The sequence below is a fragment of the Eubalaena glacialis genome, chromosome 18 (assembly GCF_028564815.1).
Source record: "Eubalaena glacialis isolate mEubGla1 chromosome 18, mEubGla1.1.hap2.+ XY, whole genome shotgun sequence".
NCBI lineage: Eukaryota > Metazoa > Chordata > Mammalia > Artiodactyla > Balaenidae > Eubalaena > Eubalaena glacialis.
Window position 1 is genome coordinate 33,914,732 of NC_083733.1, and position 143,804 is coordinate 34,058,535.

General features: G+C 50.7%; 1 protein-coding gene across 1 annotated transcript; it reads right to left on the bottom strand.

Moving 5' to 3' along the window:
- Positions 1-7,022: 7,022 nt before the first annotated feature.
- Positions 7,023-92,026, bottom strand: NKD1 (NKD inhibitor of WNT signaling pathway 1). The gene is made up of 10 exons (XM_061172853.1): positions 91,850-92,026; positions 91,695-91,727; positions 90,880-91,013; positions 35,841-35,907; positions 20,948-21,054; positions 17,138-17,233; positions 10,934-11,081; positions 10,335-10,419; positions 8,867-8,994; positions 7,023-8,053 (listed from the first exon to the last, which is right to left on the bottom strand). The coding sequence occupies exons 1-10, from the start codon at positions 91,872-91,874 to the stop codon at positions 7,461-7,463; spliced, it is 1,416 nt and encodes a 471-aa protein (XP_061028836.1). The 5' UTR covers positions 91,875-92,026; the 3' UTR covers positions 7,023-7,460.
- Positions 92,027-143,804: the final 51,778 nt, after the last annotated feature.

A 143,804-nucleotide genomic window follows, 5' to 3' on the forward strand; every position in this document is an offset into this window, starting at 1 on the left:
GGCAGAGGAGGGGTAGGACTGGTCTTTGCTAATCTTTGCCAGTGCCCACAGGTTTCTGGCAAGGGGGGGTTGAGTGACTAACAGCTTGTCCCCAGGGACAGGTGTCACACTGTGTTTAACACATTAACGGTAACCTTGCTAAGTCATTTAGCTCGACTGTAATTCAGTTTCCTCCTTTGTTTCCTCACAAGGCTATTCTAAGGATGTCAGCAAATGCAGACTGAACGTACAGTGAGGGCTCCGTGAGTGATAGATATGGCGATTTAGATTTCTCTGCAGTCCTAGGGCTCAGGGCCTGGTCCCAGGGGCTGGGCCAGATTCCTGGAGGACAAGGAGAGGCCCAGAGGCAGGACAGCCAAGGACTGTTCCTGGGGCTCCCCCCCACCCGGGGGGAAGGAGCTGCTGGACACAGCTTTTAGGTTGCCGGTCCCACCACTCACTGCCCCATCCTTTTAGGGCACAGAGCTCCCACCCCAAGGCCCAGCTTGTCAGAGCCACGGGCAATCTCATTATGCAAATTCGGGATTTAAGGCCCAGAGTGGGCTGGGGCTTGCCCAAGTTCACACTGCAGGTCGGGTCTGGAAGGAATGGAGTGAACTCATCGAATGTGGAAGGGAAAAGCAACAAGGCAGGTGGGGAGGTGGCACGAAGCAACAAGGCAGGTGGGGAGGTGGCACGCTGCAGCCGCTGATCAGGGGCTCTGCACCCTTCATCAGTCCGGACTCTACCTCCTTCCCCACAAGCCCGGTGGGGCCAGATTCTCATAACAGTAGCAACCACGTCCTGAAGGCCTGCTCTGCCTGGCTCTGAGCTGAATGCTTCAGGCCCAAGAGATCATTTAATCTGATCCTCACAACAGCCTAACAGTGAGCTGGATACTCTGATTAGTCCCATGTTACAGAGAAGGAAACGGAGGCACAGAGAGGCCGGGTCCTTTGTCCAAGGTGGCACAGCTAGGAAGTAGCAGGACCAGGACTCGCTTCAGGTCTGCCTGATTCCAGTGTCCATACTCTCAACCATGGGCGGTTCTGCCCTTCTGAGCCGAGGCCCCCAGCCTGCATTCTGCGGTCTGGCTACTGGATCCGGTCACCTCCTCAAACTCCATCCACCAAGCCAAAGCAGGCCTGAGTAGGGGCTCGGCAGGGCGCCTGTAGGCTTGCGAACCAAGCGCTGGTCTGTAGCGCAGCAAAGCAGCACGGCTAGGTGGTTGCACGGAGCCCCCCTTCCCCAAGGCTGGCTTTGACCAGCTGCACAAGTACCTCCCCAGGGAGCAAGGGCCTCAAAGCAAGGCAGGAAGACTGGGAAGGGCCCACTGGCATTTCCCTAAAGAGCCGAGGGAGGAAGGACAGCACGTGATCCCTACACCAGGGCTCACTGTGGACCCGCCCTCGTTGGAGCACAGGCCTTGAGTCCCGCTAAATCCGTCTCCTTGGCGCCTGTAGCTCTATGAGGGGAGGGTGGTAGATTATTGAGGGCCCAGGAGGCAGGGCAGCTAGGAAAAGAACTGGGCTCACCCCCGGAGGGCTGTTACTGAAGTCTCTGCCCTGGCATGGTCATGGCCACTTGCCCCAACATCGTGAGGCTTTTTGGAGGTTTCCGGGGGGTGGGGCAGGGGCCTGGGGAGCTCCCTCTGTCTCACTTATACCTCAGTGCACATACTCCCTAAGGCTGGGCCGCTGGGCTCCCACCCTGCTTGTGACAAGGCCCTGGGTTTCTCACACTGTGCTCTACGGGCCCAGCTGCAACATCATTTCCTGGGGTGACAGCGTGTTCAAAGCACTGATCCCTGCTCCCACCCCCAGGCCCATGGAATCTCAGTCTCTGGGGCTGGGCCTGAGTCTCTGCATTTAACATGCTCCCTGGGAGATGCTTATGCGCCCTGAAGTTAGGCATTGCCCTCAAAGGAGCCCTCTGAGGTCATCTGGGCTCTCAGCCTGGCCACACGGGAGCTTGGAACATCTTGGTGCCCAGGCCAGGGAATCAGCACAGTCCCAAGGTGGGACCCGGGCACTGGTATTTTAAAAATCTCCCCGGGTGATTCTGAAGCACTCGTAGGATGAGAATTACTGGTTGTGCGCATTCCATCCTGCCCGCCCCCAGCTCCCACCCACAGGCTGTCCTATGCCAAAGTCAAGTCTGGAGGGTCTCGGTCGACGTGGAGATCCTCTTGTCTCTGTCAGGCTCACGGACTGGATGCACCACAGTTCTACTTTATGGAGAGAACGCGGAGGGGAGAGGAAACCCCTTGTGGGGGCAGGGGGGTGCTCGGTGGGAGGCGAGGAGTCTAGGCCAGCCTCTGCTACTTCCTCCCCTTCTGAGGTCACCTTCTGCTGCTAGGAGATGGACCTCACTCCCATCCCCCCTTCTCATGCTAAAGGAAGATGCTGGGTGCAGAAAGCCCTTGGCAGGGACATGCATTAACCAGTAAAATTATTCAAGGGTGTGAGCCCCCGAGAAGAGGGGTCAGGTTCAGAGGTCTGCTGGTTTGGGAGAAGGTGACAAGACCAATAGCCAGATCAGAGCCCTCAAATAAGAGGCATGACTGTAGGAAGTGATGAAGAATTAATGATCGGAGAAGGGTGCCCTTGCACAGCATTTAGGAGTCAATGCACAGCTTTTAGGGGCTGTAAGGCATTTGGCTGAACCGCCTGTATTCGTTCTGCAAAACACAGCCATGCACACGTAGGGAGCAGGGGTGAGGCTGGGGCTACACCCACGGGCCTTGGGGAGCAAAGGCAGGGGCTGGGAGGGCAGATTCTGGGGCTGGCTAGACCAGGGGCGAGGCTGCCTTGGGGTCTTTGGGGCCTGCAGTCTCCTGTACGTGCTGGTGAAGCCCTACCTTCAGCGAGGAGGTGAGGACGGTAGGGGTGGGATGCCACAGCCCACTGGCACCGAGCACAGCTCCGGGGCCCCCTTTCATTCCCGGGAGCGCTGACAGGTCTCACAGAAGCTGGGTTATTAGGGCAGGCAGTCTTCCCCTCCTCCTGTCACCTGCAAGGTTGCCTTCCTTCTGGCTCAGTAATGATTTGACATCTAAACACTGAGAATAAAGTGGGGCGGGGTGGGGGAGAGTAGAAGAAACTGCTCCCAGCTGTTTCCTTTGCCAAAAAGTGTAATTGGCATGGCTGGGTGTGAAGTGCACAGCCCCCCCGGGCTCCCCGATCCCCAGCGCACCCTGGGTGATGAGAGCCTCGGCCCAGCTGGCTGCCTTAACCAGACGTCCACAGTGCCAGTGACAGATCAGCAGAACTGGGCATCCTAGCGACCAGCCAGTGCTTTGTGCAGGTGTGCGTGAGGCCGGCAGAGCCGCAAGTGAGGGAACCCCGGTGCTCAGAGCTCAGGTCCTGGGGAAGCAGGAGCGGCTCCTGCGCAGTGGGTGTCAGATTTGCACACAAGACAAAACTCACCCCCACCAGCCTGCAGGAAAACGTGCTCAAAACCTCACCAAGAAGCATGGTTGACCGTTCGTTCGTTCCATCCTTCCTTCCTCCCTCCCTCCTTCCCTCTTTCCCCCCTCTCTCCTTCTCTTCCTTTTCTCTCTCTTCTTCCTTCAACTTCCCATTACTTGGTACAACTTCTTTTAGAGCTCATTTACAACCCATCAACATTGAAATCACACATGGTCTTGAACTCGGCTGTTCTCGCATTGGCAGTCTGTTGCCAGTGCTCCGGCTTGTGGGCACTGAGACAAGCCAGGCACAAGGATGTGCCATGGCCTAGGATGAGACCCACCTGCCTGCAGGAGGGGATGGGCAAGCCCGCGACAGCGCCTTGGACCAAGAGAGGGTTGAGCAGTTGTTAGAGAGGAGGGGGCAGAGCTCTGTGATGGATGCAGGGAGCTCTTCATACACATTAGGTCACAGAGAAAAAGGGCCTAAGTATGAATACTATGCTACTCCTTGGGTAAAAATAAAAGGGTGTGGTGGGAAGAGGATTAAGCAGTAACTGCAGTGTTTTCTTTCTTAAAAATAGATCTGAAATAAATACTGCAAAATGTCAGCATTTGTAAAATCTGGGTGGTGAGTTTCACGGTTACACGGTTTTCTGTTTCAAACTTTGTTTGAAATATTTTTTGAAATAAAATTAGGGGTGGGGGAGAGGTGAAAAAGCAGAGAATGGAACATTTTTAGGGCAGTGAAAATACTCTGTACGATGTTATACTTATGGATACACATCATTATACATTTGTCCAAACCCATTGAATGTACGACAGCAAGTGTGAGCCCCAAGGTAAACTGTGGACTTCGGGTGATAATGATGTGTTGATATAGGTCCTTCCTTGGTAAAAAATGTACTATCTGTTGAGTGATGTTGACAATGGGGTAGGCAATGCATGCAGAGGTCAGAGGGTATAAGGGAAATCTCAGCACCTTCCTCTCAATTCTGCTGTAAATCTAAACCTGCTCTGAAAAAGATAAAGTCTTTAAAAAAAATCAACAGAATTTAAATGGGGAGATATCTCATTTAAATGTATTTATTCTTATAACAAAAATGGCAGTGACACTTTCATAGTGCTCCTGTGGGCCAGGCACCGTTTTAACTCACTGAATTCTCACAACAGCCCTGTGGGGTAGGTCTCTTCTGATCCCCCTTATAAAGGGGAAGCTGAGGCTTGAGAAGTACACAGAGCTACTAAGGGAAGGAGTCAGGATTTGAACCAGGCGGCTGGGCACCAACATCTGTGCTCACACCACCACGCCACATCCAAAAGGCCCCGGGAAGCTGGGGTCAGGGAAGTCAGAGGGATGTGTACTTCTTCCTGTACACCTTTGTGTACTATTTGAACATTCTACATGTGCACATTACTACTTTTTAAAGTTAGGTAAATTCCAGGTACCAAGAAATAACAGAACCCTGACAGGTGTGGGGCTGGGAGAGATGGCAGGGACCTCTTCTCAGAGGCTGAGGAAACGCTCTCAGCCCACCAGGCCACAGAGAGGCTCCCTGCGTGGACCCAATGCCTGGCTTGTCTCCATGGTTGCAGCAATTCTGGGCCTGGGGCGCCATCTGCTCTGGTCTGCTCAGCACCCCTCCTCTTCCTTCTTCTGGCACAGGCCCCTCCCCCTCTCCACCGGCTGGACGTGTGACTCCAGGGGAGCCACAGTGATTGGTCCAGGGATGGGTACCGGATCCAAGCCCAGCCAATTAGAATCCTTCCCTGGGCTTGCCCTAGTGGAAAATCCTTTTCCATTGGGTTGTGCGGCCCAAAGTGCCAGCAGTCCCCACACCACGGCAAAGCATGTCGGGGGAGAAGTAGAAATCCAGAAAGGGAGCCATAAGAACCAGCGAGTCTCAGCTTCGTTCACATCCTGTCATCTCAGAGCCAGCTCCCTCCCTGCCTTCCCTGGGTTGGTTACTTTCCTGTCCGTTTGAGTTGGTTCCTGACTGACAGAAGCCCATAGCCCTAAACAAGGGAAGCCCAAATCCACTGGTTAAGGGATCCTGGGAAAGACTAGAATCCCACTTCTGCCACCTGCTGTGTGGTCTCAAGAGAGTTACTCAACCTCCCTGAGCCTGTTGTGCTCCCTGAGCTTCCACTGGCTGCCTCAGGGTTGTCATAAGGATTAACTGTACTAATCCAGTCCCAGGCACACCAGTAACTAATAAAATTAATACAGTGACAACAACTCAGCACACCATCTTCAAAAAATAACTCCTTACCAACCATAGTAAACCGACACCAGAGGCTCTGGAAAAGGGGGTGCCAGCTGGGAGAGCAAGTAGCAGAAAGGCAGGCAGCTGGAGCCACTTTTTCTTCCTGTGTCCCTCCAGATTCACCCTCCACTGTCCTCTTCCCCGGCAGAATGCCTGTGTGACCCCCATCAATAGCTCCCTCGCTCTCTGGCTCCTGGTGGCTTCAGCCAACGGTGCCTCAGCAGGATACAGGCGGGCAGGAGAGTGAGGTCAGGAAGTCATTTCCCTGTAGGGTCCCCACAGGCTGGCTGCATCCTTCCAGCGAAGGTCACGGCTCCTTCAGGTGCCCCCACCCCTCTGTGTCTGCTGAGGATGACTCTCTCCCATGCCCTCCACTCCAGGGGTAGGAGTGGCACCCACAGTGCCAGCGCAGGATCTTTTACTCTTTTAGGAGGCTTTGCCCACACTATGTAAATATTCCCTTTATTAAGCTCACCCCATTACCCAATTAGAGTGTGTGTGTCATCAGTGTCATCAGTTTTTCACGGGGTCCCTGACTAGTTGACAGGTGTCCTTTTCCTGGCCTCCCCGGGTCTCAATCAAACAAAATTCTGCTCTACAGACGACATTGCTCCAGGGTCCCAACTCTGGCCACTGTCTCCATTTCCCTCCACGCTTCTGTACTCCAACAGCCCTCTCCAAAATCTGCCAGGTCCCAAACCTCGAGAAAGGATCCCTGATGAGTGGCAAGTGGCCATTGGCATCTAATGAACAGCGCCCCAACAGGAGGCACACAGGGTCACGTCTGGGCTCTGGATGTGTCTTGAGAAGCAAAGCACGGACTTCTGCACACCAGAAAAGGTACCTGAGAGTGTATATTTATAGAAAGATACATAGAAATGGACAGATGGCATCTATCTACAGATACAGAAAGCTCTGTTAGAGAACCACGTAGGTATGTATATATTTGCCAAAGGTAGGACACCAGGTTTCCACATCTTCGGTCACAACCAACAACACACAATTGCCCGATCTTGGAAAACCACACTTGTTTATGTGGTTGGTTCCCTCTCCGGAGGTTTCCAAAATGAGAAGGCTGGTTTCAGGGGCAGTCTTTAAATATGGGTGTGTATCTTTCTAAAGAAGCGAGGAGGAGGAGAGAAAAAAGAGAAATGTATTTTCATGTTGCGCACGACAGAAAAGATGGGACTGGTTTGGGGCAGGGGCGTGATCCCACTGGAAAGGTGTGAAAGATAACTCCAGAAAGGACAGCTAAGCTTTCTAGGTTGGGACATAAAAACACAACAGCTGGGAAGGTCACGCAGTCCGCCGAAATCCCTTGTAGCACATTACAATCCGTTAAGGGCAAAATAAAATCAGGATCATACTAAGAGGTAGCAGCTGTTTATCTTCTCGGAGATTTCAAGCGTCTCTGGAAGCCGGGCCAGGGAAGGGTGTTCTCCTGGAAGAGACTGGGATGGGGCAGAGTTCTGGCCGAGGGCTTGCCCGGGGCTGGGAAGGGTGTGGAATGGCCTGCGTGGACACCGCAGCTCCGGAGCCCCAGGGAGCCTCTGCCACTACAGGCCACTTCCAAACCCAGAGTCATTTCTTGGGTAAGTTATGCAGTCCCCACGACATATAAATAAAAGTTTAGTTCTGTGTTTCCATATATCTTCTACATGGAGGCTAGCTGAATATTAGTGGAGTAACAATAATTATTAATAAACAATAATCGTCATAATAACAATAATTAATAGAATAATAATGCCTTGGGGGCAGGGGGAGGGGGGTCCTTCATATGGCGGGGGAAGGGCGGGGGCGGGGCTCTAGGTCTGGTAGAAGTGGTGGTAATGGTGGTGGTGTTCGTGGTGGTGGTGATGCTCGTGTCTCTGGACCGCCTGGCCGGCCTGGCTCTCGTACACCACCACCGCGGGCAGCTCCCTGACGTGGTCCCGCCCCACGACGGTGCCGCCCACGGCTAGGGGCGCCTGCAGGCCCCGGCACCCCTGATGGCTCTCCTTGGCGCGGTGCTTGTGCTTCTTGTGCCCGAGGGGCGCCAGAGTGGGGAGGAGGGCCGGGCTGGCGGCCAGGTGGGCGGATGGGGACACCGCAGGGACAGCAGGTCCCATGGGGGGTTTGCTTCTTGCCCCTCTGGCCACGTGGCCCACTCCCACGCTCTTGCCCTGGGCCTTGGGGGACCTCACAAAGTGCTTGCTCCCGTCCTGGGTACCACCCCGGAGCCGCTGCTGGACCTCCGAGACCTTGGCGAATGGGGCGTCAAGAAAGTGGAAGGAGCCGGGGTCCACGCCTGGGGGCTTTCGGTGTAGGACGTGGATGGCTTCTGGCTCGTGGGAGCGAGATCGAGCGGGGTTGGAGGTGCGGGGTGGCAGTTCTGACTTCTGGGCCACTGACGGGGAGCCTAGGAACCAATTCAACAAATGTTTAATGAGCACCTACTGTGTGCTGGTGTCACACGGTCCCCTGGAAACCACTCCGCCCCCAGTTCTCCCAGGCTGATAGAGGCAGCTGGTCCTTATCAGAGCTAACCCCGACGCCCCGACTCCCCGCCCACTGACTGCTCTCCTCCCTCTGCCTTGGAGGAAACTTTTCTGGAATGGAACTTTGCCATCTGCTAAGTGGGAAAAACTGTTTCTGTGTTAGGTCTTTAAAAATAATTAATTCTCCTTCTGAGAGCTTGGAAAGAGAGGAGACAGGGACATTGTTAAAACTGTCTAAGGTCACTGGAGCACAAAGGAAATCTACAAGCATGTTCCTTAACTTATAGAGGTAACTCAGAGAGGAATTAAACACAGGGGGAAGGGGAGAAGGGCGTTGTGGGGAGTGAAATTAAGTGGACTGTGTCTTCATCTATCTTAGCAAGAGCTGAGATGTCAAGGGCTGATAAAGACAGAGCACTGTTTTGCTTAACGAAGCCCAGGGTCCTCACTGGAAGAGAGGGGTGGGTCGGGGTACAGCACCGAACTGTTGTTTTCATTGAATTATAAGCCCTCGGATACTACTTGATATTGTTCGACTTTGTGCACGTTTTACTTTAATGTTTTAAACGTTTTGAATGCCATCTCCTCCAAGAAGACTCTGTACTCTGTCCAGTAAAAGCTAGGCCTTCCCCCAGCCCAAAGGGGCCAGCAAACACCCACTCGCCCACCAGCCCCCCTGCCCGCCCAGCCACGCCCTGCCCTGGCCACCCTCACCGGTGAAGGAGCTCCCTTACCAGGCCCAAACTGGGACGTGTAGTTTTCTATCCCAGCGAGATCTAAGTAGTGGTTTCTCCTCTCAATGTTCTCATCCACGCAATGGTGGTAGCAGCCAGACTGCTCCAGACGGCTGTCACCCTGGAACCTATCAGGGAAGGCAAGCGAGAGGGTGGGCCCTGGCCTCGAGGTGGGAGTGGTCCCACGAGCTCCTGGGAAGCCACCAGGACAAACCCTTCTGGACCCTCTGTTAATTTCTGTCTGGGTCTTGGGAGCAGGGGAGGGAGGGAGGGAGTGACCACGTCAGCACTCTGTCCCTCCTTTCCCTCCCCTGCCTGGCCTCCCTGGGCCTTCTGGGAGGACTGGATAGGGACTAAGCTGTGAACAGGCCCAAAGCAAAGGAGAAGGTAACTGGTCAAAACTTCAGGATGCTCCAGAGCCAGGCTTCAAACCATGTGTTCCTAACGTCTACCTGGCTCCCCACGGGGTGGGGAGAACAGAAGCCCCCAAGCCATTGGAGTTGAGGCTGGAAGACTCCATAACCTGCCCAAAGCTCAGAATGGGCCTTCCCAGGGTGGTGTAAGGTGCGAGGAGGGGCGGGTGGGGGAGGGAGGTGACCTTCCTCCCACTGCGGGATTCTGGGCTCCCTGCCCCTCCCCTTCAAGGGCCTCTGTGATCTGCCCACACTAGCTTGCCTGCTCCCCCAGGGCAGCCCCCCTACATCTGTAGCCAGCCTGGGCACCCCCAATTCCTAGCCCTCTCCCCACACCATGCTGTGTCCCTGCTTGGACCACCTTCTCTCTTTCCCCTATGCTAGCGCTTCTCAAGTCCCAGCCATTACCTCTCCGTGTTCACAGTAGATACTGTCCCACATTACTGTTACTTTATATTACTGTTTACTCAGCGCTTTTCTTTACCCAGTCTCTCTCTTTCCTTCCCTCCCTCTCTTCACTTCCTTCCTTGCAGTTAAATAACAACAGGTGAAAGATAATTGCAGCTTTACAACCCCTTAGCCACAATTCTGAAATCCAAAACACCTGAAAACAAAGATTTTCCACAACCCATTTGGCAGCCAAGCTTGCTCTAAACAGATGTGAAGGTAGCTACAGTCTTTCTCTCACTTAGCATGAATATTTATATGTGTCCCTGCAGAAATATCTATGTGCTAAATCCTGGGGTGCTGTGCAGATCCCAGATAGAAATACACTGGGAGCACCTTTCTAAAACTCAACAAATGCCAAATTCCAAAACGAATCTGGCCCAAAGCATTTTGGATGAAGCAACGTGGACCTACATTTAGCTCTTTTGGACAATTGAGTTTGATTTGTGAACCTGCCCTCTGAAATCACTGCCCACCCCCCTACGCCCTGCCCCCGAGGAGAATGTAGACTGCAGCCTCCTGCCTGGAATCCCTTAGAGGCAGGTCCACAGCCGGTGCTCAATCCGTGCTCAGAGGCACTGGGCCGGCTCTGCCCGCGCTCGCCCTACCTGAGGAGGGCCCGCTGCTTCTTCTCCCAGCTTCGCAGCTCCTCGGCGGGCTTGGTCTCCGCTCTGGGCCTGGTGCTCTGCAGGTCTGAGTCCCACCAGAGAAACAGTCCGGTGAACAGCTTGTTCCTGCACCCGTCGGCCTCCCAGCCCTGCCCAGGCTGCCTAGCACACAGCCCTTGAAACTGGCCCACAGCAGCTTCGCAATGGCTCTGCGGGGAGGGTTCTCCCAGCCAGGACTAAATAGAGGGGTCTCGCAGCTACCTGCCCTGCCTGATGCCTCCCCCAGACTCACCTCCTCCCCAGACTCCTTAGCTGCCTTCGAGGCCCCGCCCACCTACACTCCCCATCACAGAAGCCCTTACTGGGGCTGCTTGCCACGCCCAGGCCCACCTCCAGCGCTTTGCTTATGCAGGGCCTTCCATCTGGAATTCCTTCCCTATCCAACCTTCAAAGACCCGCTCAAATCCCACCTGCCCACAGAGCAGCTCGCAGGAGAGGCCCCAGGACTCCCTCCCACTCCTCCCAGGTGGGGCTCTGACCCTCCCTGAGAGCTGGGAGTGGACCGACTCCCGTGGCCAGCACAGCCCTCCAGCCCTCACCGGGGTGATTGAGAAGGATGCTCTTCTTGCTCTGGCTCCCATCGGGGGCCACGGTGAGCTTCACACGCAGCGTCTTGCTCGACGTCGGGGAGTGGTTGACGGAGGAATCGACCACCTCGTAGATGGTGTGCAGCAGGCTGGTGATGTCCTGGATGGCAAGGGAAGCAGAGACCCACGTGCATTTAAAACAAAGGAATCGGAGGGCCTCCGGAATCTGAAAGGCCGAAACCTCCCTGGTTCCCCCAAAGCCCAGCCTCAGGCAAACACTAGGATGTCAGAGGTCCACAGGGAGGAGAAGCAAGAGTGAGGGAGAGGGAGAGTGAATGACCTGAATGCACAGGAAGGGCCGTGGGCAGCGGGGTTCAGTGACACCGGGGACCTCGGAGGGACTGTGTGCAAGATGCTTCAGAATACTCTCATCCCAAAGGGAAGCCTCCTGCACTGTGGGTGGGAATGTAAATTGATACAGCCACTATGGAGAACAGTATGGAGGTTCCTTAAAATACTAAAAATAGAACTACCATATGACCCAGCAATCCCACTACTGGGCATATACCCTGAGAAAACCATAATTCAGAAAGAGTCATGTACCACAATGTTCATTGCAGCTCTGTTTACAATAGCCAGGACATGGAAGCAACCTAAGTGTCCACTGACAGATGAATGGATAAAGAAGATGTGGCACATATATACAATGGAATATTACTCAGCCATAAAAAGAAACGAAATTGAGTTATTTGTAGTGAGGTGGATGGACCTAGAGTCTGTCATACAGAGTGAAGTAAGTCAGAAAGAGAAAAACAAATACTGTATGCTAACACATATATAAGGAATCTAAAAAAAAAAAAAATGGTTCTGATGAACCTAAGGGCAGGACAGGAATAAAGACACAGATGTAGAGAATGGACTTGAGGACATGGGGAGGGGGAAGGGTAAGCTGGAATGAAGTGAGAGAGTAGCATTGACATATATACACTACCAAATATAAAATAGATAGCTAGTGGGAAGCAGCTGCAGAGCACAGGGAAATCAGCTCGGTGCTTTGCGACCACCTAGAAGGGCGGGATAAGGAGGGTGGGAGGGAGATGCAAGAGGGAGGGGATATGGGGACATATGTATGCATATAGTTGATTCACTTTGTTATACAGCAGAAACTAACACAACACTGTAAAGCAATTATACTCCAATAAAGATGTTAAAAAAAAAAATACTATCATCCCTCACGGGTAGAGAATTGCCCCAGGGATGCTATGGGTGGAGAGTTGCACCAGGGATGCTACATCCCCCAGACTTCCAGGCTGTACTGAAAAGCCTAAGCCATCTCCCAGGCACCAGAGAAAGCTCTTATGCTGGGCACCAACAGGTAAACTTGGAGGAGGGCCTCGGATACTGTGGGCGTGGGCGTCAACAGCATCTACTTCTGGTCTGATGAGCACTTCCTGCATGAAAAATGGAAAAGTGGAAGCGTCCACAAAGATAAACTATTCTGTGAGAACTTGACCAAATCTCATCTTCTTTCTGGGCCTCAGTTACCCCCTTAACCAGAACAGTGCTCTCCAATCCTGATTGGGTGACGGAGGGGGAAGCAGGTTCCCCTCACTAGGTCTCCCTTTGTTCCGGGCACCTGCTAAGGTCCTTGGTCTGAGGGGAGGCTTTCTGCTTTAAATGATGTTGGAAACCTCTGGAAAAGGTATTTGCCCTCTATAGGTCAGGCTCACAGATGGTCGATTATCTGCCCAGAGACTCTTCATGACCACGGACAGACTCAGCCCCCTTTTGCCCCCTCACCCATAAGCCCTTAGGCAGAGGTGACACCAAGCACTGCCATGGCCATGCAGGTAGATGGATGGATGACCAGGAGTGCTGGGGCCAACTGGGGTACTGTCCCCACCCACAGGAGGTGGCAGCCACCCAGCTCAGCTGACTTGTAATGTGGCAGTGCAGGCTGAGGGTCATTCCAGAGAAGCCAGAAACCCAGAATCTCTTGTTAAATCTTCAGAATCTTTGATACTGGCAACTAATTTTTTTCAACTCATTCCCCTCTGCCCCCAGCCACGGGCAGCCCCCATTCTATTTCTGTCTCTATGAATTTGACTACCTCTAGGAACCTCATAGATAACCTCTAGGAATCATACAGCATTTGTCTTTTTGTAACTGGCTTCTTTCACGTAGTGTAATGCCCTCAAGGTTCATCCATGTTGTAGCATGTGTCAGAATTTCCTTCCTTTTTAAGGCTAAATAATATTCCATTGTATGGATATGTCACATTTTGCCTGTCCATTCACCCATCAGCGGACACTTGGGTTGCTTCCACCTTTTGGCTATTGTGAATAATGCTGCTATGAACATGGCTGTATAAGTATCTCTTAAAGAATCTGCTTTCACTTCCTTGGGGTATACTCCCAGAAGTGGAATTTCTGGGTCAGATGGTAATTCTATATTTAATTTTTTGAGGAACCGCCATACTATTTTCCATAGTGGTTGAACAAATTTATAATCCCATCAACAGTGCGCAAGGGTTCTGTTTTCTGCACATCCTCACCAGCACTCGTTATTTTTTTGTCCTTTTGATAACAGCCATTCTGACAGTGTGAGGTACTATCTCATTGTGGTTTTGATCTGCATTTCCCTGATGATTAGTGATGTTGAACATCTTTTCATGTGCTTATTGCCTGTGTATCTTCTTTGGAGAAATATCTAGTTAGTCTTTGCCCATTTTTTAATCGAGTTGTTTGTTTTGTTGTTGAGTTGTAGGAGCTCTTTATATATTCTAGACATTAATCCCTTCTCAGACACATGATTTGCAGATATTTTCTCCTATTCCATAGGTTGCCTTTCACTCTGCTGATTGTGTCCTTTGACGCACAGAAGTTTTTAATTTTGATGTAGTCCAATTCATCTATTTTTGCTTTTGTTGCCTGTGCTGGGCCAGAACATCTGAGGGCTAGCCTGGGATGGTGGGGCTGCCAGTTTGAGACTTGGGCTCCAGCCACTCACTTGCTGGCTCCCTGGGGATCCCAGCTCTTCTGGCAAGGCCCACGGAGGACCCCTCTTCCCCCTTCTCTTTCCCTTGAGCTGCTCTGCACCACCATGATTGCCCACTCTTTCTCATCATCTTAGGAAGCCTGTGAAGGAGATGTCATTATTTTACAGGTGAGGAAAGTGAGGTCCACCAACGTCATCACCTAAGCATCATATACCAGGCCTGGGGCGCTGGTGTGTGATCCCCGAGGTTTCCAGCTGATTCAGGGTCTAGGAACGAGTGTGCTTTGTCTATCCCAGCTGGAAAATCAGCCCTGTTGACTGCACAGGGTCCGGCACAGAGAGGAGTAGGTGCCTGTAAATACTGTACAAGTGAACACCTGAAGGATGAACAGGTTCTTTCTTCTGAGTTGGGAAGCTGTAGGCTGTGGTTTCAGGGAGGCGGGAGCCCGTCTGCCCCAGCACACAGGAACATGCCTGCTGATGGCCAGAGGGTGTGGAGGGGAACGGTATTTATAGCCAGATTTGAGGAGTGGCTTTGGGGCTAAAAATAGACCAGGGGAAACACCAGGCTGGGTCTTCCCTGGACGGGAAGCCAACCTCCTTGCTGCTGGGCAGGAGAAAGAAACCAGTGAAGGCTCTCCGCAGGGGCTGGGCTGGGGCACCCTCCTTGGAAAGCCTCACTTCCTTACGATTCATCTTGTTAGCAAGGGGTGAAGGAAAGCAGAATGAAGAATCAGAAAGCAGTGTCTGCCTGCAAGGTTTCTGTAAGGTCTCCGAGGTGGGGGGCAAACCCTTTTACAGTCAGCTCCTGAGGCTCCCTCGGCCTCTTCTGAGCTAGAAGGGAAGAGGACGGCTACCAGAGGCTGAGTCGTCTGGGCCACCGCACGTGTTAGAAGAGGGGAGAGGCCACCACACCTCTGAGAAGCCCAGCCTGGCTGCCCCCTATTGCCACCCCAATTCAGTTCTCTTACGCAGGCTTCAAGCCTGTAATGTGTTCCCCTGTGAAGATAATGACTCCATTCCCTAACAGGCGGGGGCGGGGGGGGGTGGGAAACAGGAGCTCCTCGCTCTGGAAAAACAATAACCCCCAACAAAAAGCATCACAGCTGGAGGGCACTTGGGGGGTCTCACCTAAACCATCCCCCATCTCCCCAGGGTCCCAAACCAGGAAGGGTCTCCGCTGTTTCCCAAACACCCAGGTCCCTCTGGGGGCTTTGCCTCCCTAGAATCCATTCTCTCTTCCTCTAATAACAGCACCTTGATTTTATTTTGTGAGCCAGATCCATCCCCCCTCCCATTTTCAGTCTATGTGACTCACGGGTCAAATAACTTTCCCCTGACTCCAGAATGAACACATGGAACCAGAGTTGGCCATTAAAAGCATCACAAACTTATGGCAAAAATGACTGGTTCAGGACCAGACATGTGACTCAATCAAAGCCAGTCAGATTTGGTTCTGGAACTCCAGGTGACATTCTGAATTTGGGAGGGTTGCAAACAGCATGGGATATAGACTGAAACTATCAGCCGTTATCTCGCTACCACCAAGGGGAGAGCCGGCCTGATAATAAAGGAACACAGAGGAAAGAGAACTGTGAAGAACAGCTAGTCCTGAAGACACTGAGCCTCTGGATCCAGCCATGCCTGAAGTCAGTGCCCGTGGACTGAAGTTTCAGTTACATGAGCCAATATAGTCCTCTTTTTTTTTTTCTTACTGTAGTTTGTGCTGGGATTCTGTCACTGATGCCCCGAAGAGTACTGAATGATTAAAATTCACTCACAGCTTCTTCCTCCGACCTGTTTTAACATCCCCTAAACTGCAGCCTGAGGAAGAGGTGGGCTTTTTTCACCCAGGTCTCCCCTCTGGCAGCTTTTCCTGCACTATCTGCAGAGAAGAAAATACTGAGCCCTGAACCGGGACAGGGAGATAAGAGAGCAAAGCTCCAATTCTCCCTGGGAACACCCTGAGGCCCTCTCGTGCTGGGCGAGAGGTGGGCGTGGAGCCAGCCATGCTCATCTCAGACCTCTCACCATGCAGATCTGTTACAGGTAGCGCACCTGAACACCAGGGCCTCCTGGGGAGGGAGAGGATGTCAGAGAGAAACAGGACAGAAAAGGCAATAAGGAGGCAGAAGGGATGATACCAAGACCCAGGCAAAAGAGGCAGCAACAGTCAGCAATAATTCAGATCAGATCACTCGCCAGCTTAAACCAGCCCTCCCCTGGCTTCCCTTAACGCCTGGAATCAAAGTCAGGGTGCTGGCTGGAGCCTGCAAAGCCCTGCGTGAGCTGTCCTGCCGGCTCCCGGCTGCAGCCCAGTCTCTCTGGATAAGCAGCCACCGCACCAGTCTCCTCTGGTTCCTTAAATGCCCTGAACGCTCTCACTCTCCCCGGCCCAGGGCTCTGCCCAGCTCAGCGCCCACGTCACCTCCTCCAAGAGGCTTCCCTGGACACTCCTGCCCATCTCGCTCATACCGCTCTGTTTATTTCCGTCACTGAACACGTCACAGCTTACAATGATCCTGTGACTGTTCGGGCTCTGCTTCCCTCAGCAGACTGTCGGAGCTACACAGCTAGAAACTGCGTCTGTGCTGTTGCCCACTGCGCACCCAGTACATAGGAGATGCACACAGCAGGTACGCCATATGCAGACTCAGGTATGTAGAGAGGGCGCGAGGAACCGAGGGAGGAAAGAGATGTGGGGGAGATTTGAGGCAGAGAGAGACACAGGCATGTAGGAGGAGGGGAGGGGGAGGAGGAACGGGCTTGTGAACAGAGCCGCTGGCCGGGCCCTTGGGGCTGCTCATTCCTGCATCAGTGGGGGTAGGCACTTCCCAGCCTCTGTCTGCCCAGCCCACCCCAGCTCCTGGGCAGACTGGCCGAGGTGGGAAGTGGCCTGGGGTGATCTCAGAGCTCCAGGACCAGAGAGAGAAGGAGGCAGGACAGGACTCTGTTGGGGCCCAGGGTCCTCCTCTAGGGAGGCCTGGGCTCTGCGCCTGCCTCTTGCCCCTTCTGCAGCAGGAATGGCGCCTCGGCCAAGAGCAGCCCGGCAGCCCTTCCTCTCCCCATTCACAGGTCTCCGTGAAGCTCCCAGCAGCCTCGCTCCTGCCCGCCCCACCTACCCTTAGGAGAAGGGGAAGGGGCAGCTGTGGCGGGCTCACGATGAACGCCCTGCGCCCGAGGGCGTGGCCTGGCGGGAGGCCAGGCGGGTGCACTCACCTCACGGGTGACCTTGCCATTGTTGTCAAAGTCATACAGAGTGAAGGTCCACTCCTGCCGGCTGTCCTCCTCCACAGACACGTCACACTGCAGCTCCTGGACACAAACAGACAACAGACGAACGTGGTTGATCACGCGGCGGCTGGAACACCCGTAGGCCACGTCATGGGGCTGCCACCTCCCCTGTCCTCCCCAGACTCTGTGTGAAGAAGAGGGTGATGACTACTGAGCCCGCGAGCCACAACTACTGAAGCCCGCGCGCCTAGAGCCCATGCTCTGCAGCAAGAGAAGCCACCGCAATGAGAAGCCCGCGCACCACAAGGAAGAGTAGCCCCCGCTCGCCACAAATAGAGAAAGCCCACGCGCAGCAACAAAGGCTCAACGCAGCCAAAAATTTTTTTAAAAATAATAAGTTTATTAAATAAATAAATACATTAAAAAAAAAAAAGAAGAGCGTGATGACCAAGACGTGACGGGCCCGGGAGAGAGGCCAAGCCGGGCAGGGGAGCTTGGGTCTGGGGAGAGGTGCCTGCCGGGTGCAGACAGTCTCTGGGTCTTCAAAGGCCAAGGAAACACAAGGGGGGCTCTGGGAGGAGGCTCTGTGGCCTCAGGAAGAATGCACTTGGACCCAGGGCTAGACGCTACTGGAAGACGCAGGGGTGACTCAGGGAGCTGTGACGGGACACCCAGGGTGGCCACCTGACCTGGAAGGTAGGACAGGAGGGGCATTAAGAGTTAAAGAGTCTGCCCCAGGTGCCAGCCCGGGCTTGGCCCTCCGCAGCTGCGTGATCTTGGACATGGCCCTGCTCTTCTCTGTGCCTCAGTTTCCCCTCATATAAATTATGGAAAATGATGGTATCGACCTCAGAAGGTTGTTGGGAGCATTAACTGCCCTGTCCCATGTCCCCTCGGCCCCCTCCACATTCCCTTGTAGCTGCGGTGGGCAGTCCCTGACCTCCCACCTCAGGCGCCCAGCTTCCCTGTCCGAAGGCAGCCCCAAGGAGTCAAGGATTGAATGCCCAGCGACAACCTGAACAAGGGAGGGGCCAGGCGGGGGGACACACCTGAGCGCATTCGTAGTGGCTCTCCGAGGGGCCCCAGCAGACAGAGCCCAGCTGCCCGTGACCCGCTCATCAGCTCCCCCCCACCCCCGTCACGGGCGCCCCTCCTTCCCTGATGCTCCCTGGGATCACCTCCCAAGTCCTGTCTCAGGGTCTGCTTTAGGAGAACTGGAAACAAGTGCGTATGCCTCTTGGCACAGAGAAAAGCCTAATTAATGGTGGTAGCTGCTATTGTGTTTGCTGGAATGATTAATATAGCGATGATGTCATCATCATCACTCCCACAACCCGAGGTGTCCAACCACAGGGACTTGGAGCTGGGAAGCGGGAGCTCCGTCACTGGCGGCACATACGCAGGGGCCGGCGGAACCCCAGACAAAGAGATCCAGAAAGGACGGCCGTTTGGGGAAAGAGAATCCACAAATGGCCTTTAAGATCCACAGTTCTATGAAAACAAGCAACGACACCCCCAGATCATCCTGTTCCACGTCTTGCCTCGGCCCACCTCTCCTTCTGCGTGAGGACAGGCTAAGCCCCCAGAGAGCGGAGGTGCCCGGCCTCCCAAGGCTGGTGGGAGTGAGCCCCAGCACGGCATCCCTGCCCCTGGCTTCCGCAGCTCAGAGCCGGCTCCCTCCAGCAGTTCTTGGGCGGCCCACGCTGAGTTCAAAGTCGGCCTTCCCTCAGTTGTGACATGCCTGTCTGATACCTGCCAAGTGCCCACTCTGCTCTCTGAGGCACCACGTCGAGCAGCACAGCAATCGGCCCACACACATGCCTGTACACGGGTGCGTGCTTGCGAGCACACACACACGGACACGTATACGTATGCATATACACTCCCACACATACATACACATACACATACATACATATACACGTGCACACACACACATTCATACATACATGCACACACATACACACACCTACGCGCACACACACACACTCACACAGTGTTTACCTGCTTCCCTCTCCCAGCCCCTCCACGTGGCTCCAAAGACAGCTCGGGTTAGAAGTTCAGGAACACGGGTTAAGTAACTACCCCCACCTCCCGTGACCTCTGTCACGTGTACCTCCTTGTCCCCCCAGCCCTGGACCTCTCAGGTGAGTCTTCCTCTGGGACCATGGATGAGTCACAGGCAACAGCCGGACCCACTTGGGCTTCCTGGGAAGACGTCTGGGTCTGGGCCTTCCCTCTGCCGCTGGGCTTGGCATTGGCTTTGCCAAGCACCCCCAGAAGACCTGCAGGGACCCGGGGTCGGGGAGCTCAGGAAGAAGCTCAGCACCCACAGCTTCTCAACTAGATGTCGCCAGACCCCTCAGCTCCTGCATTCAGGGCCCTTGGCGACCTGTCTTCCCCACACTCCTGCGACATCCCCCCGACTCCCTGCACAATGCAGCTTGCTAGCCCCGCACAGCCCGCCGGCACTGCCAAGCCTCCAGGCCTCTGCTCCTCCTCTCCCCTCCACCAGAAGTGTCCTCCTGAGCCCAAAGGCAACCCCCGTGCATCACCTCTCCCAACTCCACCTCCTACGCCCAGAGGCTCAGCACAGACACTCGCCCTCTCCAACCTCTGCCTGCAGCTGCGGCTCCCTCCTCCGGGCACTGCACCGAGTGTCTGGATTGCCAAAATGCCCATCACTCCGCAGCCCTCCGGCCTCACTTAGGTGACCTCCCTGTCCCCCTCCATGCTCCCAGATCCCCATCATGTCACCAACTGTGCAGTTACTGGGCCTGGGTCACTCATCTGTCCCCCTTGCCACGCTGTGCTCCATGAGGGCAGGAACCATGTCCAGTTCACTGCCGGGTTCCCTGGTACCCGCAGCTGTCAATCAACAGTGGTTGGAAGGAGGAAAGAAAGTACTCATTCTGAATTGAACACCCTTTGAAGCACTTGAGATGCCTTAACTCAGCATGCTTCCGACATCCCAATAAGATAGACATCGCCATTTCACGGGGGGCGGGGGGGGGGAGGGGCAAGTGAGGCGGCGGTGGAGCTGGGAACTGTCCCCCATCTGCTGGCCCCAGAGCTATGCCCTAGTGATCTCATGAAGGAAACAGAGGAGGAAGGAGGGAGGGTAAAAGGAGGGCGGGGAGAAGCCGGTAAGCTCCCTGAGGGCAGGTCTAGGTCTTGCTCTCAGCACCTGGCCCTGTGCTTGGTACACAGAAGGAGCTTAATATTCCATTCGGGGAGGCAGGACAGACAGACTGTGGGCTCTGGGCGGGCATGTCCCCTTTGGTGTTGACCACCTGAGTCCCAGACAGAGTCAGGGACCTGCCCCAGGTCTCCTGGTCGTCCACCCCACCTGAGAGTCCCCACATGCTCCCCAGAACAGCCTTGGGAGCTAGAAGCAAAGATTTCTTTCACCAATGAGGAAACTGAGGCCCAGAGAAGAGGGTGGTCACCCAGGCAGTAACAGCAGCACCAGGGCCAGGGTGCCGTCTCCCCCGTTCACTCTCTTGTCCTTCCCCCAGGCCACCAGGCCACAGCCCAGGGGCATCCTCTGGCCACCACCCCATGTTGAGAGGGGCCCCAAGCTGAGAGGGGAGGGCAGAGGTGAGTCCCCAGGGCCTGAGCTGAGCTGGGGCGGCCCCAGATGTAGCAGGAGAAACCTCTCCCAGAGGGCGGCTATTCACCCAGGAGGGGAGGGGCCTTCACATCTGGATGGGCCTCAGCTTCCCTCCTCGAAAAGCAGCACCGAGAAGAGAAAACCCTTCCATCCAGGGCCCAGCACCAGGAAAGGAAACTTACTTCGAATTTCAGCTGCTTCTTGGAGCCCGGGCAGGATTCGCCTGTCTTCTCCATCTTCTTCTCATCTCCACTGGCCAGCCCGTCCGTCTTCTCGGGAGGCAGGGCCACTGCAGGGAGAGGCGAGGGCGAAAGCGTGAGGAGGTGGGTCCCGAGCCTCCCAAGCCCAGGTGCCGGGCTGCGGGGCCACCAGCTCCCTGTGGCTTTGTCCTGAGGATGTCCTCACCATGGCGCGGGGCCCATTCTGCCCTGCCGGTTTGCTGGAGTCCAACTGTTCTGTCCTCTGGCCCCGTTAATGCCCAGGGCTGTCCCAGGGGAGACCCTCTTCCCAGGGTGCCTCTTTGCCCGCTGCTCAGGTCACCCCAGTGGGCCTCTCAGGCCTCTGTTCTCGGCAGCCCAGATAAGCAGCCTGAGGCCACCCAGGGCAGTGTTGGGCCAAAGGGCAAGTGAATGAAGGCAGAGAGGTGCTTCTGGAGCCCCCAGGGGGAGCTCCGGACCACAGCCACTTTCTGCAGTCTCTGCCTTCCAGGAGGACATTGTGGTGTCCTCAAAGATGCCACCTGCCTGGGCACACTGCATGCTACCTGCATGTGGCACACTGGTGGGTGGTCAGGAAGAGGGATAGAAATGGGGAGTGACAGAAATGGAGTTCATTGGGGTAGGTGAAGGGCATATACACGAGCACACACGCACGCACAGACACGCAGGCACGCACACCATGGTATCTTCAGGAGCCAGCTCACCCTGGGCCTTTCATTCTGGCTCTGCTCACCTAGGGGGTCCTCCCTCTGCCAAAGGTATTGAGCGGAGGGTTCTATGGTCCTTGTGCGTCCTCCCAGGAGCAGTGGGAAGGTGGGCACGGAAGCCCGGGGCCTGTGGACACCATTTTCCCGTGAATACCCCTAAGAGGTGCCAGGAGAACAGTGCAGGGGAGCAGCCGTCATCTCTGAGCTAGGACCCAGCCCACGAGGTTCCCTCAAATCTTGAAAGTCCCACAAGACCCCTTCAGCCCCTCCTGTCTCTGCCTGATAAAGGGGACTCAAGTTTGCTCAAAAATGTGCTTTCCAAAACAGCCTCACAGCACCTCTCTTTAGATTCCCTCAGCTGCCCCGGGGCAGTGATTCTGTTGTCCTGTTTTACAGGGGAGCAAATGGAGCCTGGCTCCCACTTGAGGAACTGTCCCCTTATGCCTGACTCAGCGTGGCCCAGGAGGGCCATGTAAGGAGCTGAGATGACTGGGCAGTGGCCCCAACCATGGGTGGACTTTCTTGGGAAGTCAGGAGCCTGGAGAAATGCAGCCACCAGGCCAGGAAACTAGGTGGGGGGCTTTGCCTCCCCCCCACCCCTGTCCTCACACCACACTCACACACCCTTGCGTACCAGAACCCAGGAGTGGCTGCTGGGGAAGTTCCCCAGCTCTCCTGCTTCGCTTCTGCCCTGTGGGCCCAGCAGTTATCCAAAGCACTTCCCGTGGGGCCCCGCACAGCTTGGTGGCCTCCGTGCATAAAGATGAGGCAGTGACCTCACACTGTGCTGACTGCACTGTTCATCGACTCACTTGGTCCTCATAGCAACCCTGTGAGGCAGTTACTACTATCAGCTCCACTTTCCAGATGGGAAAACTGAGGCACAGAGAGGCTAAGTGCTTTGCTACTAATTGACGGGGTTGGGATTTGAACCCAAGCGACCTGGCTCATGCTCTCGACCACTCCATGCCATTCCTGGCTCGGTTCAGGAGACTTGGTGCCAGCCCAGGGAGAAGTTAGTCTCTGCTTGGGTTCTGATGCTCCCGACACTGTGTGTGGCCCTGGGCAGGTCACATAACTTCTCTAGACATCTCAGTTTCCCCAGCTGTAAAATGGGGATGATAACAGTCCCCTCCCCAGAGGATTCCTGTGTGGATTCAAGGAGCTATGACTGAAAGGGCTAAGACCCAGCCAGGGCCAGCATACGGGGTCCAGCCATTAGTAGTAATAGTCTGGGGAATGACGTCCTGACACATTTAATCTTTTAGGAATCATGAAGTGGGCAGCTAAGCTTTTTAAAAACTGAGGCTTTTGGATACAAACAGACACAAAGCGTCGTATCAGCCTGGGTGGGGAGCAGGACAGGGAGGAAGGAGATAAAGATAAAGATGCTGCAGTCACAGGCCAGACAGGCGGGGACAGGAAGGCCATGGCGGCCAGTGGCTGACCTGGCTCCATCACAGCTCCCCTCTCGGCTGGGCATGGGGGCTGAGGCAGCCACTGCCGGGTGTCCCCATCCTTCTCTTCACACCCAGTGGGATGCAGGGAGCCCCCAGCTCTGTATGTCCCCGCAGCAAGGCAACAACTCCCTAGAGCTGTCAGGGGCTCTGGCTAGAGATCACAGACCCTGGCTCCTCCCTGGTTGTTTCACAGAATGAGGCCAATGAGAATAAACCTAAAAGATCTGGCTCCTCCGGGGTCGGGGCACTTGGCATCCTCATCACTGGGGTGGTTGTAAGGGGAAGGTCACTGGTGCTGACCGCTCCTGGGGTAGTGGATGAAACCAAGTCCAGCCCTCCCTGCTCCTCCAAAGCAAACACCTCCACGGCCAGGAGCTGTCCCGCTCTGGTGTGACGCCGAGCCCCAGGGAAGTCAGGTGGGAGATTGGCCAGTGACCCAAGGACAGCCAAGCATACAGCCTGCGCCACCCTGACCCCTCCATCTCAAATCTATCGGTGCACTGCTGGGCCAGAGCTGCCACCATCATGGGAAGAAGAAAAAGAAAAAGAAGAAAGAAAAACAAAGGCCAGCTCCATCTTCAAAGCTGCTGCCTCCCTCTGCCGAGGTCCTGGCTGGAGATGCAAGCCAGCCAGGCTTATCGAAACCAAACTTCAAGTTCAAAGGGAAGTTATCAGAAAACCACCTTCAGGTTCAATGTTGCCTTTCAAGTTCCACTTGATAAAACCCAAAGAAAAGAAACCTCTGTCCCTGCTCTCTCCTTCTCCAGACCACCCCTCCCCCTGACACCCAAACAGCCCGGTCCTTCCTCAGGTCCTCCCCTCCTGCCTTCCTTTCTCCTCTCCCAGGGAGGAGGGGGACATCCCCCTCCATCCCTTATCCTCATCGCACATCTTCTCCAAAGACCAGGGCTTTGTCCTTTCTTCACCAGGGGGTCCGATCCCTCATCCCACCCTAGCTCAGAACCACCTGGACACCCACCCGGGGCCCCTTCCCAGCATGGGGACAGGTACAGGCGGGTAGTAGGACTGGAGCCATCTGCCCTGGGGCCTGGGGGCCAGGAACAGTCAGCGCCCCTTTGTCCCCACCAAAGAAAGTCTTTCTCCCTTTCACTCTCCCCTGCCCAGTGGCCAGAAGAGGTGGCAGATAACCAGTCAGAAAGCCAAGCAGACTCCAATGCCAGAGGCCTGGGCTGGGACTCAGGGGCCCTGTTTCTCCATCCACATAACCCACTGAAACCAAACAATGAAAAACCGCCACCTGCCCCAGCCGCCCCTGTGCAGAACAAATCGCCCTCCCTCCGTGCATCCATCCTCGGGCACATGGGCAGGTGGGAGAAGGGTGAATGGGGTTCGCCACAGGTTGCCTGGGTCCAATCAACTGGAGATATTTTTGTCAAGATGGGTTTTAGCACCAGAGCCCAAGCGCACTCCCTGTCTCTTACTCCTGTTCAGCCCAGCAGTTTTTTTTCCCCCCAAGAGGTGATCTTTTGTGGGGCATAGTTTCAGGGAGACTCTGATCACTCTTCAGTTGCAACAGTAACAACACTGCTAATTTGAAAGCAGAAAGGAAAGCTGTGGAAGGGGTAGGAGAAAAAGGAAGGGAAGGGACAGAGTGAGGAGGAAGCAAAGCCTTTCACTTGCCTATGAAGTACCCTTGGTGACCTAGAGCAGGGGTTGGCAAACTACAGCCCAAGAGGCAAGCCAACCCACCGCCTGTTTTTGTAAATAAAGTTTTACTGGGACACAGAGACACTCACGTCCATTGTCTACGGTGAAACAGAGTTGAGTAGCTGCAACAGAGGCTCTAATGCCCACAAAGCCTAAAACATGTACTTTCCCAGCCCTTTACAGTAAAGCATGTGGACTGTGCCTTAGGTAAGTGCAGCTCTGCACACCTACGAGGATACATCCTTGATAGGCAGGGTGCAGGCTTCACCTGCTGCTCACCTGCTTGACTGGAAATCCTTGTGCAGTCCACAACCTGCCCAACCGTACACAGTAGCCATGGAAGAAAGAAAACGTCAACTCTGCTTTCTTAAAACCAGGTCTCAGCTCAAACAAGTCTGGGGCAGCGTGTGGAGTGCCTTCTCTTTGGAAGCTGTTCCCTATCCCTCCTCTCACCACGGCCACGGCCACGAGGAGCCAGCCGGCCGTCTGTGTTTACCAGATGATGGCTCTGTCCCACATTAGCTCCCAACCTGGCATCTCTCCACCCCTAGCAACTGCCAGATTAAATGCATTACTTGACCATCTTCACCCGGCTCCCTTTGATGTTCCCTTCTCAAGCTTCAAAATACCTTTTGGAGGGAGATCAGACAGCATTAAACAGAATTACTAATTAATTAAGCAAAGTTAAATTTTAAACACTGTTTGTTGTGTTAGCCAAAAGCCTGAACAGAACAGACTTTTTTCCTCCACTGAGATCAAAGACAGTCTCTTCCCTCTCCCCTCCCCCAGTTTAAAAAAAGGGGGTGGGGGTGGGGAGGAAGAGAGAGAGAAAGAGGAGAGTCCTTGAGCACCGGGGAGAGTAGAAGATGCCGGAATGGGCGCAACTCTGATCATGGGTCCCCGACACCCACCCAGGGACCTAATGGGAGGCATCTGAGGCTTATTTGGGACCTCACGCTGGGAGAGCCACAGTCACGTTCTCAGGACTGTTTAGCAGTGACCCAGGGAGCAGGATGGCATAGCCCACCCAGCCTGAGCTGTTGACAGCTGGCGCCGCCCAAGCATGAGAAGAAGAAGGGTTGTGAAATGAAACAGATCCAGCCTCCTGATGCCCCACCCTCCTGAACAGGAGGAACGCCCCAGGGTTCTTCCCCCCTGGCCTTGGGGTCAGGGTCATTTGGGGTCATTGGGAGACCGGCTCTGAGAAGCCGGCTGTGCACGGTACAACTCTAGGGGGCGCTGTTCACATGCCGGACATCCTAGATTTGTGTATTGCTTGTGACAGTTTTCGGACAGATGGCAGAAAGATGTCTGGAGGAGGGGCCCCTTTTTCCAATTTGTACAAATGCATTTGTTGCTAGCAGAGGGCTGTCTAAACCCATTCAGTCTGCAGTCCTATCTGGGATCTCCTGATGGCTTCATAGGAGCCGGTCACATCCACGCAGCCAGAACGCAAGTTTCTTGAGAGAGCTGGCTCTGCTGGCTGCTGCCTCCTGGGCTGCCCACAGTGCCTAGCACGTACCGTATGTGCACAGAGCAGATATTCCATCCCAGCGAGGTCCACTGCACCAAACCCCACAGGTGGACGGAAGGCAGGCTGCATAACAAACACCATGAATTCTGGTGTGATTGAGGCTTCGAACTGGCATGGGAAAGGGGGTGGTTTAAAAGGGGTAGGTCTATTCCTGAATCCCAGACGTTGGCTAAAATCCAAACCCTGGATGATATCAGCAAATGCCAGCTTATTTTAACACAATCCAGAAAGGCCTGGTTGATATTAAACTTTGGAAGAAGAGACAAATTTGAAACATGGTATGATTAAATCAGCCCCACCAAAGACCAGAAATTACTAATGCTGAAATGCCAGGTGCACACCTCTCTTAGCCTGGTTACCTGGCAAGTTCTTCTCAGTTGATACAACGTAAGTAAGACTTAACACAAGCCAGAGCTTCCTGGCTGGAGTTTGGACCCTGGCCTTAATGTAGCCACAGGCCTTTCTCAATTGTCCACGTCCAGATTATGTGCCACAAATATTTTAGGCTCAGGGTGGCTTGCCAGGATGTTTCTGACTCCCCAACCCTCCAAAAGCAGCTGTTAGAGGGAATGCAGATGAATTTTAATATTAGCCTATGCCAAATATAATTAGGAGGGTAAATCTGCTGCCAGTAAAAAGAGAAAGATATCATATGTGCATTCCAGGCCAAATGGTTTCTTGCATTATCTGCATGAGGCTCTCCTCGGGGAACGAGGGTCTACAGATATACAAATCTGTTTGTCCCTGCACACAGCAGCGGGCTGTACGTGGAAGCTGGTAAAGTTAGTGGGTGCACACATTATTCCATTAAGTCCTCTTAATAGCACCATGCAGGGTATGTTACCGTTTGCATTTTACAAGAGGAAACTAAGTGTAAAAAGCAAACTTGATGGAGCCATTTCCCTGCTGCTGTCTCTCAGCCCCATCTCTCCACAGAGCTGCTTTTCCCCACCAAGAGCACTCTTTCTGTCTCTCCAACTCCTGTTCATCCTTCAGGTCTTCACTGTAAATGTCCCTACCTCTGAGAAGAATGCCCTCATGCCCTCAGAGGCTAGGTTAGATTTCCCTGCTCAGTGATCCCCGATTATACTGTTAGTATCATTATTCATTTGACTGAATACTCCTGCTGCAGCTCCAACCTACAGTACAGTGCCTGTCACCCTACATAGAAGTGTCTCATCATCATCATCATCAAAATGAAACAACAGGAAGCAGCACAATCAGAATCTGAACGCAGGTGTAGGAACAGAACTAAAATCCCAGTTTCCTGCCTCCCCAGCCACTGGTCTCTCCATTCTGTCACACAACAATAGTTAACACCTGTTCCTGCCTGTCCCACAACCATTCTCCCCTTCTGATAATAGCATCTGGGTTTTCTCTAGGGGGCCACCCCTCCCCCATCTCAATCCATGTGGTTTACCAGGGGCTGATCCCACTCCAAGCTTCCGGGATGCGCCCAGCACCCAAACCCGACCAGCTTATTTCATCCTGATGGCCCTGTGACCTAGCTCAGTGGCAAAGGACAGTTCATCGTGAAGCTGACGAAGCTAAAGCTTCTGGGCCTCTCGCGTGCACGGGCTTCTTCCAAGTTGGAATGTGTTGACATTGGTTGTTTTTGTGGCACTTTCAAAATTAGATATTTTATCCTCAATCGGTTAAGAGCACTGTCTCTTCCCATTCTGACTTCCCACACGTCCCCTTGTGTCACATGGTATTGGAGTGAACACAAGCATTTCTGGAATCAAGCTAAGGGGAGGGTGAGTTGGGGGTATATTTATTTAGGTTTAGTGGGAAATATATTGTAAATAGTAAGATATAAATACATATATTTGTATATAACTGGTCCATAGTTATGAAAGAGAAGCATGTCTTCTTTTTCTTAAAGAAGACTCCCCCAAACTGGATAAGCTTGGGTCCCACAAAATCTATACCCACTTTGTCCAGTAAAGTAAGAATCAAACTTTTGCAAGAAATAATGGACTTGGGAGCTCTCTTTCACCTGCGATGGCTCAGCTTGTAGGATGTGAGCACCCAGAGCAGGGTGGTCATCTTGGCCACCTTAGCGGGAGAGACTAACAGAGGGCAGAGGGACAGATGATGGAGAGAGAGAGGATGAACTATGTGTGTGTATGTGTGTGTGTTTTCATGACATGGTTTGAGCTCCTGGATCCAACCAGCCCTTCTTAGGCAAGATCTACCCCAGAGTTTTTCAATTTCATGAGCCAGATCTTAAGCGAGTTTGGGTTACATATCCAAAAGAACCCAAAGAATCCTGACTTAACTATCCATCACTTGGAGCCCTTGCTTTTCAGGAAAAACAAAACCAACAACAACATATAATTGACCCAGTGCAATACTCTTGAAGAAGCTGGTTTCTGGCAGTTTCCACCAGCAGGTGTCTACCCCTTCCTGGGTTTTTTCTCCTCACTCCTGCTTCCCCCGGTTACATTTTTCTGTAAGTAGATTTTATTTAAGGGCCAGTTGTGACTGAGGGGAAAGAAGAAAGGGGGAAAAATAAAAAACCTTCCCAACAAATAGCATTCTGGCCTTTTTTTCTCATCAGAGCTTAAGGTTGATGGCCACTCTGCTTTGAGGTTTGAATAGGATTGAGACGAAACATCTGTTGGGGGAGGGAGGGGGGAAACGCCGGGAGAGGCAGAGGGAAAGGGAAAAAAGCTTTCTTTGGGCTAAAAATATCATGTCCCTTCCACTCTCCCCCATCCCCGCCCAAGTTAAAACATGTGATGAAATTCAACTTTTAAAATCTAACCCCGAGCTACTTGAAACTATGAAAGCCTCCTCGGTATCTGACACCAGTCAGAATTTCCACTGTTCAAGCTGAGCTTTTATGAAGAACAGACTTGAGAGAAACTGCTGTCACGGCTGAAGCCCGGGCTTCTGGGGGGACTGCAGTGGAGTGGAGTCTGGGCGACTGACACTCACCGGCAGGACAGGCTCTGAACTGAGGGAGAGAAGCCAGCAGGGTGTGGCCTGCCTGCCCCCTCTGTCTGGGGGTCCCTGCTGCTCTGCAGTGAACTCCCCTTCCTCCCAGACTTATGGGAACCACCGGCCAGCCCCACCGATTGACAAGCCTCACCCAGGACTCCCATGGAGCTATCTGTGGCCACTTCCTGAGAAGTCCTCACTCTCTCCCTCTCTCTCTCTCTCTCTGTCTCTCTGTCTCTCTCTCTCTTTTCCCCAACTGATCCCTGAACTCTAGACTCGGTGTCCAACTGTCTACTCAGCATCCCTACCTGCATGTCAAACAGGCATCTTGAAACTGACATATCCAAAAATAAAAGCCTTGACTGTCACCTGCCAAAACCTCCACCTCAGAAGTGCCAGCATCAATTCCTTAGTTCCTTAAGCCAAAACTCCAAGGTGTACCCGGGATCCCTTTCTTTCCCTCCCCCACGACCGCCCACCTCCTGTCTCCCAGCCCTCCCCCCTCTCCCCCAGACCCATCCACTTCTCTCCAGCCCCTCAGCCCCAGGCTAGGCCAAGGCCATCACCTCTCCCCTGCACTATCGCAATCACCTCCTGTTTTCATTGCTTCTTTCCTTCCTCGGAATGACCCATCCTTCCCAGGAGCCACAATTAACTGGTGAAAATGGGAGTCAGAATCTGGCACTCTCCTACCTCAAACTTTCCAACAGTTTCTCTCCAAAAGCTGCGTGAAACCCAAGCCCATGGCCCCATGCTCATCCCCAGGTCTCCTGCTGCCACATGGGCCTCCCTTCTGTGCTCCCCTAAACCCCACGTTCCTCCCATCTGGGGTTCGGCTCACCCTTCACATCCCCCTGTGGCGGCTCGTTCCTGGTACCTGCATCTCCGCTGAAATGTCACCTCCTCAGAGAGGCCTGTCACACTCCACAGGCCTCTTCCCTGGGTGTCACCTCTTCACAGAGCGCCCCTCCCAGAACCTTGCGTGCTCACTCCCTGGCTTATTTATCCACTACCCTGACTCCCCCATGCTGACACCCTGACAGCAAGGTCCGCTGACCTCGTGGGTGGCTCGAACCCAGAGCCCAGCAGGGCCCCACACCTGCAGCAGGTACTCAGTAAATACTTGCTGAGTGAGGAAGAGACTGTCCTCAGTCTGCTGTGTGACCTTGGACAGGTCACATCCCCTCTCTGGGCTTCAGATTTCTTACCGCAAAGGAAGGGGACTAACGGCCTCCGAAGGGCTCCTCTGCTCTGTGAATGGTTGACATCTCATACCTGGGAGCCTGGATGGACCGGAGGGGGGCACAAGGGGCCTGCCTGGGGGCCTGACTCCAGTGACTTCATGGTGTTGGCTTCATTCTTCTTGTGAGCACAGTCAGTACTCCACTGACAATTTTTCAACTTTACAATGGTGCAAAAACGATACACAATCAGTAGAAACTGTACTCCGAATTTCAAATCTGGATCTTTTCCCGCGCCGGGGATACGCGTGGTACGACCCCTCTGTCCCAGCTCCCAGTCAGCCACACGATCACGAGGGTCAACAATCCATACACTTACAACCATTCTGTACCCAGACAGCCGTTCTGTTTTTCACTTCTGGTACAGCATTCAATAAATGACAGGAGCTATTCAACACTTGATTACAAATAGGTTTTGTGTTAGATGATTTTGCCCAAGTGTAGGCTAATGTAAAGTGGGCAAGGCTAAGCTATGATGTTTGGTAGGTTAGCTGTACCCAATGCAATTTCGACTAATGATATTTTCAACTTACAATGGGTTTATTGGGGCGTAACCCCATCATAAGTCAAGGAAGATCTGTATTTATTGAGCACTTATGGCATGCCAGGCTATGTTGTGCACTGAGAGTGACAGGAGACACTCAGAGAGTCTAATAGGATTAAAGAAGCTTTGAAAATAGGCCTTCTTTGATCTGGACTAGTAAATAATTAACAAACACCAGTTGACTCCTCCTCAAGAAGGAGGAACCCACGAGACAAGAGTCAGGACAGCTCACAGACATGGGCATACCCTGAACCAGGGCTGTTCTCGGGGCTTATATAACCTCGCCATCTTCACAGGAACTCTGAGGAAGGAATACTACGACTGCCCCCAACAAGAAACTGAAGCACAGAGAAGTGAAGTGACTCTCCCAAGGTCACACAGTGAGTGGTGGTAAAGCCAGGCTGGATCTGGGGTCTGACTTCAGAATAAAGGGTGAAGGGTGCCTCTCATGCCCTCCGATGGGGTTGCAGGAAGACAAAGTTCGAGCCATGCAGACTGGGACAGGCCCTGAACTCACAGTGGGGCTGCTCAGCCGTCCGGGCCTCAGTCCCAACACCACTGCTCTGCTCGGCAGGACCAGGGCCAGGGAAGCAGAGACCCCACAGACTCTGCCAGGCGAAACCCGGCTTGGGCCAACTGGGAGCCTGGAGGGAGGGCCTGGCCCCAGTGGGAAGGGTCGCCTGACTCAGGGGCTTTTGGTCCTTAATGAAGGCAGGACTGGGTTCTGTGGAGTCAACTTTCTATGGAAGACGCCAAGCTGGTTGCACTCTGCCCGCTGTCACCTCCAAGCAAAGAGGTCAAAAGACAAGAAACAGCCACGATACTGAGACTCAAAGGGCAGAGGCTGAGGGTGAGAGGTGGGAGAGAGCTAAGACTCTGGGCAGGGGTGAGGACAGCACTAGGTGGGAGACAGAGGGGACCTGGAGAGAAGGGGCCTGTGACCATTTACAGGTCTCTCCCTCCTGACGGGCACAGTACTTCAGTCTTTGCTGGGTCGGGAGGACACCCCCAGACACAGTGCTTCCCGGAGGCCTGACACCAATGTCCACCTCGGGCCACAAGCTACAGGCTGCCACCACCTGTCGTCCTGCCCAACTGGGGAGGTGGGGACGTCGGGTGGGCACTGGAGTGAAGTGTGGGATGACCCTCCCCAGTCCTCAGTGCCCTGCTGGGTCAGCAGAGGAAGGTCCCTCTGGCCACCCCGCCACCTCCCCCAGCCCCCAAGCCGCGGGTCCCGCCCTCCACACCCGGCCAGCTCTGGAGCGCGGAACTTTTCATGCTTACTTTGTTCTCTACACAGTTCAAAAGGAGCTCACAGCCCCAGCCCTAGCTCCAAGCCCAGTCTTAATCTCCCATCCCGCGAGCTCCCAGCTGGCCAGTTAAGGCAGTTAAGACGCTGGATTAGGGCCGGCTTTACATAACAACGCAGGAGCTAAAGCCATCCTCTCCTGGGATGGCTAAAAGACTTCTTTTTATCTTCACGCCTCAGATGGCCTTTTTTTCCCTTAACAGCCCTCCAGCCGGCCAAGAGGCAATGAACTTGGCCGACAGGAAGACAAAGAAGAGATTCAGGATTCAGCTTGCTCTCCCTTGGCCCGAGGCACAGAGGGATGCCCGCAGCCCCAGCTCCAGGCCAGGTGGACGCTTCTCCGTGGCCAGACTCGGCAGAACTACTCTCACCAGGCCTAGCCGTGGGGTGGCCTGCCGTCCACAGCCATGTCCTTCATCCTGGGGCAGGAGGGGGCGCCTCGGACCTGGCGCCAACGGTGGCCAGAGAACCACATACGGTCACTGGGGCCAGCATCCCCTCCAAGGAGTCTCAGGGGCCACGCAGGCAGGCCCAGAGCAGTCCCACCCTACTGCTTTATTTACTTATTATTTTCACTTTTTAATTCTGTTGTTAGTCTTTCATTTCAAAGGAATATATGATCATATTCTTCTCGTAAAACTTAAAACATTAATTACAGTTAATACTACAATCCTCTGACCACGCTTTCCAATTTTAGTCTCTTCCTCCCCTGTCCAGAAGGAACTACTGTTTCTGTCCGTCTAGACCTCTAGCTACACAATAATATACATACATATGTGGTATGCATTCATATATACAAGGAAATACAGAGTATTGTCTGGTACCGTTTTTACATAAAAGATAACATACTGAATATAACACACCGCATCTCTCTGCAACCTGGTCTGTCTTACCTTTTGTGCTTCTGTGTAAGCTTTTGTTTGAAGAAAAGGGCTGGAAACTTGACCACCAGCAACCTGATCTAACCCCTCAGTTGGGAAACTGAGTCAGGCTAGTGGCTCCCAACCCCTCCCCTCGTCAGTGGTGGCACTGATGTGCCTGGACACCATGAGTGATTGGCAAGGTGCCCAGGTTGCCCTCAAAGCTCGACCTGCAGCTGGTGGGCCGCAGGGACAGACCAAGTGCCACCAATCTCCACACTTTTCCCCGACAGGAGCTGGGACCCTCGGGCACCTCCTATTTATCCCCCATCCATCAACCAATGTTTGTAAGTACCACCCCATAGCAGTTCATCCTCCCTACAAGGTGCCCACGTCCTCTGAGCACCCACAGAGTCCACATCCCCACGCATCATGTTACAGAGCGCGAAGGGGCCCCAAGGTGGAGGGGCCTGGCCAAGAGCCACAGCAAGTCACTGCAGGAGCTGGCAGGGGAGCCAGGGCTATGGGCTCCTAGGCCAAGTGCTCTTCCTACTTCATTACAACAGGGCTCATGCTCTGCACAGAGAGATCAAACAAAGCAGAGAGAGGTGGATTTTGTGGGCAGTCCATTTCACGTCTGCAGGGAAAGATGCCTCATGTGAAATCAATTACATGATTTCAGACTGAGCCTCAATGGCCAGAGAAGTGCCTCATTTGGGGTAGTGACCAGGGACCCAATAAATGATGAATAGATAGACAGATGGTGAGATAGATGGATGGTAACTGGAGGATGGTTAAATGGGTGAAGGAATGAGTGATGGATGATGAAGAGATGGGCAGAGGATGGATTATGGGTGGCTAGGTGATAGATAAGGGCTGGCCAGCTGATGGATGGGTGACAAAAGAGTATGTAGATGAATGAATAGGCAGTGATGGTTGGGTGACAGGGGGAGCAACAAACGGATGAATGAGTGCTGGATGGGGTGGGTCATGGATTATTGGGTGGGTGATGAGTGAGTGATGGGTAGATGAATGGATAGATAGATGAGAGGACAGGTGGGTGCTTGGATGGATAGTGAATAGGTGGTGGACGGAATAGATGGAAGGATGAATGAACAAGAGGATGAACTTGCTAAGTTACCAGGTGAATGAGCAAATGAATAGAAAATGGAATGAGTGCTGAAGCCCATGTAATCAATGTCTGGGGTCACCTCAGCCTCCAGACCCTACATCCTACAGACTTTTACCTGACTCCCCAGATCTACTCTAGGTACCAAGCCCCAGCATCTTTCCATGGAGCTGAGGATAATAGCTGAGGCTCGGGGGAGCCCAGGGAACAACGAGAATCAAAGCCACTGAATCCCTGAGTGTAGCCACCAGATCCACAGGCAAACATGCTCAAGGGAAACACCCCAGAGCCTGGACAGAGCTGTCTGTCCCCCTTCTATTCAGGACCTGCTCGAATTTGAGCAAAGTCTGAGAGATATCTGGGTCTCCAGCCAGCCTCCAACTCCCAGGCTACTGAATGAATCTCTCAAAATAGCACTTGTCAGAGTACAATGAGCATACAAGTTATCTGGGGAGCCTATTGCAGGGCAGACTGGATTCAGTAGCCCGGGTGGAGCCAGGGATTTTACATTTATCACAGCTCTCAGGCCCCACGTGGCCACAGTCCTCGGGTCTGGCCCAGGCTCCGCTCCAGAACCTCCCGGCACAGTCTCCTCTCCTCTCAAGGCCCTCCAAGCCCTCCAAGGCCTAGATTCCCCCCAGAGACCCCTGGGCACCCAGCTCTCCTAACAGCTGCCTGTCCTGGTCCCAGCAGAGAGGGCTTTACTGTCATAAGGCTGCCCCAGTTCGGTGATGCTCTCCTCTGATTCAGAGTAAGAAAGGGAAACGCTATCCCTTTCAGCAAACGCTTTCCGATCCCATCCGGTCCTTTCACCAACTCGGGGAATCAAGCAGGAAAAGGCCCTTGTTCCCATTCTACAAACATGGAAACTTGGGCTCCGAAAGGGTACATGGCTTCCCAAAGTCAAATCAGCATGCCAGTGGCTGGCCGGCCCTCTACTCGAGTGTCCTAATTCTTTCTACAATGCAGTGCTTCTCCTTGAAGAAAGAAAGGAGTGAGAGCTACAGAGGAGAGCGGGGAGGGGCTGAGGGTGTTCGTGTGTGTGTGCATACCCGTGCTCCAAGTGAGTGACACAAACAGAGAAACACAAGGGCTACTTCAGGCAGTGCTTACTACATACCTAATTCTGCTTGAGGGGACTATGAGTGGTCACTATGATCACCCCCAACGGGGAAGCTGAGGTCAAACAACCTGTTCAAGACCCCACGGCTAACACGGATCAGGGTCAGGATGTGAGCCTGGGTGGTCTGAATCCACTCCCGGAGTGAACCTATGAGATGCTACACTTCCCTCTTGCTTCTCACCCCACCCAGCCCCAGCCCACCCCCACCGAGAGTCAGAGTCCTGTCCTCCTCCACCTGGTCTGCAGGTTTTCTGGAGGGTACTTGGGGCATGAGGTAGACCAGATGGCCCTTCCCCACCTCACTGCCCTTGGGAAGAAAGCAATGGACTCCAATACCTTCTAGCCGAAAGTCTTCCTCTTCCTCCTCGCTGAGCGTTTCTCTGAAAACTTCGCCCACGAGCTCCTATAGGACGAAAAAGCAGGGATATTAAAGGAGTATTGGGGTCAGGTAGGAACCTGGCATCATTACGGTCAAGGTGGCATTGTGAACGTGTGTGTGGCTGGTCGCAAAGAAGCAGGGACCCTGTTCTGATTGGAATTTAGGTCAACTATGTAGATCCTATCACACTTGAAAAGTTAATTACTGCACTACTTTTTAGGAAGTAAGTTATTCTCAGCTTATAGCCCGCCACAAAACATTACACAGGACCACACTTCTCCCCCAGAAAGGGAGTTCCACCCTCCACCCTGGAAAAAGACAAAGATGAGATCAGAAAACGTCCCTCCTCTATCCCTCTGAGCCAACTTGATGGACTCGGGACCATAGCCACCCCTGTGGGTCCCAAGAAGAGACCTCAGTTTGGATCCTTCCTCTACCAGAGGGTCCCAGGTGGGCTGTCTTGGTGGGTTTATAAAGAGGACCTGGTGTGCTACAGGGCGGGCTCCCTTAACACAAACCCAAACTCTTCAGCACAATATCTAGAAAGCTATAGGCTCTGCCTTCAACTGACCTTCAATCACGCCTCCTGCGTCTCCCCCAACACACACACCTTCCAGCTACTGGCCTGCACACGCCTTGCCTTGGTCCCCAAGCATGAGTTAAAAATGGCCGGTATCTCATCCCACGTAGCAGAGCTGCTCCCAATCAGTGGTGAGGCTGCCACTCAGGTGTTGTCAGGCTGGCAAGGGAAGTTTGTTTGGTCCACAGGCTGGGAGGCTGGGAAATTTCTGGGATGGCAATAAAGGTCCCATCTATCTGACCCCACCCCAGTAGGACAACTCTAGGTACAGAGGAGAACAGACCAGCGCTTGTCAAACCGTCTTCTGTATTTATTGGTATTCTGCCAGGAGGAGTAAAGGGATCAAAAAAGATTGTTTTAAACAAAGGTAAACGAGACCCCTTACTGCAGGACTTACTATGGTAATGGATGCTGCGGATATCTAAGTAGTAGCTTATGCTGCATCCCTCAAACCTATTTAGAGCATGAAGTTTTGTTTTTCAAAAGCATCACATGGGATTTGTGTCCTGAGGAACCCACGTTGGGAAATGCTCCTCTTTGGGGGAGGAGAGACGAGGTTGGGGGGGTGGTCCCACTGCTTTATCTTTTTTAATGCCCACAGGATGCTATGGCAGTGCTTCTTGAACCACAAAAAGGCAAGCAATAAAAAAGCCCAAACTCAGCAGCTCTCACCAACTTCTCCTTTTGAAAAAAAAAGAAAAAAAGTATAAAGAAAAAGAAAAAACACCCTCTTCTTGAAAAATCAGAAGAAAAAAAATCCTGCACTGGAGATGCTTGAAAGAAAAACCAGAGCTCGCCTTGATTAACAAAGGAAAAACAATGCTTTGTATAGCTGATCTTATCAATTGGACACAGCTGGAGATAAGTCTCTTGCATGCATGTTTTTTAAAGATGAACAGCTAACGTTTTATGGATTAGAGATGGTTTTCTCTGTTCTCTTTCTTCTTTCAAATCGTTCTGGGGCATTACACACTCTTTCTTAGAGGTTGTTCAAATGTGGTCATTCAGACTCCTGGTGTCCCATGGACTTCAAAACCAGGCTACTTTATTCCTCAAGTCAGGATGTCTTCTCTCTCCTCCTCTGCCAATTATTATAATCACCGAACACTTCCTGGGCTTGTAAACTGGCTGTTTGTGTTAACAGAGCCGGAGTTGACAGGGGAACTGGGAGACGGTGACAGGAAAGGGCCGCACTCGGCTGGCATCATTAGAGGGCTGGGATGCCCCAGCAGCCAATTAAAGCCGATCTTTCATGCCAGAGGAAGACGGATGCCGCTTCCCTGGAAAGGCTGGCAGGCAGCGCTTCCTCACAGGAGCGGGCGACCATCTTCAAGGGAAACGACACACCTGATTGTGCTGGGGCCTTGTGGAGGCTGGGAGCCAGTGCTGACCTCTGTGCCACCCTGACCACTCCTGGCAAGGCCGACAGGACCCGTGAGATGGAAACTTTTGGGCACCTGCACCTTTTTACTGGCACACTCAGAGGAGTTTAAAGACTCCGAATGTCACCAGCAGCAAAGCAGCCGTCTGGAAGCCCTATAACGATGCCTCGCGGTGTGTATAACGCACCCACAGTCATCACTCTGATGACGGCTTCAATGCTCTCTGAGAAGAACTGTCTGCTGAGAGGACCCAGCTCTCTGACATATTAAAGATATGTCTCTGCATATTAAAGCAGAGTTCTGGCAAGTTCTGGGGTCGGTCTCTTCCCGCTAAACCTCACCCTGCTCTGTATAACACATCGGTCTCTTCCCGCTAAACCTCACCCTGCTGTGTATAACACATCGAAGGCTCCTCAGCGCCGTGGTCTGCTGACACACAGTGCAGTGCAGGTGCCCAACTCTGGCAAAAATTCCTTTCCTCCACTGACCCAGACAGCCCGGGGCCTGAGGAGTGCCGTGTCTGTGGTCCTCAAGCTTTGAATCACTGCGCCGGAGGCAACGTAAAATGTTGAGCCAGACACAGGATCGCATCCTGGCTCCATGGCCGCCCTCGCCCTGGATGTGGCGCCAGCCACTGCCTTCTGCGAACCTCAATCTACTTACCTGTAAAATGGGCATGGTGATAAACCACAACAATAAGAAGACAGCTGAGACTTACTGTGCATTTCCTATGTGCCGGGCACTTTATATTATCTCCCTTTATCATCATAGCAGCCCTGTTCTTTCCATCTCTCAAGGAACAGATGCTCAGAAAAATGATTTGCAAATTGTAAAGTGAGAGGTATAATTGCTACTGTTTTTTTCTACAAAGAAAGTGCCGCAACCCTCAAGGAATGAGACAGGAAAATGATGCCAATGACAGTCACTTACATCACCAAGCACTCATGATATATGAGGCATCGACCAACTGGAATCTTCACCAGAACCTCCGGAGAACGGGGTTCCCAATAGCCCTGGCTTTAAATGAGGAGAAGGCTACAAGAGGGCAGGCGACTGGCTCTGGATCATCAGCAGAGTCAAGACTTGAGCCACCTCCTTCCAGGGCCTGGCCTGAGCTTGTACAGTGGAATCGGGGCTCCTGTGGGCATGGGGACAGAGGTGGCCAAGAGTCCTGGCACTTGCCAGGGACCAAGAATCACGCTTAAAGAAGTACAAGAAAACAGCCCAGCCAGCAGCTCCAGTGGGTCAGGGGCCAAGTACTCCCATCTGTCCTGCAGGACTCAAAAGCCCCACGGCTCCTCCCCACTAGATTTGAGACAGGGCCAAGCGTCAGCCGGGAGCCCTGCATGCAAGGTTTGGGGCCAGGCCCTCAGGACCATCCTGCAGGAAGGCACTTGTACTCCTCGACAGCCACGAGCCCCAGTGGGAACCCCAGCACGGAGGGTGCAGGGCATGGAACTGGCGTTGCTCAGACCTTGGTTCAAATACCAGCTCTGCATCACACAAGCCGGTCATCTGGGGGAAGGAGCTTTATCTCCAGTGTGCCTCAGTCTCCCCATCTGTGCACAGGGATGAGAGCAGTCACACTGTCTCAGGGTGGGTGTGAAGATCGAGCAAGCCATTTCACGGAAAGTACTTAGCATTACAGCTGATACCACGATGGGGGCTCGACAGACAGTATTTACTGTTTATTACTCCGACTCTTATTGTCAAATGGCTACCAGAACATTGCTGGGCAAAACTCACCAGACCCAAAGTGCCCCTGCAGACACCGAGAAACACGCTCTTCTCCTGCCTGGTGCACATTTCTAGTGCTTTGCATTTAATCCCCAGGGCAGTCCTTTGAGGTAGAACCACTATTATCCCCACTTTACAGATGACAAAACTGAGGCACATAGAGGTTAAGTGACTTGCCCAAGGTCACACAGCTAGTAAGTGTCAGAGCCAGGATTGAAGGCAGGCTGCCTGGCTCCAAAACCCTTACCCTTCACCACTGCCCTATAGGAAGCCCACACTCGGGGCATGGTATGCAGTGATCTCCCTTACTGTTCCCTTTGTCCACTCAGCCATCACTCTGGCCCCCTGGTGCCAGGCCCCCTCTGCTCTGGCCTCCAGGACAGTCAGACTCAGCCTCTGCTCCAGGTTCTCATCAAAGACTTTCCTGGATCCCCAGACCTCCTGCCCCGCCCAGCCTGGTGCCAGGCTGCCTCCTGCCTAGTGGCTGGGCTTGGTGGCCTCTCAGGCCACAGGATCCAGACCTGCCTCCCTCCCAAGTCCCAGCACTGCCCCTCCTCTGCCCCACGCTGGGCCCCAGGAAGAGAGGGCAGCTCCTCCGGGTGTCGAGAGTGCAGCCAGCACCAGCCCAGAGCCCAGAACTGCAGGCACAATGCCTTATAAGGCCTCCGGGGACGGGAACCCACATCAAAACAGGGCCTTGGGGAGCGGCCTGGAGTTCGGTTAGGGTTTTTCCTCTTTGTCTTTGAGACTTCATACCCCTGAGCTTAATATCTTTCCCCATCGCCCGCCCCAGCAGTTCTTTGTCAATCTTTCTGTTCTCTAAGAGCTAACAGATGTTGGTGCCACGGGGTTTCAAAGGAAACTCCTGGTGCCCACAGAACATGGCACAACTTATAGATTCCAAGAATGCACAGGGCTGGGACATGCCGGGGGAAGAGAAGGGTGGGAGGCAGGACCCAGCCACCCTGTAACCCTTAGATCCAAGCAGTCTGCCCTGGACCTGATCCAGGAAATTCCTGGCGAGCTCCCTCTTCCCAGCACACTGCACAGAGGCAGCGTTCCTGGGGAACCGGCGCTGCTGTGGGCAGGCCCCTCGGAGAGCAAGCTCTGGCCGGTCAGGGCAGGGATGCTCCATTCCCAGAGCCCAGCCGGACCTGGGAGGCAGGCGCCTGCCTGCCCGCCCTTGGGAGCTGAGTGATAGCAGATGCTTTACTTAACCCCTCTGGGCCCCATTTTGCTCTTCTGTAAAACGGGGATTTCGATGTCAAAGAGAACTCCGTAAGAAAATGCAGACAAAATACCTAGGACGGTGTCTGATGCAAAGGTGGGAACGCAAGCATGAACTTCTCTCCTCCTTCTGTAGCACCCTACTCCTGCCACGTGCTCAGGAGAGTCTCATATTTTATCTTTGCCAAACCCTAATACCCAGTGATTCAATGTCTCAGTGTCCACCCTGGGACAACACTCACGCGTGTGCACCAGGGAGGCATGTTCAAGTCCAGTGATGTTGAGGGCAACGTTGTTCCTATTAACCCGCAGTCAGAAACACGCTGAACACCCATCAAAGGAAAGTATGCTAGATCTATGCAGTGGAAAACCACGTAGCGGCTCAAAAGAGCCAGGCAGACCTGCACACACTGACACACAGAGCCCACGCCACATGGAAGACACACAGGGTATGATGCTATTTGCATACCCAAGAAAACACCAAACACACACATGTACCATGAGATCACCCACATCCCAATATCCCATGGTACCCAACATCCATGGCTACCCCCAAGGAGGGGAAGGAGACGAGATGGAGGGAAATAGGAGTCACAAACTTCAACTTTACCAGAATTGTTCTAATTTTTAAGATAAGTATATTCATGTGTCACCTGGGTCATTAAAACCTACTTTAACAAAACCGCACACAATAACCCACTTGACAAAAAAGGGGACTGAGGATCAGCCAGGAGATTAAGTGGCTGGTCCAAGGTCACTTAAGGAGAGAAAGTGGCAGGGCTGGGTTAGGGTCCCCAGGCCCCGGGCTCCTTGTCTTGAGAATGGGGCAGCAGGCCACGACGATGCTCGTGGTCCCCTCGAGCACAGACCTTCTGGGGCTCCAGCCCCCTCCCCCAGCAGGGGGCCAGCTCCTTCTCTTGGGCTACATTCAGGAATCAAGAGTGAGAGGAAAACCAGGGCCATCCACTTTCTGGGCTTCAATGTCCCCAACTCCAACATATGCCTCTAACTTGTGGACCTTTTATACTTCTGCCCCTGAGAGCTTTCTCTGGCCTCCCAAGTCTGCTCTATCCACAAGGGCGGGGGGAAGGGATAGAGGGTGCTGGCAGCAGCATTAGGGGGGGGCTTCTGGGGGCCCTGGCTCCAGTGTCAGGGGCTGGGGATTCCCTCCTCCCCAGGGATGGAAGGGAAACAGACTCACTCTTCCTGGACCTGATTTCAGCAGAACCCAGATCTCAAGGGGCAGCTTCCAAAGAGAAATGGTACCTCCTCTCAAATGAGCAAAATGGGGCAGAGCCCTCAGCCACTCCCCTGAGGACACCGCAGCCTCCCGTGGTCACAGGTCACCCGTGGGCGCTACAGGCCCAGCACCTGTCCCCCAGCATCCGCTAAGCCAAGTGGAATCATCCCGGGATCTTTCTCACGGGAGCTGGCGGGAAAGACGTCTTCTCTGGTGCCGAGGCTGCATCTAATCTCCTCTCCAGCTGCGGGAGAAGGCCCACCCCAGGAGAGAGCTCCCACAGGGACAGAGAGAGGCCAAGGCTGGGAGAAGGCCCTCGCTCACGGACTCAGGCCCAGCCTTCTGTAACAAGTAGGCTCCCCGAGGGCAGAGATCTGGGTCTGTTTTGCTCTAGGACAGGGCCTGATGCATAGTAGATAATAAATATCTGTTGGATGAATCCTGAGTCAGGCCCACTCTCACCGGCCTTTCCTGGTGAAGGACAGTTACAGAAGCCACTAAATTGCCCTCCTTGTTCGCACCAATTCAGGTTACTTACAGCCGGAAGCTCCAACACCCAAAACCCCCAGCACGAAGCCACAGTCTCCTAAAACCTGAGCCCAAGATTCCCAGCCAAGCTTGGAAGCCAGAGGGAGGAAGCTGCCACCGCCTGCTTTGCTGCAGCACCTCCACGAGTGTCCCCAAGCCCAGCCCCACTGTGGGAGCCCAGCGAGCTGTGTGGAGGAGGGGAAGGCGGGCCCGCAGAGCTGGCCGGCAGCGTGTTTGGCCTGCGAGGACCAGGACTGCAGGACTCCAGGGATGTGCGGCAGTAATTAAAATTCCTCAGATTTCTCCCTGGCTGCTTTTAATCTGCTCGAGGTGTAATCCCTGGGCCCACATCCCAGGGACTCCAGCCTGAGCTTGCTTCCTGGACTTGAAGGATTGCTTCTGGGGAAGGTGGACGGTGGGCAGGGAGTGGGATGGCAGGGAGGACTTCTGACCCTTGGTGCCAGACTCTGGAGCCACCACATCCCCTTCCTCTGAGCCCCAGGTCCTAGACCCTACAGGGTACAAATAATCCCCGAAGATGGGTTTGTCCCGTCCTGGAGACACGGCCGGCCCCAGGCAGCAAAGAGCCAGCAAAGTCCACTCCCTGGGCTGTCACCCCAGCAAGCTGTCAGCATCCATAAGCCATCGTCCCAACTTCCCCCGGAACTGGGTCCCACTTGGGCTACCACGAGAACTTCATACTTTTCTTTAAATTGGCTCTCTCTCTCTTTTTTTTTAAACCTAGTCTTGCCGTAAGCAAGAAGATCAATAAAATCGTGGGTGTGATGTCCTAGTTAGAGTTGGGGTTTTAAAAGATATCATGCATATGAAACAAATACAGGACCATTGAAATACAAGATGTCCACCACTGACCTCAAGTCCCATCCCCCCAGCAGAATGGGGAACGTGCTCTGGGAACCACAAGGTTTAAGGAGCCCAAAGCTGAAGTGTCTGCCCACCTCCGCTCTGAGCGATCAGGCTCTTTCTGACAGGTGGGAAGAGGGGAGGCACCGGGCGGGCGAGGCAAGCAGCTGGTGAGGTTGGATGAAAGAAGGTTCTCACGGCCCAACAGATGCTCCTCCCCCACCCAACCACAGGCCCTCCTTCTAGAGCTCATGCTTTTGGAATGTGATTTCTGGACATGGAGAAAATGGCTGATGCCAGCAGAAAATGGCAAAGTTTAGCATGACCCAGAACGCGCCCTAACCTCCAGCCCCCGGGATTTCAGAGCTCTTCGGAGGAGATGACCCAATGCAAGGCAGATTGTCCAGGCTGGGCGGAGAACGGGGCTTGCTGCTGCGTGACTGGAATTTTCCTACAAGTCAGTGTTCAAAGGAGTTTCTACAATGGAAACCAGGATCCAACGGGCTTGTCAGGGCGTGGGAGTAACTGAGGTCACGAATATAAAGGACTCAGTGATAATCATAACCAGCGTTTCTTTGGTTGGGGCCCGGCACGTGCCAATGCTCTGCTCAGCACGCTAGGTGCGCTGTTAAATGCTCCAAACAGCCCTACGAGCTGGGTGCCGCTGTCGCCCGACTTCAGCCACGAGGAAACTGAGGCTTAGAGAGGTTAAGTGACTCACTGGACGGTCTGATTTTGACCCTGGCTCCTCTGCTGTGCACTGAGTGACTTTGTACAAATGATTTCACCTGCCCGTGCCTCTGTTTCCCCATCTGAACATGGAAACGACGGCCCCCGCCTGGCGGGGCAGCTGCCGAGGGAAAATGGGAGCACTGATGGAAGCGCTCAACACACGCCAGGCAGTCAGCATGTCGTCAACACAGCTGTTCCTTCTCTCTCTGGGCCCCCTCTCTCATTCTCTGCCCTCCCATCCTCTTCCACCCCCGCTGTCTTTGGGACGCCGTACAGCTGATCAAAGCCGGACCCAGCAGGGCCTCAATCAGCCTACGAGGCCTCAAGCAGCATCCCCGGCAGGCTGCCTGCACTCAGCACCTCTCAGAGTCTCTGCCTCCTGCCTGGCCGCTGGCCAGCCGTGCCACCGCCAGCTGACCCTGCCACGCGACGGGTCCGCCATGCCACTGGTCGTCACACCACTGGCCTGCCACACCGCTGGCCTGCCGCGCCCCGCAGCCGAGTGCTGATAACGGGAGAGGCCAAAGGGGCTGGGGTGCGCCTCTGATGCAGCAGCTGGGCCTGCCTCTGCCAGCAGCTCCTGGCCTTGGGACAGGCCCCAGGTCTGCTGCCAGGGTCCAGCGCGTGTGCCCTGCCGAGCAGGGTGGCCGTGAGCCAGGCTGCTTATGACAGACGGCGCTGTTGTCTGTTGAGCAGAAAACGGGGCCTCGCCAGACCACGGGCCACTCGTTGTGGGGAAAGGTTGTGTGCCCTTGCCCGGGGCCAAGGCCAGCCCAGTCGGGGGCCCCGTGCGGCCACGGGACCCAGGGAAGTGTGGTATTTCTCTCAGCCTTGAGAGTGAGACGCTTAGGCTCTTGCTTCTGCTAATTTAAATAAATAGATGGAATAAGATCCTCCTGTTTCGAATATCCAGAGTCCTCGTCATTTTCATGAGAGAACCAGAGAACAGTCTGGTTTGGGCCAGACTCTGGGACCGTCCTGCTACACACACACAGGCGTGCGCGCGCGCGCGCGCACACACACACACACACACACACACACACACACACAGCCCACCCCATCTGGCCCTGAAGTTCTTGCAGGAGTCATCTTCCTGCCCCTCTGATCCTAGTTGACACCAGGCCTGCCTTCCTCTCTCCTGGTCCCTCACCACACCCCCATACCCCAGCTTTGATGACCCCTCACCATCACTCTCACCAGCTGGACCGCCTGCCTCAGGGCCTCCAAACCTTGCCTATGCTCTTTCCTCTGCAGGGAGAGCCCTCTCCGCTTGACTGCCGGGTGAAGTCTTACCCCTGCCCCGCTCTGGTGTGACTGCTGCTTCCCAACATCCCCACTCCACCGAACTGGGGCAGAATCAAGGGTCACCCCTCTGGACTCCCAGAGGACTCAGTTCATTCAGGATCTTAGTTGATGATGTGTCACCCAATCTCTGCCTCAGTGTCCACATCTGTAAAATGGGCCTGTGACCCAGGAGTGCCCAGAGGGTCACACAAGAGGTCGCCATGAAAGAACAGAAGAGTTAAAGACACTGGGAGCGAGGGGTCCCAGGGTCTATAGTGCCGTCAGGTGGGTGGGCAGGTGAGGAACAGCCTAGAGTCTGATCCCATTGTCTTTATAAAGAAAAGAGGCATATTCTCCGGAATGTTTCCGGAAGGACACGCAGTAGTAGTGGCTACTCTTGGGGAGCTGAGGAGCCGTCCCTCCAGCTGTCCAGCTTTCTAGACTGTTTGGATTTTGTATTGTCTCTCTTCTTTCTCTTTCTTAAACCGAGAACAGGCAATGTTTTTTTGTTGTTGTTTTTGTTTTGGGGTTTTTTCCTCTTGTTTGGCCACGCTACACGGCTTGCAGGATCTTAGTTCCCTGACGAGGGATCAAACCCGTGCCCCCTACGGAGGAAGCGCAGAGTCCTAACCACTGAACCGCCAGGGAATTCCCTACACGCGACGTTTTTCTATTAGGAAGAAATTAAATTTTGAAATTAAACTTGTTCCATGAAGAAGAATGACACGGCTCCCCTGCCTACTTGACAGCTCCATCAAGCCGCTGGGCCGGCATCTCAGACCTCACGTGTCCCAGCCCTGCCCCCAGTTTCTTCCCTGTGTCCAACTGGGGCAGCTTCCTTCTTCCTGTTGCTCAGGCCAGAAACCCGGGAGTCATCCTGCCACGTCTCTTCCAACCCTTCTGTTCAATCCACCGTACATCCTGTTGGCTCTACCTTCAAAAGGTACCCTTACACCAGGTCCTCACCTCCTCCACATCCACCCCGTGCTCCAGGCCATGCAGAGAGGCCATCCTCCCTCGCCAGGATGATGACGATCATTTTCTATTCCCTGCACCCACCTCCCACCCCATTCTCCAAGTCCTCCTAACGCCCCGCAAAGCCCCACCTAATCTGTCGCATCACCTCTCTACCCTCATCTGTTACTTCTCCTGTCACTCTGCCCCAGCCACCCAGGCCCCCTTGCTGTTGCTCAAACATGCTTGGCACTACCTCAGGGCCTTTGTACTTGCTGTTCCCTCTGCCTGGAATTCTTTTGCCAAATATCCTGTCCTCCCACCCCTCCTTCACATTTTCGTCACCATCACCTCATCACATGGGTGAGGTCTTCCAAATCCCCCTATTTATTTATTTGTTTGTTTGTTTGTTTTTGGCTGCATTGGGTCTTTGTTGCAGCGTGCGGGCTTTCTCTAATTGTGGCGAGCAGGGGCTACTCTTCATTGCAGTGTGCGGGCTTCTCATTGCCATGGCTTCTCTTTGTTGCAGAGCACTGGCTCTAGGCACACGGGCTTCAGTAGTTGTGGCACGCAAGCTCAGTAGTTGTGGCTCACAGGCTTAGTTGTTCCGTGGCTTGTGGGATCTTCCCGGACCAGGGCTCGAACCCATGTCCCCTGCATTGGCAGGCGGATTCTTAACCACTGCGCCACCAGGGAAGTCCCAAACCCCCCTATTTAAAATTGCAGCGCCCCCTCCACCCCCTCACCCTCTTCCCTGCCTCGGTTTTCTCTGGGGCACTTACCACCATCTGACACACACATCAGTGCCTGACAGGAGGCATGCAACGAATACGTGTTGACGACTAAACGCGGCTCTATATTTACTGACTCAGAAAGACATTCCCCGCATTTTCTTGAAAGAGAAAAGCAGTTGCCAAAGAGCAGAGAGAACCCGACTGCATCTGCTAAAATTATCTGCATGTGTTTCCATGCAATGTAGTCAGAGAGACCCATCTGGAGAGACCGGCACCAGAACGTTCCCAGAGGTTTGTTCCTGGGCGCTGGATTCAAGGTCATCAGTTGTTTGCCATCAACGTGCATGAGGACTTCTACGATCAGAAGTAATAGCAAGGCATTTGGAAGAAAGCACATGAAAGCACACAAAAATGGGCGCACAAGCTGGTTCTAGAAGGACTGGCACACGGAAGTGTGCCAGCGGCGTCCTGGCCCCAGCAGATGGTGAGGTTTGCAACTCTCCAGTGAACTGGGTGGTCTTCTGGTCCTAGCTGAGAGGGAAGGTGGAGGCGCTGGGCTTCTCTGCACCCCAGACCCCACTGCTTCCTCCCCCAGCCACGCCATGCTCACCAACCACGAAGAGACCATTGCCAGAAAACCGCCACTTCCCACTGCCTTAGGCTGCGCACGCATAGGAAGCCGAGGGGCTGGCAAGACCCCTCTTTGTGGTCATGTAATGCAGACAAGGCTTTGATTCCAGAAATGGCATGAGGCCAGCTGAGCATGTCAAACTGGGCTGTCACTGGGAGTGGGGGAGGGTGGCAGCTCCCTCCTCCCAACGCAACCACTGAACACCAAATTCTGCTGTTTCCATTCTCAGGCAAGGAAGGGAGGGCAGGAGGGAGGGAGGGAAAAATGTAGGTTTGGGGGATCAGGAAGGCAGCCCCTGCTGGTCTGGTCAGCAACCCACGTCTAGGACTACTGTCGCTACAGAGTGGTCCTCTGGGAAGTCCATGGAGGTCTGGAAGATGCTGTGTGGCCAGCATCCAAGGTCTGAGGATGCTTTTGGGTCTGGGGGCAAGAAGGCATCCATGGCAGTGACTTCATCCATCACACCTGTACCTTGTTCCTCTGCAGCCTTTGGGTCTTCTGACTCACCCAACAACCCTGGGAGGTCAGTAAGGGAGCTATCACCCCCTTTTACAGATGAGGAGACTGAGGCTCTGAGAGAGGAGGTGAGAACGTGAGCAGTTGGGAGGTACAGGACCTCCTGGGAGGAAGGCTCTCAGGACAGGACACCTGGTGTGTGCCTGTGTGTAGTGGGAGAGAAGACTGCAACACATGCACACACAGCCTCCTGGACCACAGGTGTTGGAGCCAGACTGGAACCCTCATTCAGAAAGGTCCAAACCCCTCTAAGAATGTTCCCTCAGAAAAACTCCATACAGATAAAATTGCACATTGAACCTTTTTGCAAACTCTAGGTTAAGGACTCTCAGAGTACAGATGGAGAAACTGAGTCCTCAAAAAGTGACAGGATTTGCCCAGAGTCACAAAGCTGAAGAGTGGCAGAGCCATGATCAGATACAGAGCATCCAAAACCAGCAGCAAAAAGGCAGCAAAAGATCAGCCCCCACAGGGGCCAGAAATAAAGACCAGAGCCCCTCAACTCCACCGGAGGCCTGGGAGTGAGCATTTCCGTGAGCCAGGTTCCGTGGCCCATGTAGTTTGGGGAAGATCCTGGGTTCTGCTGGGGAACTTCTCAAGCCTTTATAGACTATTTGCATTAGGAACCCCCTCAAGGTGTCCACCACATGCGGGATTTCCCCGACTTCTCTAGATCCTTTGATGTAGGCTCACCTCTCAGTCTCTTTTACCCCCCAACCCTCTCCTCCAGTGGGCAGTCCCCGCCATCAGCCCACACCTGGGAGGTTTCTTCAGAGAACAGCCCTAGGGCTTTGTCTGTGGGGTCCAAGAACCCCAAACCCCACAGCCCGCCCCCACCAGGTAGCCCTACGCCAGTGACTGCCTGGAGCAGAATGAAAGCCCAGCTTCCACACCTCCAGTGGGGACTGACTCTGAGCCACAATTTTTAGTCCAGAGCTCCCCACAGGGTCAGGCTAAAACCAAGACTTTGCCTGCAATTGCACCTTGCTTGCCTTCTTCTCCTTCTCTGCCCTGTCTCCTCCCCTCCCGTACTGGTCTGTCCCGGGAGAGACAGAGAACAGACCTCCATGAATCACTGGCACATAATCTTTGTCTCAGGCTCTGCTTCCATGGTACCTGTGGACCTAAGCCATCTCTCTACTGAACTACCTGGGTAGTTGGAGGAATCCTGACACATGTGGTCAATTCACACAGAGCAGACAGGCCCGTTAGTCTCGGACAAAGGCATCACCCCATGGCCAGGCCAGCAAGGTCAAGTACCAGGGGCCCTAATGTCAGGGTTCAGGCTTGCTTGGCAGGCAGGTGAAGACAGACATTTTTTCCCACCCACCACCCACCCCACCCCCACTTCAAGAAAGCCTCCCCTTCTTTGAGGCCTAATTCAAGTACAGGAAGCCCTCTCTGAGCACCTCACCCCCCAGGACTTCTCTTGCTGACTACCCACAGCTCTCAGGGTGGCCTTCACAGACTGTGCCTTCAGGGGGAGTCCAAGGCTGAAGGAAAGCTCTTCGTCCCTTTCATCACCTCTGCACTGGGCACCTGTGACTTGAACCACCTCCCCCCCTCCCCTCAGCATCCACTCCTCCTTCTTCTGGCAACACTCTGATTTTCCTTGGAGAGGCACGCCTCCATAGGCTCGCCAGATTTCACACATAAAAACACATGACGCTCAGTGAAACTCAAATCTCAGATTCAATAATTGTTTCGTATAAGTATGTACCATGCAGTATTTGGGATATACTTATATTTTTTAAAATGTGTTGTTTATCTGAAATTCAAATTGAACTGGGCACCCTATATTTTATCTGGAAACCCTACCCCTCCATCATTGTCATCCAAGAGGTGTGGACAGGGCTGATTTCTCCCCCTAACCCAACAAGGATGGACACATGTCCCAGGCCTGACCAATGAGAACTCTGCACAGCCCTGGCCACAGGGATTGGCCAAGGCTGGGCACATGACCCAGGAAGGCCAGAGAGATGTTCTGGGATTGTCCAGAACATCTGCTCTCTTTCTGGTGACATTAATGAGATGTGAGGGTAGGGATCTGACACTGAGGGAAACATTTTACCTCCTCACAGGAAGAGTCTGTCTAAGAAAAAAGCCATCACAGAGGAAAAGAGAACCAGGAGGTGAAACAAAAGAAAACGTGTCCTGACAACATTGTCTGAGCACCTGGATCAAACTATGCCTGAAGCTAGTGCTTCCCCTAGACTTTCAGTTACATGAGCCACTAAATTTCCCCTTTTTGCTTAAGCCAGTTTGAGCTTGTTTTCTGTTATGAATGAGTCCTGCTCAATTCAGCCTCCTCTCACCCTGCCCACCCCTGGCACAATGCTGGGCACAGAGCCCATGATCAGAGAGTATCTCAGTTGCATATGTCTGTAACTTTACACCTTACTGTGCAAGGTCGTGTCGGATTATGGGAAAGCCTGGGCTTTCAAGTCAGGCAGGCTTACTTCCCATCCCAGCTCTGTCCCATCCTCATTCCAGGACCTTGCACAAATAACTCAAGTCTCATGAGCCTCAGTTTCCTCATCTGTAAAACAAAGATACTAGTACCTATACCTGCCATGCCCATATAATTTCACTGCCCAAACCAGGACACTTTTGAGAGTGAAAGGGGGCAATTTCAAGAACCAGGCCAGGACAATAGTAGTAGTTGGAACTGTCTTGGGTAAACAGGCCAGTGGTAGCCTGATCTACAGCTGACCTTACCCACCTCCACCTGACCCACGGTCAACGCCCTCCCTCCTGTGCACCCTCCCCTCTGCCCAGGACACTCCCCCCACTCTCTCCTTCTAGCTACTTCTGCCTCATCTTTAACGTCCCCTCTTGGAGAAGCCACCCTGAGGCCTCCAGACTCAGTATGGTCCCCCACTCTGTGTCCCCCGGCTGTCTGTGACGCCCTTGTTGTCCTTAGTGGTCTGTATGACTACTATTTGTGGATGGCCAGTCTCCCCTCGTGGCTAAACCCAAGGACAGGGACTGTACATTTCTTCCTCATTACTGAAGGTCCTACAGACCTGGCACAGTGCCTGGAACACATAAAACGACAGCCAAGAAAGTAAACAGCTAACCCTCCTTTTCCTCCTCTCTGCAGATCCTGTATTTTCTCCGCGTTGATAAAACCATCCTGGGTGAGATGTCAAGCAGGGCCAAATGGGACTAGGACCACGGAGTAGGGAGGGTGTGGGGCAGGGGCACGGCCTGCCCCCAGCCAGCCAGGACATGCTAATAATGATCTCAGAGCCAGTGACTCTGGGGACAGCAGTCCCAGGAGGCCCCGCCCAGCTCGGCAGCCCCTAGGCGGTGGTGGCGGCAGCTCACTGGCCCTGCGACAGCTTTCACTGATCTGGGGCCAGCGTGGACTGGACCTAGGCCGGTTGCCTATTCCAGAAATCCAGCCCTGGCTCCTGTTCAAAACAGGCCCAGCGTCTCCCCGCAGCCCCGGCCAGCTCTGTCCTCGGCAGCGGCAGCCAAGTTACTGCCCAGAATGCAAACTGGGCAGGTGCAAAGGGCCTCTCCAACCAGAGACCAAGGCCGTGACATCCCACACACAGCCCGGACTGTTCCACTCATGAGCAGACGGCGTCCCCTTGGGTTGCTCAGCCCCTTCCCACCCGGGGCAGCCTCCTCACTGATTTCTTGGTCCAGCCAGGCTCCCAGCCTGAGATCAGCTACCTGGAGAACACTGCCACACTAGCTCCTTGACTCACATCCCGTTCAGATGGCACACCACCGCTTTATTTTCACAGGCTCCCTCTCCCTGCTCTACAGCCCTCAATGGCTCCCTATTCCTGACCAACTCAAATCCTGCAGTAGTCTTGCCCTACCTTCCCAGTCCTGCTCACTGGGAGACGAGTGGTTATGGGCGTGGGGGGATACTAGCCTGGGAGCTGCGCATTCTGCCTCAGTTTCCCCATTTGTACAAAGGGGGCTCCAACAGTCCATGATTCCATGGGCTCACGATAGGGCCCATCCAGCCAGGCCCTGACCTCCGTCCTTCCTCGGCTCTTCAGAGCACCATGAAGGGCTACCGTCCACTTGCAAAGCCACTGGTCAGCTCTCAGGACCGCCTCTCTCAGGAGCAAAAGTGCCTTGAGGAGAAGGAAGGAGATCTGTGAGATCTGAATGCTTCCCTCAATCAGATTCTGGATCAACCCAGCACGTAGCTCCCACAGTCCCACATATCCTGCCCCAGGAGTGAGAAATGGACAGCTCACAGACTGAGGAACAGCAAACACATGAAACACCCAAGGCAGGACCCCAGCAGCTCAGCCTACGTGCACCTCAAAAAATAATACTTATCAAGGTTAATCTCACAATAGGTTGAGTCCTAATGGCCACGAGCTCAGACGGTGCCACAGGTACCAGCAGCATCGCTGAGTGGGGTGGGGCCCAGATTCTGGCCCAGTCTTCCCCAGGTTTGGGTCTTGGCTCTGTCACCTACCAGCTGTGTGATGCTGGGCAAGTTGTTACCTTCTCTGTGCCTCCGTTATCACCTTTGAATTATAGGGAAATAATAATACCTACCTCGTGCAGTCATTGTGGTGATTAAATTCAGTAATATTTGTAAAGTACTTAAAACCGTGCCTGGCTCATCAGAAGCTCTTATATAAAGGTTTGTTCAATAAATAAAACTAAAGATTACAATAAAATATATAAAGAGGTACTCGTCATAGAAAAGAAGGATGATTCCCCTCCCCACCAAAAAGGATGACTGTTTGTGAATACCTTTAGCATTGGTTGGCTTTGACGTATAGGAAGGTATAAATGTCCGTGGATAATTTTGCTTCTTCCTTTGGGTGTATGCCAGCCTTACATGAAATACTGATATGTTCTTGTATTATCTGTACAAGCACAAAAGGATCGATATGGGGAGATGAGGTTGGGCCCAACAGTCCTGGAAAAGGTTGGGCCTCTTCCAGAAACAGGAAGGCTAGACTGGCAGGAGAGGTTACTTATAATGCCAGGGTCAAAAGAGGGATCCCACGTGAGCCATCTGCACAATCCCTTTACAGGGGAGCAGGAACGGCCCAGACTGCAGCCACCACCTCCCAGATGAACCCTCAAGGTAGCTCCACTAATTACAGGATGGTGCTAGCAAGGCAGAGCCCTGCCTTCATAGTGCCCCTGACTGGGCTGATATTCTGCAAGGCTAGGGGAGGGGCCTGCAAGCCCCGGCCACAAGGGGCTTCTGCCACACAGCACTACTGGGCACACTGGACTGCAGAAACGCAAAATCAAACAAAACCCCAGGAGTTTCTTGTAGGCAGCACATAGTTTCTTTGTTTTTTGTTTGTTTGTTTGTTTTTTTAATCCATTCAGCTACTCTGTGTCTTTCAACTGAGGAGTTTAATCCATTTACATTTAAAGTAACTATCAAAAGGGAAGGATTCACTATTGCCATTTTGTTCCCTGTTTTCTGTTAGTCTTACAGTTCTTTTGCCCATCTTTTCCCCTCTTGCTGTCCTCTTTCCTGTTTTGTTGAATTTTTGTGTCAATTTTTGTATTGTTATGCTTGTACTCCTTTGTCTTTTTCTTTTGTGTAGCTCCTCTGGGTATTTTCTTTGCGGTTACCAGAGGGCTTACATAGAATATCTCAGTTATAACAGTCTATTTTAAGTTGCTGAAAACTCAAGCATACAAAAACTCAACACTTCCCCCACCACCACCACACTTAACATTGTGGTTGTTACAATTTACATCTATTTATATTGTGTATCTATTAATATATTTTCTAGTGATAGGTATTTTTAATAGTTTGTCTTATAACTTCTGTACTGGAATTAAAGTGACTTACCCACTGTCATTACAGTATTCTGTATTTGGCTATGTATTTATCTTTCCCAACGAGTTTTATACTTTCTTATGCTATGGTGTCACTGTTGAAGGACTCCTTTTAGCACTTCTTATAAGGCAAGTCTACTGGCCTCCCTCAGCTACTGTTTGTCTGGGAAGGACTTTATCTCTCCATCATTTCTGACGAACAGTTTTGCTGGATATAGCATTCTTTGTTGACAGGGGTTTTTTTCCTTCAGCACTTTAAATATATCAAGATCTCAAAGATATATTAGCAAACCCATGTTCATCGCAGGACTATTCACAGTAGTTAAGATGCAGAAACAACCTAAATTTCCTTCAGTAGATGACTGGATAAAGAAAATGTAGTATATACATACAACTGACTATTATTCGACCTTTAAAAAGAAGGAAATTCTGCAATATGCAACAACACAGATGAGCCGCACATATGAACATTATGCTAAGTGAAATGTCAGTCACAGAAGGACAAATACTGCATGCTTCCACTTATATGAGGTACTTAAAATAGGCAAATTCATAGAATCAAAGAGTGGAATGGTATTGATGGCAGGGGGAAAGGGGGAGCTGCTAATCAATGGCCATAAGGTTTCGGTAAAGCAAGATGAATGAGCTCTAGAGACTTGCTGTACAACACTGTACCTACAGTCAACAGAAATGTATGATTGGACACTTGAAAATGTGTTAAGAGGGTAGATCTCATGTTAAGTGTTCTTACCACAATAAAATAAAAATTTAAAAATTTGTCTAGGGGCTTCCCTGGTGGCGCAGTGGTTAAGAATCCGCCTGCCAATGCAGGGGACACGGGTTCGAGCCCTGGTCCGGGAAGATCCCACATGCCGTGGAGCAACTAAGCCCGTGCGCCACAACTACTGAGCCTGTGCTCTAGAGCCCACGAGCCACAAGTACTGAAGCCCATGCACCTAGAGCCTGAGCTGCACAACGAAGAGTAGCCCCCGCTTGACGCAACTAGAGAAAGCCACGTGCAGCAACAAAGACCCAATGCAGCCAATAATAAATAATAAATAAATTTAAAAAAAAATTTGTCTAAGGTATAAATAAATAAATAAATAAGAAAACCCCTTAAAAAGCCCTATTAAGCCACAAGTAAAGTTTAACATTTAAAAATGAAGTCAATAAAGTTAACTGTTTGGTATACCTGGGTGACTGGTTCAAGGAAACTCATTTCCATATTCTCTCTACTTTGTGTATGATTGAAATTTTCTGTAATGAATACTTTTTGAGAGGTTGGGAGGAAGGGCAGCTTAGCCTGAAGACTAAGAACATGACTTTGAATCCTCCTGGGAGAAGAAGCCAGGCCCAAGGCTCACCAGGCATCAGTGAGTCAACAACCAAGGTCCTGTGATGCTGGGTTCTGAGAAGATGCTAGATTTCTTTTAGGCACAGTGAGATCACAGCAAAACAGGAGGGGCTAGATGTTGTGTGGCACTGACTGTGAGCCAGCCACCATCCTAAGAGCTTCACACTGACTAACTCATTTAACCATCACAACAACCGTGAGGTAGACATTGCTACTTCCCCCTTTCTACTGGTGAGGAAACTGAGGCCTGAAGTGGTTAAGAAACTTGAGCAAGTGGCTAAGAAGTGTCAGCCCAGGCCACGTGGTGCACGAGGCTGTGCTCTAACCACCATACTGAACTGCTGTTCCATGTCAGCCCAGAGCAGATCGTGGTCCAGCAAGGTCAGATATAGAAACAACAATGGGTTAAAGCTGTAGCATCACCATAGCTTTGGAACGGATTTCATTTTAAGTGCAGAGAAAATTTGATAACTATGATATCCACTATTAGGGTATCTGATCTGTCATTCTACTGTCTACTCTCAGCCCCACTTGTTTATGGGAATTCAACTTGAAATTAGCGTTTAATTCTTTAAGAAAAATTGGCTCCTCCCTTAGACATGTAAGTTGAATGAACTGAGCAGTAAAAGTATGAATGGGCGTAGGTGCCGCCTCTCCATGCACGCAAGTCATGGGGACATTAGGGAATCCCATCAGCACCAGGGTGCTGACCCATCACCCACACCGGGCCTGCTTCACTCACTACCCGCCAGAGTTGGCCACCCCTGCCCTGAGGAAATCTGCTCTATTGGACCCTCTGGGACTCCCTCTACTGATTCAGCTTTGGGTTTAGTCACATGGAACACCCCAGGCGCAGAAGGATGTCCAGAAGCAAGTCATGTCTCTCAGAGATCCTCAGGTTCTTTCAGATCCATCAAGATACATGCAAACTGCAGGACAATTTTTCCGTAAATCACTAGTTCAGATTCAGAAGCCAGAGGACTAAAGCTATCTTGATATTCAAGATAATACTTTTCCCCCCTACATAATACAATGTTAGGTTGCATTAAGAGAAGTATTACCTCTGTATCATTGGAGGTGATGATTCTACTCTCACTAGAATAGGATAGACCCTGCCTGGAAAATGAAATTTCATATGTGAAGAAATGGGTACACTAGCCTTGCTAGTCAAAGGGTGACCTGAGGACCAGCAGACTCCACATAGTTTGGGAAGTTGTTAGACATGCAGAGTCTCAGGCCCCACCTCACCTACTAAATCAGAATCTGCATTTTTTTCATGATCCTTATGCAATTCATATGCACATTCAAGTTCAGGAAGCCCTAGTCTAATGATAACCAGAAAGATGACTGCATACTTAGAGCTGATATTTATTTACTCAGCAGGTACCAAGCCCTGTTTTAAGTATTTTACAATATTAACTCAAGTAATCCTCACAAGCATCTGACGTAGGAACTATCGCAATCCCCATTTTATAGATAAAGAAACTAAGATTCAGAGAGGCTAAGTAACCTACTCCAGAGCACACAGCTTCAGAGTGACAGAGCTGAGAGCACAATGGTGAAGAGGTGGAAACTCAAGCTGACCTGCAGGAGAGGGTGGGAGAGTCTGGCTTCCTCCCTTCAGTAGAGGGAGAAGGTCAATTCTGGGTGCCTCTTAAAGGCAGAGCAGAACTCATGGCAGAAGGGACTCAAACATTCTATCCCTCTAGGAGCTGGAGCCATCCAACAAAGAAAGAGGCCACTTGAGGTGGTAAGCTCCCCATCACAGGGGGGGCATTCAAGCAGAGGCTGGGTGGCCTTCTGTCCAAAGTGCACTAGAGAGGATTCCTACTTCATGAAGGAGTCAAGTCTGATGGCTTGGACTTTCCTCTTTAATCCCAAGGCCAGGAAGATGTTTCCTAAATTTGCTGGAGGACTGGAAGGTGAGAATGCCCTCCTTCCCCACCAACAGCTGGCTGTGGATAATGATCCATGGGAACCTAGGAAGTCTCTGTGGCCTTATGAGTCCGAACAGATGATGGGGCCTACTGTTACCCCTCTGGCCCAAGCACCTTCCTCATCCTGGATCCCAGACACGTGGCACTGGTTGTCCTCAGAGAGCAGGTAGAGCTAACTGACCCCTGGCTGGGGATGGCAGGGGACGTGGGGAGACACCCTACCCCTACTCTGAAGCAAGGCGATACCTCTGTGGCTCAGTGATTCGAGCTTTCACCCAGGAAAGAAGCCCCCATTCCCTCACACATGGGCCAGGGCTGTAGGTAAGCAGACCCCACTCACTGGCATCTTCAAGTAACTGCAGTTTGGACTTGGCTCACAGAACATGGTGAAAATGTTAAACCCTGATGGGAACTTATCTTCTAAAAATGTCAGAGCATGGAAATCTTTCAGAGGGACACAGACCTGGCCTGAAGGCAGCACAGCCGAGGCTCAGAGCCTGACCGCTGGAGCTGAAGTCACAGATCCCCGTGTGAATGGACCACTCTGGGCCTCAGATTCTTGTCTGGAACATGAGGATAGTAACAGCATCTATCACATGAAACACACTTAGAACAGTGCCAGGCACACAGTAAGCACTGCGTTGAAACACAAACACAAAGAAGTGGACCAACACATCCTTGTAATACAAAGGAAGGGTGAGCTTTACTGGGTATGTTCATGAAATAGTGCACTCAGTGAAATAACGAACAAAAACACTTGGCATGTCGGGGCACACGGAAGTCTCTGCGTAAACGGTGGCTGTTACCACTGCAGATCCTGCGGCTGTCATTTTTATTACTATTACCAGATTCGAAGGAGAGAAGAGAAAAAAAGTCGACACAGATCACAGTGTCCAGCCCAGGGGGCTGGGTCACAGAGAGGAAGGATGGGAGACCCTGACAGCTGAGGAGGGCAGCGCAGGGAGGAGGGAAGGCCCTGCCTGGGTAAGAGCTGGGCGGTTGGATCTTGGAGGCAGTGAGGCCTCCACAGAGCCAGCTCCTCAAGCCTTAGAAGTCAGGCCAGCTTTCAGTTCCCAGCATTCCGGCCCTAAGTCCCCAGTCAGGCCCACTGCCCAGGGCGCTCAGATTCTTCCAGGGCCCGGGATGTGCTTCCAAAGCAGCCTCATCTCAGACTTAGGCCCAGAATTCTTTGGCCGGCAGGGACCTCGCCTCCACGAGGCTGACATAGCCCAGCTGCTAGGGCGCCTTCTCCTGCACTCCCACCAAGGTCCCGCCAGCTCCTGAGTGGACAGGACTAGAACCGCCAGTGTCCCCAGGCCCCACTTCAGCCACATGTTTGGTACAAACGCCAGCGAGGGGCTTTGGCCACCCCTCCTGAGCCCTCAGCGCCTTTACAGTGGCAGACACCGTGTGGTCAAAATCGGAATCTAAAGACAGGTATCCCCACCCTGGAACAAAATCCCATGAAAGGCCAAGTTTTAAGGAAAAAGAAACAAAAAAGAACCCTCTCTGTTACCCAGAGCAGGAGCCTGAATCTACCACTGTCCGTGATTCTTCAAGGGAGCCAAAGAAACTGCCACCACCTGGTCCCACCGCAGGTCCATTCATCAGGAGGCTCTGTGCAGCCAGCCCATGTGCACCCAGGCCCATGTCTGGGAGCTCAGTCTGGGTGTCTGGGACTTGTTACCATCTACAGATGACAATCCAGAGCCCTCAGGGATACAGGGGCTGCAGGATGGGGGCTAGGGTGTCACAAGGCCCCTGCCATCCACAGTCAGGGACAGATGAGCTCAGCGGGGGCCACCCTAGGTGGAACAGACCACTCGTTCATTCATGGAGGTCAAAGATGAGAAACCAACCAGCCCCAGTCACTACCAATAACAATGTGCCTGTGACCTAGGGTTACTTCTAAGTTGCCCGATAATTATGACAATTGCTGACATTCACTAAGTGCTTACTCTGTGTGCCAGGCATTGTGCTACATGCTTTCTACTTACCTTCTTTTTAAACCCTTGCAACATCCCTTCTGTTATTATGCCCATTTTATAGATGAAAAAACTGAGACACAGGCTGAATAATGACGCAAGTTACACATACATTTAGAAAGTGGCAACTCCAGGGCCTGTAGGCAGGGAAAAGACCCCTCAGCCCAGCTGTGGCAGGCTGATTGCATTAATGGCCCGATTTGTTCACAGCCCCCTGCATGCACCCCCTCTGGCAGTGTCCTCCACACTGACTCTAAGTTTAGCCATGTGACTTGCTCTGGCCAAGCGGACTGTAGTAAACATGATGTAAGCAAAGACTTGATTAGGCCCTTGGTGTTTCCACTTCCTTTCTTAGATGCCGGTCACTATAATGAGAAATGTCTGGGCTTGCCTGCTGGAGGAATGTGACATGCACGTGAAGGACAGTCAACTTGTCCCATACAGTTCTTTTCTAGACCAGGCAGCTGCCAGTCAACCAGCCAACTGTCCTCAGAAGCACAAGTAAGCCCAATCCAGATAAGCCCAGCCCAGCCCAGATCAATAAAACTGCTCCAACCAATCCATAGATGTGTGAGGAATAACTAATGGTTGTTTTAAGTCACTAAGTCTTAGGGTGATTTGTTACACAGCAATAGCTCACTATATATATATGCACACATACATATTCTCTCTTACTGCCTATTCTCTTTGACAAAGGGAAAAAACCTCCCGAGATTAACAAAGTGAATGGTGATGCTATTGTGAATGAGAAACCCGTTTAAATCAAGGGGTTGATGCTAAATGAGGGACTGTCAATGAGTTTCTGTTTTTAGATGAGTCTAGAACTCTTGACAACACCCAGGAAGGGATCAGGCCACATCTGCAGCCGTGACCCTCATCACTCCATCACACCTGTGCACCGTGTCCCCTAGGTGGAACCATTTATTGCCCCGCCCCTGCTCTCTTCCACACTCATGAGGCAATGCTGTAGCACGTGCCAGGGGACACATCAGCTTTCTCCCATGCAAGCTGATGTTAAGCTACAACTCTGTTTTGGTTCTCTGTTGTGTAACAAACTGCCGAAAACGTAGTAGCTTAAAACTGCCAGGTCCTTATCTCTCATGATGCTGTAGGTTGACAGCCCTCAGCCAGGCGGCTCTGCTGATCGTATCTACATCTCTCACGTGGCTGCCGGCAGATGGAGGCTGCGGCTGCCGTCACTGGGAGATCAACTGGGCTGGAGCACGTAAAAGGGTTCAGTCCGTGAGTCCGTGTCTGGCCCCTTGGCAGGCATGGCTGCAGGGCCAGGCTCAGCTGAGACAGTGGCAGAGCCAGCCTTCTCTCTTGCTCCGTTCTGCCTCCGAGCCTCACTCTCTCTGTGTGACCTCTGCATGTGGTTTCTCCAGCCAGGCTGCTGGACTTCTCACAGGGCAGCCTGGAGCTGTCTAAAGCACAAGAGCAGAAGCTGCCAGGCCTTCTTAGATGTTCCTTCCAGTGCCTTCTACAGAGTAAAGCAGTTACAGGGCCTGTGCAGATTCAAGGTAGGAGAATAAACTGTCAGGGGGCAGGGGGCGGGTGACAAAGAAGTTGCAGCCACTTTCATCCATCACAACCTCCTACCTCCTACACACGGCCCACTCAGCCCCACACCCAGGTCAGCAGCAGTCCACATCCTGAAGTGGAGCGGTCACACATCTTATACCTTCATCCACACTAGGCAGCAGGCCTGGGATGGGTCTGCAGCATATACATTGAATAAGCAAATGGGCATTCCCAGCAGAACCACAGGCAGGTCTGGAAAGAACACCAAGGCGAAGGCAGCGGGCTTTGGACCCCAGAATCCCTGCTGGGTCACCGGAGGCCCCTGAGGTCCTGTCCAGAATGAATGAGTGAGATGACCCGTGAACGGGGCTGTTCCCATCCCTGCATACACACAGGGACATCTGGAAGGTGTGAGGCCACCACGTTCTTTGCAAAGACCTCAGTCTGGAAATGGGTACCTGCAAGACCTAGCCTCCCTCGAGCCCTGGGACAGAAAAGAATCTCATCTTGGCAAGAGCTCTAGGCAGAGGCCTGAGGGACTGCTGTAGGGAGGGCCGCCCCGGGAGAGTCCTTAATCGTTTAACTAAAATCACATTTGAGGCATAATTAGCAGACAGCTCCAAATTCATGATCTGAGGCCCATCGGCGCAAATGGACTAATTAGTTGAGACATCCTTGGGCGGGCAACGCACTCTGGCCTTCTCGGAAACATCCCAGGGAACTCAGCAGATCAAGGCTGGCATCTGGTCCACGAGCTGCCTTACTATGGCTGGGCAAAGAGACAAATGCATTACTGGGCAAGAAATACACCTTACAGCGTGCATAGCTCAGGGAGGTCAACCAGGCAATCTCCCTACCCCCAAGATTCCACCCTCCCCAGAGCCCCCTCCTCCAGCCCTGTAGGCTCACAGAGACCGAGAGCTGTTGCAAAATTGCCCAGCATCATCGTGGATCAGAAAAACAAGTCACCAGCTCTGTGGAAGCCCACAAAGTACACAGAGCCACAGACCAACCACAGAGAGCGGGCACTGGCTGTTCAGCCAGCTTGCTCAATCCAAGTTGCTTCTGAGCAAGTGGCTGGGGACGCACATAGCAAGGAGGACTCGAAATCTCAGCGGGGAGCTTGGGAAACTGGTCCCCAAATTGAAGGAACACTGAGTTATACTAAAACCCCATATTCGAGATTCACAATGCACCTTAGCACGACAAAGGCTCTGAAAAGTCCTGCAGTAAAGAAACTTGTTTAATTGGTTGTTGTATCAATTGTTTCCCAAACCTATTTTAGCACGGGATCTTTTTACCCCCAGAAACCCTAGTGGGATACTGTATTTGGGAAATACTGTCCTACAGGAAGCACAGGGCATCAGCATAGGGCAGACGTCTTAGCCACAATCCTATAGGAATTCAGTTATCCAAATAAGTGAAGTGGGCCAGGTTTAATATTTGCATGGGAAACATACAGAAACTTTCATCTCCATGAAAAGGTGAAATATGTTCTCTCTCATTTTTCTTAAAACAAAGAACCATCTTGGTTCATCTTTTCCTCCCATCTCTGATAGAAATGTGTTTTCTATGAGAGAAATAGAAATATTTATTGAAAAGAAACATATCTCTACAGGAAAACATATATGCAAGAGCAGCGACAAAGGGCAAGAGAGAGAGAAACAGGATTGGTGGGCGCTACTGGGCTCTGGTGTGCACCCCCCAGAGCCCCGGCCACTCTCGGATCCAGCTGAATGTTGCCAGGCTAAGAAGTTGATGCTAGTGTCACCACATCACAATGTTGTACACCTGTAACTTATGTAATACTGTCCATCAACTATACTTCAATTTTTAAAAAGTGAAAAAAATAACAAGTAGTCAGAAATCTGGACTTCTAAGTGAAATCCCCCATTTTTAGATGTCGGTTCTATTTTTTTTTTTTAATTGAGTGGGTCAAATACAACATTCCTGGGGGCTAGTTTGGGGCCACCAATTTGCAATCTCTGCCAAAAGGAAGAGAGTAAAATCATTAACCTGGTGCTATCACCTGTTTCCCAAGCTTCTCTGGCTAAGGCACCCTTGGGAAGCAGAGCTGTAGGGTTTGAGTGTCCTTGCCATCTTGGGTGCTGTCCCTTGCGTTCACGCAGCACGTGCACTGCATTCCCTACGTGGACCTGCTCTTATGCCAGATGCAGTGAAGGCCTCCCAAAGATGTGGGCTTTGCCTTTGCGAAGGCTCCACCCCAAGCCCTGGGCCCTCTCCTCTGCCTGGGCTCACCCTGACATATGCAGCAAGGGTGAGCTATGAGCCCAGCACACAGTGGGAGCCCAGAGTGGCCGGGCCATCAAGAGGACCCTTCATGGCATCATAACACTAAGGTCCCTTCCAGAAATGGGATCCATTCTCAAACCAAAAATAAAAACAAAAAGCCCACCTGGAAATACTTAACAAAGGAAGGCTTAGCTCAGGGGACAGGCAGAAAACCTGGGTGTAGCAGGTCAGACTACAGGAGTACGTGCACAACCACCAGCTTGCTGGATCCTCAGAACGGCCCATGCGATAACACAGCCAGGGCTTTCTTTGAATGCTTATTTACTTATTTTCACAGATGAGGCCCACGGATGTAAAATGACTTTTCCCTAGGGACGTGGCAACTCTTGCATTTCCAGCGGGTGGAGGCGTCACGAAAGCAGTGACCAGACACAGCCTGTGCTGCAACCAGCCTGGTTCCCCAAGTTGCCCAGGAGGACCCAGGCCTGCAGGAGGCCTCCTGGGCATTTTCTGAACCATGCGGGAAGGTATATTCGTCTCATACATTTCTCAGAATCAGACGGACAACCACAGCAGTGCAAGAAATGCATGCAGAGTGGGCATCCAATTGGAACCTGAGTGTGAGTCTCTCAGCAAAGTGCTAGCAGCCCCCCAGGGGCAACACCACTCCACATGGGAAAAGAGGCAGAAAATTCTGGAGCACGGAGCTAGACACAGCCAGGTGAGGAAATCGGCATAAAAGGAGGCCCAGGCACCAACAGCCCCAGCAAAGGGCACAGGACTCAGTGTGGGGTGGTGGCAGAGATGAACACCTGTGCCCAAAGAGTCATGCTCCCCCTTCCACAGTGTGGGGTTGTCAGTGGGAGGTGGCTGCCCAGACAGGACTACATTTCCCAGCACTCCTTGCATCATGGGACCACGTGATGACACGCCATCTCACAGCCAGGGATCTTAAGTAGTATGTACAGTTTTCCACTTTCTCATTCCCTGTCACTAGCTGGAAGCAGAGGACCAGAGAAGCAGATGAATGAGCCACAAGATGGAAGGAGCCTGGGCCACTGAATCACCACATGGGTGACAGTCAACTTCTAACTAAGATACCTGTTTTTGACTGGTACATGAGTGTTAAACAAAATTCTTATGTGTTAAGCCACTGTAATATCAAGGTTTACATTTTTGCTACAACAACTAAGGTTACCCCATCTAAACCAGGAGGAAGAAAGAAAGGAAAATGCCATGGATTGAGAAAAGAGATCCTCACCAGGATGAGCAGCTCAAGGCCAAAGCAATACAGAAAAAACTCACCTTGCTAAGTCAGATCAGCCATCTCCTCCTACATGCAGCCCTCCTGAAAGCCCCCAAATAGAGGTCAACTTTAAGACCCCTGGGTGCTTAATTACACCTACTACCTTGATCAAGAATGCCTTATGAAAACTTATTTTGGAAAAAAAAATAGCTATTTTCCGAGTGTATTCAGCCCACCCACCCAATGACCTGCTGGAAGGGTATTCCCACCATCTCCATCGACAAGTGAGGACCATGGGGTCAAGAGATGCAATGACAGGTCCAAGGTCAAGCAGCTGGGAGAGGTAGAGCTGGGCTTTGATCTAAGCCCCTGTTCCTTCCATCAAGCCCTCCTGTATTTCACACCTTTTCCCACAAATCACTTTGTGCACCTCCCACCACACTTGGTACCTCCTAAAGGGGACGCTGAGGCCGTGCCTCATGCCGCCTCATTGTGCTCAGGGGGGCCCTCAACAGTCACTGCTGGGAGTCATGTGTCAACCCACAGTCTCTCCGGCCAAATTCTGGTCTCTCCTGAGCCCACCTGGGAGGCTCACATCCAAATCTAGCTCTCTAACCCAGCTCTCCCAACAATCTTATTAGTCACTAGTTATCAATATTTAAACCAGGCATTATTATCACTGTGGGGGGGGGGGGTCTGCATCTTCTCTGCAGGCTGCGGGAGGGGAGGAGGGGTGAGTGGCCAGCTGTCTTCATGTGATCTGACGTGGGGGGTAGGGCAAGCTGCTCCTCCCAGCAGTTCTGGGGCATGCTTAGCAGTACACACATCTGCCAGCCACCAAGCAGCCATTTACCCAGGGCCGGAGCGGGGCCCTGGGAGGAGTGAGGGCAAATTATCACATAGTTCCAACTTTGAACAAAAGGCAGGAATAAGCCCAGAAGCTAGTGACCAATCTCAGAAACTCAGAATTGTCTAGAAGCCAGAGGTGGGTTTGGTGGGAACTCTGCAGCCAAGTGGAGCCCACATGCCCCCTACAGCAGGATGGCACTATGGAGGCCAGATCATTCTTTGCTGTGGGACCATCCTGCGTACTGTAGGAGGTCTAGCAGTACCCCTGGCCTCTACGTACCAGATGCCAGTAGCAACACCCACCCAAGCTGTGACAATCAAGAACGCCTCCACACATTGCCAAATGTCCGCGATCCCATTGAGAAACGCTGCTCTAAATTAGGCTGTGACCAGTGGTGGTCAGGCCAAAATTTAAGCCTCGTGCTTTCAGATCTTCCATCTTCTCATACCTGGAATCTTACGTGAAATGTCCCGGTGTTTAAATTTTGGCAACTAACTAATTAAAAAGAATCTGCTTATGCTGTGAGAGCCAAAAAAACGTGTGTGCAGGTCACCGGCCGAGCCTCTGCTAAGTCTAGAAGGACAGCGAGAAAGACATAACCCACTTCCCAACACTGGAGGTCCTGAGCTCCCGACAAGCCAAGCTCAGACCCCACAGCCTGGAAGAGCCCTCCTCCTCCTTCAAATGTGGAGACGGACAAGGAATCGAGTTATTTCTGGGGGAATAATGTCACCACCTCACCCGCTTTGCAAACACCCTCTCCCAGGAACACACACTGACAAACCATCCCCAGAAGAACAGTTTCCCTCTGCAGAAAAACTGAGAGAATTTCCTCACTCACGTCCCTACCCCCGACCTAGCCCCCTCTCCCCAAAATACGGTTACCCTCCTGCCGATGTTTCTAGAGCCCAGGCCCTGTGTGGTTCTGGTCTATGAAGCAGATACTTGTGAACCACCCACCTATAACAACAGCCAGCCTCTGGGCACTGGTGAATCTTTTAGTGCCAACATTCCCCCAGAGGACCGGGCTCTGTAGCCCCTAGTTAAAGAACTTGTTCTAAGCAAGTTTCCTTTACTTCGAGTGAAAATCTGGGTTACTAGGGGGAGGGAAGTGGAGAATCTAATAAATCTTAGAATATACTTTTTGGCTAAAAGAAAAAAAAAAAAAAACCCTACTTACTGGTGTCATGAAACAACTTTCCAACTCTCTCTGAAGAGAGCGGGTTCAGAAGTTACTATTGTATTCAAGCTGTATTAAATCAAGCTGTGAGCAGCACCGGGGTTATGCTTTTAAAGAATGCCCTGAGCCAATTCTGATGTTTAAAGGGAAAAGGAAAAGTTTCCAAGGCTTCCATAAATTCCGACGAGAGGAAGTTTCAAACTTGGGTGTTCACAGTCCGTGGCCCCCACGTGGAAACAGCTTGGTTTCATGTATTTGGTTTTCCTGTTCAAACTTGAGGGTCTTTTAACTTTTTATTTTTACAGGGCTCCAAAGAAAAGGGAGAGGGAGCCATTAGCTCCCTGAGTGCCAAAGAAAACCCCGGAGCCTCCCTCAGAGGGCCTCTGCCTGAGGCGGCTGCGAGGCAGGGGTGTGGGGAGGGGACCCCCTGGTCCTGGCACACCCCCGCCGGCTCCTCCTGCCCGCTGGAGGCCAGGCCTGTGGGGCCAGCTGCTAATTAACTCCAACAAGATCAATGCAGGCCAGAGCGTGTGAGTGGAGACCAGGCAGGACAGTCATTTGGCCATGGCTGGGCTTCGGCCGCCGGCAGCAGAAGGAACAAAATGGAGTCTTTCCAAAAACAAGACGAGGCCCAGCCAAGAGCCGAGGAATCCTAATTTTAGTCCCTGGAGGGAGACGGCTGTGTCTGCTCAGCCAGAGCACCAGTGAGGCCCAGCATCCCTCAGAAATGTCAACCAAACCAAACAGGCCCTCCCTGGACACCTCAGCCCCAAGCCCTGACTTCAAGAGGCTCGCCCTCAGCCGGGAGGGCTGACTCACACATGCCAGTTTCCAATCCCCAGCCCCACTCTCCAAGCGCTGCCTGCCCAGGAGGTGGTCAAGGTCAGTGTAGGATACCCATTTGACAGGCAGGAACACTGAGTCCCAAGAGAGGCAGTGGTGAGGCAGAATGAACATGGGCAGTCCTGAGGCTGGATCCAATACAGAGTCCCAGCACGCTGTACCCATGTGACCTGGAAGAAGGCACCTTGTCACTCAGAGCCTCAGTTTTACCATCTGTAAAATGGGAGTGAGAATGCTTCCCTCAAAAAGTTGTGATAAGGCACAAATAAAATGTGGAGAGGTATATGTATATACATACACATGTATGTACGTATGTGTTAAAAAGTGACTCCTGGGCTGCACCCCAGATATAGAGGATTGACAGCTGTCCTTCCCATGGCCAGATACCTCTCCCCCATCTCGGGTAACAGCACCCTGACACGCCTTGGGCTGCTGCCTCCTCTCTCTCAATCCCTGTGGCTGTGGGCCTGACCTGTTTCCAGAAGGGTTCTCAGACACCTACTGAATCAGAATTGCCAGGGGTTGAACCCAGAAGTGACTTATTTGTTTAATTTCCCCAGGTGCACAAGAGGCAGTCTTAGGAACAGCTGCCAGAAAAACTTAAGACGGCCCAGAGGCTGTGCTCATAGAGGGTGTTAATCCTCCCAGGAAGCTGCACATCTGCAAAGGGTCTCAGATTCCAAAGGCCTGTCAGGATGGGACCCTCTCCCAGACCTGAGCCAAGATGAGAGTCCCCGAGGGGAGCTCCTGCGGGGCAGAGACCAGGCAGAGTTCTGATCTGACCCGAGAAAGTACTCGCTGGCTCTTCCCCCCATGATCCACCTTCACCCCGCAGAGCAGATCAAGGGAAGGATGGATGTCCAGAGTCTCCAAATTGAGCCTTCCCTTGTGCCCTTAACCTTTGACCATAGCCCCTAGGCCTGAGAGGGGAAACTGGGGACATCCACCCTGCCACAGGGCAATTTCAGCATAAGGAGGTCTCCATAGCAACCCTCCAGCTGGAGAAACTGAGTTACCTGGTGACCAGACAGGGTGCAGGGGGACAGTGGCAGGACAGCGATAGGGTGGTACTGAAGGATAGGGCTGGGGCTTTTCCAGAAAGGAGGGAAATAACAAACATTTGTCCAGAGGGGAAAAAAACTTCCAGAAAGACTTTTCCTTCTTCTGTCTCCTTCTCCCTCATAAGAAATCTTGAAGGGAATAGTTAGTAGTTATAATAAGAGCAGCTTTACTGAGCACCATCTATGCCAGACCACGGGGGTTCACGACCTTGCTGAATTCATACACCAGCCACAAGAGGGAGGGTCAACTGGTAGTCCCATTTTACAGGTGGGGAAACTGAGGATTAGGAAAGATTAGGAAAGTTGCCTAAGGTCACACAACTAGTAGGTAACAGGTCCCAGATTCAAACTCATGCAATTCCAGAGCCCACTCTCCTACCCTCTTCTGCATGGGCATGTCAGCACCCCTTCTAACCTCCACATCCTCTGGGCTCAGCAGAGACTGGCTTTGGATCCAGCTCTGCCTGACTCAGAGGCACACTTGGGCCCCAACACCATGCTGCTGTTAAGCTGGTTAAGAGGAACTGAGGGGGTGGTGAGCACCCGTTTTTAGGGATGGGCTAGCTGTGCACAGAGGATTTCTTTCTTTCCACGGTCCCACTGCAGACCCCCTGAGCCCCTGCCCTGCTACAGCACTAAGGAAGGGGGTGGGGCACATGACCCTGCAACACCCAACCTCCAGCCTGCCCCCAAATAACATGTAGAGTGGAAGAAAAAGCACTGGTTAATTGACAAAAGTTGTCCACCTGTTGGCTATTCAATTGAGGGCGGGGAGGAAGAGTTGGGAATGACCTCCAGGTTCTGACCTGAACAACGGGTGAACGGAGGGCCAGTCACTGGGCCAGGGAGGTCCCTAGGAACCTTCACAGGTTCCCTAGGAAGATGAAGAGGGTAGTTTCAGACAGCTTATGTCTGGATGTGTGAGTGACATTGAGAGGAGGTACCAAGAAGTGGTACCCAGGTCTCCAGTCCACCTGAAACTCCCAAGGCCCCCGCGCAACCCCCAAAGCCGCCACGTACATACAGCCTGGGTCCACCCAGCCGTGCAGCCGGCTGGTCATCCTCATCCTAGCTGCCTTGCTGACCCGCCTCTCTCCATCACCTCTTCCCACAGAAGGCAGAGCCTCAGCAACTGTGTCTCTCAAATCATGATCTCAGAAGAGGGAACTTGGTTTAGTTATTGGAAGGCTGCCATCTGCAGTCCCCAAGCCAGCGCCCGTGTCACTGACAATTTCCAAGGCCTTGAAAGGGACCTTTAATCCAATTGTCTGTGTCAGGCAGTCAATGGGCAGTCCCTCCTTCCCCGTCCACCTTCCTTCCAGCTCTCCCTTTGAAGGCAGCCCCAGGGAGGAGCTGCCCAGCATAGCCGTGGCCCAGCCCTGACAGCTGCACGCCCGCACGGCCAGAAGGGTCTGCTGGGAGCCCAGAGAGGACCACCGGTGACCAACCCTCGGTGTGAAATCCCTCAGTGCCTGGCACGGTGCTGGTACGGTTGGGAGTAGGGGGAACACATCATTCAAATACTCTGCAGCCATGCTCCTCGCTCAGCATGAAGTGCTGCACAGATGTTACAGTCCCCCCGGCAGCGACACATTTTCCAGATGGAAAAACTGAGGCTAACAAACATTACGGTCACTATAAATTCTGGAAGTGGAAGTCCTACTGCGTTCTGCCTCCAGAGGGCTCGCTTACTACATATCAATATGAACCACGGTACTAAATGCCCTATTGATTGCCTGCTCTGTGTGTGTCAGGTCCTAAGTGTTTCACGGGCATTCTCAATCTACACAACAGCTCTGTGGGGTACGTATCATTTCTCCTCCCATGTTACAGATGAGGAAACGGGGGCACAGAGAGGTTAAGGAACTTGCTCAAGGTCACACAGCTAGTAAGTGGCAAAGCCAGCAACTGCATCAGGTCTGGCTGTCTCTGGAGCACTTCTCATTCTTTATTATCTGCCCCTACATGAAATTTGGGTATACCATAGGTGTACTGTTTGTCTATTTGTGTGTGTGTGTGTGTGTGTGTATACACACACACACACACACACACACACACACACACATATATTGGGGGCAATATCATCACCATTGAGAATGGACTAGAATCTAGACCAGTGCTGCCCAATAGGAATAGAATGCAAGCCACATGTGTAATTTTAAATTTCCTAGTAGCCACATTAAAAAAAGAAAGAAACAGGTGAAATTAATTTTAATAATGTTATTTAAGCCAAAATATCAAAAATCTTGCCATTTCAAGATATCATCATTCTTTGTTATCATTGTAAAAATTATTAAGGAGAAATTTACATTCTCTGTTTTAACACGAAGGCTTTGAAATCTGTTGGGTATTTACAGCCCAGTCCGGCCCTATTTCAAATGCTCAACAGCCATGTGAGGCTAGTGGCCACATAGTGGACGGTGACCCCAATGCCCTAACCACTCAGCTAAAGCAATATTGTTTACCTTCCCCAAAGCCTTGAAAATGATTGCTCTGAGAGACTTTCTCAACCATGGAACCCTTTGGAGAGTCACCACCACTCCTAACCAGTGGGTCATACTTACTGTGTCCTTAGGCCTGCTATGAACAAGACACCAGGCTAAGATGCTCTCAAGGAGATATGAAGATGACTAAGACCTGGCATTTGCCCTCGAGCAGCTTATAATTTAAGAGGGGGAGCGAAATAGTTACCAAACCCTACCGCACACCAGGCCCTGAGGCTTCCCACGTATTATCTTTTCATCCTTCCACTCATCCTGGGTGGGGGGGGCAGGGTTTGATATTACCATCCCATTTTATTGAAGAGGAAACAGATTGAGAGAACATGGATCTTGTCCAGGGCCCTCCTATCTGACTTGGCCAACCCAGGGCAGAACACAGGAGGTATCAGCAAAGCAATGGAAAGGCTTTTAGCAACAAGGAGGGCAGCCTTGAGGGAAGGCTTTGGGTGGGGGGTGGTTATGAATGAACGATGGAGGCTACATGAGAAGGAAGAAGGAAGCCAGGTTCTGAGGATAAAGAAGGGGCATGTGCATTTGCAAGGAATGAAGAAGCAATGCATGGATTCCTGGCGGAAGGCACAACACAAGAGGACGCCTAAGAGGCAGGAATTCTGGGCGCTGAGATGCCTTAGCAAGTAGCCCCAAGTAGCCCATGTGCAGGGCATTGTATGAGAAGAGGCCAAGTTCAATCTTCGAGTCATGGAAAAGCACCCATTGCCCAACTCACGGGCCATAATGCCAGAGGAATCCCACTTCCCAAAATATTTACCAGAAGGCTCTGGGCACCAGACTCCATTCTATAAACTTGGGTACCATTCCAAAGCTGAAACGATAGATCTCCTGGAGAACAAGATAAACTCTCCCTCACATTCTAAATAACGACAGGGAGGTGAGGAAGAGAACGAAATAAATCAACCCTCTCCAACTGCCCAACTTAAAAGGGATTATGCTCAGAAGCAAGAAGAGGGCAAGGATGCCGTCTCCTTATCAGACACATGGCTGCTCCAGACACAAACAAAACTCTTGGCAGGCATCCTTCTTCCACATCATGGGGGGAGGGGGGAACAAAGTCTTAATCTGCAAAGGTCAAACCCATCCTCCTTGAATACAATCAAGCCCATATTGTTTTCCCCTAATTTCCAGGAGAAAACAGTCCCTTCCATGGGCTGAAGTACAGACTAGAGCTCAAGGAATGAGGCTCATAAATCTCCAGTTTGCTGGAGTGACCCAGATTTCCAATCCCCCACCACAGTATCCAACCGGAGGTCACATTTGGGACCAGGAAACATGCCCACTGCACTCCAAGGCACCAGCAAAGGATGAACTGCAGGATGAGTTGGTCTGGAATGTGGATGAGGAAGGCCCATCTCCCTCCCTCTGACAATCACCACTGGATATCACAGATTGAGTAAATGAGAAAGTGCTTGACATAGATGATCGCATTTAACGCTCACACAAGCCCATGTGGTGGATAACTTCGTTATCCCCAATTTACAAATGGAAATGGAGGCTCAGAGGGGTGAGGACCCAGAGTCACACGGCCGGTAAATGGCAGAGCCAGCTGACCCCAGGCTTGCTGTCCAGCTGGGGGTCTCCCACACTGGCGTACAACCCTGTTTCTTCCTTTCTCTGCCATGCACTCCCAGGTCAAAGCCCAGGTCTGATCACCTCCCTTCCCTACTCTATAGCTTAGGCTCCCTTATGCCCGTACAACGAGCCCCAAATCCCCAGGGAGGCACACCCAGCAGCCCCCCAGGCACCCACACCATCTCATGTCACCCACTCCCAACTCCAGAAATGCAGCCCGGCCTCTCAAACAGCCCGTCCAAGAAGCGGGCTTCCTAGCATAATATTTTCCTCCCACAGAACGTGAGAATAAAGGGCTCTTTGCTTGTCTCCTGAAATAACTGGCTCTCACCAGAAAGCAATCTTCTGCCCAGTAAAAATATTTCTGTAAAACTTGGTAACTCTATCTGTGGTTCCTTTTCTGAAAGTCAAAAATCTTGGAGAGTGAAACATGGCAGGGACAGACTTTATGACAAGCTCATGAAGTCACGTCTACCCAGACATTCCCTCCTTAACGCTGTGATTAATTTGCTGTTAACCACAGGGACTTTGTGTCTTAATACTCTCAAAGCACCAGTTTGCATTTCTACAGAACAATACCCACCACCCGAGACCTGGTGTCCAGCCAGGCGGGCAGAGGAGCCACTGGCTGGGGCTCAGGGGCCGGAAAGGACTCTGCTGAGATCAGGGAACTCCTGCAGGCAGGCATCATGCACAGGTGAGCTGTCACCTGTGGCCTGTCCATGGCCATGCAGGAGGCACAGTTTATAAAATAAGTGAGGGGTGTCCTAAGATCAGGATGTAAAAGTGCTCACAACTAACCCAAACTAACCCCAAGACGCCTGGATAAGTCACTGAAACTTCCTTGGCCTTAGTTTGCCCACCTGGAAATGGCAAACAATCACTCCAGGGAACTCTTGAGTGAACAAAGATGTTCTCTCTGAGCCTCTCCATCCATCAAACAGCAACCAAGCCCCTTCCAGAGGCTGTCATGGGCCCCAGAGAGATGGCGTGGGTTCACTGGGAATCTTCCAGAACGTATCAGCAGCTCCAGAGGCCTTATCGGACTACTGGGTATGTTTACTGAGTGCTTACTGCATGCTAAGCCTTAAATCACAACATAAGTTATTTCACTTAATCCTTGAAATGACTCCAAGACATGGATACTTTTTTCCTTCATTTTACAGGTAAAAAAAATTAAAGCCCCCAGTGAATACAGTTCAGTACAAACCCAGATCTGAAGACCAGGTCCAAAGCTCTGTGCCCCCTGGAGTAGATAAGACCCATATAGGAAAAAAAAGAAAAGTTAAATAATGAGGTTTTTAAAAATATCCATACAAACTGAGGCAGAGGTTCTTAACCTGGGGGCCCTGAAATTGGGGTAAAGGTGTAAGAGCACTTATTGGAGGAGAAAGACACCATCCAATACAGCAGATTCCCAAAAGGGTCTTATTACCTACCCACTAAGGGTTAAAAATCACCTATGATCATAATGGAGAGGCTAGGAGCTTGAAAGGAAAGCTGTGACCCATGTGGGCTGCACAGAGGAGGCAGCAAATCACCCAGGCTCTTCCAAGATCCAGTGGCAAGGAGTGGTTCTCCCCGGACAGTCAGCTAATTGTCAGACTGCCTTGTTCCCACCCACGCTTGCCAGCTGCTAACTAGAGCTGCGGTCGGTGAGTCTCATACAATGCACAGATGTTGGTTCTGTCCACCCAATATGCATTCTGCAGCCTTTTCCTCACAGGTGGTTTTTCTTTAGGGAACCACCCCCTCACTCCCAGCCCTGGAGGTTTGGGGGAGCTGATCCCAGCCCCCACTCGAGGGTAGCCACATGACCCAGAACCGGCAGAGGCAGAGGGTTTGGTTCTGGGATGGACATGTGACTCAAGTCAAAACAATGGGAGCCAGACTGAGCTTTGGCTGAAACTCTCTCTTCTAGCTGGAGATGGAAGCCCAGACCGCTAGGAGTCGAACTGCCACTACCTGGGGAGAGTCTGCCCAAGAATGAAGCCGACCCAAAAGAAACCAGAGCTGAGGGCAGAGTTGGAGCTGGGACCCAGCTGTCCCTGAATTCAATTCACCCTCCCAACTTCCCCGTTACACAGGCCGATAACGTGCTTCTGTACGAAACAGCTGAGATGGGCTTAAAAACCAAAGGATTCTGACTCACCCACACAGAGAAAGGTCGCACTTACTTAACCACAAACCCCGCTGAAGCTGCTGCCCTCCTGGATTTTGAAGACGCTGGCCTGCGGGAGAAACTCTGGCTTTGCCAGAAAAGAAGTAGAACCATGCCTGGAGCTCACATCGGGTGTGAAGTGTGTGTGCTGGGGCGGCAGGGGTGTGTGCAGAAGCACAGCTACAGAAATGCACCACATTGATCTAATAGTCTACTTTAGACTATAGGCACAAGCCCATAAACAACCTAGATGCCCAACAACAGGGAATCAGTGCAATGAAGTATGGTCCATCCCTACCATGGAAGGCCTTGAGAGCCATGAAGAACAATAAGATTGAAGGGCAATTAGATTATATGCACTGATATGGAATGATTTCCAAGATACACTGTTAAGTTAAAAAGGCAAGGTGCAGAACGAGATTATAGCATGCAACTTAGGTTAAAAGAAAATAAAGTCTCTATCACTTTTTTATGCATCCCCACCTCAAATGAATTTTTCAATTAACCTACAAATACCAATGCTTCCCAGTCTTATTGGCCAAGAGGACTGCTTACTGCCTGTGCAGGGATAAGGGCCCATACTCACAGAACACGGCTAGAAGCACCTCCAGGAACCAGAAAAAGCAGATGCCTTGGGAGAGGGGTGCTGGGAGGCCAATGGTATTGGCAGAGGTGGGAAGAAGGCTTCCTTTTTATTACATACCCTTTAGTACTGTTTTGAATTTTTTTCCTTTTGTTTTTCACCGTGTGCATGATTTTATTTACCAAAAGAAAACTGGCGAGGACCCTTTCTGAAAGGCAGGGGAGATGCAAGCGGAGGCTCTCTTCAAAGGCCAAAAGGAGGTGGAATTTGGAGGGACAGGACCTCCAGAGGCTATGTGCCCTCTGGCCAAGCTGCTAGGCCTCCCTGAGCCTCATCCACCAGGCAAATGTTCCTTGAGCACCCACCACGTGCCAAGCAGTGCAAAAGGCCCTGAGGACGCAGCAGTGAGACACACAGAGCCTGCCCCATGGACTCTGCAGTCTGGTCTCAGTTTCCCCATAGTATTAATACTGACCCTGGCCAGGTTTCTGCAAATAGTAAATGCCTGACAAATCACTGTGAGTAAGGCTTTGCCAACCATAAAGCTCAAGATGAATGCTGCCTCTGACTCCTGGGGAAAAGCTGGTCCCACTCAGTGCTGAGCCCCAGCCCCACGAACGGGTTCTGCCTTCCAGCTCCTCAGATCAGAGCCAAGGGGACAAGTCCTCACCCACAAACCCCAGAAGCAGATGCCAAGCAGGCCCTCCAAGGTTGAGAAGGCTAAGAAGGCCCCAATTTATGACACCAGGAGAAGGTGCACCAATCCACCTACCTGGGAGACCCGCCATCCTTCCCATCACTGACCACAGCAGTGGCCAGCCTGGGCCTCCTCCCTCCAAGCTCAAGGGAAGCTGTGCCTCCCAGGAGCAGGGTCTGGGGAGGCCCCAGGGAGGGTTTCACCAGTGCCTCCTGGGCGCAGAGCTTGCCTTCCACCATCACCTGCTGCAAATAGCCCCTTCCACCCGCCTCGGGATGGGGGTTAGCCTGATGCACTGCGGTGCTGCATCTCCTCCACTGGTCCAGAGCTGTGCTATCCAGGCAGAAGCCACTAGCCCCACGTGGCTATTCAAATTTACATTTAAATTAACTCAAATAAAATATACTTAAAATTCAGCTCCTCAGTCCCAGTAGCTACATTCAAAGCACTCAGTAGCCACAGGTGGTTAATGGTTCCCATATTGGACAGTGCAGACATAGAGCATTTCCATCATCACAGAAAGTTCTATCGCTAGGCTAGATATCCCTTTAACATCTCCCTCCTTCCAGTTATAAAAGAAGGGGCCTGGCCGGTCTTGAAAAAGAGGCCAGGTATCAATAACTGTCAGCAAAGTTCTAAATCCACTTATAGGGGGTAAGGATCCACAGCCATAGGGAACTGCGCAGGAGACAGAATCACTGACTGAGAGCGTGTCATGAGTCAGGAACTGTGCCGGCTTCTCCACTGGGCCACACACTCGATCCCCACCCTTCTACAGATGGGTAGCACCATCCCTCCCTCCGCCCTAACCCCTCCAGCTCCCTCCCACCATCACCTTTCCTACAGGGTCCAGTCGCCCAACACAGAGAGGCTCTGATTCAGAGGGCTTGCGGCGGGAGGGGGCCCTAGGTCTCAGCATTTTAAACAGCACTCGGAACTTCAGATGTAGGTGGTCCTCGGGCCGTACCCTGAGTCCATCCCAGCCCCATGTCCCCTTCCAGCTACCGGCTTCTCTCTCCACCCCTTCCAGAAAAGCTTGTCCCTAGACGTATAGCTGATTCACTTTGTTATACAGCAGCAACTAACACAACAATGTAAAGCAATTATACTCCAATAAAGATGTTAAAAAAAAATTTTTTTTAAGTAAAATGTATTGGCTCTTTGAAAAATACAAAAGGAGTACATGTTTATTGAGGAAAAAAAAAGTCAAACAATGTAGAAATATATAATGTGAAAAGTGAAGTTCCTTCTCTCCTCACCACCTCCCACCACTTCACTCCTCAGGGAGATTGACTTTGACAGTGTATTATTCCAGATCTTTCCATGTGCACCTGCAAATATATAGAGACATAGGCCTGAACAGACCTTTGTATAGTGCAGAAAACGGGGCCACATTATACTGATGTTTTGCTCTTGCTTTGCTCATTCAACAGCATCTCAGGGCCTCCTTCCTATCAGCCTGTGGCCCTCACTCAACCTGGTTTTACCAGTTGCAGAGAGATCCATGGAATGGCTACACCACTGTTTATTAGCCTGTCTCCTGGTGATGAATATTTGAGTTGTTACAAATTTTCCTTCTTCCAAATAATGTAGCCATGGATGTTCTTACAAGTATGTGCATCTGCTCCCGTGTAAGTGTTCCCCAGTCCCTTCAGGACCCATGCCAGTCTTACCTCGGCTGCCATTCCACCACGACAGCTCCTGTCAAACCGGACGGTGACCACCAAGACCCTAAATCCAATGGACACCTTTCAGTCCTTTTCCTTACTCAGTCTCTCAGCCGTTTCTCTCCGGGACACCATATCCTCTCTGGTACACTACTTTGATGGCCCCCAATCAATCACACCTCCCAGTATGTATGCCCCTGTGTAATCCCTTCCCCTAAACCTGGGCTGGACCTGTGACTTGCTTTAACAAAGAGAAGGTGGCACTGCCAATTCCAGGCCTAAACCTAAAGAACCTGGCAGTTTTCACTTTTGCACTCTTGGGAAGCCAGCCACCGTGTAAGAAGTCTGATTACCCTGAGATCGCCATACTACGAGGAAGCCCAAGCTAACCAGTGGTGAGAACACCTGGAAGAGAACTGAGGCCCCAGACATATAAGCCAAGTGGATCTGTGGCAGGTGGCCCCTCGCTGTTTGAGCCAACCCAACTATGCACATGGAGCTGGAGATAAGTTGCCCCTGCCAAGCCCTGCTCAAATTGCATAATCTTAAGCAGATCATAAAATATCAAGTCAGTGAGTTTTGGAATAATTTGTCACACAGCAAAAGATAACCTAGACATCCACCTTTTCTTTACTACATTCTGAGAAGAGGAAGCAAAGGGCAGAAGAGATCACAATAGATGCCTAATAGCTAAGCTGCGGCCACCCCCAGGCTCAGGATTCCCAAAACAATGTTCTGTCCAGAAAGATTTAGTTGCCAGGGTGCAGCTGCTGCTTGTCATGTTCAGAGGCTGGTTTCTAAGGTGAGAGGACATGGGGGTCCCCAAGGGCCCTCTTCATGCCCTAAGCAAATGGAGTTGATGAACAAGACAGCAACCATGGCAATCCTGGGAGAATCTGTTCTGACCAAAAAGTCAACAAACCAAAAGGCCCTGAAGCCAAGAAAGAAAACTTTGGCACAGAGAGGTTAGGGAACTTACCCAAGGTCACACAGCTAGTGAGAAGCAGAGCTAGATCCTGAAACCAGGTATTCAGACTCAGAGTCTAGACCAGTGACCAAACACCAGTGTTTTCTAACACTTTGATAGTGACCCACAATAAGAATTATGTTTTATAATGGGCCTCTGTATATATGGGTTTGGGTATAGATGTGCATTTAGATATACACATATCTATCTATAAATAGATCTATCTATTTATCAGTATGGATGCCCATGTCTATATGTCCATATCTATCTATCAATCATCTATAGACATGGCTATCCACACCTATAAACTAAACAGAAAGTTACACAAAGCAATATTTACTATTACTATATAGGATATTCTCTTATATTTTTATTTTTGTCTATTTCATTTTTTTTTAATGCTGGTCACTACATGGATTTCATGAGCCATGAATGGGGTTATAACATACAGTTTAAGGGAAAAAAAAAAACTCACCTATCATGATTTAAGATAGCTCTAAAATCAGACTGATCTGAATTTGAATCTTGCTAGAACAAGATTCCACTTCCAAGTCAAGTGACTTTGGGCAAGACGGTAGATTTCTTTAAAGCCTCAGTTTCTGGGACTTCCCTGGTGGCACAGTGGTTAAGAATCCGTCTGCCAATGCAGGGGACATGGGTTCGATCCCTGGTCTAGGAAGATCCCACATGCTGCAGAGCAACTAAGGCCATGTGCCACAACTACTGAGCCTGCGCTCTAGAGACCACAAACCATAACTACTGAACCCGCGAGCCACAACTACTGAAGTCCACGCACCTAGAGCCCGTGCTCCGCAATGAGGAGCCACAGCAATGAGAAGCCCGCGCACCTCAATGAAGAGTAGCCCCTGCTTGCCACAACTAGAGGAAGCCCGTGCACCACAACGAAGACCCAACGCAGCCAAAAATAAATACATAAATAAATAAATAAATATTTTTTAAAAGCCTCAGTTTCCCCAGCAGTAAAATGGGGATAATAATAGTACCTGCCTCAAAATGGTGTTGTGAGAACTGAGTGGTAGGGACAGCTCTGGGCCCAGGGCCTGACATATAGCAGATACTTAATGCTGCATCTATGGTTCAGCGCAGGGCTCAGCATACACAGGCACTTAATAGTCACACTGAGGCTGCTGCACAGAACACTAAGAAAGGAGGCACATACCCAAGACTGACCGGGGCAGTGGGCTCCTTGGGATTTCCAGGGCAGGGGAGCAAGATAAGTGCTCCCAGCATGCACTGAAAAGGAACCTTGCTCCTGGTTTGTAGTAGTTTTCTGACATCATCTTTTTGCCTTTGAAGTCTATCTAGATCCCTAGGGGAAAGAAGGGTAAAACAAGGTCAAGGTCAAAAACTGCCCTGTAACAAGGTTACCTCTGGAAGCCAGGCCTGGAGTGGCCTCAGTACCCCAAGGTAGCACGCCCAAACCTACACAGTGGAGCCGCCGTCAGCCAAAGCCTCCGTGAGGGGGTCCCACCAGCCTGTGCAGACTTCTGCAGTTAGAGATACACCCTGGGCCTGAGCCCATTTGGGAGGTTCTGGTCTTCCCCAACCTCACCTGTAGCCTGAGGGCGGCCAGGCCCATCCTGCTGACAGGGACTTTTATGCTCTGCCCTACCCTCTCCAGGGCCCCAGCTCTGTACTCAAGCTCAAGGCCAGAGGCTTGGGCAGCACGTGGCAGACCAGCCAATCAGCTCCCGGCTGACACTACTTCATGGGACCAGGAGGTTCTCCCCAACCTCTCACCCAGCCAGAAGTAAGAGAAGCTGGAGTGATCGGACATCGATAAAAATAAAACTGTGGAAGAAGATTTGCAGCAGGTGGACAAAGAACCAAAACAGGTTGCAACATATAGCATCTCATCCCGCAACCCTCAAGAGCTACCCACCCCCGTTGCTGGACCGCGTATTTCTGCCTGAACAACTCAGAGACTGGATTCTGCCCTAAGCCAGACACCCAGAAGTGGGTTGAAGACTCTCTACTTGCCAGTCGTGCCTCCTGGCCTTTGCACTTCCCAAACCCTTTGAGATGTTTTTACTAAACCTTTCATCACCTGGCTATTTATCCTTTGGGTCTCAACAACTTAACTCCCCAGTCCAAAGTAGAACCCTCCTCATTCTCTCTCACCACGCCCTGTTCTTCCCCTTCATCACATTTAGCGCACATCTGGGTGATCATCAGCTAACCACACGAGAAAGCTGCAAGAGGAGGGGTGACGTCTGCTTTATTCTCCCTGATTGCCAGCATGAACTCATTTCAATCCTCGAACAACTCCATGAGGTAGGAACCATGACTACCTATTCCACCAGATGCGAAAGCTCAGGATCAGCAACGAGCCGTCACATGGCCCAAGGCCACTCGGCTGGGGAGAGGTGCAGCGGGAACTTGGACCCAGGAAGTCTGATTCTGAAAGCTCTAAACACACTCCTGACACCTACTACGTGCACATGCTGGGCCTCAGTATAAAGTGGCCCAAACCACATCTATACTGTACTTACCCCACCTGCCCTCCCATCCTGTTCCCCGGCAACTGAAACATACTATCCATGACTCCCCAGCACCCAGCCTTGGCTTGGGCTGTACCCTCTGCCTTGGAGGCAGCCTGAATCCGCTCTCCCTTGGCTGGGCTCAGGACTTAACTTGCTGAGCTCGTCTCCTCATCTGTACACAGGGGAATAATACATGTAAAGAATGCATGTAAAGCATTAGGCACTTTTAATATTCCCTTGTATGTACTATTATCACTAACATATTCATACCCCACCAAAATCTTGTAGGTCTAAATCAACAATCACAAGCCAGGCCAAATCCAGCTGTCTGGGTCCACCCAAAAAAAGTGTTTTTGAAAAATTTTATGTAGTTGATGATAATTTTTTTAATTAGAAAAATTTCACATAAAAATCCAGATGGCTGGGTTCTCTTAATGATCAGAAGATGTGGCAATACCAGGGCCACATTCCCACATGACAACAATTGGCTGGGGCTGAGGGACGCTGTTCTCGACTCAGGACACGTGCTCCCCAGGGCACCCTAGTCCCCCCACCTCCCAGGTGTCTCCCTCCCAGCCTGCTGTGTTCATGAATATGACTTCTCTGGCCTTTAGATTCTGACCCCTGGTCCCAGTCTTACCGTCCTTAGAGCCATACTGACATGCCACCTCCTTCAAAAACACCTCCCCAAATCTCCATAACCCTGTGTCTCTTCCTGGTCTTATAACTGTAAGAGCGAACTTGTATTGAGCACTTACGGTGCGCCTGACATTACAACTGTTTCACAGTTTGAGTCCTCACAACTGCCCTATGATGCAGGTACTATTATCCCTGCTTTACAGATGAGGAAACACAAGCAGAGTTGATTATTCTATTGCCATCCCCACCCCCATCCATTCCCCACCCTCTCTGTACTGCCCTGTGCCCCCAGGAAGCTGACCCTGTGGACCAATTCACTGGAGCTTTCTGGCCTCTGGCTTCTGAATTCAGCCAATGCGAGGCCCCGGCAGGAAACGGGAGGATGCGAGGAGATGGGAGTTAGGGTATTTCTTCTCCACTCCCTCACTACTTCTGTACCATGTCTCTGACTGTGGTTACTCCTCCATCTTTATAGTTTCTGCCTGGTCTCCACCCATCGTCAGCTGTGGTTCCTACAGGGATCCAATCCAAAATATCCAACATTTCCTCCCCTGGCCCTTTCTACCTTAGGGGTGGTAACAGCTTCCCACTGTTGCCAGGGACCATCAGTCCCTGGGTACCTCAACCCCCCATAAAGTATCCCTGAACCCTGCCCATACCTCTGGAAGCTAGTTTCATTTAAACTCTCTGGAGTGCATCTGTTTCCCACTAGACCCCTGGCTGACAGAGGTTCGACACTATGCCCAAGGTCACACAGTTAGAAAATCATGCAGCAGGATCTGAACCCAAGACATCGGGCTCCAAAGTTCTCGCTCTTTAAGCACCACCCTGCACCGCCTGATGTCCTAATCTACTTCTCCGGGTCCTTCACCTGCTTATGGCCTCCTCAAGAGTCCCCTGGGTGACACTCGAGAACCAAGCACTGTGCCTGGACCAATGCAGACCTTCCAGAATCTCTCACTGAGCCCACAGAATACAGAATACTTGATTCCTCTTTATCCTCCAAAGTATTTTTACAAGGGAGAGTCCATCCCCACATTCCTTCTCCCCCAGATCACAGGGCTCACCTCTTTCCTGCTGGCCCCTCACACAGGCCCTTCACACACTTGTCTCCCCTCTGGACAAAGACCAAGCTCCATAACATAGCTGAGAAGGCCCCCAGGCCCAGGCTGTGACCTCTCTTCAGCCAACTGAACTTCAACCAGCATCTCAAATGAACCACCCTCTTCTCTACAGGGCTTTCTCACATGTGGCTCGTCTGTCCGGCAAACACTCATGGCTGTTACATGTCCTCTCCCCTTGCCTTGCTCACCACCACCCCTCCCCCCATGCACCTTTGGGCTTAAATCACAGCTCCTCTGAGTTTACCTCTGACCCTGGACCAGTTGGTACTTCCTGCTCTAGAGCCCCCAGAGCATCCTCTAACATTCCCTGAACATTGTCTTCATTATTCAAGAGCTACCTTCCCAAACCATGAGTCAATCAAACACAAATATCAATGCAAAGTAAAATATTAGCAAATCAAATACGGCAACATTTTAAAGCAGCAGTCTATCATGGCAAAGAGGGATTTAATTTAGGAGTGCAAAGAAAGTTGAACACTAGGAAATCTAGTTATGTAAATCATGCATACAAATCATACATTATATTAGCAAAGAATCACCAGCTCCATCAACACCCCAACAGCATTTGATAAAATTCAATAATTATTCCTGGTTTTAAAAATCCTAGCAATCCAGGAGTTGAAGAAAGCTTTCTTAACTAGACAAACAATGAACATCATACTTAATAGTTATTAATCAGTTGAGGAGATTCTAACCAATGCAATAAGATAAGAAAAATAGATGAGAGGCAAAGATGAAAGTTTAGTTCCACTAAGCTCCAAGTTCTATGAGGCAGGAACTATGTTCTATTCCTCATAGTTTCTACAACATCCTACCCATGCTCAAATATCTGTAGAATGAACAGCCACCCAGATTAGGTCTGATTCCTATTAAATGTTCTCAAAGCACCCAGCACTTCTCCTTTGAGGCATAAATCACAGCTTAGGTTGTGTAATTTGTTTTTAAAAATACTTATCTTTTCCTACTAGAGTGTAAGGTCCATGAAAACCAGGACCATGCTCTACTGACAGAGCAAATGTATACCTGGCCTAAAGTAAGTACTCAATTTCTATTGCACAGATGCATGAATGACTTGAATAGAATGCATTTAATACATAGTTTCTAAATTATAATAAATGATTTTATCCTACTTCTCAGCCAGAAGATCCGAGGCCCAGAGAAAGGTGGGGGGGGGATCCTTCAGTTGATGCCACACCACTGTGAAGCCCACCCACTACCCTGGGATCCTCTGAAAGGCGTCAGCCACACACAAACCGCAGCCCACATGGCTCAACAAGTAAGGAAAGTGAAGCCCAGAGCAATTCCTCGGAGCCCTCTAAACAAATACACATACAGGACGCACCCTGGAGGGCAGAGCCGCCTGGTGAGAGCTCCTGTGTGCCGCCCTTCTGGGTCTAAGGATGACTTCAGTGGAGGGACCTGAGGCTTCCCTCGCGAAGCCCCGTGACGGGTACCCACATGAATAAAGAGCCCCCTCTGCTTTCCCGGGAAGTTATCAAAGAATTACTTATGTCTCTGGAAATGCTTGTTTGGAAAAGGTTCTCCAGCCCACCTGGGCTTGGCAGGAGCGGCAGCATCACCAGGCCTGCCCTCTGGGGGGGGATCCGGCTTTCCCTCCAGCTCCTGAAGGAACTCGGCCATTTTTCATGCACAGAGTCTGAAGCCAGCCATAAAGAAGCAGGCAGCTTCCCAGGATAAACGGAGCACGGTGACATCAAAGACTGCCTTCCAGATTAAACAACTGAGGCCTTCAGCTCTCTCTGGCGTTTCTTCCAGGATATTCTGGGCTTCTGCCTCAGTTCTCCCTCGGATGGAATGGCAGATATTTTGTTTGTGAGAGTCTAAATTTTTTCCTTCCTCGGGGAGGGGGTGGGGAGGGAGGAGGCAAGGGGAAGGGAGGGGGAGAGACAGCCAGAGGAAGAGAAAGAATGTCTGTGAGAGACAAGAGCCACAAAAAGAACATGCGTGAGTGGAAAAGAGAGCGGTAAGTCAGGGAGGCAGCCGGAAGTTCCTGCTTTGGAATCCAACGAGCGACCTAAAAATTCCAAAGTTGTGAACCTACAGCCAGTGAGTGAGGCTGCGAGAACCCCCCGAGCAAGGAGGACTGAGGGGTCCCTGACTCCCCAGTGCCTGCAGATCTCTTCGTGGGCCCCTGCCTCTTGCCCAGAGAGTCAGGCTGCATGCCCCTTCCTCAGACACATCTGGTAAACTGAGGCAGGAGATCCTCCTCCCTCAGGCACAGGCTCACAGCAGTTCTGGGGCAGGATGGGTTCTCTCTGGGATTGGCTTGTCACTGCCTCTTGCCCCCTGGTTCTTGGGGTGCCTCCCTCTGCCAATCCCACCGCTCAGGCTGCCACATCCCACCACGGCTGGGCTTCTGACCCTCCTCCCCCGCAGGGCAGCAGGGGCCGCCCCTCCACCCAAACAGCTGGAGTAATGCCCCCAAGTCCCTGTGCATGATGCTGCATGCGAATCAGCTCTGCAGAGCGCGCTGGTGGCTGGGGCAGCAGGTTGGCTGCCCGCCTGGCTCCACCCCACTCACCCGTCCAGAGGGAAAGGTAGCTCACATGTGCCAAGAGCCACTAACATGGGGGGCTTTGCAGAAAGAATGAGCACCAGAGACAGTTCCAGACCCCACAGGCTGCAGATCCTCTTGGAGCCCACAGTCCCTTTTCAGGGGCCCAACCCAAGCACCACGCATTGTCCACGGACACTAGTGAGCAAGGGGTCTCCCCCAGCTGCCACTGCACAAACCCATCCCCTCTTCCCACACTTTCTTCCTCACTGCCTCAGCTTCTCAGGAGTGTCACTGTCTGCCAATGTGCCTGTGGCCACGCTTATTCTTTGTCTGCTTTATTAGACTGGAAGCTACAGGAGGACAGGCACCACAGCTCTGTGATTTGCCACTGTAGCCTCAATGCCCGGCACAGCTAGGGAATCCATAATTAATAACAATTCATTATTGATCATAATTCATTATTGATCATAATTGATTGATATTCATAATTAATGAATAGCTGAGTATCTGAAAGAATACTCTTCCTTTTATTCCTACTTCCAGCTCCACCTGGCTGGGGAAGAGAATCTGGGACAGGAAGAGGCAGGGATGGTGACTTAATCTATCTCCATTCATTCATTCATTCATTCATTCATTCAGCAAATATATCATGAGAGCCCACCATGTGCCCCAGGGCTGCCACAAGGAAGATGGACTCCTCAGAAAGTGATTCTTCCATTGCTGACAGCTCAGCCTTGCTGCTTTAAGCCCTCAAAGGGACAGTCTGGCCCCTGAGCCCAGGGGCCCAAGCTTCCTGTTATGAGGAGGAATTCACTCTGTCTGTCTATCACCCACCTTCTCTCCTCACTTCTGACACTCCCACTGGGTGAGGGGATGGAACATTCCCCAAGGCTAGGAGCTTGTGGGACATGCCGAGGTTGTCTCCTGGTTTAGCTTCCCCCTGAGTTTGTGACAGTTTGTACAAGATATGAATGTAGAGGGTCTGTTCCTGAGTTCGAGGGACACAACACACACACAGCCTGACTCGGGGAACCAGTGTCCTTCTCAAAGAAGAAAAGTTTCGTAGGGAGGACAAGACACTCCTCGAAACCTCTACCTGAGACCCCATCACAGAGATGCATTAAAGTACCCAGAATGACACCCTTGCCCACCTCCCACCTTCCTGAGGGATCCAGACCTACCAGAAACCAGAAGCCCCACCTGGCACTCTGCCCAGCTCCACTCTGCCCTTGCCCCAGCTCTCCTCCCCATTCCCCAGGGGTCCAGAAAGCTGCCAGGTGGGGCTATGAAGCTGGCCTGGCAGAGGGCACCCTCCGTGGAGAACTCAAAGAAGCCAGTGAGTTGAGGTCCAAACGCCTCCACTAGCCTCAAAGCAAATCATCTTTTAATTCTGAAACACCAAATATTTAATTTATGCTTTACCTCAAATGTCAAGTCCACCTCCCGGCACATAGCTTTGAAACCACGTAAGGAGGCCTAACACTTTCCATATGGTGAAGACATGGGGCCTTTTAATTGTGCCAACTGGTATCATTCAAGGGTAATTCCCCTGGAATCCGGCACTCAGGCAGCAGCTGGGCCGGCCTCCAATCTCATCACCCAGCTCCATACATCCCCACAGGCTCCAACAGGGCCTGCACCCTCCCAATCTTCCCCAAACATCAAAATGCACTAGGTGCCCCCTAATCAAATTACCAAACCGCCTGGCAGCCACCTTTGATCCAGAGGCATACTTGCCTGCACCGAAGCTCTCAGCCTGTTTCTTCAGGCGTCTCTGCCATAAAAGAACAAACGGACCAAACTGCGGTGTGGGGGAGGGGATGGTCTTAAATCCAGTTGTACACATTCATATATGCACACGTGTGCACACGCTGCAGGAGCGTACACAGACACGCAGATTCTGCTTCTCTGAGTGTTCTCCTAATCAACGTCTCTGTGTCCATTACGCTACTCCATCCATCTACTAAACTTGTTAATTTCACCCATTATATTTTCCGGAGCCAACATTTTCAATTGGTTTTCTTTTGTAACTGCCTGTTGCTGCTTCATGTTTCTAATATCGTCCTTTATCTCTGAGATTATTATGCTTATTTTAATTTCTAATTGTTTAGCACATTGTTGTCTGGCATACAAATTGTTCACCTATCAGTCATCTTCTGCAGTACTTGCACAGCTCACATTTCTCATTATTTTTCTCCTCCAAGCTCATATTCCCTTGAAGTTCAGCATGTACCCACTGAAAGGGCAGAAGCCTGAGCCTGTGTCCCTCCAAGTGAGGCTACAGAGTATGGGGGAGGGGGAGCCTCTGGTTTCATAATATGGGCCCCCACCTCCACCTCTCCCAGGGCCTCAGGAACCTGCCAGGACCTTTCTCCCCACATTCTACTTTCAGTGAAGAGTTATCTGCCAGAACCCTGCCAGGGATGAGCATGTTATTATACCCATTTTGCAGATGAGCTAATTAAGGTAGACAAAGGTAAAATGGCTTATACAAGGTGACAAGCTATTGTGGCCAAGACTGACCTCATTTAGTTTTGTATTTGGGAGGGCAGGCGTGGGTAAATTGCCGGTGAGGTCACCCTCTCATATCCCAGGATCTTGCATGAAACTCAGACCCAACTTAAACATTTACTAAGCTACTCAGGCTCCCTCAGAGAGGAAGAGGGCAAGCAGGGGCCCCTCATGCTTCTGCCTGCCCCACAACCTGCCTCATCCCAAAGTACTCGGCAGCCGGCCAGGGTGCCACCTCTCAGGAATGAATAAGTTCGACCCCCTCCAGGCAGATGTTCTGGTGTGGAACTTTACCACACATGGCTTCCACTGTCCTAGAAAGTACTTCAGAATGGGAGAAAACCAGCGTCCACACCAGCCGGCTGGCAACTTTACAGGGTTAGGAGGAGGATTAAGATAATGTAAGCAAAGTGCTTGACACACACAGGCGCTTAATAAATAGTAGTTATTGTTGCAATAAAAATGCTGGTTGGATGAGCCACGAATGTGTCCCCCGCCACTTTGGTGAAAGGCCGGGTGACCGAGTGGACACAGAGGCCAACCCCAGGACGGGTCTGGGGCTGGTGAGGGGACCTCTGCCAGCCCTTGGAACTCAACACAATTTGGAGCCCACGCCCTCCTACATCCTGATGAGATAATGGAAGAACCTGGAGCCACCCTTTCCGTGCCACTGGAAATCACAGAAATTAAACAGACCGAGGGTTGCCTACTGCTATCCTGTTCAGTATCTCAACATTTCCCAAATTTGGGGCATTCCGTTCTCATTCACAATTTTGACCAGTTGTACTTAATATTTTTCTCAGAATTGACTTTAGACTATCTCTTTCCACTTAGCTTCCTCCTAAGCAATAATATCTGCGAATTCAAGGGTTTTATGTCCCAGTTATTTATTTTTTTCTGGTAAAAAAAAAAATGTAACTATTAAGATAAGAAATATTCCTCCAGGTACCACTTGAAATCACCTCACAGACCTCCACAGTGCAGCCCCACACCCTGGGCTCACCCTGACTTCTCCCTGGGCCATCCCCACCTCTGCAGGCTCAGGAGCGAGGCCAGCGGTGGTGGGAACCCAGGCATCCAGGTCCCAGTCACCAAGCACAACTCTCAAGGCAGCAGAGATTCCCTCCCCTTAATATGTTGGATGGCAGGTCCCACGATCCACCACCCAACATATGTCATGCTGATGGCTCTGTGTCTCACATCTTCAAAAGTGCTTTGAACAAACACTAATGACCCCTCAGCATTTCTCTGAGAGAGGGGGCTGGGAAAGGAGGGGGCAAGCACCATCCCATGCTGTCCTCAGCTGGGGGAAGAAACCAGGCAACAAAATTCCGTGACTTTACCAAAGCCACAGTCTTAAGCTGGGGCCCCCTCCCTACCCTCCCTCATTTCCCCCAATGGCAACTTTTACTGGCTCACATTCCTCTTGCTGGGAACACTACTATTTAATTAAAAACGACAGACTTTTGTTTTCCTCTCCTTCCTTCCTCCTCCCTCCCATCCTCCAGGACTGGATGCCAAGGAGACCTACCAAAAACATGCGGGTAACATTTGTTATGGCTTTGAAGATAAAAGTCAATTGAAGTAAGCCCTCGCTGTATTTCAAGTTTCCCCTAAAGCATGGAGCAAGCTGCCTGGCAGTTTAGGAAAGAAAAAAAAAAGCGGGGGGTACTGCAAATAAATGTCATTCTGCAGGAATACTTTGTAAAAATAAACAGGCTGAAAAAACCCAAAACTTGATTAATGGAAATCCACTCAGTTGGCCTCTGTCTTCAGCTGCAAATGCATTTGTTCATATGGCTAAATCGGATCATTTTCATTGGGCTTTAAATAAATAAGGAGATCAAAAACTAGAAATGGTGGGGGAAGAAAGGGAAGTTTGTAGTTCTGTTTTTAAAGGGCCCCAACTGCAGTGCCCCCGCCCACCAAGTTTTGGCCTTTCCCAGGGGACAGCAGCTCCAATTCTAACCCAGCCAACAGATGAAGAGAAATGGAGAGGAGAAGGCCCCCAGCTCAGCAGTGGCAGTGGAGGAGGAGATGGGAGCTTCTTCCAGATGCAGGGGTTATTTCATACGTGCACAAGAGTCGACTTTATCCACAGGCTCACCTCCTCCAACGGGCTGCACCCAGTCCAGGTCCCACCACCAAATACACACACACACACACACACACACAATCTGAAAACTCCACTGGCCCCTCCCCAGCCCATAGACAAGACCAAAGAACTAACCAGACCTGAGACTCAGTCTGTTCTCCTCTAAGTTAAAAAAAAAAAAAAAAAAAAATTAAATGTCACATCAAAAAGTTGATTCATCCTTTGATCCTTGGCTTGCTCGAGTTCCACGCAGACCATCTGAAAGCCCTGTGCAGAGTTCTGGAGCCCATAGGACATCTGTGAACACCAGTGCCAGGCCAGGAGCTGAGGCTGGACTCACTCACTCCCCTGTCACATCTACTGCTCCCCTAGGAACAACTCCAACCTCAGGGACCCACTGGGGGAAGGCTAGGGGTAGGCCCAGGCTACAGCAGAATGAGGCCCTCTCTCTCCTTGTGGGCCAAGCCAAGGGGTCTCCCAGATCTCAGTACCCCCCAAGTTCTGCCCGCCACCAGATCACAGCCGGCTCTACTGGGGCTGCAGGGCAGACGGTACTGATGAACGTCACACACTTGGAAAACATTCGGAGGCCGGCACAGTCTTGCCTTCCATCCAGACACCCCCAGATGCCTTCCCTCTTCCCTAGCCCCAACTCCAAATCCACCTTTGAATGCTGGCCACAGAAACAAGGTAGAAGTCAGAGCAGGCCCCCAGATCCCTCCAGCGCAGACAAGCTTCCCCATCAACTGGACCTGCACCACCACATCACCTAGGACATTTCCCCCCCGGGCAGCCCTCGGCCCCCAACTGAACAGGAGACTGCCACCTGTGTCACCAATAAGGTTCCCCAAGGCAGGGGGTGTACAGGGTCATATTGGTGGGGCAGGGGCAGCTGAGAAGGGATTTCTGGACTTAGAAGCTGCACCGAGAGGGTGCTAAAAGTTGGGGGGTGGGGGGTAGGTATGGAGACGCATCTCTGAGGTTGAAAGGGACGTAGGTGGGGATCGTACCCGCGTTCCTCTGCCAACGGTGCCAGCCGCCCGCAGCTGTCGGGATCCGGAGCTGCCACCCGGGCAGCGCTGCCTCCCGATCCACTCCTCAATGCCTTTCCGAGCCCAGGCGGCGCTCGCAGCGAAGCTGTCACCTGAGGCGGGGACGACACGAAGCCCCTGAGTCTGGCCCCTAGGCTGAAAGTTACCCGAGAGAGGAGAGAAAGAGTGGGCGAGGCAGAGGCAGCAGGGACCCGGAGGGTGTTGGGAGCCGCGCGCAACCCGAGAGAGGGACGCAGGTAATCAGGAGAAGGTAGTTCAGCGAAGCCCCAAGAGCAGGGATCCAGAGCGGAGCCAAGGGGGAAGCAGGACCCCAGGAAGACGCGTCTGGGGATCAGAAGAGCGAGCGCCAGAGGCCAGGACTGCGGAGGGGAGGGATGAACACGGGGTGAGGGGAAGAGGGGAACTGAGCGTCAAGAGAGGGGGCGCAGGAGCCAAGATCTCGGGAGAGGGGGTTGAGGGCCAGAAAGAGAGGGCGCAGGCTCTTGGAGAAGGGGCTTAGGAGCCTGAAAAGGGGGTGCAGTGAGTGCGGGGTCGGGGTACCGCAATAGGAGGGGTTGAGAGTCAGAAGAGAGAGCACAGGATAGCGGGGAGGGGGTAGGATGGACAGAGGAGGGGACACAAAGTCTGCTCCAAGGAGAGGGTTTGTGGGACTGGTGACTGGAGTAGCGGGTGGGGGTGGCCCTGGTAATAAGATCCGCGGGCTAGGCCATTCCGCCGCCGTCCGCGGTGCTTCCCAGTCTATCCCCCCCGGTCCGTGCCCCGCGCGCCCCTACCTTCCGGGCTCTCCCTGCGCTTGCACACGGCGGCTGCAGGCACATCGCGCGCGGCGGCGGCGGGAGCCGGAAAGAAAGGAGAGGCAGAGAGTTAGCAATCGCGGGGGCGAGGGCGGCGGGGACCAGGGGGCCGGCACGCGGGCGGGGACACTGACCCGGCTTGGAGTGAAGTTTCCCCATGCTGGGGGCGCTGCGGGAGGGGGCGTCCCTAAGCCATGCGCCCGGCCCGCGGGCCCTGCGGCTCGCCACGCCGCGCCTCGCTCTCCTCCTCCTGGAGCAGCCCTGAAGCCGAGCGTATCCCGAAGGGTCGCCGCGACACGATCCTGCCGCCGTCGCCGCGGCCGGACTGACGCCCGGGCGCGCCGAACCCCCAGCCCGCCGCCGCAGCCTGCGCCTCCCCGCGCGCCCATTGGCCGGGCGCGGCGCATCAAAGGCGAGGCGGGACGCGGAGGGAGAAGGCTGGGGGCGGGGCCGGCGGGCTGGGGGCGGGGCGTGGAGAGGCGCTGCAGGGCTGGACACAGCGCCCCCCTCCAGGCTGCGGTCTCTGACCCGGGCCGGGGGCTGGGGACCCGGGACTGGGGACCGGGGGTGGGGGGGGGTGATGGGAGGCGGAGGAGCTCTGGCCAGGAGGAGTATTGGAACAGACACCCTCTTGGGTCCTGTCCGCTCTACAATAACCGCTCCTCTGGCTCACGGGGCTGTGCGTTCCCTCCGCTCTATTTTTCCTGGCAGCGGGCAGGAGGACTCAGCGGCTCCACTTTACAGGTGATGAAACTGAGGTCGGAGAAGAGACGCTGCTTGGAGCGCCCGCAGCGTTGCCCCTTCCGTTGCACGATCGGACTTTTGCAGAAAGTGTTCGCTTATTACCCGCCCCGTGCCCGCCCACCTTCTCCTCCGACTCTCTACGTTTTGATTTGGTTGTGCAGGAAAAGCCCCCACTGAGCCTCCGGCCAGCTGTGGACCCAGCCAACTCCCGGCGGCTACAAGTGTCCGAAAGCCACGAGTTGCCAGCCAATCGCTGTCCCCGCATCCCGGGGCCCGTGGGTGCCCGCCGGGGGTCGGGGCGCGCTGCCAGCTGTGCAGCCCGGAAGGGGGTAACCGCTGGGTCTTTGATCTTCCTTGGTTTCCGCTCCCCGCTGCAGTTCGCCAGACCAAGGGCTTGTTTGTTTTGTCTGGGGAGGTCTCTGCGGAGGGGAGGGCGACATCAAGGGGTTCCACTCCACCTTTGTGGTTCTCAGAGAGAACGCCTGCTCTTCTAGGGACGCTGTGGGCCTGTTAAGTTCGTCCTGGTACTCGGTAGCCTAGGCGTGGGAAAAGAAAACTCTGTGCTAGGACTGAATTCTCTGTGTGAGCCTCAGTTTTATGGTCTGTAAAATGGAGGCTCAATTCTGCCCTTCTTGCCAACTCCTTAGAGGGGCACTGCCGAAAAGGAAGATAATGTGAGCAACATATGTAATTTCCAAATTTCCTAGTAGCCACGTTTTTTTTAAAAAGTAAAAAAGAAACATTAAACTTATTTTAATATATTTTCTTTAACTTGATATATCAAAAATGCTTTAATTTCAACTTATAATGAGATATTGTACATTCTTTGTTTTGCACTGTTTAAAATCTGGTGTGTATTTTATATTTAGAGCACATCTCAACACAGACAAGCCACATTGCAAGTGACCAATAGCCATAGGTGATTGGTAGCTACTGTATTGGACATCATAACTCTGGAGCATCTACGTGTCTCAAAAGGATATTGGGGGGCTTCCCTGGGGGGCTTCCCTGGGGGGCTTCCCTGGTGGCGCAGTGGTTGAGAGTCTGCCTGCCAAGGCAGGGGACACGGGTTCGAGCCCTGGTCTGGGAAGATCCCACATGCCGCAGAGCAACTGGGCCCGTGAGCCACAACTACTGAGCCTGCGCGTCTGGAGCCTGTGCTGCACAACAAGAGAGGCCGCGGCAGTGAGAGGCCCGCGCACCGCGATGAAGAGTGGCCCCCGCTTGCCGCAACTGGAGAAAGCCCTCGCACAGAAACGAAGACCCAACACAGCCAAAAATAAATAATAAATAAATAAATAAATTTATAATTGCTTGTTAAAAAAAAAAAAAAAAGGATATTGGGAACTGCGTGGCCCTCCAGAGTCATAAATCCCTTCACCCAACAGTGTCTTACTTCCATTCTCCAAACTTGCTTTCTACACACCCATTTGTGTGGAAATGAAGGCTAATCTTATAAGCAGGTACGTTAACGCTCATAGCAGGCTGGTTTCATTTGAGGAGTGCTGGGACCCCCCAAAACATTATTATTGTCCATGTTATATTGCAGTTCTCTATTCAGTACCTACTGTGTGTCAGCCATTGTCCTAAGTCATGTATAACTCTTACAACCACTGTTTGATGCAGGCTCGTACTTATTCTACAAAGGAGGGAACTACTAGGCTCAGAGAGGTGAAGTCACGTGCCCAAGGTCACACAGCTAGTCAATGACCTGGTTAGGAACTGAACCCAAGCCTCTTGATTCCATTGCCCATGTTGTTTTTACTACATCAGGCTGTCCCAACACAGTCCAAACTTAACATTCCACCATTAGAGACAGACTCACCCATCTGGAAACAAATACTGATTCAGTGCCAGCTGTGTGCCAAGCACTGTTTTAGGCACTTAAGATACATCCGTGAACAAAACAAACAATCCCCACTCTCATGGATCTTGCACTCTACTGGGAGGAAGACAGAGAAGAAACAATAAACATAATTGAACGGGCAAACAGTATGGTAAGTTAGAAGGCATCACCAGCTATAGCAGTGGTTCTCAACTGTGGGCAGTTTTGCACTTTGGGGGACATTTGGCAATGTCTGAAGGCATCTAGCAAGTAGAGGCTAGGGTTGCGGCTAAACATCCTACAATGCACAGGACAGCCACCCCAAACAAAGAGTGATCCAGCCCCAAGTGGCAATAGTGCCAAAGTGAGAACCCCTGAGCTGCAGGAAAATGGAAAAGCAGAGCAGGATGATAGGGCTCAGAAGTAGGAGGGAGGTGGGGGGCTCTGTGTGTCTGAGTTCCAGTAGGAGCTTTCCTGCAGACCCCTCTAAAGGAAATGGAATTCGGTTGGGGGGTGCTCTCTGTCTCTCTCACCCCCGCCCCCCCAGCCAGCGCCAGGGTGCATCTAAATCAAAGCAAAACTCTGAGCGGTCTTTCTCACAGTGCTCAGAAAGTTGGTTACTTCCTTAAACCGGTCATGGCTTTCTTCTTGCATGAGAAAAAAGTATCCCCTCTTCCCCTTGGGAATTTCTTTTTACAGTTCAAAAAGAGATAAAAGCAAGAACTAAAACTCTGCAGCTACCAGTTTTAAGTCTTGGGGGAAGTAAATCCCAAATGTCCAGCCCAGACGCAAAGGCCCCCCTCCACCTTCAGCCTGGCCCTTCCCAGCCCAGCAGGCGCCTGGGACTTCGCTGCTATTGGAATCATGACACGCCCACCCCCACCAACCTGGCCCTGGGGGGAGACACAGGAGAGGTGGGCCTGGCAGTAAAACCTCAGCCTGTCCAGGGCTCTGAGGAGGGGCTCCCCAGGGGCCACCAGCCCAGTGTCCACCTGGGGTGGCTATTCGGCCTTTGCCGGTTTCCTGCCGCACAACTCACTGTCTTTTTATGTGTTTTAATAATTTATCTGGCCCACTTCTTGGGCTGTATACTTACAGTGACACATCTTTTTCTTTGAAGATTTCCCATCCTGTAGGGGAGGAGAATGGGGAAGGAAGGCAAGGAAGAGATAAGAGAGAGATTATAACAGAAACCGGTTTCATGGGGCTTGAGATTTAGCAAGGCTGGCTTAGGTGAAATCTGTTAGACGTGGAGTTGGGAGGTTTAAAAAAAAAAAAAAAAAGTCACCCTGGTTGGCTGCCCCACACTTATCCCCAAGATAAGCCATCTGCTCTGGCCCCCTTCAAATGCCACTTCCTAGAGGAAGCCCTCCTTGACCTTCCCATCTGAAGAATTCTGACCACTCTGAAAGAGCCAAGGTCCCCTCCCCTCTCTCTCCACTTGGCACTCCTTATTTTTTTAAGGATGGAGTTAAATTTCCCTCCTAGAGTTTGGGCTCCTTGAGGTGGGGTCTTGTCTGACTCACATCTCTAGATGCAGTACCCAGCATTGCCCATAGGAGGTGCTCTATATGAAACGAGAGGAACCGGCCCAGTCCCATCTCTACCCTGTGACACGTTGTGATCACTAAGAGGGTGGGAGGGCTTCCAATAATATGATCTGGGGTATACTGAAGAAATAATGAATGCCCAAATTGTGCTGGTTCCCCCTAGGTCCCGGGCGTTGCTTCATTCCACAGGTCCCTGGTGAGTTTTGGCATTGCTAAGTGCCAAACCTGGTTTGGGTGAGAAGAGGAGAGTTAAACTATCCTGCATGAAAAAGTCACAGGAACTTTCAAGATGGCAACCAGGAAAGGGAAGGAAAGAGTGGCAAGGGAAAGAGTACGAGAAGAGAGTGACAAATATAAGTGCCTAAGAGGGGGCAATCCAGTGAGATAGGGGCAGCCGATTCATTTTCAGGACAGTGAAGTCTAAAATGTGATTGGCAGTTGTCACTTGCTCTGCTTTGTTCTGTAATCGCCCTTCATCCCTCCAAATCTTGGCAAAATCCTAACCACGTCTTTGGGGTAGTGGCAGAGGACAGAATGAAGGAAGCAGAAAGACAGCCCAACATAGATCATTCGTAGGGCAACAGGTCACAGACAGTCTTCTGATTGCAGATGTTCATCAGGAGGAAAAGATGGGAGCAAGAGGCAGCCGGGAGGAATGCCAGCCCCAGCATCAGTCCTTGAAGATGAGGTGCGGGGAGGCTGGGCTTCCCCCAGGACAAGGGGTAGGGTCCTCAAGCCACTCTGTTCAGGTGTTAGAGGAAAGACTCCCCAAAGACAGCTACTTGAGCCTAAATGAATTGCATTTTTGTGCCGCCGACACATCCCAGGTCAAGGGTGTTTCAGCAAGTTCAGAATGCAGGCTTCCCAGGTGACCTCGGAGGAGGGAGAGAGCCAGCCCGGCCTTATCCTGCCCCTGCTCTCCTCCAGTCCCTGCCTCTCTGCTTCTCTCCAAGCTCCTCTGAGAAGCCCTTCCAGTCACAGCACCACTCTGTCTACTTCCCAACTTCTTTCACAAAAGGGAGAAAGAAACTCCCATCTTTTTAAGACTTTGTTTTTCAGTTACAATCTGGGCCTAATCACCCAGATGCACACAGTCTGCACATCCACAAAATAGAAGGAAGCGTCCAGCACTATTCACTATTTGCTGAAACGGGTTCCACTGAACACCAGAATTGTGAGATGCTCTTATTATGTGAAAGAAAGGGCTCCGTAGGAAACTTTGGGCAGCCCTGGCCTAGCAAAGGGAGACAGGTTCCTTTTCTGCAGGACTTGTCAGAACCTTCAGTGAGTAGCGAAGCGTTGTGATTCTCCAAGAGGAGGGCATCCTAAGGAGTGTTTTTCAAACTCACTGGACCAGGGAATCCTTTATAAGAGGTGCAAGTGAAAACAGATGTTCATGGAACATGCTTTGGAAAATGCTGGACTAGGTGACTTCTAAGTTTCCTTCTAATCTGAAATTCCAAGTACTAAATCCAGGGACCTAGCCTAGGAGGGTGACAGGAAGGAAAGTTCACTGGGGACAAAGCCAGTGTGGGGAGGCTCCCTGAAGGAGTACACCCATGTGTTTATGATGTGCATTTAACATGTCTCAGAACGCATACGTCCACTTCCAGGCCTCTGAGCAATCAGACACCTCCCATGCATTAGGCTCCATGTGGGGCTTCTTAAGGCCAAAGCTCAAGGCAAGAAGGAAAAGCATCACTGTTACAAAGCTCATGGTCAGTTTGCCTGCCTCACCTGCTTTCCCTTCAAGCTTAGCCTCCCCTCCCGCCTCCTCCTCCTCGGTCCCCACCACCACCACCTTCTCCTTCCATCCCACAGAGCACAGCTTCAGGGTGGCCCTGCTGCCATGTTGGTACCACATGACCTCTTCATTCCCTGGCCACAGCTGATTGGATGCCTGACCCATAAGCCTGACCAATCAGGATCTTTTTGCAGAATTTGAAGAGCAAGGCCCAGGGCCTGGGGTCTGTTTGCTGGTGGTCTCTGAAGCTGAAGGGCTCCATAATCCCAGAGGCTGGAGCAGCTGCTTGGGAGTCCATGTGGGCTGATGAACAAGCAGAAAGAAGCAGGAGTAGGAGCAGTCAGAGACAGGCAGAGACAGTAAACCAGGTGGAGAGAGATGCACAGACAGACAGGCACACAGACTGTCTTGGTCCCTGATACTACTTGTTCCCAGCTCCTAGCCTTGTTAGTTCTGCTTGTATGTTCTGTTCTGACCTTGGGTCCCTGAGAGACCCTTGGTCCCTCTGTTTTAGGCTGGGGTCAAAGAACCGAGATGAAGGTTCCCTGGAATTTAATATGCATATGAATCCCCTGGGATCGTGTTAAAATGCAGTCTGGGGTGGGACCTGAGAATCTGCATTTCTAACAACCTCCCAGATTAGACTGATGCTCCTGGTCTGTGGACTGCATTCGAGGCTCTAGAAAGTGAAGGCTTCTCAGCAGCTACTAGGGTTATAGAACTTGCTTCTTCATTGAGTATGTAGCAGTACTGGGCAGGAGAAGGAGAGACAGATGTCAGGGAGGAGGGACCTGAGAAATAAAGGTGTTCTCTGTTATTAATTAAGTCATTCAACAAAGATTTGTTGAGGGCCTAATTTATACTAGGCTGTTATGTTAACAAAACAGACAAAAATAAGTTAGTGAAATATATGGTGTGCCTATGGGAAAAATCACGTAAGAAAGAGGGAGATGAAACACCAGGGGAGGGGTTGCAAATTTAGGTAGAGGGGTCAGAGGGTAGCCTCTGAGCAAAAATGTGAAAATGAGGAAGGGAACCATAAGGACACCAGGGGAAAGCAGGTCCAGGCAGGGGGAGCAGCAAGTGCAAAGGTCCTGAGGTGGGGACATGCCAGGAATATTTTGGGAACAAGGAGGCCAGTGGCTTTGAAGCAGAGAAAGTGGGGGGGGAGGGGAAGATGAGGTTGGGAGGTGACAAGGGTAGATCATAAGAACCCTGTGGGCCTTGGCAAGGGCTTCAGCTTTACTGGAGGGAGATAGGCGCCGTTAGAGGATTGTGACCGGGAGTGAAGGGGCTGCTGGGTTGAGAGCAGAGTGTGGATGCGGGGCTGGTGGCAGGAGACCAGGCAGAGGCAAGGAGACCAGCCAAGAGGAGATGGCAGCAGCCCTGGCAAGACATGATGGTGACTTAGACCAGGGTGATGGCAGTGGAGGAGGTGAGAGGTTGGAGGCTGAATGCATTTGGAAGTTAATGGCGACAAGTAGCTAATACACTGGCATGGGGTGGGAGAGAAAGAGCAGAGTTAAGGAAGTTGCCAAAATCATTGGCCTGAGCCACTGGGAGAAGGAAGTTGCCATTAACTGAGATGATGAAGCCTGCGTGGGGAGCTCTCTGCAGAGCAGGGAAGCTCAGGGCTCAGTTGGAACACGTTATTTTGAGAGGCCTTTTGGGTATCCAAGCAGCCAGATCAAGTAGGCAGCTGAATCCATGAGCCTGGAGTTCAGAAGCTGCAGGCCGGAGAGCTACACCTGGGTGTCCTAAACCTCGAGAGGGAATTTAAAGCCTGACATTGGATGAGATCCAGTGAGGAGAATGAGTGCAGACAGAGAACAGAAGAGGGCCAAGGATAGAGCAAATTTAGGGACGGGCAAGTATCTGCCCGTCTCCTCGGAATCTCAGTGGCTCCGCGACTTCTTGACCCCCATCCAGTTTACATGGGCTGCCCTCCTAGAGAACCCCCTGCTCAGTAAATCCTTCTCACACCTGCTCACCCCACCCCTGAAGCCCTAACCCATCCCCCCCCACCCTACCCCCACCCCCCGCTCCCCAGAGCAGGCAGGATTCCTGGCTCAGCATCTCAAGTCTCAAAGCAGTTCTTTGTTCAAACCAGCCCTAGAGATAAACGAGACAATGTGCGTGAAGCGCTCCGGGCGTCCAGCTCGGGACCCGGTGGATGCCAGCTGTCTCTGATGAGTCGCTTACAGCAGAGCACCCTGCCCTCCCCAAGTTAGCCATGCCTACGCCTGCCTCACACCACCGCGGGCCTGGCCCACAGTAGGGGCTTTAGAAATGTTCGCCGTAGGCAGGAATGACTGAGCAAACGGGCCTGTCTGACCAGGGGTGACACTGTCTCCCACGGCATCTCCCGGAGTTCTCCAAAACCCCCTCCCACGTCACTTTTGTTTCTTCCAACTCGGTGCCCAAGAGAAGGTCGCTGCCTCCCTATTGCTCCAAGCAGCTTTTACCCGCATCACACCAACCCCCAGCCAAGGCAGGAAGGCAGACGGAGGTGCTCAGACACCCCGCCACCATCATCCCATCTCTCTGAAACCACTGGGATGAGTGTTTTCTTCTCCACAGAACGGAGAATTCTCCACTTGCATCTTCCAACAGAGAGCTGGGGTACATCCTCCACCTGGCGCCTCTTTTAACATCATTGTCTGCGGACTTCTCTGGGTGACAAGTATCTTTGTACTGAGCCCCCCTCCTCGGCCCCTCCCTCTCTCCCTGGGTTCTGATTCTTTCTCACAGGCTTCCGTCTGCACAAAGGGACCATTGAGAGGCAGGCCGTGGGACGCCGCCTTTGATCTGGGGTTCTAATAACGTGTGTATGTTTGTGTCCCAAAACAATGCAGCAGCCTCGCTGGATGGATGGAGCCGGGGTGGGGAGGGGGGTGGGGAGCAGAGGAAGAGAAAGTCAGCAGGATGGTTACAGTGGAGGCTTGGCTGTGAGCATCAGCACGTTGGCTGGCACATTAGGAGAGAACCTCTGCTGAGTCTGTCTGGTGAGGTACACTTGTTACGCGGGCAAAAGCCCTGGCACGGCCATGATTTGCCAAACCCAGACCTGAGAGGTCACCAGGACTGCCCAGGAGCTCCACAGAGCTAGCGGCCACGGGTTCGCCCGGGGAAGGTCAGGAAACACAATGGAGAGGTTTGGACAGGTAAAGCTGGTGGCATCTGCCTAGTCTAAAGGGACAGCTGCAGCTCAACGCCAGCCCAAGGGCCCATAGTTGCTGGATCTTTTGATTTTTCAGGAGTAGCTGCAAATCCAGGTTTCTAGGTGAAATCTCCAAATTTTAAAATATTGGCAGCTAACTTAAAATTTTTTAAGTCATAGTGTAGGCCAAATGAAACATGTGTTCCTCCTAGGATCCAGCCCCTGGGCACCAGTTTCACCCTCTGCTTAGGTAAATTCATCCAGAGAAAATGTACATTGGAGACAGGCAAGGTGGGGGGAAGGCAATAATTCAGACCAGGCCCAGGCTCTCTCCAAAAGGGGAAAAGAGGGGAGATGATGGCAGAGTGGTGCCTCCTGCCCCAGTGTCCCCCAAACACCCTCTCTGCCGTCAGCATTATTCCTCCAATCTCCCGTCAAATGGGTACCAAGTCCCTCCAATGTGCCAGGACTGGGCTGGGTGCAGGGGATACAGGAACGAATCAGAAAGGACTCTATAAGTCCAGGCAAGCAGACAGAAGTACGACAAGCTAAGCTGTGCTGAGGGCTCACTATTGCCAGGCTCTGTGTGAAGGGTTGTATGCATTTTGTTACCTCACAGAATCCTTACAACCCCCTGGGGAGGAGGGACCTATGATTACCATCCCCGCTTTATAGATGAGGAAATGAGCTCAAGAAGAATAACAGAACTTCTCAACAAAGTGACAAGAGACTAGGTTCCCCACTGCCTGCCAGCTGAGCCCTTGCCTGTGGCCACTACTATACACTAACCTGCAAGATGGATCACCCAGGTTTATGCAACATAACTCTTGGTGTTGTGCAGTGTGTAACCTGTGCAACTGTACATGCCAACCCTGTGGTAGAACAGACAAATTACAACAAATTAAGTGTTCATCAAAGTATATATAAAGCCCAAGAATGCTGAGGCTGGGGCTTCCCCTGAGAACCTCTTCCCAGCACAAATCTTGCTCCTGGAGAAGAAAAAATGTCCTCCTTTGCCCAGACTTTCCACCTTCCATGGGTACCTGAAAGAAGGCAAGCAAAACATTAGCACTTCCTGGCTCCAATATTTGCCCTCAGTTTTCTCATCTGTAAATGGAGATTATAGCTAGGAAGTAATTCTAACATCCCTGAAACAACTGGAGAGGGATTCTAGGCTAAACAAGGTAGCTCTGCCTTCTTCACCTGCCAGGTGGGTAACCTTGACCTGCTGCTTACCCTTACTTCCTCCATCTATAAAATGGCAGACAGCACCCGGCTCAGGGTGGGCTCTCGGTAAGCATCAGCCATCATTAATGTTGCCTAACTGTTGTCATCATCATCACCTCTGTGACCTTCCACCACCGGGACCATGCTCCGGAGGGGCCATGCCCCCCTCCTGCATAAAAGCATCCCATGGTTCCTGCTCCCATCAAGCATCAGACCAACTCTTTCCAAGAACTCACTGGGCTGCACAGCGCAGCTGACCTTTCACGTTTGCAACATAGGAGTAACGTGACGGAGCTCCCAGACAGGGTGAAGTGGGATTGGGCCCGCCGTGTCAGCTGCCCTCCATCCTGGGGTGCTCTTCCCCTGAGCAGAGGGGCTGAGGCAAGGGTTGAGGCTCCTCCATCCATTGCCTTGGGTTTCTCCAGGGAGGACGCTGGGGAGGAGGGCCAGTCAAAACCCATTATCCAAGGTTGGCAGGTCAGGCCACTGGCCTCAGAAAGAAAAGGAGAGAGGAGGGAAAGGCTGAAAATTGGGCCCAGAAACCCCTCACCCTCTGCTCCCTGCTCCTCCCCTAAACCCTTAACCTCCCTCTTTGTAGGAGGATGCTCTCGGGGGCCCAAATGGTTCAGGGAACATGCAGAGGACTAGTAAACCTTTAAAAAGCTCCTCGGCCTCACCAAAATCCTGCAGAATGGGAGCTAAACAGCAATAAAATATCTTGAAAGAGATTTAAACAGAGGAGAGCTGTAGTTCTTCTCAAACCCAGTGCCCCCTTTATACAAGTCAACATTTTAATGCACATGTAACATTCTGAATATCTCTAACTTCAGATGAAAATCATTCCGATTTCAAAAAATTTTAAATGCCAAGAAAAATGCCAGCTTTTCTGTTCTTAAAAATTAGCTATATGTGCCGGCATGTCGGAAGCAAGTGTTGGGATGCCCGCTCTCCCTCTCATCTGCCCAGGCCTCCTTGAGCTCCAGCCTCTGGCCAGCTCCTCAGACACCCAGGTGGCCTCCTGACTCTGTCCTCTTGCTGCCGCCCCACTCACTGCTCTCCCCGCTCCGGCCTCCTGCTCATCCTTCAGCCCCAGCCTGGATGTCACTTCTTCCTCTATAAACCAGCAGTCCTTCTCCTGTCTTAGTCCCCAGCTGGAGCCCTGGGGAGTTCGTTCCTTCAACCCAAGTGGCTTAATAACACACTTACTCATCCCCAACTCTCGCAGCCCCCAGATGGAATTCTGGGGCCAGCTGTTAACATACTAATCAGAAAGGAAGTGCCGAGGCTGGGGCTCGCAGGATGAGCAAGAATGGGGACCCATCCCACGTTTAAGTGGCTACCCTCTGAAGATCAGTCCCAAACCAACCCCTGGCCAGAGGACCAACTCCATGTAGCCTGTGGAACCCGTGTGGTGACAGACTGTCTGCACTGACCACCCCATCCACCATACACTAGATGCTAAGTTCAAGGTGATCTACTGAGGGGCTGTCATCAGGCTGCCCTACACCCAGTGCAGGACAGGCACCATGCTGGGTGCTCTAGGCAGTGATGAGACAAACCCAACCTTGGGAGATGAGCACACAATAGCATCGATGGAGGTGAATCATGAACTAAGGTATTCCCATACCTTGGCACAGAGCCTTGGCTTAGCACAGAGCCTGGAAAATAGCAGACATGCGGTAAAAGGGATCTCATCATTATTATTATAAGAACACCAAAAAATAATGTTTTCTTTAGGACTTTTTGGTTGTAAGTGACAGGGACAGAAACCCACTAAAACTAATCCAAGCAAAAAGGAACTTTATGGGCTCACATAACCCAGGTTCTGGGAGGACAGATCATGGGCAGCTTCAATTTATAACCTGACAACCTTCGGTTGAGAGTAAAAAAAGGAGAATTATTCTCCCCTCGCTCAGATGAGAAAAATCCTGGGGAAGGACTCTGATTGGTCTAGCTTGGGTCATGTACACATTCCTGGACCAATCACTAGAGGAGTTTGGTGGGTCCAACTTGAGTCCGATGGCCAACCTCTTGGCCAGATGGAGTTGATTGGCAGCCCCATCTCAGTGACAATAGTGGATGAGAAGGAGCAAGTCCCCTAAAGGAAGGCAGAAAAGGGGACATTATCTTACCTGAGGAAGTCAGGATGTCCTCAGAACTCCACCCTTCCAATACATGAACTCAGGGCCTGTCAAAGAGATATTATCCTCACTTTATGGATGGGGAAGGTGAGTCTCAAATCTATGAAATAACTTGCCCAAGGTCACATGATCTGTAAGTGGTGGCCCGGGGACTCAGTCTAGGAACGTCTGCCTCCATAGTTTTCCTCACATCTAATCCCTTTCTTTCTTCAGAAAGAAGAGAAAGATTGACCACGCACAGGCACTCACGTTTCCCCAACTTAGTTGGCTGCCTGCCTGGGCTAGTCCAGCTGCATCCAGAACCAAGCTCGATCTTTGGAAATGCTTTTAAATGGGTGAACTCGACCTCTTGAAATTGACCCCTGGGAAAGCAAGAGGGAAGACAGTAGAGACACAGGAATGAGAGACCGAGCAAATTGAAGAGCAGGTTAGCAGCTGTCCTTGACCTTGAAACAGGTGACTTGGAGACCAGAATCCTCAGGTCTAAAGGAAAGCTGGTTTGGTGAGGGAACCAGAGGGGAAAAAAATGCTTTAGCGAAAAAAGGATAGAAAAATATATATCATACCTGACCCAGGGCTGCCCTCCGAGTCCTGGTCTCGATGTTGAGAAAGAGGATTTTTGTATTCTCTCCTGTTGAGTAGAACCATGAGCCCTCCCTCTCCAGATGATCATGGGCCTCCAGAGATGGAGGAAAATGATGAAGTGGACGTTGCCATCAAGACTGATCACCTGGGTCAACTGACACCACCAGAAGGAAACCAGGTGCCACCCTTGAGGGCAAATAATTCAGTCTCTGATGATATAGGCAAGAAATTTACTCTTCAGAATAATCAGAGGCCAGTCTCTGTCCCTCTTCCTGACCTGTTCACACTACATCTTAGTTGGCTTCTGCAACCCTCTTCTCCCAGGAGCATCCAGTATTTTTCCTTTCCTATGTTATTGCTATCCAAACTTACCTCTCCTGTGGCCTCTTCATTTACTGCTCTACAAGGAGCCCGGCTAATCTATCTGATGCCGCTGGAATGATTGTAGGTGTCCTGGGTAAAAGTGCCAATCACCTTTCCTTCCCAGGGGACACACTTAATACATGACAGAGGGATTGTTCCCTAGGCTGGCCCTAGGGTTTGAAGTGGCCACCCCAATAGATCCTCATTGCCAGGCTTTCTGGGCATCCCAAGTCTTCCTTCCATGACCAATGAGGTGCTAGCTCCTGTGCATTCTTCTGAAATCTCCCTTAGATCTGCATCCCCTCCCTCCACACTGCCACTGTCCGGGTGTGACTGATTAAAGATGGTCACACATGATTTGTCACTCTCCCTATGGAACAGAGGTGTTTATTTTCCCCCTTGAGTCTGGGCTGGCCCTGTGACTGTTGAACCAATGGAGTGTGGGAGAAGTAAGCCTTGCAAGTGCTGGGCCTAGACTTTAAGAGGACAGGCAGCTTTTGTTTTCTCCCACTTGGAATGCTCACTTCTGGAACATTCCCTCTCAGAACCCATTTGCAATGCTGGAAGCCCAAGCCATATGGAGAGGTCATGCATCTCTGCAAGTCAGCAGCGCCAGCTCAGCTTCGAGCGGACGGCCAGCAACAACTGCCAGCCATGGGAGTGTGCCATCTTGGCCCTCTAGCATGAAAGAGTCCCCAGATGACAGCAGTCCCAGTCGACATCACATGAGCAGAAAACTACCCCACTGAGCCCATTCAACCCCCAAAATCACAAGAGATAATAAAATGGTTGTTTTAAGTCACTGAGTTTTCTGGTGGTTTGTTTCACAGCAATAAGTACCTGAACACCAGGATCAAGCTTTCATCTTTCCTGTTGGAATCATTTGCTAACTAACTGGTCTCCCAGCCTCCACACCCATCTATTTCCCAAGGCTCTTTTCCAGACCCAGGACTGAGGGTGTCATTCTTCTGCTCAGAAGCCTTCAACGGCTTCTCACTGGCCACAACAATAGTACTTAGCCCGTGGGAGTGCACGTCAGAATTACCAGGGCATCTTTATCAAAACACAGCTATTTCATTCAAAGGCTTGGAATCAGGGTATCAGATGGTGAAAAAACACCCCTGGTGTGGTAGATTAAATTATTTGCCAATGATTCTTCCTTGCCTACCTGTACCATGAGTCCCAGTGAGCAGAGGGAAAGCTCCCACACCAGTGGACTTGGCCATGTTTTTTATTTTGCCCAATTGAATATGGACAGAAGCAACACCGTGCCAGTTCCAAGACAAGGCGTTGAGAGGCACTGCATATTTCCACTCCTCCCTCTTGCACTCCTGCCATTCCCCATGAAAGAGTATGCCCCAGATAGCTGCGACGCTTTCATCCTGGGTCCCCAAATGAGAGACATATGGAACAGACCTGAATCCAACCCCCAGTGTGGACTCAAGCTCAGCGAATTCTAGTCAAGTTCATCAGAGTCACCCCAGCTGATTTGCAGACCTGTAGTGAGAAAAATAAATCTTTGTTGTTGTATGCCTCAGGGGTCACTTGTTACACAGCATTATTGCAGTAATAGCTAACTAATACATCAGGTGATTCTGAAGTACACCCCTGGTTAAGAACCACTGGCCAGAAGGATAAAGTCACAAATGTTTAGCCTGGTATTCAAGACCTTCCTTGGTCTGACTCCCAATTATCTCTCTGGCCTCATTTCCCAGCTTCCTCTTCTGAACCAGTCAAGACTCTGGGTGCTAAAACAGAATCCAACCCTGATGAACCCTAACAGTAAAAGGACTCAGAGATACCTGTAAAATCAGATTGAGAAAATGGGGAGAAAGCAAGAAAATCAGGCAGCTTGGGCCAAGGCCAGAAGAGGCATAGTCAAAATGGGAGCACCACTGGTTACCTGGACTCTGGGCACTAGATCTTTAAGCCACTGCTTGTAGAGAGGGAATCTTTGGCTCTCCTGCTTCTTTGGAGAGGGAAGCACCCCACTGGTGCAGCCACACCCTAGCTGCTACTAGAGAAAGAACAGGTGGGACTCCTAAAGAGGACAAGGTCAGATTCTAGGCATCCAAATCCCCACAAACATCCCCTGAACCTCCACACTCCCTGCGAATAAGATATGAGTTCACATTTGCAAAGCTCTTGAATTTTTCTAGCATATAGTAAGTGCCATATGAATGTTTCTCAAATAAATATTAAAAGAGATAACTTCTAGGCCATGGGCTAAATCAGGCCTTTTTGATTGCCTTTTCCCAGTTCAGTAAGTTCAGATACTTTCAAGCCTATCTATCTCAGAAGCCACCCTTGCCTGAGGCCTTCCCTAAGCCCCAGGTGGGAAGTGGCATCTCTTTCCTCAGCATCCCAACCCGCTTGATCTGCCCTTCTGTTCTGATGTTGGGCAGGACCTGAAGTCATCTGTGACCTTGTGAGGCCTGAGGTCTTCCTGGGCAGTGAGGCTGGTGCCTGGTGCCTGGTGGGTGCTGAGGAAGTACTGGGAGAATGCCTGAGCAAGGGAGCCTTTTGCCAACTGTGAAAGCCCCACCTGCCTCTAAACCCTCAACATGTGAGCCCAGGGACACCATTTGAGCTTGGGCTAATATACGTATGCAGCCTGGCCCAGTCCAGGGCTTGCTAGTGAAATGCCACAGTGCAATAGACCTCTGGGTCTAAATCCTTAATTCCTCAGGCTGGGATTTCAAACAAGTACTCCTAGCTTTTGAGCTGAGCACAGGGAACCTCCTACTTGGAAGGGCTTTGCAAATCGGCAGCTCCAAGAGGAGAGTCCTGGAGCCACAGGGTGGGCGAGCTCTGACCCAGAGGCAACCAGAGACCTCAGCCAATGTCCGTCAGTCTGGGAGTATCACTACCCCAGCTCACGCAGCTCTTATGACTACAGATCTCCTCTGTGGGAGTGGGCCCAAGTTACCCTCTGGAGGACTTTGTTTGATATCACATCTTTGCTAGATAATACGTTCTGGCTTGGGTATCTGTGCCCTGATACCTTCCCTTCCTGGCCTCACCTGCCTAACCCCCTACACATTTCCTTCTTTTGAAATCTGCTTCTGGAAACCCGACCTAAGAGAGAAGAGAGGGAGGGAAGTTAAAACAATGAAAAGCAGCTACCATGTATGGAATGCTCACTCTACTTCAAGATCTTCTCATGAATTATCTTTTAACTATCTCAACTACCTTGCAAGGAATCTTTGTCCCCATTTTAAAGATGAAGAAATTGAGTCTCAGAGAAGTTAAATAACTTGCCCAAGGTTATATAGTTAATAAGTGTTGAGCAAGGTTTTCTAACTGCTATATGTACTGCCTTCTATTAGAAAGATGCCATCAGTAGAGTCTAGACACATATCTGTAAGTTAAACTTGAGAAAAAAAGCCATAACCAATCCATTAAACAAACATGGATAACAGGGCACATCTATGGGAGATGGAAGGTGTGATGGTGATTGCTTTTGTCTGTCAGGCATAGCTCCCCCTCTTCACCCCATGTTTTTCTGGTATCAGATAGAGGTGGGCATACGATCAGAATTCCTTTCCCCAGACCTGGCCCTTGAACTCAGGGGTGGAAGGTGGCTGCAGCAGAAACATCAGGTGACAGACACTCCTGTTGCTGACATCCTCTGAGATAGACCTTCCAGGTCCAGCTGTTCAGCCCCATCTTCGATCCTCTGAGCTACCCCAAGATTATTCCAATAAAAGTCCCCAAAAGGCTCAGGTTAGTCGGAGCCCATTGCCCCATTTTGTCAGCAAGACACCTCGAGTGACATAGAAGTTGGTACCAGGAGTGGGGTGTTGAAGGTGACCTAATTTAATTTCCATTAAAATATGGAATTGGTAAGTATACAAGCCAATAAATGCCCCTTCGTTATGTAAGCAAGTATGAGTGAAATTTTGCACTTGCAGCCAAACAGATCTTGAGAGATGTGTGAAACAGGATGAGAAAACCCCTTCCGTGGATGACCTTTCTTCAGCTACATCTCTCTGCTTGTTCTTTTTGATTGTGTGCTACAGGTTTGCTTCATTCCTTTCCTATTTAAAGTATGTCAGTGCTTTGCAAGGTAACACAGAACGAGGAATCAGGTGGTCAGCTCAGGTAGGGAGTCACCTGATGTGTCCAGGAGGGAGCAGAGAGAATTGAGTGGCTCAGCAGGAAAGCCATGGGCCAGGAGGAGGACAGCTGGTTCTAGTGACACCCTTGACTTGCTGTGAGTCACTGGGCAAGAGTCTTCCCCCTCTGGGGCTCAGCTCCCCTTTTATAGAATGGGCGGTATCTCTGAGGTCTCTTCTAAATCCAACAGGTTCAGATGTTTGGGGCAAACATGAATGCACCTGGCCTAGATCACGTGAAGAGCCTGACAAGGTAAGGAGAGTTAGTAATGCCAGGGTGCCGAGTCTACATAGGCCTCTCTGGGCTTTCACCTGAGAATCTCTCGGTGTCTGAGAGCCTATACGTGCCACATTCTTGCTCTTCCCACATTCTTCTCTCCTGACCCTACACCATTCCCATTGTAGCAGAAAGAGTTATCTCTACTCCAGTATCCACTCTCCCTTACTTGCTTTAGTAAGAGAATGGCCACACAGCTACAGACACCATTTTCCCACCTCCCTTGCAGCTAAGCATGGCCCTGTGTGAGCAGCACATGAGCAGAGGGGATGTGTGTTTGCCCTTCACCTTGTCCTTCCCTCTTTTTGCAGGTTGGGACATAGACATGGGGTAGAGATCCAGCTTCAGCCATGGGGATGGGCAGAGAACAAGATGGAAGTTGCTTAGGCCCCTGACGCACTTCATGGAGAGCAATTGTCCTCCACTCCCAGACCACCTCCTGACTTGAGTTTTACCTGAGAGAAATAACCTTCTACCTAGTTTAAGTTGCCATATATGGGGGCAACTGTTCTTACAGCCGCTAACCTGTGCCCTAACTGACAACTCCTCCCCCAGTTCATACCAAATCCTCAGACACTTTGCCAGCCATGGCCGAGGAGCTAATCCCCACCAAAAAGAGAGGAAAAGAAGGAGAGAACTGGGGGCAGGGAAGAGGGAAGGCTAGCACTTATTGCATACCCACTCTGGTCCAGGCATCCATTATCTTGAAAGCTTGAATTACATCATTGGCAACAAATACTGTCCATTTTTTTCCTTGAAGTGACAGGCACGCTTCATTCCTTTTTGGGAAAATGTCTCCAATACTCAAGTCTGAATAACCATAATTTCTCTCTTAGTCATTTTTTCCCAAATAAAAATGGTGTTCAGTTAGATCAGCTCACAATTCAAACCATTGCCCAAGTACTTCTTTTCAAGACAACTACTGTACTTCAGCAGGAGAAATGCTTTATGCATTTGGTCACACAGAACATGAAAATGGCTTGTACTCAAGGGTCAAGAAATTAACAAATCAATCAATTTTCCTGCTTCAAGGACATTCTTACATGATGACTGTCTCTTTTTCTGTTTTTTTGTTTGTTTGTTTGTTTGTTTTACCATGAGTGCATCACAGCCTGATTCATGCTCCAGCGCCAGGAGGTTTACCCACCCTCGCTCTTGAACAATCGGTGCAAATGTCCACCCAGTTAAAAGGGCAAATAGCATCTCAGTATTATTATGAAAATAGTTCTGACCTTGTAGACTCCCTGACAGGGACCCAGGCATTCTCAGACCACACTTTGATATGCACTGCCTTTCACTATTGTGCCTTTTTCCATAAGCATACAAATGTGCATGCACACACACACACACACATTCACAGCTTCTATCATTTGATTTTTAAAAGGGCATTTGAATATCAAAAAGAAGAAGGACGTCATCTCAGAAGAAAGGATAGCCCATTAAACTCCATGCATTTAGATTTATGAACAACTCACTGCGCTGTCCTTACTTTTCTGGTTTTGCCAAGGCCAGGGGGCAGATGTTGGCATAGAAGACGGGTGTTTAGAAACCGCCTCCAGCCTGACACACCCCTTCTCGTACAGATGAGAGAAATTACGCCCCAGAGGGCTGAGTGCTAGCAGGGGCACAGCTAAACATGGTTCAATGGGGCTGGACCCTGGGTTGGCCTCCAGACAGGCACCAACTGGCAGGAGGACCCCAGGTAAGCTTTTATACCCACCCCATCCCTCCTGGGAGATCTGGGAGCAGAATAGCCCCCCTGGAAGCCCTCAGTGAGGCATGTGTGGAAGTGGGTTGTGTCTGAAGGGGGTGAAGATCTCACTCCCATCACGAGCCTCCTAGAGAATCGGTTTGAGTTATTAACTAGCTGACACTGCTTGGCCCTTGCCCATCTCCCTTCCCCACCCCCCTCCCCACCCCCCATCCAGCATCCACTGTCACTTTGTAGGAGTTGCATGGACTCACATACCGACTCATGCACACGGCACATGTATATCTGTCACATACCTACGCCTCACACTCACATACTCCCCACTCCTCTACCACCTCCACCCCTCATCACGTTACTTACATCCTCTCTCCCCAACAGGCCCACAGGCCTCTCCTCACTACTCCACCATTTGCCTCCTGGGAACACACAGGAAGACCATGGCTCGGGGATCAGGGCAGCCACCCCAAGCAAGTCCCTTCCCCTCCCCGGGCCTCAGCTTCCCAGCTATAAGGAAGGAGAGGAGGATTGGAGAAGATACACCATCCCTAAAGACTCTGCCAGTTCCAATAACCACACAGGTCTACGAATGGGAGAAGAGCATTTTGAAGGCCACCCAAGCAGTCCGGGGAGGTTTAGGGAGAAGGAGGCCTCTAGGAGGCAAGAGGGGAGGGGGGTGTCAACCGGGAGGTATAGGCAGCTGGGACCACCCAGGATCGAGGCTCTGCGATTGGATGTGAGGGTAAGGGGGAACACTTGCAGGCCTGAGGGGTGGGATGGGGAAAGCACAACAACCAAGGGTGCGGGGGTACGGTTTAGGGGGTGCTAAGGTCTCATGAGTGGATGGTGAAATTGGGTTGACCCTCAAAAGTCCCCACATTGGCACACAGAGTGGCTCAAGTCTTTCCCTGTGCACAAACCTTTCCGTCAGCAATGCCAAGCCGGCGAGCACAGGAACAAATGTCCATCTCCTTTTTAAAGAGTTGGCTTCTGTGGGCAGTGGTGATGGTGAATTGTATGTGTCAACTTGACGGGGCTCCAGGGTGTGCAGACATCTGGTCAAACACTAGCTTGGGTGTGTCTGTGTGGAACTTTCTGGATGAGATTAACATCTGAATCGGGGGGACTGAGTAAGGCAGATTGCCCTCCCTAATGTGGGTGGGAATGTCAGATGGAATTTGCCAACAAAGGAGCCTTATGCACCCAGAATCCTGGAAAGGGCAGAGACCTTCTTCACTGCGCTTTGAGTCTGCTTGGATTTATGCTCAGCAACGTGGCTGGCGTGTGAGTGGGCAGAGGTATGACTTTGTGAACCTAACTCAAAAGTTTGATGGATTTTAAAAGTCTGTGACCAATGTGAAGAAAAACACACATGTGTGTCTTTCGGAAGCTGCCTCCAGAGTGACCTCCTGGATTTGCTTATGCTTGCTCAGAGAGGAACTGGCTTGACCACACAGGCTCAAAAATCTCCTCTGTTTCAAGAGCTAGATCAGAGTCACAACTCCAGAACCGCCTCCCTGGAGCCCTCTCCCTCCTCCACCACCAGGAGGATGGGAGACAGCTGCCTTAAACTCTTCAAGAGTTGCTTTTCATGTCACGGAGGAGACAGGAACAAGGTTAATACCCCCATTACATCTACTCGCTGGTAATGCAGTGGATATCAAGTCATACCAAATTAGTAGAAGTTAATAATTAGAAACTGAAAAAATAAAATAAAAGCTAAAGGAATTCCGTGTCAAGGAAAGGATTGTCTTCTATTTTATATACTGTAGATAAATCCAGACTGTCCTTGGACATTTTCCCCAGAAGTAGGACCTTCTTTCAGGGAGGGAGGGGGAGAGGGACAGAGCAGGGAGAGGCACGCTTCATGGCTTGGGTGCCAAGAAGGAGGAAGACCCCTCACCCCAGGATGTTCCTGCCCAGGGGTCCCTGCCCACATGGACGGGAGAAACCTAGTCTAGGGAAGAAGAAATAGTCTCCCCAAGGCCTTCTCAGGTGAATGGAATCACCAATTTAAAAGGGGGAAAAAACCAAGACCAGAAAATCAGACCAAGTAGCCAGAAGCAAGGTAGTAATGATGACAAGATGGTGGAGTGGGTAACATCAAAGACTTTGAGGGTCCAGCTCCTTGAGTTCAAATACCTGCAACTCTGTTTGCTAAATGTCCAAGTTACTTCAAGTCCACCCCCTGCCTCAGCTTCCTCATTTATATATAAAATGAAGATGATAATCATTGTAATCACTTTGTCAGGATGTGTAAGGATTCAGTGGGTTCATATGCATAGAGCCCTAGAAAAGTGTCTACTAAATAAATACCTATTTCAGGCTGTCATCTTCAGTGTCGTATCCTGATGTGGTAACATAAGGACTTCAAGGGTCTGGAGGACCTACCTTCCCAGCTCAGTCATCTTGCTTGGGGGATACCATTCAACCCCTCTGAGCCTCAGCTCCCTCATTTGAGAATCAAAATGACTGCTTTGCAGCATTATCATGAAGAAAAATGGAATGATGGGAACAGGCAATCCCTAGACTGTAAATGGCATCCCTAGGATTGTGCAGTGCACTATCTGAACAACCGTCTGCAGCAGCCCTGATGATGAACGTAAAACAGTTGGCACGTTGGAGATACCACCCATGTGCCTCCGTCTGTGTAAGCTTACCTACCAAACCATCAGCCTGAACTCAAAGTCTTTCCTGTGCACCTTCCTCCGTAATGAGCACGGTGGATGCCAACGCTGAGGAAGAACGGCCATCTCCAATTTGTGAGGGTTCCTGCTCTCAAGGAACAAACGTTTCTAGCAGGAAATAGCCCGAGTCCTGCTGTAACGCAGAACCAAACTCCACGGGTCAGGCCCCACAGAGCGAAGCAACCCACAGCAGGTGAGGGGGGGGACAAGGCTGGGACAGCATAGGTGTCTTCCCTACAGGAAGGTCACCAGGGAAGGTCTGGACTCCCACGCTTTGACGGAAGGAAGGCGGTCACTTGGGTGGAAGGGGCAGTGTCTGCAAAGGTGAGAAGGGGCATGCTTCAGAAAATAGGCTCCTCTGGGTGCCCTTCCGTATGCACCCAGGAGGGTCCACCCCACCCCGACTAGGGGTGAGGCGGAGTCCTGGGACGGACTCTGGGCATTGGCCCCTTCTCCTGTCCTGTACCAGTCGGTTAATCCACTTCAAATGGGACAGCTCAGGGAGAATCCCGAGTGACACCATTGTTCTATTACCCTTCATTACCGCCACTTAGATCCTTTATTTTATTACAAACATTCTTTAGCCCAGTCACGGGCTGATCTCCTAATTGGAGCTGCTGCCTCCACCCCCGCCCAGATCAAAGCCGCCCTGTTTGTTTGTGGAGGACGGAGGATGAACCGTCTTGCCGGCCTTTGAACATGAAGGCCCCTTTGTCTTCCAGCTGAAGTCATCCCTGGCACCAGGAGGGGAGGGGGTCTGGGGAGGGGTTGCTGTAGCCTGGCCAGAGGCTTGGACCAGAGCTTGAGTAGGGAACGGCCTTCAGAATAAGACCCCAAACCTCCCTGCCTGCCTCCAAGGAGGGCTTTCAAACTGGCAGCCCCCCGGGAAGGTCTTATTTGACCCCCATGGTGATTTTTTATTTAAATATTTAATTCAAATATTTTTTTAAATTTTAATATAGCAGATGCTTAAATATTTCTTAAAGAAATAGAGTAGTTCCCTTCTATTTCCTTTCTTTTAAAGATCAGAATACCTGGCAATACTGGGCCTCTGCAGAGGGAGTGAGCTAACCAGCTTTCTAAAGGTTTTTCCCTCATCCTAGGGGCATCCATGGGGCATTTCAGGTGCCTTTTTTTTTTTAAACTGTTGCTTTAAACTACTGTTTCCCCTGAAGTTCCTGCTTTTGTATCCCTGGGCCCACCAGAACCTAAGCCCTGTCTGTGGAGATGGTAGGGTGTAGTGGGGAAACGGTTGTGCCCATTTTACAGATGGGAAAACTGAGGCCCCGTGACATTCAAATAACTGGCCTGAGGTCACACAGAGGGTAATGATAGACTTGAGAAGTAGAAATTACAAGACAAAGGGAATGAACACTTATTTGTCCTCTCTTATTTTGATATTATGGCCAATATAACTATTTTGGAAGAGAAAAGCACAATGAAAGTGTCTTCCTGTAATGTAGGGAAGCTTGAGGTTAACACGGGGTGTATTATTGTGCAAGGAGCTGAGTAGACATCATCTACTCTTCACGACAATTGTATGAGCTGAGTTATAGTTTCTACATTTCACAACTGAGAAAACTGAGTATTTGGAGGCTCAAGGACTTGCCCAAGTTTACCCAGCGGGTACAAGGGTTAGACCCCGGTCTGCCTGTCTGGGTGGTTCTGTTCTGGGTTCACCATGAGCTGCGTGGTTACTTCTCAGAGCCTCTGGTTCTCCTATAAAACATGGGGGCCGCCTGCTCAGAGGACAGCCCTTCCACCCAGGACTGGACCTCCCTACCCCCAAGGCACCCACAGCCTTGCTTATCTCCCCCCCACTATGCCCTCCCTCGCAACAGCCAATTGGGCCAGAAGTGGACACCTGACCCACGCTGGGCCAATCAGTTCCTTCCTCCTGGGGAGAGGAGATTGGAGTCCAGTTGTGAAAAGCTGTGCTGAGGTGACCAAAACTGGACCACAGGCAAGCAAGATGATGAAATGTCTGAAAGGAAAGAAGGATGAAGCTGATGTGCAGAAAGAAACAGATGCTGAGCCCAGATGGCCCCAGAGAGCCGAGGGAGGAGCCTCAACTCTCTGTGTACAGGTCTTACAGCCTCACCCACCCCTTGCCCTTTGACATCACCCTGTATCCTTCCTGCGGAGCATCATTTTATATTTAAGGTGATTTGAGAGATTATCTGTCCTTACAGCCATATAATCCCCCAGGTAAACAGAGTAAGACAGAGCTGGGTTTTAATCCTGCCTTTGCCCCTGGCCGTGTGCTTTTAGACAGGTTATTAACCTTAGTTTCTCCTATTTATAAGGCGGGAGAAATAAATTCCTACCTCATGGGGCTTTTCAGAGATTCAAAATAAATAATGTAATTGGAGATCCTTGTACATAGGACCTGATGCAGCAGAGCCCCAGCACCTGGCCAGAGCTTTTATCATCATTGTTATTTTACATTAAAAATCTTTAGTGATGAGGAGAACAAGCAGTAATTTCAACCAACTACTGACTATTCCACTTTGCAGAGTATCCACAAATTAATTTTTATTGTCCACTGATGTCTTTCCATCATCAGTTTCTGCATATGCTCAAGAAAGATGGAATTATTTATCAGTAGCAAAACCCTACAATCGTGGAGACAGAGGTGCTTACAACTAAATCATCTAGAGCAGGTGTGAATTTTACTCCATGATCTTAGATGTGTAAAACAAGTTCTTATTTTATTCTTCTAAAATCAAATTAAACATGATTCCAAGCACCCTCCCAGCAGCCTGACTAGAAATTTGTCCCTGGTCACTGTTGATCAGTCCCCATCCCAAGGCAGAGCTGGACAACCCCAAAGACTCCCTTAGAGGCTGCAGCTCGGATGCCTCCAGCCACACCTGGGCATGGGATCTTTGCTGAGGTCTGGAGTCTCTCAGTCCAGCAGCCCAAGCTGTGGCCATTTCCTTCAGAGGGGCTACCATACCCCTGTCCCCAGGTTCCGTCCTGTTACTTTAAGGATCTGAGAATTCCACACAGCCCTTTCCTCCCTCAGGGAATTTAATTTTCCTCTTATCACCTCCTCTCCCCAAATCAACCTCCCCCACTCAGAATCACTCTCCTCCCACTCCTTCACTCTGGAATGATCTAGGACAATTGTTCTCAAAGTGTGGTCCTAGGCCAGCAGCATCTACATCACCTGCGAATTTGATAGAAATGCAAATTCTTGGGCCCCTCCAAGTCCTGCTGAATCAGACTCTCTGGGAGTGGAGATCAGCAATTTGCATTTCAACAAGGCTTCCAAGTGATGCTAATGGATGCTAAAGTTTGAGAACCACTGGTCCAGTATAATCATTACAGTGAATTACTAAGTTTAAAACCAAAACCCAAGAAAGTGAGACTGTCTTGAGACAACTTCAGGCTCTAGTCTCAGCTGCATAGCATCCTCCCACCTGGTGAGCAAACAATAAACACCTGAGTCTTGGGCTAGGTGGGCACAAAGGACTTGGCTATCATGTATGGCAGTGTGGGTCGTGCACTGCACAACTCCAGAGGGCGCCATGCACATAAACTACCACCTGAATGGCAAAACATGGTGACCAAGGCGGGAACATCAAGGAACCAGAGGGCATGAGGAGGGGTCTTGTGGTCATCTGAATAAGTGAGTTTGGGGGATTCCGTCCCAGGCAAGGGGTGATTGGGAAGATGAGAAGAAAAACAGTGCAAAACCTGAACTCAGCCCTAGGGGGCGCTGTCTATGTGGCCAACACATCACAGGTCAAACAAAAGACCATGTTATTCAGAGGGTCTCAAATCTCAAATACCTAGAGGAACCAGGCTGGCAAGTAAAAGAGGCAGGAGACTGAAGGATGCAGCCCATGTAAAGATGCAGGCACTACCCAGCCTCAGCCACTATTGCCTCATGGAATACAGGGCTCAACCTTGCCAGATCTTCCAATTTTTTATTAAACCGGAAATCCAACTTTTACATGAAATCTCTTGAAATCTTTTTAAGTATTATAAAAAAATTTTGATTTTTAAAAACACTTTATATCGTATCCAAATATATAAATTACTCTCAAAATCTAATTAAAAACAAATTAAACAAAGGATCTGAACACTTCACCAAAGAAGATATACAGATGGTAAATAAGCATGTGAAAAGATGTTCTACATCATTAGTCATTTGGGAAATGCAAATTAAAACCACAATAAGATAACTCTATGCACCCACTAGAATGGCTAAATAAAAAAACTGACAATACCAAGTGCTGGCAAATATGTGGAGCAACTAGAAATCTTAACATTGCTGATGGGAATGCAAAGTGGTGCCACTACACTGGAAACAATTTGGCAGTTTTTTATAGAGTTAAACATATTCTTACTATGCAACCCAGACATCCCAGTCCTAGGTATTGCCCAGGAGAAATATTTATGTTGACACAAAACTCTGTAAGTGTATGTTTATAACAGCTTTATTTGTAATCACCCAAACTGGAAACAATCCAAATGTTCCCTCAACTGGGTAATGGATAAACAAACTGTGGTATACTAATCAGCAATAAAAGGAATGACCCACCTACACATGCAACAAAATTGCTGAATCTCATATGCATTCTGCCAAGTGAAAGAGCTCTGACTCAAAAGATTCCTAACGTAGGATTCCATTTCCATGACATTTTGGAAAAGGCAAAACTGTATAGGGACAGACAACATATCAGTGGTTGCCAGGGGTTGGGGATGGGGGCAGGAATAGACTAAAATGGGCATGCGGGGGATTTTGGGGAGTGATGGAGATGATCTATGTGTTGCTTATGGTGGTAGTTTGTCAAAATTCACAGAACTATATACCATATGAATTTTACTATATGTAAATTGTATAATAAAGTTATACCTTATAAAACAATATACCTTAATAAAACATGGCAAATAAAATAAAAATCACTCTGTGGGCCAAACAAAGCAGCACCACGAGTTACATCCAGCCCGTGGCCTGTCCTGGGCATCATGGAGAACAAAAGCGGGGCCATGGAAGACCCAGCCCCTGCCCTCAAGGAGCAGAGTGACAGAGAGGCAAGACTTTAAACCATGCTCCCCAGGGACAGCCCTTTTCTCTGGTTTTTACTTAGGGTTACACGTAAGATGTCAAAAAAGAATTCCTTCCTTATGTAAAAATTTTTGGAAACTATCAGCGTCCTGAAAACAGAGGTGGACCTAAGTGTGAAGACACTGGTGTGAACGCACCTCTGCCTCTTATCCCCTGTGTGACCTTTGGTCCTTCCTGGGTTTTTATGTCCACTTCTCTAAAATGGGAAATGGACCCACACCCCTTGCTGCCTGTCCCCCAGGGACCCCAGGAGACCCAGTGAGACAGGAATATGGAAGGGCTCTGGCTCTGGGAGGGATGAGATGGGCAAGAGTGTGGGGAGAAAATCATGGGGTGGGGGAGACACCAGGATGCCCATCCTCAGAAGTAACCAGAGAAATGCCCATTAAAACAGCAGGGAGGTACTGTTTTTCATCCATCGCATTGGCAAAGGTGAAAATAATACTGAGTGTTGGCTGTCGTAGTAGTGGGGATGTGAACAAGCCCAGGTGTCTTATGTTCTATCCTCAACCCAGCTGCATGTCGGAATCTCCTGGGCAGCTGCTAATCATCCTGAAGCCCAGGTGAGACCCAGCCAATTAAGTAGAATCTCGGGGGTGGCACCAGAATCAGAATTTTTAAAATAATTTTTAAATAGGTGCTTTAAAAATGAATCAAACAAACAAATGTGTGTGTGTGTGTGTGTGTGTGTGTCTGAGATAGATAAATATATATATAAGAGAGACACATTTGATTGCTTGTTACTAGAATTCCCTCTTCTTCCTCAAGGTAGAGGTCTAAGGTAATAGATTTTAGAGGGAGTCTGGATTTCATCTTCAGGACGAATCTTGACCAGTCTAAATCCATCATGCCAATTCTGTTTCTCTCACCAATAACTGGTGTTGAACCGGCCTAGTGTCAGTTCTGGCCAGTAAGAGGGCACTCAGGCCCTGCCCAGTCAAGGTGAGACACAGGACAGAGCGCCAGCACCAGGCCTGGAGGACTCAGGCTAAATAGATTCAAAACATCCAAAGGAAAGTGATTCTGGCAAATCAGACCTCAGTTTCCTCATCTGTAAAATGGGGATACATACCATGAACGTCACAGGGCTTTTGTGAGGCTTAAATGACCCTAATGTGGCAGGCACATGGTTGGTGCACAGAGATGCTGATTTCCTTGTGGAGACTCCCCCCACTCTCAGCAGCCATTAACCCAGGTGACAAGTCACCTCGGTCCCTGGGAAGTCACTCTGCTTCTCACCCTAGCTGATCAGCCCTGCCCAGAACTGGAAGAAAGGCTTCTGTCCCAGCCATATATTTTGAAAGGGCAACCACAAAGACTGGAGGTGAGTATGGAGGTGAGAAAAGCCAGTCCTCCACTGAGAACAGTGGAAGAACCAGTGTCCCCAAGAAAAGCTGAACGGAGGAGACGGGAGGAGGAAAGAGCGTTTGTGAGGGGCCGTGAAGGACAAGCAGGAGCGTGGAGACTAGGTTTAGAAGTCAGTTATAAGGAACACGCAGAGAAGTTCTCTTGCACACCTTAGCCCTGCGTCCTGCATCGGCTCCTTGGGGGACTATAATTATCTCCGTTTTGCAGAAAGAGAAGTTGAGGCCCCATGGTTCGCACACACACCTCATAAGCCACCAACCTGGGATTCAAACCCAGATCTCCAGCATCTCCAGGCTTAACGTCCCAGCTCTGCCACTAACTCATAAGGGAGATGAGGAGAGTCCTTGTTCCTCCCTGGGGCTCAGCTTCCCCACCCTGTTGACCACTGCAAGGCCTCCCAGGTCTCAGAACAACGTGGGGTGCCAGCACCAGCTCCCCCTCCACTCCGGGACTGGCCGCTCCAACAGGACACCCCCAGCCATGCTTTGGCGCTGACCCCCAGCCTGTCCTGCCCGGTGCAAATGGTGGCCGGGACCCCCCGCCCCTGGGAGTTACCCCAGCTCTGAGCATTCAGCTTTCTGGAAGAATGACCCCATTCTTCTGGCTCATCGCTGTCCCCAGCTACCCCAGGCCACTTCCTCCTGCCTGCCCCTGCAGACAATGCCCTGGGCCCAGGCTGGACCCCCTGCTCCCAGCCTTGCCCTTCCCCACACCAAGGAGCACACACTCTCACTCCCCCAGCCCTTCGGCACCAGGCATCTGCTGCCCTTCTGGAATCTGTGTCAGGCCGAGCAGGGGCGGGCAGGCCTCCAGCCCCAGAGGCCCAGGGCCCCTGAATGCCCTCTGGACCCCCCAGGGTCTGCCCAGGTTGCTTGGGAAACCATTTCAGGTCATTTGAGACGATTAGGAGTCTTAGCTCTGTTTTGAGCTAAACAACGTGAAGAAACAAACCCCTGTCTGTCAAAGTCCTTCAGAGTCCTCCTGGGGGCCGGGAGTGGCGGCACACCTCGCGGGGCTAGCTCTTCTCTGCTGCTTCTTTATTCAGCTCCACAAATATCTAGCAGGAGAGCTCCCTGCCGCGCTGGCATCGGTGTCTGGGGAGGTCGGTGGAGGATGGGTGGGCGAGCAGAAGAGAGAGGGGAGCCCCCCAGAGGGAGCAAACTTAATCTCGGCACCAGGGGTCTCCCAGAGCAAAGGTGTTTGCTACCTGCCCTGCACGACCATCCACAGAACAGCCAATTGTGTCCTCCATTTCTAAGTGGTCCTAAGGATGGAAAGGAGAGACCCAAAATCCTGGCCATTTTCTCCTGTGGGAGCAGGGCAGGGGGAGTCGTCCTCATCATCCTTCCCTGGGTGTTTCAGTTCAGTGCCACGAGCAATTATTACTTTTAAAATTGGAGAGCAAAGGTTTACGGGCTTACGTTTCTTCAATATAGAGATGATTTATCGGGGGTGGCTGTAAAAGTTATTCTGCTCCTTGTAAAATTCAGACAATAGTAAAACACAGCAAAGAAAGTGAAACATCATTCATAATCACTGATTGAGCTGGAAAAATCTGGTCCTTCTTTTTCTGACCCACAGTGATGTAAGGCCTTGGGAATCAGAGTGACTGGGGCTCAACTGTGAAGTCCCTCCCACAGTGGGGCTCTGGGTGCACCCGCGGGCCCGGGTCTGGGCCAGTGAGAGCTCTGAGCCTTGGCTTCCCTAAGCCTGTGCTCCTCGGAAACACATTGCAGGGGAGGTAGGGAGCTCCCCGTCAGGAGAGGAATTCAGCAAATGCTGGTCTGTGTTCTCTCAGAGTGCTGGGAGGCATACGTTCGCAGACATTGGCTGTCGGGCAACAGTCAAATCTCCCCCAAACTTGGCTTATCAATTTGATGTTGCCAATTTTTTCATTTAAATCTTATGCCAAGCAAGTCCATTGAAAAGGGAAATCGGCAATTATTCATTATCACCAGGATTTCATAAAAGAACGGACATTGAAACACCAAAAATAGGAAGGACAGACTCAGAATAAAAAGCTTTATGAAGAATTCAGTATACTGCCCTCACTGGCCTTATTTGGCTGTGGGGAATTCAAACCCTAGATGAAGGCCTGCAGTTCAGAGCCAGACTAGGAGACACGGGTTCTGTCCTGTCTCTGGACCTCAGTTTTCCCATTTTTCTAGCATTCTTCTTGCTCAAAGATTCTGAGTCCCCTTAACCCCACCCCATCCCCATCATTTCTCTCTCTTTCTTTTTTCGGTGACAAACAGCTTTGTCCCAATGGTCATCTTCTAACATCCCATACATAGCAGGTTGTTTGAAAGTGCCAACACCAAGGCAGACCAGCAGAGTGACAACCTGGAAGCAGAAGGGCGATGAGGCCTGGCGAGAAGAGGCAGGGAGGCAAAGCCACAGAGGCATCCGAGCTAGACAGGGAGGCGGCAGGGAGTAAGAGAGAAGGTGACAAGCGAGGGAAAGGTGGAACCACTGGGGGTGAGGGTCTCTGCGGTGTTCTAGAAAGGGGCGTGATGTAGACAGGGCCATGAGAACATTTCCAGAGGTAGAGTCGTTTTCTAGATGGTCTTTCTGAGCATAAAAGCCATGTTCTGGCAGTCAGTGGGGTGAGTTCACAGCAGGAGTCCCCCTAGGAACCCCGGATGGAGGGATGGAAGAAGGGAACAGACCCTCCAGCTTGCCCTGCCCTCCCAGCACCACTGTTTCTTCCAGAATTCCTTGGGACATGTGCTCTGAAAGTCCCCAGCTGAGGGGCATGCTCCTCCAGGGCTGGGGTCCCGTTAGGAGAGCATGATGGGAAGAAGGAAGTCTCCAGCACCTGTTTGTCCCTCCAGCACCCTCCTCCTCTCCTTCAGCACCCTAGCACCCTCTCCTCGGCGTCTCCCCATCTGAAAACTCCAGCCACACAAATAAGAGGTAGCAATGGGTGGTGAATTCAGGGCTGAGGTAGGTTTGGATCATCTCATTCAAGCATTCGTCACTGCAGAAGGGAAACTGAGGCCAGAGGCATGAAGCCATCCCATGTCGACCAGTGAGTGGTGAGCTGAAACAATAACCATAATTCTATCAATAATAATCATAACAATAAAAAATGTTTGTTGAATTCCAGTCTCCTATGGCTCCTATTGGAGCCGATGGATTTTCAGACCCTGTGGCCTGAGGTGGTGAAGGAGCTGGGGACCGAGGAGCCTTCCAGGTGCCTCCTGGGTCACCCCACGTGGGACCATCACAGACATACGAAGCCTGCTGGGAGCAGACAGTCTGCATGTCTCCCGATGTGGTCATTTTTAAGCAGATTTCCTCTTCTTCCCAGCCCTTCAACCCCACCCCCATCCCTCCCAGCAAATGGATAACAGGAAACAGCCAAAGCTTCTTAACTTTTCTTTAATCTTCCCCTCTCTGGCAAACTGAAAAATCAAACGATAATTGTCTGGGTGATCTCATTATTGTCAACAAAATCCAAGCCTTGAAGTCCGAATCCACTGAAACGCTGACACATTAAACACAAAAGGAAACTGAGCTTGCATGTTGTTCAATAAATAAATAAGGCTGGCGGGAGCCCAGCGCAGACCTGGCACGCGGAGGGGCTGGGTTGGCGGAAATGTGGGCAGGCAAGGCGACCGGGGGACCTGTGAACCTTGGCCTCTGGGAAAGACTAGGTCCAGGGGGTCGACGTCCCATCCTTCCTCTTTGTATCAGTCTGATCCCTGCAGGAAACAGATGGCATCCTCCAAAGGGAAAGTGAGGGGAGTTTATGACAGGGCTATTTACAGGGGAAGGGGAACCAGAAAGGTCCCGGAGACAGTGAGCACCCGTGGGGAGTGGGTACTACCACTAGGCCTGAAAGAACAACGGGATGATGGAGCAGGTACCAGCACCCAGAGAGGGTGGCATCTGGAGAGGCCACCCGGTAGGCACTGTGGCCAGGCAGGGAGAGAAGCAGGGAATGAACAGCATGACTGCTCTCTCCTGCCGCCTTCTCATCCCCTGATGGTGCCTCCCGTTGGCCAAACCCAAGCAAAAGCCAGAGGGAGGCGCCGATGGAGAGATGAAGCTGCCCGAGCACAGAGCGGGATCTGGAGGGGCATATGGGCATGCCATCCACCGCGGGACACCCCTGCAGAGTGCCACACTGGGCCCCGCTCAGCTTGTGCACGCCCAGGGGTGGGAAGCTCCCCCCACCTCCGCCTGCAAGCAGCCTATACACGTGTGAACATTCCAAATCTCAGCTCCCGGCAAAACCAAGTTCTGGGATTGGGGAGCAGGTCACATACAGAAGAGGGAACATAAGCCTGGCGAGGGCCAAAGCAGAGCTAGTGGGGGGACCTGCTTCGTTGGTGCATTGGTTGGTAAACACAGAAACAAAGGGATCCCCCATTTGATCTCCTTCTCTTTATGCCTCTTGGCCTTGAGTTTTCTTCCATCTTATCAGAATCCTAACAAATGCCATGACAACCCCATCACTCTTATGGAAAATGGGGTACTTTGGGGGAAAGAAGTGAGTGGAGGTGCCTTTTCCCCTGCTCCCTCCTATCTGTAATGTTGTGGGCTTGCAGGGACAGACCAGGCTGGAGGAGGAGTCTGGGCGAGCACTGCCTGCATACAGGGCTTGCTGGGAGCTGCTGTGGACTTGGGGCCCTCACACCTCCCTTTCCCTCTGGCCCTGAGGCAGCTATGGAGCGGCCGTGGCAGGGAAAGAGCATCGGGAGACCTGCCTTCTCACCTGCCTCTGCTGCTTCTTGGTTCTGTGGCCCTGAACAAACCCTTCCCCTCTCTGGCGCTCAGTTTCCCCAAATAAGGAAGGGAGACTTTGATTCTGATCTCGGCCCACCCAAGACCCCAACATGGAGACTAGCCCCCTCCCTCACTCTACACAATCCTTCTCTCCTTCCCCAACTCCCTTCTATCCAAAAGGGGCAACTGGTTGCTTCTACACTACAGAAAAGTTAACTCTTATTTTTTATTTGTAAGAAATCCCCGTGAGCACTCTGGATTTTTGCTAAGAGCCTCTCAGGTGTTGTCACATTTGGTGTTATGCCAAAAACTTCCTTTTTTTTGCTCTTCAGCCGTGGCGTGAGTAGACGGGATGAGGGAGGACCCTGGCGTCCCTGTCCCACTCCTCAAGCCAGAGACTGTCCCAGGCCTCTGTCATCCCTCCCTCCTCCTTGTGCCGTTTTTGCCTGGCTCTCTGAGCCTCGGTTTCCTCATCTGTAAAATTGCAGCACTAATTATAGCTACATGAGTGAGAGCACATATAGCATTTGGCTTTATGCCTGGCACTTGGGATGTCCTTTTCTTTTAGCCTCATGTTCTGCCCTCCTTGAGGCTTGGTGCAAGTGGATTTCCTCTGCAAAGCCAGCTGGTTCTGACACCTGCCTGTCCAGTCACTGAGCAGGCCCCCAGCCCTTTATTTCCCGGCTTCCTTCTCCTTATACACCGGAGGAAAAACCCTCCCCAGGAGACTACGGAAATGAGGCTGAAAAAGCCTCCTACAAAATGCAAAGGCCTGCATCCTTCTAAGGAATTAAGAAAATACGTTTATCTTTTCATCTATCTCTGCCTCGTCACCTTGAACAAGTTCTAAATTCTCTGCAGGTAGAAAATAAAGGCAGGACAATACTGTTTATTGAACACAGTGGGAGATATTACAAATGCTCCCCAACATCGGGTTTTGCTTTTCTTTCCTGGGCGTATAGGAAACTATATTATCTCAGCACCCTTGTTGTTAGATGGAGCCATGTGACTAGTTCTGGTCAATTAAAATGGAAATCAAAAGTGTTCTGCCTTGTTCTTTAGTTAATCTCTTCCTCTGCTCTAGTGAACCTGAGGGCTTCTTGTTGAAATGGTGGAAACAGAACTTGATCTTCTGGATCATGTGTCACATGTGGGGGAATGCTGCCCTGGGGAGTGGCCTGGACCAACAACAAACTTTATAAGAGTGAAAAATAAACTTCTGCTGTGTTAAGCCACTGACTTTTGGGGGATATTTGTTATTGCAGCATAGCAATAACTGACTGGTACAAGCACTGTCATGTACAAGTATTTTCATATGCATATGATCTCACTTGATCCTCACCACAACTCTTGAAATAGGTATTATTATTATCGCCATTTTCCAGATGAAGAAGCAGACTGAGACATGTTAGGTAATTGGTCCAAAGTCAACAAGAGGTAGACCCAGAGGTACAGCCAGGTTCATATGCCTCCCAAGCTCTGGGTCTTAACAAGTAGGTAGGTTCCACTCTCTAGAAAGGCAAAATTTGGGAAGCAGGCATGTAAATGGCCAACTCAATGGAGAAATGCTCCCGGTCAGTTTGGGGTAAATCATAATCCTTCAAGTGTGGCCTTCCAGAGTCTGGGAAAAAATGTTCCCAGCTAAAAGTAGCTACACCAGAGGGTCCCAGCCAAAGTCCAACTCTAGGCTGGCAGACTTCTCAAATGGCTTGGAATTCCTCCTGGCCAGGGTTCCACCGGCATGGAAGTGTTTATATTCGCCTCAAATTAGTTCTCCCACGCCTTCCAGAACCCAGCCCATATTTGGGATGGAAAAGGGAAAATGATTCCCAGTGGGGATTCAGAAGCATCAGAAAAATTCCACAGGGGCCACAGCCTCTCTCCACACGGACCAGGTCTCCGAGCAGTCACATCTCCTGGTCCCTCACACCTGGACCCTGTGCCCAGCAGGGCAGCCAGGCCAGAAGGACATGAACCCCCTCACACACTAATTCAGGAGGAAGGCAATTCTGGAAGGACCCTTATGAGGGCCAGTACACCTCCGCAGCCAAATGAGGGGCAAGAAAAGACTTAACTTTTGTTTCTTTCTGTTGAAAGTGGGCTTTTCTTTCTCCCTTCAAGAAGGCACCATGTGATTGGATTGCCTTCAGCTGTGTGGAGCAGAAGCCCCCAAATAAACGTGTCTTTGCAGAAAAACTCCCAGAAGACCACGTGGTGTGTATCCTTTTTATAATGCTCAAAAGCAGGCAAAACAAAGCAATATGTTGTTTGGATGTACCTTTATATGTGACGAAACTACACATACACACACACATACACGGGAATAATAAATGTAGAATTCAGGAGTGGGAGAGCAGGTAAGGGGTGGGATGGTCAGGGGGCCAGTGGAGGAGCAATAACGACTGGTAGTATTCTAGTTCTTGAGTTTTGAGTTGAGCAATGGGTCCACAGATGATTGTTTGTTATTTTAATAAATATACCAGTGGCATGTCATGAACCAAGGCTTATGATTAATCCAATTCTGTCTACCCTTTAATTTAGATCTATCTTTAAAGGGGGTCTAAATAACAGTCAATACTTATATGCCATTTCCTGAGTGCCAGGCACTGTTGTAAGTCCTTCAGGTATACAAACACATTTACACCTCACAGCAGCCTTATGGGGTGGGTCTTATTTTATGTCCGTTTTACAGATGAGGAAACTGAGACAAGAGAGGTTAAGCATCCTGCCCAGGGTCACACAGCTGGTAAATTGTAGGTAGTCAGGCTTCAGAGACCTTGGTCTTGGCTGCTGCACCAGTAAGGATGCAATTACCTCATAGAACTACAAGCCCAGAACCAGAGCTCTTGTTGGGGGCTTAGTTCTGCGGTTCAGCGACATCATCAAAGATGCCGTCTTTATCACGTCCACCATGTCTCCCCAACCCCGCAGACGGGCACATTGTACTTGCAGCATTTTCAGAAAATCACACGCAGTTCCGCAACTCCTTCTCCAAATCTAACTTTTGAGACTTTGCCTCGGGGCCACTGACCAAGCTGAGTCCCATACCCAGAACCAAACCAAGCATCGGCCGCCATGAGTTTAGAACATTCACAAGTCACCCCCTGAGACTGCAAGGGTAGGTGGGAACGGCTGATGAGGAGGAAGGGGGCAACCAAGAGCATTTGCCTCCGCCACTGTTTAGGGTTCCCCCGTGAGCGCTCTGAGAAGAAAAGATGGGTGACTTCACTTGGATTGTGAACATCCTGGACAGAAACCGTGCCTAAGTCCTCCTGTTCTCCCTGCTCCCCTGCCTGGTCAAGTCCATCATATAGCAGGCACCCAGCTGTACTGGATGGGTCAGTGCTGGCGCCTGCCATGCTCACAGACCCCTACTGAGGGAAGAGGGGACAGACTGTCCCTGGAGCCCGGGTGGCCAATGTCTGTCCCATCCTGCCTCTGACCAGAGATGATTGGTCAAATCGATCACCTGACCTAAGGGAAGTTATGTCATAGGTTAGCCGACAGCCTATGATACATCTGGATGCAAAAATCTCCCCAATAGCAATGGTGGTGGTTTAGTGGATGTCTTACCCCAGATTCCCCAGAAAGCAGAACCTGGGTCAAACTTATCTCCTAATGCTTCTTTGGTAGATATAATCCCAGTGGAGCAAGAAGGAGGGGCAACGGAAAGGGAAGTGAGGCAGGGAAGAAGGGCACAGCGGCTCCCCCTTCAGAAGTGAAGAACTTCTTCCCCCAGCTCCTGGGAGTGCTGTTGGAAGACGGCCCCCAGCTGCCACTCCTCTTTGGAGTTGTTTTCACTGAAGTCACCTGGCCGCAGGTCATGCCCCCTTCCTGGAGCAGCCCATCAAATGGCTGAGAAGCACAGGGGCATTAAAAGCTGGACCTCTCTCCCCAACTTTGGACACCTCTGAAGGTCATGCAAGCTTCCAGACTCCCATCAAGGAAACTAAATCACAACTCACATCTCCCTCTGCCCAGCACTGCTTCCATCTGGCCAGTCCACCGGCAGTGACCCCAGGAGCACCCCCAATAAACCCCCTGAGTGCTGAGCTCCATCTCGGGCACTGCTTCCCAGGGAACCCAGAGGGACAGGGGGAAAGCACAATTCAAACGTAAGCATGAATTATTTAAATAAAAAAATAAACAAAAATCAAAAAATTTTTAAATTTAAAAATAATAATAACGAAATAAATAAATGTAAATAAATAAAAAATAAAAATGTAAGCCTGACCTAGCTGACTCCAGCAGCCCAGAAAATCCAGTGGGTTGACCAGCTCTGCGTGATGGGACCACCTCCACAGAGGACACGGGGAAGCGCTGCATCTCAGAAGGGTCTGTCAGAGGGAAGACAGGTGAGAAACTTCATCTCCTGACTCTCGCTCATCCAGGTTTGCCTCACCGGGTGGTCGCTCTTCTTCCATGCATCACTCAGCCCCTCCAGGCAGCCGCTGGTGAAGCCAGTGCCTCCCTGGGCCCCGTCGGATCAATCCCAAAGGCCTCTCCCACCTGGGCAGGTACGGTGGAGGCCATACAGAAGCCGGAGCTTTGCCCCGAGGGAGGCTGAAGTGGCCAGCAGTGCTGAGAGATGAGGTGACAGAGATGGCAGACAGGGCTTTCCGACGACAGGAAGAGCACTAACCATTGCGGGGCCACTCTGGCTGGGGACAGAGCGAGGGGCTGAGGGCCGAGAGCAGATGGGGCCGTATGCATCTGGTTAGGGTCGAATACACTGAGCCAGTCTGATTCTCCTCTCTGGACTGGGAAATACGAGAGGACCGAATGCTGAGAGGCTGTGACAGAGACGGAGCCACAGGGGCCACGAGAGGGTGGAGGCCTTGAGTCGGCAGAAGTTAGGAGAAAGCCGACACGAGGTGGAGAGGCAACAGGAAAGTCACCTTCTGGATGTTTCCTCTGAGCGGAGGACTCTGCCCTCCATGCCGACAGCCCTCTGGGGACAGCCGCCGGGCACTCTGAACGCCTTTCAGTCCCCTACTGCTCGGCGTAGCAGTGACCATCCCTACTCTTAGAGTCTCGGACAATTTTATCGAGATAACCTGAGGGACTCAATTCCCTGTGGCATGAACAGCCTCTTGCAAGGAGCAGGGATGCTCTTGAGGCTCCACCCCTGCTTCTAGATGAGTCCCGTGAGAGCCAGGCCTCAGACTGAGCTTGGACAGTTGGGGAAGGAGACTTGCTCTATAGTGAGTGTGTGTGAGCTGTTCATCTAGCCGCTGCTCCCTCTATTTTGGTGATACGAGAGGAGGCCCTGGGATGGTGTGCGAAACGGATGTAACACAGAGAGTCAGGAAGGTAGCGGGGAGCTAGATCATGAGGGCTCTGTAGGCTACTGGGCAGACTTTGGCTTATATTTCTAAATAATAAACTTTTAAAATCAAAAAAAAAAAGAGGAGGCCCTGGAGCAACCAGGGCTGGGGAGGGACAGACACCACTGGAAACCCAAGGACGAAGCCAACACCACGGAGAGAGGAATGAAGAGACCACTCAGACAGAGAGAAATCAGGTCTAGAATATTTTTTCAGCCTTGAGCCTTTTCATCTGTATTTCTTCTTCCATCAAAAATTACCCTTCCTAAAAAAATAAATAAATAAATAAATAAAAATAAAAAATAAAAAAAAAATTACCCTTCCTAACACTTTGCCCTGTTGGTGGGGATGTAAATAGGTGTAGCCACTATGGAAAACAGTATGAAATTAAAAATAGAACTATTTATGATCCAGCAATTCCACTTCTGGGTATATATCCAAAGGGAATTAAATCATTTTTGAAGAGATAGCAGCATTATCGCAATAGCCAAGCCATGGAAACAACCTAAGTGTCCATCAGTGGATGAATGGATAAAGAAAATGTGGTACATATATACAATGTAATACTATTCAGCCTTAAAAATGAAGGAAATCCTGCCTTTTGTGACAACATGGATGAATCAAGAGGACATTTTGCTAAGTGAAATAAGCTAGACAGAGAAAGACAAATACTGTATGATCTCACTTATATCTGGAATCTTTAAAAAAAAAAAGTCAAACTCATAGAAACAAAGTACAATGGAGGTTGCAGGGGGTTAGGGGTGGGGGAAGTGGGGCGAGGTTGGTGAAAGTGTACAAATTTTCAGTCATAAGATGAATCAGTTCTGAAAACCTAACATACAGCATGATGATTATAGTTGACAATACTGTATTATATACTTGAATTTGTTAAGAAAGTAAATCTTAAACATTCTCACACACACACACACAAGGTAACCATGTGAGGTGATAGATGTGTTAAGTAACTTGATTGTGGGACTCTTTTCACAATGTATACATAGATCAAATCATCACATTGTACATTTTAGATACATTACAATTTTATTTGTTAGTTATACCTCAGTAAACCTGGAAAACAAAATTACCATTCCTTAGTACCAATCTTTCAGGGCCCTGCTAGAAGATTAAAACCAAGCTAGAAACAAACAATCTGATTTTAAAATGGGCAAAGGACTTGAATAGACATTTTTCCAAAGAAGGTATACATATGGCCAATAAACACATGAAAAATGCTCAACATCACTAATCATGAGGGAAATGTAATTCAAAACCACAATGGCATACTACTTAACATCCATCAGGATGGCTATTATTGAAAAGCAAAAAAGAAAAGTGTGATGAGGATGTGGCAAAATTGGAACCCTTGTACATTGCCGTTGGCAATGTAAAATGGTGCAGATGCAGTGGAAGATGGTATGGCGAGTCCTCAAAAATTAAACACAGAACTACCATATGATCCAGCAGTTCAACTTCTGGGTGTATAGATTCACAAAAGAAGTGAATGCAGGGACTCAAGCAGATATTTGTACACCCATGTTCACAGCAGCCTTATTTACAGTAGCCAAAATGTGAAAGTGACCCAAGTATCCTTCAAGAGATGAAAGGATAAACAAAATATGGTAGATAGATATAGCAGAATATTATTCAGCATTTAAAAATTAAACATTAAATTTTTAAAAAATAAATATTATTCAGGCTTTTTTTCTTTAAAAAGAAGGATTCTGACAGATGCTACAACACAGATGGACCTCAAAAATATTATGCTAAGTGAAATAAACCAGTCACAAAAAGGTAAATACTATACGATTCCACTTATACGAGGTGCCTAAAATAGGCAAATTCAGAGAGACAGAAAGTAGAATGGTGGTTTCCAGGGGCCAGGGGCACGTGAAAATCTAGAGTTATTATTTGATGTGTACAGAGTTAAAGCTGGGTAAGATGAAAAAGTTCTGGAGGTGCATGATTGCACAATAATGTGAATATATTGAATATCACAGAACTATATACTTCAAGTGGTTGAAATGGTAAATTTTATGAGTATTTTATCATAATAAAAAAAAAGCTAGATTATTTGGTCAAGTGTGAGAGCTTCTAGGAACCCATAAGACCACTGGGACCTTCATTCACTGTGCAGATGAAGTTCAATGGAGAAAGAGGCTTGTTCCAGGTACAGAGTGGTGATAGCAGAGGCAGGAGAAGAACTTAGGTATCGAGACACTCGGGCCTTCAGCTCGGGCCTTTCAGCTCTGTACTCTGTGACCAGTATCCCAGATCAATGTCTCCACACAAGACCCAGTTCTTCCAAAGGTCTTGGAATCTACCACCAAGACCACTGACCCATAGCCCCTCAAGGAAAGGGACTAGGGGACTCACAGCTCTGGGGGCCAGGCAACGCTCCAGAGACATAGCCCAAGCTTCATCATAAGATTCCTTAGAGTGAAAAACCTTGGGAATTCCCATTTTTCAATCCTGACCATCCATCCCTCATGGTAACTAGAAGGTAGTTCATTGAGAGGCTTTGCGAATTTCATGTCTCTCTTAGTAAAACTGTTTTGACTTTCCTCTTCTTGATCCAGCCAAAACCCTCCAAGATGGCCTACTTTCAGGGTCCATCTCAGAGCACCCCTCTGACATCTAGGCAGGGATGGCAGAAACTATGCACATTCACCACCACATTCCCACCAGTGCCCATGACAGACATCATTAATCGATCAAGTGCCTGTTCCCCACTGCACATGAAGGCCTCAGAATCATATCATCATAGCCTCCAGCTGTCCAATCATTCAGCACTGGTACGCAAGGTGAGATCTATTTGCCAGCTGTCACCTACACTAATCGAACAAACTCTGGGATCTTGAGAAAATCACTTCTCTTTTGGCCTCAATTTCTTTACCTATTATATGAAATGATTTTTGTGTCCCTGCCAGCTCTGTGGTCAGTGAATTCTATAATAGCAGCCTGGAAAATTCTACATTGTGGATAGTAGAGGGAAATTCAGTTGGTTTCAAATGAAATTCTATGGACTTTTTCACATATTTTTTTGGCAGTAGATCTGCCCTCCTTGTTTTATTTGTATCAGGGAGGGTCATGAAGCCAGACATCAGGAGCTGACCGTGCTCCTGGCCAGCCCTCTGGGAGCCATTTCCCACTTCCTGGAGGGCCCCAGAGCCAAGAGAGTCCTAACACTTGCCTTCAATGTGGGACACTTCTGCCCAGTCACCACCTACCAGCAGGAGACAGCCAGGATTGACATTTCTGCCCCTCACATTGCCTCCCACTTGTCCTGTCCCTTGTTCTGGGAGGGCAGCTATGTCACTCCAATGGGGCCTAGACTGCCTTCTCATTTCCCTGCCAGCCAGCCAGGCCACCGTCTCCACCCAGCTCTCGGCCAGCCAGACGGGGATGCATCAGGGGGAGAGGAGAGGACAGGGCCGCCCTCTTGCCACCAAGCACTATAAAAGAGAGCATTAAATCTTGGCCTCCACCAGGGAACTGCCTTAATTAGGGTGGCGCCGAGCAGGACGCCATAATTAACTGTGTGTCTATGTTTCCATCCCAAACACCCATTTCCAGAGCTTTGTGATCCAGTCTTCTAAGAGAAGCTCAGCCAGAAACTTGGCACCAGCAGCCCCAGAGGGGAGGGATAACTGGTTTTCCCCTGTTCTTTCCTTTCATTGCCCCACTCAGGGTGAGCCTCTGGAGGTGGGAGCCATGGTCCTTCCGAAAAAGGGTGTTAATTGTGGGCTCAGAGCTACTGGCTCTGCCTGGTCCCCAACACCAGGGAAGCCCAAAGGTCTGATGTCAGTGTGGGTGGATGCATGTTAGTTTTGCTTGGATAATATTCATTATTCCAGTACTTTGATTTTCCTTAAGGAACCAGCTTCAACCACCTGTAGCTTTAGGGATGAGCCCATGTTTTGGGCTGGCCAATCAGAGCATTATCCCCTGGCCAGTGATTGGATCAGAGTTGGTCCTGTGACCCATGCTGGACAAATAAGCGTCTGTTCCAGGACTCTGGATGGAATCACTGGGAAATGGGTATTTGCTTTCCATTGGGGTTGCTAAACTGGTAAGATGTCAGCCTGGAGCCATGAGGGACCATGTTTGCCAACTCACAAGAGTCTGCCTGAGAATGAGGCCAAATTGAAGAAAGCATGGAAAAAAGATGGAGGATGCCAAGAGACAGAGAGAGAGACCTGATGGCATCTGTTAAGCAGTTGAATCAGCCATACCTGAAGCAAAAATACTCCCAAAGACTTTTAATTACATGAGAGGCAATAAATTCCCCATGTTTGTTTATGTCAGTTTGAACTGAGTGTTTGTCACTTGCAACTTAAAGAGATTTGGCTAAAACAGAGGTCACTACATGGACTCCATGAAATGCAATCCACACAAACCCGTAACGCGCCAGGCAGCACGGCGAATGCAAGGGTGGTCAAGAACGGCACCCAGCCTTCTTGAGCTTCTGGCTTCATGGGGAAGAGGAGACATAAGGGTAAACTGGACTTCCTGTTCTAGCGCCCCACCACATTGAAAGGCTGTCTTCCTTCTGGGCAGCCTGAATCATTGCCTCCAGAGGAGATTGTCATCCCTTTATTGGACAACTGCTGTTGTGCCTGCCCAGAGAGCATGTTGCTCTTCATCTGATCATAGCTCCTTGTTCCTGAGTGACTTGTGTGAAGCACTTGTGTGAACCAGCCCTTGGTTCCAGGAGTGACCTCATGACCAGACCTGATTCCTCAAGACAATATGCCCCCAGCCATAGTGACTGGTGTAGGAATGAGCACATAAACCAAAGCGGACCAGTGAGCATCAATCCTGGAGTTTTGCTGAAATTACTGGGGGAAAGTTACGATGTCTCCTGGGGTTGCTAAGTAGGATTTGGGCCTGATGCTGCCAGGGAGGTGCACTCTGGGAATAAAATCAAAAGAGAGGAAACTGGACCCAAGATCAAGAGAATCAGATCCTGATAACATCCATTATTCCAGTCCTTTATTATTAATTAAATAATAATATTAATTATAATTAATATTAATTAAGTAATTAAGTAATTAATTATACTTATTAATCCAGTACATTATTCCAGATTGTCCACAGGGACAATCCCCTGATAACAAATATAGTTTGAGCACCTGGAACTAGCTGCTGCCTGAAACCCACTCTTCTGGATGGTTCCATTTGAATAAGTGTTCTGCAACTATAAACCTAGAGAAACTTGATTAACGCCCCTAGGATTGAAGGCTCATTACAATCAAACCCCAGCCCACATTTTCATTCTTGTCTCTAATAATGAGCCTCTTACTCCAGCCAGTTGAGATGCTCATCATGCCATCCTGCAACCAGCACTTTGTAGAGTTTTGTGCTCCACCAAGAAACCCTTTTCTCCCCCAATTGCCCATGAAAATCCTGCCCATCATTCGAGACCCAACTCAATGGCCTCCTCCTCCAAAAGGCCCCTGGAGGGGTCTCCCTCTTCTGCATTGTACAGCAGGTCTGATTACTTGGACCAATGGATACACACCCCCTGGTTCTCACCTTCCCTGTTGGCCAGTAACTCCAAGAAGGCTGAGAAATGGGATCCCCATGACCTCATATGAGCCTGCATCCAGGCCTGAAACCGAATCCATGGCCAAATTTTTCAGTCACAGGTGCCAATTAATTGCATTTTTTCTTTAAATAAGATTGAGTTGGGTTTCTGACTATTACAGCCGAAGAGTTGTAATGGTGGCTATGTTTTTCCCTAATTACAAAAGTGATACATACTTGTTGAAGATCAGCAGAAAATATCGATAAACACACAAAGGAAAATAAAAATGACTCCTACTCCCAACACCCAGAAACCATTTTAAATATAATGGAGTAAACGTCCCTTTAGACTTGTTTCTATACATATATATGTACCTATTTATTTAGATGAGATCAGATTCTAATACAGACAGGGTTTTTTTACTCTTTGTTGAAGTAGAACATATATACAGAAAAGGGCACAAATCACAAGGATGCAGGCTGATAAATTTCACAAAGTGAACATAGCTGTTACCAGCATCCAGCTCAAGAAACAGTGTCAGTCGAAGACCTTCAGATCTTTTTCTGGTTCATCCTGCAATCACAGAGAGCATTATCCTCGTGGAATCAGCCTCCTTAATTCTTGGTGAACAATCAATTTGTTTCCAATTTTTTTGCTGTTGAAAACAAAGCCACAGGGACAATCCCCTGTATACACATAATTTTGCTTGGCGGGGGCTTATGTTCTAGGATAAATTCCTAGTAATAGCTAACATTTCTGGCCCTTTCTGCCAGGCACTGCATTAAATACTTTTTATGGATTAGCTCACTTGAGCCTCTCAATGATTAACTGAAATAGGGACTTTTATTGTCCCCATTTTACAGAAGTGGGACTGCAGAGTCAAAGGGCAGGTCCATTTTCCATCTTGATTCCCATTTTCTAGCTGCCCTCCATCCCACTAGACCAATTAATTCTCCCTCCAACAGCACAAAAGTTCAATTTTCCTTCCATACTTCCCAAAGCTGGATGCTATCAATTATTTGAATTGCCAGTCTTGGCCACACTGATATGTGAAAAATCACAGCTTATTATAGATATGTTTTCATTTCTTTCATTTTTTAGTAAGATTGAACAGCTTGTTTCATATTAATTAGCCATCTATACTTCTTTTCTAAGTTACCTGTTCATGCCTTTTGCCTATTTTTCTTTCTGCTGAGGATACTGGATTTATTTTCGCATATTAGAGGTATTCACCTTTTGCCTTTCAGATATATTGCAGATATTTTCCAACTTTACTTTTTTTCCCTTCTAAAGGTGATTTTTGTGCCATAAAAGAGTTTGTGGGGTTTGGGGATTTGGGGTATTTGTATGACCAACAATCATTTTCTTTATGATTCCCCCTTTGTAAAATGGGGAGGGATGGACCAAATCTGTGATGTCTAAAATGTGATCCACACGGCTCGGGAGTCCTGAGACTCCCCACAGACCCCTTGGGGAGGTAGGACATGGGAAGAGGTCTGAGCTGTCTTTTTCCTGGGTTCCTGGTTCCACTCATGGTTCAGCTAAATAACTTGGGTATTGGTTGAGGTACCAACCATCCAGGCTGATCTCTCCACCAGCTCTTGGGGCCTTAGGAATGGGAACCCCCTCCCCTCTCACAATCTCTGGGGAATCTCTTAGGTTTTCTCCATCACCCCTGCCCTCAATGTCCTAACCTGAGCTGGTCAGTGATGGGTCAGTCACCATCCTGCCCACCACATCCTGTCCAGCCCCTGCCCCAGACAGGAGCCCCAGCCATTTCTCTTGAATACCCTCTCTCTCTTCTAGCATCACTCATGCAAAGCTCTTTGTGGACATCAGCCTTGATCGGTTTTATGATGATGGAGGGGGTTATATCACAGTACCACCCAGCAAACAACCCCAAACTAGGCATTCCTGTACTTAGAAGCCCTTCACCTGCCATTGTCACCCCCCCCAACCCCCAGTCTTCCACCTGGCCTGGGTCCTCTCTCACACACTGGACACTTATCTACTTTTTCTGGAATCCTTCCCCTAGGACTCTCCCTAGAAACTTTATTTTCACTGGTTTATTAGGCAAAGCGTATGTGGCCCTCCTTCCATTGTTTGCTTGGGCACTACTTACGCATGTGTGTGTGGACACCATTGAACTAGATCCCTGGTTTTCAAAGTGTGATCCAGGGACCCCAGGAATCCCCAAGATCCTTTCAGGGGGTCCACTGGTTAAAAGTATTTTTATAATAATACTGTAGTAGGTTGAATAGTGGTCCCCCAATAGATATTCCCATGTCCTAATCCCTAGAAACTGCGACCGTGATCTTATCTGACAAAAAGTTCTTTTCAGATGTTACTAAGGATCTTGAGATGAGGAGGTCGACCTGAATTATCCGCGGGGGCCCTAAATCCAATGATAAGTGACCTTCTAAGATAGACACACAGAGGAGAAGCTGGTGTCAAGATGGAGGCAGAGATGGAAGTGACACAGCTGCGAGCCTGGGAATGCAGACGGCCACCAGAAGCTGGAAGAGGCGAGGAATGGATTCTCCCCTAGAGTCTGTGGAAGAAGCATGGTCCCGCTGACACCTGGATTTCGGACTTCTGGCATCTGGATCTGTGAGAGAATAAATTTCTGTTGTTTCAAGTCACCAAGTTTAAGGCAATTTGTCACAGCAGCCACCGAAAACTAATACGAATGCTGAGACGTCATTTGCCTTTTTCACTCTCATTCCTCCCTGAGCGTACAGTGGAGTTTTCCAGAGACTACAAGACATGTGATGTTGGAACAAATTGGATGCAGAAGCTGATAGGAGAATCCAGCTGTCTTCTATTAGCCAGACATTTGGAGAGTTGCAAAGGTGAAAAACAATGCCGTTCTTCCTACCAAATCGTTTTTTTGGGGGGAAATCTAGTTCTTTTTCATTAAAAAACATTATGTTAACATGAGAGGACTTTTAAAAAATTAATAAATAAGCATTTTTTAATTTTCTCAGTTTTAATTTCTAATACAGTGCATATTGATAGCTGTAATCCACATAAACAAAATTCTCTGGGGTCCTCAGTACATTTAGGAGTGTAAAGTAGTCCTAAGATTAAAGCACTTGATAATTATCTTAACTAGATAATGTCTCCCTCACCTTCTCACTCTGACTCTGTTCCCACCTCAGCAAAATGTACAAGGACAGGTTGCACGTGACTGTAATTAACAGAGCACACAATTCAAAGTGGCTTAACCGAGAGAAATGTATCATCTCACAAAACATTTGGTCAATTCATTCCATCATCACTCCCAGCCATCATGTTTCTGTTTGTTCTGCTCTGCTGCCTTTAGAGAGCTGATCTTTCTCCTCATGGTCACAGGATGGCTGCAGCTGTGCCAAGCATCACATCCTCACACAATAATGTCTAAAGGTGGAAAAAGGAAACATCCTTACCTTGAGCCTCATTTTAGAAGCTAAGGAGGGCCCCTCCCCTGACTTCTCCTCATACCTCATTGGCCAGAATTCCATCACAGGCCCGTCTCTGCCCAGGAGAATGGCATTTTTGTGATTAGCCCAGTATGGTCAAGATCAACCTCCTTGACTGAGAGGACGGCCAGTCTTCCCTGAAGACATGGTCATCTAATTAGGGTTTTATCAGCAAGAAAGGGGAGTCAGACTGTGAGACGTGATCACAGTGTCTGCCATTCCAACGCAGGGATTTAGGATCTGTGGAGTGGGCAGCTGCACCTCATACCGACGTGGCTCTCCACTGCTCAGGTATTTAGGGCACAGCCTGTGTAAGCCCAGCTGAGCCCCGGCCCCCACTCCGACCCCTCAGAGCCACCTCAGCCCCATGAGCCCCAGACCTGTGGAACCTCGGTGCCTCCCACAGCAATGCCCCACTCCCACGGCACAACGGTCAGCCCCTTGTAGGTCAGAGGCCTCGTGCACCCCTCCTGGTCCCAGTCTTGCTTGGACGTCACCCTTTTCCACTTTGGCAGGTTTTAATAACTTCGAAGGTCAGGAAGATGGTCCTCCCAGGAAACACCCAGAGTGTTTTACAGCATTTCCCATGCTTTTCACGTTAACATTCAAGCTCTATATAATCTCTCTAAAATACTGCAAAGTTCTCCTTAGCAGCCTGTCTCCCTCTCTCTCTCTCTCTCTCTCTCTCTCTCTCTCTCTCTCTCTCTCTCTCTCTCTCTCACACACACACACGCACACACACATGTTAGGAATAACTCAAATTCTGGAATCTTTGTTTTGCAATTTATCTGCCGTGCAACCTTGGGCTTGTAACTTACCCACTCTGGGCCTATGTTTCTTTACTTCTAAGAAGAGGGTAACAGTAGCTTATGACCTGGGATTGCTGAGGATTAAATGAGATGATGCATGTAAAGTCACTCCTTGTCAAGACTCAAATTGTCAGGTGTCACATTATTGTTGCATCTCAACCGCTGAACAGCGTTTCAAAGCCTACAGAGTGCCTGAACTTCATTTTATCATCTGAGATTCACAGCAGGGAAAGTGTTATGCCCCATGTTACAGGTGAGACAATTGAGGGCCAATCAGGCCAAGTGATCCGGCCAAGGTCACGCAGGCAACTCAAAACCAGTTCTGTTATCCAGGCTCTCAGATTCCAAGCCCAGGGCCCCTCCAGGTTCACACTGCCTCCCTGACCTCCATCTGCGTGACCCAGACTGCTCAGCTACCAAAAACCTGGAAAGAGCTATAGGAATCAAGTCTGGGCCTTTGGTCCTCACATGGCCAGGAGTAGCAAGGGCGGCTGCAAATACCCAGGAGAGGGGAGGAGGGATGCCTCTTCCAGTTCACAGCCCATGAAGGGAAAGCAGCTTCTTAAAGGACCTGAGTAAGGAGAGACCTTCCAAGAATGCAAATCTAGAATATAGAAATTAAAAGGACAGACGCATTTGACTATATAACAATGTTCATCTTTTGTAAGGCAAAAGATGACATAAGCAAAGTTAACAGACAAACAATAAATTCGAAAAAAATATTTGTGATGCAGAGGACAAGGGGTTACCATCTATAATATACAAAGGGCTCTTACAAAGTGAAGAGAAAAGGGCAAACAACCCAAAAGAAATTATGGCAAAGGACATGAATAGGCAATTCACAAAAGAATGAAGCCAAATGGCCACAAACAAATGAAAAGATGCTCACACTCATTAGTGGTCAGGGACATGCAAATTAAACTGACAATGAGATATCGCAGAGGAAAATTTAAAAGAACAAGAATGCAATTGCTGGCAGGGATTTAGGGAAAAGCTACGTTCATATGTTGTTGCTGAAGATGTAAATTATTACTGTCTTTTTAAGAAGAAACCTGGCAACACCAATTAAAACTTCAGGAGTTACATGAACATTTTGCATTTAAAAATGTATATCGAGGGCTTCCCTGGTGGCTTAGTGGTTGAGAATCTGCCTGCCAATGCAGGGGACACGGGTTCGAGCCCTGGTCTGGGAAGATCCCACATGCCGCGGAGCAACTAGGCCTGTGAGCCACAACTACTGAGCCTGCGCGTCTGGAGCCTGTGCTCCGCAGCAAGAGGCCGTGATAGTGAGAGGCCTGTGCACCGCGATGAAGAGTGGCCCCCACTTGCCGTAACTAGAGAAAGCCCTTGCACAGAAACGAAGACCCAACACAGCCAAAAATAAATAAATAAACAAATACGTTAAAAAAAAAAAAATATATATATATATATGTATATACATATATATATCGAGGGATTTCCCTGGTGGCACAGTGGTTAAGAATCCGCCTGCCAATGCAGGGGACACAGGTTCGAGGCCTGGTCCGGGAAGATTCCACATGCCACGGAGCAACTAAGCCCGTGTGCCACAACTACTGAGCCTGTGCTCTAGAGCCCGCAAGCCACAACTACTGAAGCCTGTGAGCCTAGAGCCCGTGCTCCGCAACAAGAGAAGCCACTGCAATGAAAAGCCCGCGCACCGCAACGAAGAGTAGCCCCTGCTGGCCGCAACTAGAGAAAGCCTGCGCACAGCAGCGAAGACCCAACGCGGCCAAAAATAAATAAATAAATAAATAATATATATACATATATATATATATATATATATCTTGATTTCCTTTGGCCCAATCCTCACCCTGGAAATCTATCTAATAGAAATTAAAGTACCATATCCTAAGGAAAAATGAAAAAAGATGTTTATTGAATTATTATTCATAATGACAAAAAAAAACCTCAAAAGAAAGCGTGGCAGACTGACACACAGGGAAGACCTGGTTTCCCAGACTCCCTCGCACCTCGGTTGGGTCCATGTGACTGGGTTCTAGCTAGTAGATCAGAGGAAGAAGTGATGTGTGGCCATAAAGCCCACTGCACGATCTCCCCTCTCTCTTCCCCTCTGCAGTGACCGCCCAATTCCTGAGTCCCTGTTTGGAGACCACCATCCCAAAGGTGCCCAACCACACTGCACTGGGACAGGAACAAGAAATAAACTCTTGCTGTGTTCAGGCGCTGTGATTTCACGGCTTCCTCGTGGCCACAGCACAGGCTCACTTTAATGAATACGCAGCCTGAGTGTCCATCAGTGGAAAATGACTGACTGAATGATGGCACAGCATAGCCTAGACTACTCCTCAGCCTGCAAGGAATGAATTAGAGCTAGACTAAGGGATTTCCACACCACTGAAGGAGAAAAGCGAAATGCAGAGAGGCACATGTAATATCTTGCTTTGGTCATGTAAACAATGATGGAGAAGACCCTCTAATGGTACATGTGTACGTGTCTATGTGTGTGTGTGATATGTGCATATGTGGCTATATGAGAATGGACAGAGACCTGGAGGGATACTTCTAGCTTGCAGGCATGAATTGGGAGGGAGAGGGAGAAAAGAAAGTGAGGAAGGCCAAGCAATAAAGTAGAAAAATGCATCAACAAACATAGTTTCCATGAGTATATTTTTGCACTTATGAATGTGCAGAAGTAAACATAAAAATGTTTTCATATTAGAGAATAAAACCTATTGTCTTTAGTGCAAGAGAAAAAAAGCAATCACGTAGCTGGAAGATGCAGGGGAGAAGGGGCTGAGGCACCAGGAGTGGATGCAGAAAATTTGGTCCTTGCCTCAAATCTGATTAAACCTTTCTGTCTGGCTGAGTCTGTTCAGGACGTATCCCCCACTGAGATGTGGCTAAAAACAAGGAGGAAGGAAGGTAACCATCCTGGTGTGGGAGCTGCAGCCAGAGGGTGGGGGCTGCCTCCCAGTCTTATGAGAAAATGGGGGCGCTTTCAGTCCACAGCTCAACAGCTCTGCCAGCATGTTAGGGAGAATCTGCTGAACAGGAAAGACCCTTAGAAGTCACCAGGGAAAAAGGTCACACTGTGTGCCCAGAGTTCAAATCCAATACTAATCAGAGTTTGTTTGGCTTACACAGTGATGTCTAAAAAATTCAAACTGGTTGCCAACATACTCAGATTGGCAGATTTCATACACACACACACACACACACACACACACACACACACACTCACACACTTCAGATTTATTATCTCCAGCTTATAGTTTAAAAAAAAATCAGGTTATCTGGCCATACTGTGCCCACATTTCTGAATGGCTACAACTGGGTGGAGCTGGAGAATGGCCACCCCCTTTAGACAGGGCATGCGTTCTTCAGTTTGCTACAGTCTCCACCGCTCCCTACTGCTGCACCAGGACACTCCACCCACTGACAAGCCCCAAAGTCACATTTGTGGGTGTGACCTCACCTCTCCATCGGCCCCTTTCCCACACACTCTGACAAAGTGAAAATCGTACCCTGTGGGTTTTGGTAGAAGACAGACACACCTGGATTCTGGCTTTACCCCTTAGTATCTGCAATCCCTTCACAATGCATCAACTCAGCTAAGCTGGAACCACGTTGTCCCAGAACTTCCTTGTGGTTCTGAGGTAGTGTTGGCCA

What these genes read in the sequence shown, in the direction of transcription:
- NKD1 (XM_061172853.1), bottom strand. Translation starts at nt 91,874, where the DNA reads ATGGGGAAACTTCACTCCAAGCCGG. An exon ending in AGAAGCAGCTGAAATTCGAA is followed by an intron (nt 17,234 to 20,947) that starts GTAAGTTTCCTT and finishes GTTTGTGTCCAG; the next exon opens with GAGCTGCAGTGTGACGTGTC. An exon ending in CATCCTTCTCAATCACCCCG is followed by an intron (nt 10,420 to 10,933) that starts GTGAGGGCTGGA and finishes GGTGGGACTCAG; the next exon opens with ACCTGCAGAGCACCAGGCCC.